The sequence below is a fragment of the Anolis sagrei genome, chromosome 1, assembly GCF_037176765.1.
Source record: "Anolis sagrei isolate rAnoSag1 chromosome 1, rAnoSag1.mat, whole genome shotgun sequence".
Classification (NCBI taxonomy): domain Eukaryota; kingdom Metazoa; phylum Chordata; class Lepidosauria; order Squamata; family Dactyloidae; genus Anolis; species Anolis sagrei.
Genome location: NC_090021.1, coordinates 304,125,628 through 304,269,806, shown reverse-complemented (window position 1 = coordinate 304,269,806; position 144,179 = coordinate 304,125,628). Strand labels below are relative to the sequence as shown.

At 41.3% G+C, this 144,179-nt stretch overlaps 1 protein-coding gene across 1 annotated transcript; it reads left to right on the top strand.

Moving 5' to 3' along the window:
* Positions 1–53,007: 53,007 nt before the first annotated feature.
* On the top strand, positions 53,008–136,482 carry SYNDIG1L (synapse differentiation inducing 1 like). The gene is made up of 4 exons (XM_067462890.1): positions 53,008–53,504; positions 113,999–114,460; positions 117,979–118,116; positions 133,834–136,482. Exons 2-4 carry the CDS (start codon positions 114,044–114,046, stop codon positions 133,990–133,992), a joined length of 714 nt encoding a protein of 237 aa, XP_067318991.1. The 5' UTR covers positions 53,008–53,504; positions 113,999–114,043; the 3' UTR covers positions 133,993–136,482.
* Positions 136,483–144,179: the final 7,697 nt, after the last annotated feature.

The window sequence follows — 144,179 nt, the reverse complement described above, 5'->3', positions numbered from 1 at the left end:
ACCCAGGGAGAATGTTTCATCCCTCACAGCTACTAAATGGTTGAAGTAGCACAAAATTTCCCTCTGAAATAAGCTTGCTTGGGCAGAGTAGGCACTGCATGAGAAAGAATTTGATACTGCCTTGTCCAATGAACTTAAAAGGACTTAAATTTATCTATGTCCCTTTAGTCTTTCTCTGATTTCTTGAGGATTCCAGCCCTGCAACCCTTCCATATGCTCCAACCAATCATTGTTTCTGAAGACAATCCACCAAGGAGAAAATAATGAAATGGGTACACAGTGTAGCTGTGTGTCTGGTAGTTCCTCATCGGGACACATAAACATTTCTTAAATAGGCTCTCCTCCACACAAAAAAAAAGGCTTCTTTGAAGAAGCTGACATTAGCCACCATCAGAGCATTTCAAAGTTTTTGGCCTTTAGCTGTAGGCATATCACATTTGAGCAACCAGATGGTCTGCTAGTGTGCAATGGTTTAGGATCAATGGGATATTTGCTACCAGAGCTTCGGAGAAGTGCTTCCACCACCACTGTCTGAATCACAGCCATAGAGAAAAGGATTAAATTCTCACATTATGCTTGGGTTATTTTTCAGCTTCCACTGTCACATCTGATACAGTTTGCAGTTGAAAACAACTGAAGTTAGATGCAAAGGCACATTTAATGCCTACTTTGTCCCTGAGTTTGTCTGTCTTTATAGGACCTAGTAGAATGGGATAGGTTCTTAGAATATGTTAATAGAGTGCTCAGGTTTATTTGAGATGTACACATGGGCATAATAAAATAGGAGGAAAGGTGCTTATCCTTCATTGTGGTTCTGGCCCAGCTTACCTGTCCAAACATATCTCTCCTTATGAACCATCTAGGAACTTAAGATTGTCTGGGGAAACCCTGCTCTCGATCCTGCCTTCCTCGCAGGTGCAATTGGGGGGGGGGGGGACAAGAGACAGGTCCTTCTCGGTGGTGGCCCATTGGCTGTGGAACTCTCTTCCTAGGGATATTAGATCGGCCCCCTCCCTCCTGACTTTTTAGAAAAGAGTAAAAACCTGGCTCTTCGAACAAGCTATTTCATTGTACTGTGTATACAGATAAACACAATACGATAAAATAATGAACACAGAATGGCTTAGACAATGCAAATGGATAAGGATTTGAGCTGGATTGCATTGGTGATTATGGTTTTAATGGCTTTATATGGATTTTTATTATGTTATATTAAATGTTTTTAATTGATATCTATATATGTATTTTATGGCATCAAATTGTTGCCAATCTGTATGCTGCCTTGAGTCGTCTTCGGGCAGAGAAAGGTGGGATAAAAATGTTGCAAATAAATAAATAAATAAATGCCATTGAGTAATTTATATGGAACACATCAGGAAGATTGTATCCAGATGGTTTTTGGATGTGGAGCTTTGATTGTTAATGTAAGACTTTACTGCATATGTCAGTCTTAATTCATTTGTCAGATTCACAGGCAGTTAGTCATTCTATGCATCCAGCATTGTAGCAGGCTGAAGGTGTCCACACCAACATCAGATTTCACGGGGTTCAAGCACTAGGATTTTTCCATTAGCAGGAATGATGGCATTGCCTGCTGTTCCTCTAAAATTCCCTGTTTCTACTTACTGCAGTGATTCTCAACCTGTGGGTCGCCAGATTGTTTTGGCCTATAACTTCCAGAAATCCCAGCCAGTTTACCAGCTCTTAGGATTTCTGGGAGTTGAAGACCAAAACATCTGGGGACCCACAGGTTGAGAACCACTGACTTAATGTATCTACATTCCTCAAAGTAGTAGAGTGGTAGTGCTCATGGATCGATGCATGAATTTGCTCAACAAAAGTGTATTCTTCCCAGTGCCGGGTTTACCATTCTGCTTAGGTGTGCTTAAGAATAGAGCCAGGGGAGCCTATCTTCCTGCCTATATATACACACACAATGGATTTTGCTTATGTGGTGCAATTCTAAATTTGACTGTGTTCTATTCCGGAGCTATTCCAGCCATAATGATAGTGCTGATAGTCGATGGGAGCGTGTCACAAAGCAGGCAGTGTAGACTTATTGAGTGAACCTGCTTCAGGACCCAAGGAAGGGGCCTTATCGCTTAACTAACACAGAGCCACGTTTCTCCTAAACGCAGCACTGATTCTTCCAAGCTATCCCTACTTTGTTTCAAAGTATTTTGAGGTAGCATGCTCTTCAGTTGCCAAATAAAACCTTTTTATAACATTTCCTGATGAGATGAAACACAGCTAGAACTGGTTTGCTGATATGGATCAAAAGACCTGCCTGCAGTTTGGGGGCTTTCCTTTGGGTCTGGCAGCATGAGCACTCATCTTCCAAAATGTACACCTAATCACTGCATACATGTACATATATTATCACTTATCAAAACAGAGCAATGTTCCCTTCTTAGCAATATTGACAATTTTAGGAAGCCTTATTGAAAATTCTTCATTCTGCTTCTGTGACTCTAATACAATTGTGCTCTAATTTTCAGATAATTAAAAACTGCATCTTTATTAAAACGTTAGATTCATATTACAAAATCTAGAGGTACCATGGGCTGAAAAATAAGCACAAAGCAACAAAAATAAAAGGCATAGTGACAATGGAGTAACAATTGTACTCTGATTGCATAGCTGCCTATTGTCTGAAATGCCAAATTATCCTTTGCCCCTCTATTTTTCTTCCTTTGCTGATTTTTTGCAGAATGTGAAATGGGAAGACCACACAGCCTTGAAACAGAGTCAGGAAAATTCCATTTTTGAATTCCAATTCCTTCAACCATCAACCAGCATAGCCAGTGGGGTTTTCTGGGGGCTGTTCTTCCAAAAAGTAACTTTTCTAAACTGTGGGAGAGTATCAGACCTCTGCTGCTAGTCTTGCTTCTATTGTCAATGTCACTTTATGTGGGAACAACACAGTTCATGTCATCACGCATTTATTTTGCATGATAAGACATGGCACACAGTTCTGGCAAAGGAGAAACAGCAAGGCCCAACTGGTGCCAATGCTGAGGTTTTTCCAACACCAAGTCAAAATATGTTTTTTTCAAAATTAAAGCCTTTCCAGCCTAGTTGATTTTATCTAATTTGCATGTGTGCTCTGATTTACATTATTTGAAATAGTTTTAACTGGTTTGAAATTGCCTTGTTTCAAATGTTGAATGTTTTGCAATGTACAAAGATATTATGACTGTTTTAAACATATCTAGATTGATTTTATTACATGTTGCCCTAACAATTTGTATATAGAACAGAACAAAAATATTTTTGAATGAAAGAATGAATGCGTCTTAGTCACAACCTGCTGGCACTACTGCAACACTCTCTACGTGGGGCTGCCTTTGAAGATAGTTTGGAAGCTTCAACTGGTACAGAGATTAGCAGCCAGATTACTAACTGGAGTGCTCTACAGGTAACAAACAATTCCTATGTTACGGCAACTCCACTGGCCGCCAGACTGCTTCAGGGTTAAATATAAAGTTCTGGCTATTACCTATAAAGCCCTAAATGGTTTTAGACCCAAACTATTTGTATAACTGCATCTCAGTGTACAAACCAGCTCGAGTGCTGCAGTCTGTGTAGGAGGTCTTCCTCTCGGTCCCACCCCATCTCGTGCGGCTAGTGGGAACAAGAGAAAGGGCTTTCTCCATTTCCCCTCCTCCTCCCTTTGATTCTGGAACTTTCTCCTTAAAGAATTAAAAATTGCCCCCTCTCACCTCTCCTTTAAAATGCTTTTTAAAACACATTTATGCACTTTCACATATGGAGAAGATGAGAACTAACTATATCTTATATATACTATCTTAACCCCAATTATTTTAGTTGGATTTTAATGAGTTTTTAATGGATTTAATGTGTGAAATGTATTGTGTCATGTTTATTTAAGCTGTTTTTTTTATTTGTTATATGTTTCACTATCGTTGAATGTTTGCCATTGTGTTTTATATTGTTGTAAGCTGCCCTGAGTCCTCTTGGGGAGATAGCATGGCCTATAAATAAAGATGATGATGATGATGATGATTATGATTATTATTATTATTAGCCAGTTGTGGTCTCCAGTTTTGGCTTGGCATTGCTCTCTGGCTTTTGGCATCTCTCCCTGTGCTGTGCAAGCTGGTGCTAATTCCTCTGTGTTGATGGAAGTGCTGATGATAAGGCAGGTACCAATTACAGTGGGTCTGAAAACCAACTTCAGCAAGCATAGAAGGGTATTTAACTAACCATCTCTCTGGAACATCAAACATTTGTTGGCAGCCCCAGGACCTTGTCAGCATAAGAGCTAGGTTGGGCCAACAAGTGTGTCAAGGTTATCACAGGTACTGTAAGAAAATATGCATTGGAGAGTCTACTTTTCTTTGTTTTGAAAGCACACACCTACAAATTCTTCATCTATTGTGCTGTAGGAGTGAATTTGGAAGACTGATCTGAGCAAGAGTGAGGAGCAGCTTGACAAATAGATTTTGAAAGGGCATTCCTACCAGGATCTGGCTGCTGCACTCCCGAGTCTCTTGAGCACAGCCTGGGCTTGCACAGTGAAGAGCTTTCAAGAATGACAGGGTCAGCTTAGCCAATTCAACGCTTTATAGGCAGCTGGGGTGAAGCTAATACGATCAGTGTAGCTAAAACCGGAGGGTGAACATGCTGCTTGTTTCTAAACGAGTCGAGAGTGATAGAAGAACCTGCTGAGTGAAATTACAATAATCAAGCCAAGTCGTATGGCCACGTGGGCCTATGGTGCTCTTACAAGGTCATTCGAGATGCTGTAAATAAGGGCAAAGCCTGTGCAAAAAGCACTACAGGGGAAAGCCAAATAATCACCTATTCTGTCCTATCCTTTCAGTGCCTGAGGCTGATAAAACAAATTGTGTTCAGAAGGATCACAGATTGTGGGAGGAACTGGAAGGGCCATCTAGTCCAGCTGCCTAGATAAACATACAGTACAATGCTCATGTTCATGGAAACAATTTCTGCAGTTTCATTTATCCACATCTGACAAAATATGTCCCCTCTAGGCATTTTCTAGGTCCACCAATATGACTCCATGATATTCTTGGGTCAGAAGTTCTTCATCTTAACAGGGTTCACTATTATCGGTACTTTTTCATCTTCACACAAAGTCTGGGAACATATTGTGGAATATTGTGGAATATTGTGTCCAATTCTGGGCACCACAATTGAAAAGAGATATTGACAAGCTGGAATGTGTCCAGAGGAGGGCAACTAAAATGATCAAGGGTCTGGAGAACAAGCCCTATGAGGAGCGGCTTAAGGAGCTGGGCATGTTTAGCCTGAAGAAGAGAAGGCTGAGAGGAGATATGATAGCCATGTATAAATATGTGAGAGGAAGCCACAGGGAGGAGGGAGCAAGCTTGTTTTCTGCTTCCCTGGAGACTAGGACGCGGAACAATGGCTTCAAACTACAAGAAAGGAGATTCCATCCGAACATGAGGAAGAACTTCCTGACTGTGAGAGCCGTTCAGCAGTGGCACTCTTTGCCCTGGAGTGTGGTGGAGGCTCCTTCTTTGGAAGCTTTTAAACAGAGGCTGGATGGCCATCTGTCAGGGGTGATTTAAATGCAATATTCCTGCTTCTTGGCAGGGGGTTGGACTGGATGGCCCATGAGGCCTCTTCCAACTCTTTGATTCTATGATTCTATTCTATGATTCTATATCTCTTCTAGATACATGGGTCATACCATACAAACTAAACATACAACTAAAGCACTGCTCAGAGATGGCCATCCAATGTCTTGTTTAAAATTATGTAAAGAAGAAGACACTACTCTGAGGCAGTGGTAAACTGAGTCAAAAATATTGGTTGCCAGGAGACAAAGGACCCACAAGTATAAGACTATATTTAATTTTGAAATATAACTGTATTTAATTTTTAACATAATAAATAAAACATTTAAAACTACATAAGTGGGGGAAAGGCACAATTATAAATCATTGAAATAGTAATACAATGTACATTTTAGTTGCATACAGTAATAATACTGGAACTCCTATTAGATTTTTAAGCTACCCAAAAGTCTTTAACATTTTTAACATATTGTCTAATGTTTAAGGGGGCCTACTTGTCATTGAGCATGATGGCACCCTGGCCAGTTTGCCACTTCTCTGAGGCAGTCTAATCTACCATCAAACAGCTTTGATTTGTTTGTTTGTTGTTTAGATTTGTACCCTGTCTTTCTCCCTCCAAGGGATTTAAACCAGTTTCAAAAATGTTCCTAATATTTAAATGAAATCACATTACTTGTAATTTCAATCCATTGGTTTGTGTTCCAGTCTCTGGAGCAGCGGAAAACAAGCTGGTCCCATCTCTACATGACATCTTTTCAGGTGTTTAAATATGGCTATTATATCACAGCTCGGTCTCATCCAAGCTAACATACATAGCTCCTTGAGGCCCCTTCCACACAGCTGGATAAAATCCCACATTATCTACTTTGAACTGGAATATATAGAATCATAGAGTTGCAAGAGACCTCATAGGCCATCTAGTCCAACCCCCTGCAAAATTGCATTCAAAGCACCCCATATGGCAGTGTGGACTCAGATAACCCAGTTCAAAACAGATATTGAGGGATTTTCTGCCTTGATACTCTGGGTTATATGGCTGTGTGGAAGGCCCCTAAGCCATTCCTCACAGTGCTTGGTTTCCATGCCTGTTATCATCATGGTCACCTTCTTCTGTATATGTGTCAGCTTGTTAATATTCTTCTTGTACCATGGTATCCAAAAGCAGGCACAGTATCCCATTTGATACCTGACCAAAAAAGACAAGTGAACATGCGAGAATCACAACACGGAATATATTCTCGTGAGCATGCAAGAATCACAATATACAGAATGATTGCATTGGGCAATACTGGGGTAGAGATAGAGCTTCAAACATGGCAAAAAATGAATGATTGATATAAATCACTAGCAAATACAACAAAGTTGTTTTAGAATGGAAATGTTTTAACATTGGTATAAAAAGAGAACTGGATTCAGATCCAAAAATACAGCAGTTTGGACTGAGCAATCAGATTCAGGAGCTCTTAACAAGTGAAGGGAGAAAGCATTACTGAAAGTGTTAGCTAGGTCTTGCATAGTTTCCTTCTAAGCTGAAATCACTGAAGTCTGAAAAGCACAAAGAGCTTAAATGAAAACTTGTTCAGTCTCTCCTTGTCACCTTGGCCTCGAAATCCCAAATTTAGCCGAAAATTCTGATCACTTATTCTCTCTCTTAGATTCCTGGTTTTAGCCCAGAGGACCTTGATACTTTGTGCTCCTTTGAGTTTCAGCCAAGATCTCAAACAGAATTACAATATTCCTCACCAGCTCCTTTGAGCAATTTAATATGGAGAACTAATATTTATCACCTGTAAATCTATCCAGTCCAACCCCCTGCCAAGAAGGAGGAAAATCATATTCAAAGCGCCCCTGACAGATGGCCATCCAGCCTCTGCTTAAAAGCTTCCACCACAAAGCCCCTTCAATATTAAAAGCATGTTTTCTAAGATAAAGGAATTCCCAGCAAGACTGAATTTTTAATTTGTAATACAGTCTCTCTCATTCAACCTTCACTTATCCAACGTTCTGTATTATCTGCTCAGATCCACAGCTGTTTCAATACATTGCAATTTTTGGTGCTAAATTTGTAAATACAGTAATTACTACATAATTTTACTGTGTATTGAACTGTTTTTTCTGTCAATTTGTTGTAAAATATGTTTTGCTGCTTAATTTGTAAAATCATAACTTAATTTGACATTTAATAGGCTTTTCCTTCATCCCTCCTTATTATCCAACACTTTCGCTTATCCATCGTTCTGTTGGCCCATTTATGTTGCATAAGCAAGGATCTACTATAATAACTTTAAGGGAAATCATAAATTTTATATTACTACATATATTGTTTACATTTTTATATTATATAAATAATATAATAGTAATAATGGGGAATAACATACTTGACAATTACCCATCTGAAGTAATCATGTCAATACTGCTGTTGCCAAGATTCAGGATGTCCAGCTGTGGGTAAAACTTTTCTGCTTAAAGATATTTGTATTTAATGACTCATTGATTGCCCCCTACATCCTGGAAGTAGTGAATATTGAACAGTTAATATTATTTGAAAGTGGTGTTTCAATTATTTTCACTGGGAACTTATTTGTGGACAAGAAAGAGATTTCCTATCAGTGAGCAATTTAGCCCTTTCCTCTGGTGGGAATTCTTTCTCTTTCAAACAGGTTATAATTCAATCAGCAATATCCATGTAGGTCATATACAGTAACACACCAAGCCCTGTGAGGAGCGACTAGGGGAACTGGGTATGTTTCACTTGCAGAAGAGAAGGTTGAAAAGGGACATGATAGCCATGTTTAACTATTTGAAAAAGGTGGCACATTCACGAGGGAGCATTTTCTGCTGTCCTGGAAACTAGAACATAGATTCAAATTGCAGGAAAGAGATTCCAACTAAACATTAGGGTGAACTTCCTGACAGTTAGAGCTGTTTGGCAGAGGAATATGGATGTATTCTCTTTCTCTGGAAGTTCATAAGTAGTGGGTGTCCCTACATGACAGGTGTCCTGTTTTGCCCCAGAATCAGCCTTACAACACAAGTAGAAGTAACTAAAAAAGCTTTACTTCAGCATTTCGGCAGACAAGAGCAAGACTGGTGAAAGGCTTACAGTATACAGGAAAAGGAGTCTTTGGCAAGAAATCTGGTGCAAAGTCAACATTGGAGCTGTAGCATGGAGACTGGAACATAAACACACCAAGTAGGTCAGTTGCTGCCAATGATGACTTCTGGTTTCAATGCTAATTTGTAGTCCTGAGCTCTCAGCACAGATGTTTCTAGGGCAAGGTCTGATTGTGCAACATTTTTGCTGTGAGTCTAGTTGACCCTTTTCTTCCTTCTTTTGCCATTCTTGAAATGTAGGGACTTGCTGTATGTCTTCCTCACCTTCTCCTTCCTCCTCAACATTTGGCCCCAAATTCCCAAGTGCTACCTCTTCAGCCTCCTGTTCTACCTCCTCCTCAGAAGTAGAAGAGTAGTCCACAAACAGGGGGTTAAACTGGATGGCCCTTGGGGTCCCTTCCAATTCCATGGGGGATACATCCAGACCATGGTTACCTGGCTCCAGAATACCATAGAATTGCACTGAAGAACTGTTTGGTAACTTCTAAGGCAAGCATATTATAGAATCATGCTGGAGAAACTAGCAATTTTTTAGAAAGATCATTTTCTCCTGGGCATGGATAAGTGAAGCTGGGGATATGGGTTCTAGAATTACATGGGTTTTACACTATAGAGACACTAGACATGACAGGGATGTTGTAAAAGTACAAATATCTTGGCATCATTATGGTACTGTAGCTAGTTGCATCTCTGTAGTATTTAAGCATTTGCTTTTGTGTGATTACAAATGTATCTCTTCAGTCCCTACTTCATCATCTACTGTGTTCAACAGGATACACATACATTATATAAGTAGAAGCTGCCTTAGGTCCCTTGCTGTGAAAAAGACAGAATATACATTAAATAAATAAACAATAATGTAGAAGCTCATTGACTGGGTGGGGAATATCCTAATCCAAAAAAAGTACATGGAGTTCTTCCACTCAGTCCATTTGATCCCCAAGTACTATACATTGTACCAATATGGGGTTGTCACCATATACACCTCCAGCAAGACTCATGGAGTTACAATTAATTCCCTCCCTAACCACATATTATTTATGATATACAAGCTGTAGACACGCATTCATCATGTGCAGAAACTATGGTTTTATTTATGCATATAAACAAGTTTATGAGTACATTTGAATCACACAGTATTTTATAAGTTAGAATCATAATTATTTACAGCTATTACAACTCAAAAGGAATTGCTGGCAGGGTAAAAGTTAAGAGGAACCAAGGAATTGTGCCTGGCTTTTTATCCTGCAATGAACTGATTACTGAGAACAAGGACTGGACTTAAAATAAAGTTATTCTGTCCACAAGCCCCATCTCTAGAAGTCCCCTGGAAACATAAAGAAGGTTGAGAGGCATGGGCTCTAAGATAATATGTCAAATGATGCAGGAGAACTCCTTGCCTGCTCAGGGCAGCCACTGACAGATGGAGTGAAGCAAGAAAGTGGTCTCAAAAGACAACAAAGGGTAGGATAAGCCTCCCCTCACTTTTGAAGTGAAAATGGTGAGGAACAGATACATTTGGGGTACTCATTACATTGTCAAGCCATATTTTCTTTCTGCTCATCCAACACAATTCCCATTGACTGTGTGGTGCCTTCGGCCCCCAGCTATCAGGAGCCAATATGAGGGCTCCAGGTGAATTATCCTTCCTTTGATATTTTCTTCAAGAGTAGAGTATTTCATGCATATTTCCTTATACATGGGATTACACTTTTTTGACCATTGCAAAATGACTACTCATAGTTATGCAAGTCTCATTACAGTTACAGTTACAGGCACATACAGTTACTGAATTATTTATTTATTTGTTTGTTTGTTTGTTTGTTTGTTTAATATTTGCAGTATTTTTTACCACCCTTCCCGACCCCAAAGGGGACTGAAGGTGGTTCACAATGCTGGCACTAATTCAAGGCCATCAACAAAAAAAAGCATATAACATCAAAATGGACCCTCCCCTGATAAAACATGAAACATGATTAAACACTTCACATAAAATAACGTCACACGTCACACAAAGACATAGCCATTGCCCATAAACAGTCCTGGGTCTTTGCACTTTAATTTTAAATATTCCTATGATGGGCCGAATGCTTCCACAGCCAGGTCTTTAGCTGTCTCCTAAAGGTCAGGAGAGAGGGGGCCGACCTGATCTCACACAGGAGGGAGTTCCACAGCTGTGGGGCCACCACTGAGAAGACCCTGTCCCTCATCCCCACCAGCCGCATCTGGAAGATCTTAATCTATGAATTACTTCTCAGTACTTCCAGTGTCCCTGATCTGAACTTTCTTCAGGAGATACCTCATCCAACAGAAACCTAGGTAGTTCTAATTCTGGCCTTTCAAAAGAGTATCCCAAGAAATTCCACCTGCTACATAGGCTGAGGGTGAGCAAATTTCTACCAATTGCACTAGTGTTGCAAAGGTGTGCCATTCCTTCAGCCACTGTTTTAGAAAGGCTCTTCATGTGTGGCCTTGGGAGCATCTAACTTCCTCTCCAGCAGGGGGCAATGGTGACATAAATATAATTGCTGGTACTTTATATCAAGTTGCCAAATTCCCAAGGTGATTTAGATTTATAGCAGTCACTACAGATCAGCAGAAACAATTTATTGTTCACCGTGGTAATCTTTCATCTTACACCCTCTGGCTATACATTTCCAGCAGATACTTTCTCTTACTGGAGGTCTTTTTGTTTGTTTCTTCCTTTCTTGCCTGTTTATGCATTAATCAGAGCAGCTAAACTTGTCCTCTTTAATTTACAGATTGTAATGAAATTGCATTGCTGTTTTGCGGCCAGGTGACCTAGCTAATAAAATAACTCCTTTCCCTCTGCAGCCTCTATGTTTCGGCGGACTAATTTTGGAGTTAAAGCAGACACAGCTTTGTTACGTGGTGTGATATTTCTGGTTACCTAAAGGCCCTTTAGTGTTTATCTGTTCTGATCTATATGTAAAGTGGAAGAGACATTAAGCTGAGTACTTGTTCTCTGGGTTCAACATTACATTGTATTTTGGTCCAGCTACATTTGAGATAAGAGGGTTGTTTGGTATTATTAATTAGCACTTTGTGTAGTGCTTTCTGTCAGAAAGGAGACAAAAAAAAAGATTAATAAAATGCTGATAGCCATCTGAATACTGCATTCGAGGTTAATCACGTTATCTCTAAAAAGGATTTGGTGGAAGAACAAAAGGAGCACCGGACCTGGAAATGAGAGTGAGCATTTTGTGTGTGTGTGTGTGTGTGTGGATAAATTGTGTGGGGGAGGCAGAATGAGATTGTTTATGGAGGGAGGGAGTAAATTGAACATGAGAGAGTATATACAAAATGATAAATAGCATAGCAAGGAGAAGGTAAATTAGGCTCACCAATAAATACCCGAACAAGGGAACATTCAGTACATTTGCAAGACAGTGTTTAAAAGTGATGGAACATCCATTCCCGCATTGTATGAACAAGGATATTTGCATCAAGCCCGAGCTGAATTCTGTTGCTGGAGCTTTTTGTTCCTCTGTCCCTGCAGGTCCAATAATATTGCTGCCCAACTATGTGGAACCAGGGATGCCTTCAATTCTGCCATTCCTGATTTGGAGGCACAGTCTGAGCTATTTTCTGCTCTGCTTTCTCAATATTAGCAATGTTCAGCATGGTGCAGCAACTTGGATTGGAAATCCAGTTGGGTGCACTACTGTGAAAGCTCAGTGCTTGCAAGGCTGATCAAAGCCTCTTTACACATGACACATTTCTCCTCCAGAGAGATCCCATTTGTGATGAGCTGGCATGTGTGCATGCTTTAAGAGGGTGCACATAATGAATTTGGCATGAATATGAGCATCCACCATATGTGTATGAAGGGGAAAACACACATTTGCATTCATTGCTTTTTTGTGAAATATACAGTTTTAGGTTTCCTAGGCTAGATCATTAGGAGCTGATCTGATCGTTAGGTAGTGAAAGGCAGCTGCACTGAAGACATCCTGAATGTTAAAGTGAGGGTGGGTCTCATGTAACCACCACTGTGGTCTGTAATACTCTCCATTTTTAAAAACAATTTATTTATCTGGAAAAGATATAAATTTTATTTGCACCAGATTTACTGGTTCACCAAGGACCTCATTTCATGAGGAACGAAGCTCCAACTTCCAGCAACAATTGGAAAAGCAACAGCAGACAGATTAACTTCTCACATCCCACCTCAAAATTGCCAGTTGTTTTTCTCCATTTTGGGAATATCTGGAACTCTCTTATATTTTTCTCTGCATCTAGCAAAGTAAAGGATTTTTTAAAATTGTGTCAGAAGTGACTTGAGAAACTGCAAGTTGCTTCTGGTGCGAGAGAATTGGTGGCCTGTAGAGATGTTGCCCAGGGGATGTCCAGATGTGTTACCATCCTGTTTGAGGATTCTCTCATGTCCTCACATGGATCATGAGCTGACAGATAAGAGCACACCCCATCCCACAGATTTGAACCACCGACTTTCAGGTCAGCAGTTCAGCTGGCACAAAGCTTTAACCCATTGTGCCACTGGGGGCTCCATGTACCTCAAAAACATGCATGCTTTCTTTCCTTTTGGAAGCAACAAGAAAATTTTTGTCTTGTAATGGTTTCTCTTCTTTTTTAAAAAATATATTTTTGAATGATAAGGGTGTACAGTGTTTAAAAACCTCAATGGTGCATCTAGTTGATTTTTGCTAATACATATATTTGGTCAAAGGAACTAAACAGACACAAGGCTGAAAGCCAGAGTGAAGCAGATAACTAGACAAAAGATTATATATTTCAATTCCCAAGCAGAAAGCCCAAAGGAATGAAACTGCAAGACAGGAAAGGGTCAAGTAGTCTCTCTTCTCTCATTTTTCCACTTCAGTGTACAACCACCTGAGGTTGCTTTTAGAGGACAGAAAATGTGTATATGCATTTGCCTTGTATGTAACTTCAACTCTTCTGTTGATTCGTGGTGACTCCATGTATTTCATAAAGTTTCCTTAGGTAATGAATAATCACAAAGAGTTGCCCTTGCTTTCCTTTGAAATAGAGCCTACAGTACTTGGCATTCCTTGGTGGTCTCCCATCCAAGTATTAACTGAGGTTGACCCTGGAGAGAAATGCAATAGCATGTCCCTTCTGATTCCACCCTGACTCCTCTGGTATATTAGTAATTAAAATGATATCTCTTCTTTAACAATTATTATCAAGCTGAGGTAGTTAACGATAGCGCTTAAATTATAGCTTCAAGAATAGATCGCAAATGCAGACAGTTTAATAGACTTCATGGTTGGCTTACTGCCTGTGGTTGCTGAATATCTGAAGGGAAACCAATCCCCTGGCAAGCTCTCCTTAGAATAACCTCTTCACAATAGCCTTGGCTTACCTCTCTGTTGCTGTGAAAGAAGCTGTTACCCACGCAGTCCCCAATGCTGTGTAATTGGCACCTCTCCAGTACTGAATCAGCTCTGAGTGTCACCAAGAAACCCAAATGGCCAATTTGTCATATATCAATGTGACTCTTATTCCATTCTGTGTCCCACAGCTCTTGTATTGTTACCAGGTTGCCCCCTGGGCTATCTTGCCTCCGGAGTCTTTCAAGTGAGCTTCTTCTCTTAATCCCGCTCCCTTAAGGTGTGCTCCTGAATTGAGCTTACAAGGAGACAGCTAGCATTAGATTTCTTACAGCATATTGGTCTTATCAGTGACAGCCCTGCTTCCTTTAGCCATGTTCATTATGCTGTAAGTTGCCACAGAGCTGCCAGCTCTGGTTCTCAGAGGCTGTGCAAATGTTAGAGGGATATTTGCTTAATTTGTCCTCCACTCCCAGGTTGAAGGGAAGGGGGTTATATATGGGTTTGTGCCATTTGATAAAGGTCTCTGCCTCTAGTTAGAGTGATTAAAATGAATGAAAGAGCTTTACCATTCCAGGGGTATGACAGTTTTCTCCCTCTAATGCAATATTGCCAATTACATTTTTCATGCTTAGCAAACTTATTATCAGCATTGCATTTTTTGCATGTTAGGAGACTGCCTTATAACAACACAAAGTCACTTGCAAGGGCCAATGAAGGCTATGCCCAGAATGTGAATTCTCTTTACAGGCTAATGATTTGTCTTAAGAATTAGATACCCCAGGACTGTGAGAACAGAGAAAAAAATTCAAGAGGTGAATACTACTGAGTTGTTTATCATGTAGTAGCTAAAAGAAAATGAGGGAGAAAAATTGTATGTCAAAGAGTGGGAGATCTGCCAGTTTCTTAGGTTTCAAAACATTCTAGAATAGGGACTGTTGTTGTTGAACTACAGGGTGTGTGTGTGTGTGTGTGTGTGTGTGTGTGTGTGTGTCCTGGGCAACGTCCTTGCAGACAGCCAATTCTCTCACATTTTTGAAATAACATATATAGGTTTATTATATTTTATAATGCATTTTATAACTGCATTATATGGGATCTTTGACTCCCAAACTAGGGCCAAAAGTGAGATATACATAAATATCACAACCTCCACCTGTTGAATTGATGTGGCTTTTATTAGCCCTGTATTTTGACTTCTGTGATGGCCACTGAGTTGCCTTGGAAAACTATTTGGTCTGACAACTGTAGTATGAGTAGGATCAGTTGGCAGATATGCAGCTTGTTGCCACTGAAAGCAGTATGTGGGTTCTAGTTTTTCTCCAATTACATTGCTAAATTCTGTTTCTTACCTTTAAAATCCTTGATACCATATCTGTATAGTAACTCATGTTGTCATCAGCAAACATTTCTGTAAAGAATTTTCTCACTATTTTTCTCTTGTGTGTTTTTTAAATCCAGTCTTTTTGAGATGTGTTTTTTATCATGTTCTATTTTATTTACATCACATTGTTTTTGTAAGCTCAACTGGAAGTGCTATTGAAGGGGGAAATATGAATCTCTTAAAACAAGCTATCCTTCTAGGCTTTAAAAGGTACAGAAACTAGGGCTGCATAACAGTTAGAGACAATTTATTGTAAGCCACCCTGAGACCCCCTGCAGAGGTGAGAAGGACGGGATATAAATGTCATAAATAAATAAATAGGGAGCTAGAGGTGACAGAGGGAGCTCAACCTGCTCTGTCTGGATTCAAACTGCTGACCTGGCATTGTACTACAACTCCCAGTAATTCATACCAATGGCTGCTATCTTGATCTGCTGGGATTTGCAATTCAATAACATCTGGATGGTGCATGATTCCCACCACTCATCTATAACCACTGGGTATTTTCTTCACTCTTTTTAATTTCATTTCATGGGCAGCAAGTGGTAACATCTCTCTTGCCTGCTGGAGCCTACTGAACCCTAGTATGCTTGACACTAACAGGATAATGGCCTGTCTGCTTTGCCGGCTTTGTGGATCCCTACAGGCAAATCTGACATACATGCTGTGGAATTGTAAAATAATAGCCCCATTCTGGGGAGAGGAGATAAGGCATATAAACCTTGTCTGGCAGGCATTCCAATGTTATCTTTATTCGTAGGGTACTTCTGGGGTGTCTCCTGGCAAAACAGATACAACTATGGTGCTTGAACTGAAGAGGCAGGAGAGTCCATTACCTTGTCCTATAAACCTAGGTGCCGGCAGATGTGTGAGAAGGACAACTCACAATTGGATATGTACCAATGTGTTGTTTATTCTAAAGAAGTGTGGAAGGCTCATGTTTTCACCAGTGTGTCAACTGGTATAGGAAATGTTAAAAAAAAAAACCCCAAAAGTCAACCAGCACAGGGAATAAAAAACAACTTGAATGGGAATTAAAATGCAAGAATTTATGTGATCAGCAAATGCAAGCTTTAGATTATATGCATTTGGCAAGACCCGCTGTTTTTGGTTGTATTACTGTAAAGCTTCATATACATTTGCTAGTGCTATATACCAGTAAATAAACAATGATGATGATAACTCACAGTAGCATTTTAAAGATGACAGTATAACAAAAAGATGGTGAATGTTCTTTCTTCTCCCATTCCCTAAATATTATAACATTCAGGCTATTTAGGTGTCTAACATAGGCTGGATCTACACTGCCATATAATCCAGTTTCTGAATCCAGGTTATTTGCTTTGAACAGAATTTTATGAGTCTACACTACCATATAATCTAGTTCAAAGCAGATAATCTGGATTCAGAAACTAGATTATATGGCATTGTAGATGGGGCTATAGTTGTTAGCTGGCTTGGATTATTCCATTTGAAAATCACTTCTCCCATACTTGTAAAGATAGTGGAATAGCAATATAGTCAGCCCTCCATATCCACGGATTCCACTGTCCTCAGCTTGAAAATATTTCCTCATCCAAAAATTCCTAAAAGTAAACCTTGATTTTGTCATTTTATATAAAGAACCCATTTTACTTCATCTTTGCATATAACGGGACTTAAATATCCATGAATTTTGGTATCCATGGGAGCTCCTGGAACCAAAACTCCAGCAGATACTAAGGGTCCATTGTACACTCTTTCTCACTATTGCAGCATTTATATTTCAGTGACACTAGTTCCCATATTTCCTTTTTCACACATGAAATATGACAATACCATTTACACACCCTGTTTGCACCACCTCCCTCTCCATAGTTGTTACTGTTGTTGCTTGGGTAAGGGAAGCTATAATTGTACAACTACATAATCTATCTAGACCAGAAAGATGTATACAGATCACTTTTAGACTTATTTGTACCTAAAGTACCAACAAAGTTCTGACCAACCAATAAAAAAATCTGACCAGTGACCACTGTCTCCATAGGCAGACTGGCTTTCCAGGTGGAAACTGTAGAAACTCCATGAAAAAGCAAAATATAAAAATATTGGTTTATATTATTGACCTCTTTTTGGTGGACAAAAAGGATGGTAGTAATCTAGAAAAGCTGCCAATTGCATTGATTGAGACATAATAGTTCATGTGTTGGCTTAAATATAGCAGTTCATTAACCTCCAGTGAGTCAGAAGCGACTGAACAAATAAACAACAACAACAAACACTGAGGTTAATTTACATTATGTGCTAAATAAAGGTGGAGTCAATTGACGCCACATCGGTAATGTTAACTAGTAGTTGGTTGGAGATTAATTCCTCGGTGAAATGCTGTCTTCATCGTCACTTTGGTGGTAAATTTTCCGACCTTGAAAACCTGATGATGATCATCCTTTGCAAATGAAATATAGCCACATCATCAAAAATCTGGAGCAGCAGAATACCTTTATTATGATCACTGTAACCAAAAATTGATGAACATTGTCTTCCCACTCCTCTGTTCCATTAATTTTAGAATATTTAGCCTAATGAAGAGTTTTTGAGGACCCGAAAGCCCACTATGTTGATGATTGACAACAAAATCCAAAGAAAAACATTACAATAATACATGTAATACAAAAAACAAAGAAAAACACAAATACATCACAATCGTTTTTGAAGATCACAGTCTTCCTCAACAGACATAGATGCTAAATCACATTTAGAGCAGGTCCCATCTACTCTGTCAGTTTGGAACTCCGTTACTGGTATATGGTCAGTGTAGGTTCATATAATTCAGTTCAGTGTCGTTAAACTGCATTATATGAGTCTATAGCAGGCATGGGCAAACTTTGGCCCTCTGGGAATCGTTAGGAATTGTGGGAGTTGAAGTCCAAAACACCCAGAGGGCCAAAATTTGCCCATGCCTGGTCTACAGTGACCATATAATGCAGTTTCAAACTGAATGATATGTCAGTATAGATGGGGCAAGAGTGTCACAGAGCTGGATGTCTCTTGGGATATCAAAAGTGCTGTTCAAAATCGTTTTGGTTGGATGGTTGATGCAGGGAGAGACCACACACTTTATTAGCCACAAGGCAGCTAAAGATACAAACAGGCAAATCAAAGATGTTTCCTCCTCTGTGTGGATCCTTCTTTCTTTTGGGTGGCCTAATATAGATATCACTGTAATGTATACTTTGTATTTTGTTATATTGTTCTGCATGGCCAATACAGCTACCTCCAGATATGTATTTCATGACATTTAAGTGATCCTAGCAAAGGTGTTACACAGAGCTACATTCAGATAAAGGTTATTTAGATCTTTTCCTCAGGCCTTTTTATTTAAGTTTGCTCCTGGTCCACAAAACCGCTATTAATTCTCCTCAAGAACTTATATCATTCATGCCTATATTGAGCATACATGCATTCCTCTAGTTTGGCTAGCAGCCGTGAAATGTGATAATTTGCATTTGGAAAAGGGCACATTGGAAAGGATTAAGCAATGCATATGGCAACCAACATCTGATCAGAAGCAGAGCCATCCCTACATCTGCTTTGGATTAAATAATAATAATATAAAAATGAATAGCTCTGTTTTGTCGTATTTGGTTTGGTCCCCTGTGAGTATCAATCTTGGGTTGTTTTTTTAAAAGTTTTAATTGATTTTTGATACAAGAGAGATACATTCATTGGCAGCCCAAACTCACTCACATATTCCCTTGCCTATCTGGACTTTTCCTAACAATCCTGTACACAAAACCTTAACTATGGTTAGTTCTCTAATGTGTAATTTAGTGGCATTTGTCTACACAAGGCATGGGCAAACTTCGGCCCTCCAGATGTTTTGAACTGAGAGGGGATATTATAGCCACAGTTTAATATTTGGGCCTCCTGGTGGTGCAGTGATTTAAACTGTTGAGCTGCTGAATTTGCTGACCGAAAAGTTGGTGCTTCGAATTTGAGCTCCCACTGTTAGGCCCAGCTTCTGCCAATCTAGCAGTTCGAAAACATGCAAATGTGAGTAGATCAATAGGTACTGCTTTGGCAGGAAGGTAAAAGCACTCCATGCTGTCATGCCAGTCAGATGACCTTGGAGGTGTCTATGGACAACGCTGGCTCTTTGGCTTAGAAATGGTGATGAGTATCACCCTCCAGAATCAAATAGACTTAGTATCAGAGGAAACCTTTATGTTTACCTTTTAAATATTTGAAAAGATGTCACATTGAGGAGGAGGCACGCTTGTTTTGCCACTGCTCCAGTGACAAAGATATCCAGCAGCAAATCCAAACTACAGGGGGGGGGGGGGACATTCAACCTAAACATTAGGGGGGGAAAAACTCCTGATGATAAAAGCTGTTCAACAGTGGAATAGGATGTCTCAAACTGTGGCAGAATCCCTCTTTTTGGTTATCTATCTGGAGTCCCTTGATGGTGTATTTCCTGCATGGCAGGGAGTTGGACTAAATGGCCCTTGTGATCCCTTCCAACTCTCTGATTGTATTATTCTGTGCTACATGCATAAAAAAACCAGACACTCGCATAGGGGAAGTATGGAAGAAGACAGCAAATGAAGAGCAATGGCTTCAGGTTATCCCTCAGACAAAATTTTAAAATTAACCATGTATTTAAATATTTTTCACTGGCTCCCTCTTGTGGAATGTTCTAGTAAATGTTCCATGTATGGTATAGTCATGAATTTCAATTCTTGCAAAATAATGCACTTGTCCAGGGAACACATCTTTTTGTTCTTTGAAAGCCTTTGATTTTTCCCATTTAAATAATTATGCCTTGAATCCAAGCTGGCCTTACTATTAGGCAGAATGAGGCAACATCATCTGAGTAGGCCCTGCTCTCGATCCCACCTGCTTCACAGACACGTCTGGCGGGTACGAGAGACAGGGCCTTCTCTGTGGTGGCCCCTCAGTTGTGGAACTGCCTGCCTAAGAATATTAGATCAGCCCCCTTCCTCCTGACCTTTCAAAAAAGTGTGAAAACCTGGCTTTTTGAGCAAGCATTTGGAACTTCAGCATGACCAGATAAACTCAAATTGGAATATGAACCAGGAATGGCTAAGACGATGGAACAGTTGAGGATTTGAACAAGAAGACATAGCTTTTATAATATTTATTGTTTATTGCTTTTATGGTTTTTAAATGTATTGTGATGTGATTCTTTTTTATTTATTTTATTTTTGCTTTTAATTGATGTATGTATTTTTATGTATGGTATCTAATTGTTGCCAATTAGGACGTGGAACAATGGCTTCAAACTACAAGAGAGGAGAACATGAGGAATAACTTCCTGACTGTGAGAGCCGTTCAGCAATGGAACTCTCTGCCCCGGAGTGTGGTGGAGGCTCCTTCTTTGGAAGCTTTTAAACAGAGGCTGGATGGCCATCTGTCAGGGGTGATTTGAATGCAATATTCCTGCTTGTTGGCAGGGGGTTGGACTGGATGGCCCATGAGGTCTCTTCCAACTCTTTGATTCTATGATTCTGTGATTTGTATGCTGCCCTGAGTTGCCTTTGGACTAATATGGGCAGGATAAAAGTGCCATAAATAAATAAATAAACAAATAAACATGCTTAGGGAGCAGATGCTGGGAGGCAAAGAGAAGGTCCTCCTTGCTTCCCAATGCAGCCATTGCTCTGTGTCTGATAGCAGAATGCCTCTCTTTGTGCTGCCCAGTCAGTCCCCTTGCCCCTTCCTCCAGTCCAGTGCCCTCTTTTGGAGAACAAGATCCAGTTGTTTGAAGTAACATTCAATTGCCAGTCCAGTCAGGCTATGTGGAATTGAGGAGTGAAGGGTGGTGGTGCCATTTTGTTCTTTTCCTATAGCTACAAAATGTCAAAACTTGGGCCTGCCCAGCCCTGGACAATTATGGTGAGTTGTCTTCTTGACATTTCTATTATCCTGATGACTTTCGTTGCTTTAATATTTGATCAGATCATTTTGTCCAGAGTACAGTGTGATGAATGAATCTACTATTTATAAAAGTTACATAGGCATTTATTGAAACTCAGAATGAGGATTATTTTATAGCAGGATGTAACAAGGTGGCCCTCTGCCACCAGAGATGGGTCCTTGCCAGCATCGTGGGCAAATGTTAATGGCTGCTGAATGATACAGAAAGGAGTAGATTGTATTTGTGGCATTGTTAGATATCTTTCCACATTAGCTTGACAGTTTGAGACTGAGGAAAAATGTAAAGGCTGGGTACATACTGGGAAGTGAATGATCTCTGTTACTTATTTATTTGCACAATTGTATAGAGATGGGCCACACTTCTACACTTTGGTTTTCTTCATTTACTTCTGCATTTCCATCAACATTGCCCAGGACCAGTCCATGGGGAATTAGATTGTTTGGAATGACCAAAGATAGAATTAGTTGTTGAGGGATCCAGTTCTATTATTGGCTATGAGGGAGGCTGTTAGGTAGTTACAATCTGGGGGTTTGTATTTGTAATTGTTATTCATTGTCCCTATATTATGATCTTTCTACACTGCCCCTTTATCCCAGGATCTGATCCCAGATTACATATTTATCCCAAGTTTTCTGGCAATGGGGACTTATATATTCCAGTTTAAAGTATATAATCTGGAATCAGATCCTGGGATAAAGGGCAGTATGGAGGGGCCCTTAGTCTCTCATTTAGGAGACAGGTGGTATCATGAAAGTCCCCTCGTCCCCATTCACTGGAAAGCAGCTGCTAGGACTCATGCAGGTCCATTTTCTTTTTCCTCAAGAAGCATATGACTGATGTTCCTACCATCCTTTGCACGTGCAATCTCCCATGAGTGGGTGGATTGCCTGTCAAAATGGAGATCACTCACAGGAGGCAATGACAGCATCAGTTAACTGCTTCCTATGTAATGAGGTAGCAGATCCCCATTGATGGCAGTAGTTGTGGCCCAATAAGTACTAAGAAGGGATTGTGGGGGGCAGTTGGACCAGGTATCTAATTGCATAGTCACTGCATAGTCACTATATTATTTATGCATTTGTAACCCCATTATTCTGGCCATCATCTTTTGCACCGTTTACCATCAATAGATTTCTCTTACAGCTTAATATGTGTCAATACCAAATAAAATCTTGAGAAGCTTTGAAAGAAAGCCAATTCAGTGGGATGGGAATCAGCTAGCCCATCAGATGCTGAATTGTGGGTGCCAGAATCATTAGCTATGCTGGTAAGGATGCTGGAATTTGCAAGCCCAAAACATCAATCAGGCTACATGATTCATACCTCCACCTTCGGGGCTATGTTGTTATTCATTGCTGTCATGACGACGTTGACATGGCAAGCCTAAGAATCCCTATTATTAATAGAGGGGAGATATGACTCAGTCTTCCTCTTTTCCCGCTATCTTTAATCCCCACTTATCAAACATTATATTTTTTTTAATTAGTCATGTTATCTTGCAATATATTAAAAATCTGAAAGCTGCAATTTGGTTGTTTTGACTTCAGATGTGATTTGCTCTTGGATTATGTGTTCTTGGCAGTCCAAAGGATTATGTCTTTTTGGCAGTCCATGGTATCTGTAGAACTTTCCACCAGTGCCACCTTTCAAATGAGTTGATTCCCTTCTAGTCAACTTTAAAAAAAATTTTTTTAATCAACTTAATATTGGAGGAGGGAGCAAGCATGTTTTTCTGCTGCCCTGGAGACTAGGGTGCGGAACAATGGCTTCAAATTACAAGAAAGGAGATTCCATCTGAACAGTAGGAAGAACTTCCTTACTGTCAGAGCTGTACAGCAGTGGAACTCTCTGACCCAGGACTATGGTGGAGGTTTCTTCTTTGGAGGCTTTTAAACAGAGGCTGGATGACCATTCTGTTGAGGTGCTTTAAATGCGATTTTCCTGCTTCTTGGCAGGGGGTTGTACTGGATGGCTCATGAGGTCTCTTCCAACTCTATGATTCTATGTACACAGGTGTTATGGGAAGACTATTTCACTGTGTCAGATAAAGCTGTGCTTATAAAGCTGGGCTTCTGAATAGCATCCTAGCTACATAGCTATCTTTATATTTATGTGATACTAGTTGTAAAGCTGAACAGCAAGCAATGTGTGTCATGGTGGGGATAAGAAAAAATGATACTATATGTTGTGGGAAAAAGAAAACAGACTGTGTTTTTGTTGTTGGCTAGCATGTAGCAGCCTCAATCCACTTCATGCTGTTTGCTTTTGAAAAATTGATGGTATCTTCCAGGCTGGTACTATCTGTCAAGGTTCTCTGTCTTTTCTCCTGTACATACAACCACACTGTCCAGTAAATAAGCAGTATGCCAATTTTTAAAAATAAAATTCCCAATATTTCCTCTACAGAAGAAAGAAGGCTGTAAATATTGCACATGATGCCTCCTACTGCCTGAGGACATGGGAAGTACAAAACAATGTATTGTGCAAAGTGAGTATATCATCACGATATTTGCTTATTTTGCATAATTCTGCTTCTGGTAATCATAAAAGGGAGCCAAGTGTTATGCAGAGCACTGTGGCTGCCTTCTTTTCTATCTCGGTGGTTTGTTAAGCAGCTCTTCTCCACTTAACTGTTTTCTGAGATTTATCTAGGAATTGGCTGAATACTTATGAGCCTATATTTGCATCCTTAAGAGGAAGGAATGTATATTTTAACAACGAAAGCTGAGTTTTGCAGAAGGCTGAATTCTGAGTTCAATTTTATCCATTTGGATTTCAATCCAGGCAATGGTTTCCATCCAGAAATTAAGTGATGGATTACGTTGGAATTTGGATAATGAAAACAGAAATAGAAAACTTGATTGATAATATTTTAAAACTAAAACTCTTGACTTAAGGTGAAATTAAGCTGTAACGTTTATCTTGAACTAAGTTAGTAAAAGCCACGAACCAATATACCAAAGGAGTCAATAAATTTTACATAAGTCAGTTAATTCCATAGCCAAAACCTCATTTTTCTGCTTTACTGTTGCTCTCTGGGTCAGGGAATTAAAAGACTGGATGTGGGGGAATAAACAAAAAAGTCCTCCAAATATAGAATTTATAGATAAAGGTAAAGGTTTTCCCCTGACATGAAGTCCAGTCATGTCCTGCTCTGGGGTGTGGTGCTCATCTCCATTTCTAACTAAAGAGCCGGCACTATCTGTAGACAGATCATGTGGCCAGCATGACTGCATTAAGCACTGTTGCCTTCCCAACGGAGCGGTGCCTATTGATCTACTCACATTTGCATGTTTTTCAACTGGTAGGTTGGCAGAAGCTGGGGCTGACAGCGAAAGCTCACGCCTCTCCCCGGATGTGAACTGGTGACCTTTCGGTCAGCAAATTCAGCAGCTCAGAGGTTTAACCCACTGCGCCACCAGGGGCTCCCATAGAATTTATAGAGCAAGTAAAATTTGACAAGAATCATATTGAATTGTGATGCTAGTTTCTCAACTCTATAGTGTAGATACATGAAGGAAAAAAATTGTGTGCACTACCAGAAACAAAGAGGCAAAACCTCTTTACATGTTTTTGTTGTTGTTGTTGTTGTTACAGACCATCAGTGGCTTCAACTGATGGCATCCCAATAAATAAAACACCTCCAATAGCTTCTGTTGATCTGCAGACTCAGGATTGTGGCTTCCTCAATTGAAACAATCATTTGCAATGTGATCTTTCTTTTTTCATACTGCCTTTTGCTTTACTGAAAATTATCACCTTTTCAAATGGATTGTGTCAACTCATGGTATTCCCAGGGTACGATAACCTTAGTTTAATCTTTTTGACTTCTCATGGAAGCTAGGGAAATTATATATATATAACCATAAAATGTAGAAGTGAACCTTCTTCAGGGGCACAAGATTATAGTTTTCCTCTCCCCATAAAATGGGGAGAGAGAAAAAACATTTGTCTGCCTCGCACGAGGCAGGGAGGAGTTCAGGCAGAACCCTCCAGAACATCCGGGGGCGTGGCCTACAGTTTAGGCCAGGCCCCCTCCCAGGCTCATTCTGTGCCTGGACGCTGGAGAAGACGGAAGCAAGCTAGAGGCTCAGGACCAGGGGCCCTGAGAAGTTGGAAAAAAGAAGAGGAGAGTGAATTACAGGAGCAGGGTCGAAGAAAGGAGAGCTGAAGAGAGAAGATAAAGGAAGGCGCAGACGGCGAGGAACATTTCGGAGGTCGGTGGCAGGGGCTCATGGTGGGGGTGGGCTTTGCTACCACCCCCCGGTTGGGCCCCTTGCGGGCGTTGTTTGTGGGTGAGGGTTTCTCCCTCCCCCCACCCCCTTCCCCCCCCCCCCTCCTTTTTCGGCTTGGCTGCCTCTTTAGCTTGGGATTGGGTGAAAAGAATACAGTTTGAGGCCTACAATAGTCGGCTGTTCTGTGTGGGCTGCGCGTTCGGCCCCTCACCCTCCCCACCTCCTTTTTCCGGACACGGCCGCGTTTTGGGTTTTTTCCTTTACCCGTTCGCCGGGGGGGCGGTTGGGGAAAGAGGGTGAGATGTTTTTCGGTTCTTCCGACCCCTTCCCCCCTCCCCCTTCCCTTTTGGGCGAGTGGAGGGTTACCAAATGATACAACCGGGTACCGGCGGCGCACCGCGAGCTCGCTGGAGGCGCCGGGGTGGCGGCGTTGCGGGGACCGCTCGCGGGAGCGTCCCATGCGGCCGTCGTCCCTGTGCGCCCGTGCTGCACGTTGCGTGCGCATTTTCAATTTATTTAGCGCGCCCTAGCTGGGCAGCGCGGGGAAACTGCGCATGTGGCCGGCGGCTCGGCGAGCCGCGCTGCGCGCTGCAGGCCCGGTTGAAAGCCTGGTGCGGCGCGGCGCGGTGGGACGCCGGCCGGGCGGCCCGCATGGCTGTGGCTGCGCGCGGTGTGCGTTAAAAGGGCTTGGGCCGCTTGATAAGCCTGCCCACGTGTCTGGCGGCCTTCGGTGCCGGCGGTTTACACGTGGGAGGTCCACGTGGGCACGGTGGCGGGAGCGCTAGCGGCTGAAATTACCGATTAATGGTGCAGGGCCGAGGTGGGGTGATAGTTTAAGCTTCTGCTGTTTCCCCCGGCTCCTGCCTTCCTAGCAGTTTATAGCGTAAAAGATGGCTACATCAATAGCTACTGCTTCTGCAGATTAATGGTGACCCTTAGCAGTCACAGAGCCATGCCCTCACTGCAGGGGGTTGGCCCCTCCCCCATAGTCACCACTTTCGTTTTTGGGCCGCATGGTTCTGAGTGGCGGCCATTTTGTTGGGAGAGGCGGCAGCCATTTTGGAATTCCTCATTTGGGGAACTTGCCTCCAGCAAGTATTGGCAAGAGTATGTTTAGGTCAATTATTTAAATAATAATAAATAAATAAATAAAACCCTGAAACATTCCAGCCCGCTCAGTAGGGCTTCAGTGTTGTCTTAGCTGCTATTATATCAGGGCGATATATGCAGATGTGAGTAGATCAATAAAACCGGCCGAACAGAGTTTGGAAAGCTACCAGGCTATCATGGATAAATATATATTAAAAAAAAAAAAAAAAAAAATTTATATATATATATATATATATATATATATATAATAAGGAGTGATATTTGCTGATCCTAGGGTTAACAAGTTTGTCATTTGATTTTCTTTTCAGGATGGCGCCAAAGAAGAATGTGGGCGGCCCTAAAGGAAAGGGACCCGCCAAGAAGACTCCGGCTAAGCGTCCCCTCCCTCCCAACGAAACATCTTCGGAGGAGGAGGACGTTTCAGCCGAAGAGCTTAATGCTTTAATGGCCAGGATGGAGAGATTTGAAAGGGAAAGAGGGTTGTCAGCAAGGGAGGGGGGGCCGCGCCCGGCACGGCGGGCCAGTAGAAAGCTGATCTTTAAAAACCTTCTTTCTCGCATGTCTGCTTTAGAGGCCAGCCGTGCAGCTGCGACAGGCGATGGAGTTGGGTCTGGCCAACAGGAACCTAATGAGAGGGAGCAGGAGCCACCAGTACCGACAGTGGATCAACCTCAAGTGGTCCAGGCTCAAGTGTCGTCTGGTGACGCAGCAGCGCCAACCACTGACAAAGCGGCCCCAGCCATCGCTCGGGCACAGCCAGTCACTGCAGCAAGGCAGCCTGCTAGGCCGGCAGCATCAGCGGCCGCGGATCCCATCATAACATCTCCAGTGGGGGCACCAGCGTTGCTGGAGCCGTCGGCAATGGCGCAAATCTCCACGCAAACTGACACCACGGACGGGCCATCGACATCCACAGGTAATAACAATACACTGGTCTGGCCTTGGGGCCTGAGCCAGGCGCAAACCCCTACACCTACACTCCAAAGTGCGGCTCTGGCGCTAGCAGGACCTTCAGTCAATAAGGCTGGTCCTCAAGCGCCTTTAATGACCCCTATAACATTAGAAATGGCTAGGTCAGGAGACGACAATCAATATTGGGGAACCGATAAATGGGTGCTGCCGGTAGTTACTACGGCAGCCTCCGCATCCTTGGGGGTCCATTTATCGCAGAAAACCGTAGACAAGATACTCAGGAATGAGTATATAGACATGTTTTCCCTGTATTTCAGAGAATTAGATAAAAAGGAAAAAGACGACATGGATGAAGAACGAAAAGAAAAATTAAAAAAGAGGCGGGTCGAGCAGAATTGGAAAAATTGGATAGCGTGCTATACCATATACGCATCACTGCTTGTAGAAGCTCACCCGTATAGGGCCAAGGCCCTATTTAAATATCAAAACATAATTTATGGGGCTTATGTTAACTACACCGGCCAGGCGTGGCTGGTTTACGATAGCCGCTTTCGTTTAGAAGCCGCCACAAAGCCCGATAAGAGGTGGGACCTCATCGACAGTCAACTGTGGATGGAGGTGATGAATACAACCAGGGCAGTCCCTGGTGAGAAAGCCGATAGTGGCCATACTATACAGAACGCCAAAGGGAGGCAGCCCTTTCGGCAGGGAAACCCAGCACAGCAGCCCCAAAAACAGACAGGGATGTGCTGGGGTTATGCAAATCGCGGAGTTTGTACACGCACAGATTGCAAGTACCAGCACGCCTGTGCAAGATGTCAAGGTAATCACTCCACCAAGAGTTGTTACAAATCAAAGCCAACAGGGGGCGGGCCAAGGGCCGCGCAGTCTAACAGAAACAACCCAGGACAAGGAAATGTTTCAAAAGGGTCCCAGCCCAATCAGGGTGGGTCCGCTTAGTGGTTGGCTACAAAGATACCCTGACAGAGCGGCAGCACAATATCTGCTGGGCGGCTTTAGAGAGGGCTTTCGAATCCCGGCCCTAGGGCCACGTTCTCCTTGTTTGGCACCCAATTTGAAATCGATTAAAGGCCTGGAAAACATAGTTCAACAAAAAATAAGCAAAGAGGTTAAGGAAGGCAGGGTGTTGGGTCCGTTTGTTGCACCCCCCACGCCTCAGTTTAGGGTTTCCCCTCTAGGAATAGTACCTAAAAAAGCTATCGGTGAATATCGCCTCATTCATCATCTCTCCTATCCGAGGGGGGGATCGGTGAATGACGCCATTCCCGACGAACAATGTTCTGTTAACTACACTTCATTTGACACAGCGGTCCGGCTAGTACGGCGGTATCGACTGGGAGCAGAGCTGGCGAAGTGCGATATCAAATCTGCCTTCAGGTTGCTCCCAGTACATCCGGCTGATTTTGAGTTGTTAGGGTTCCAGTTCCAGGGCCTTTTTTACTGCGATCGGGCGTTGCCCATGGGATGTTCAGTCTCTTGTGCCGCTTTCGAGACGTTCAGTACATTCCTTGAATGGGCTATAAAAGAAAGCTCAGGCCTCAGAGGAGTCGCGCATTATCTCGACGACTTTCTTTTTGTGGGAAAAGGCGGATCAGGGGACTGTGGTGCCCTGCTACGCGATTTTCAGCAGCTAGCCGGAGAAATAGGGGTACCGTTAGCTGAGGAAAAAACTGAAGGCCCCCTCACTGTTTTGACATTCTTAGGGATAGAGCTAGACACAGTCAACCAGTACTCGAGATTGCCGGAGGACAAGGTCGCGGCCTTGATTGACAGGATAGGTCAATTTCTACAGCGGCGTAAGGCGACTTTAAGGGAATTCCAGCAAATAATTGGTCACCTAAATTTCGCCTGTAAGGTCATAGCGCCCGGACGGGCCTTCCTGCGCAGGCTGTGTGACGCTGTCACCGGTGTAACTTTGCCGCACTATCACATTAGGCTGACGAGAGAAATTAGGGCTGATTTGTCCATTTGGCTACAATTCTTGCGCCAGTTTAATGGAATCTCGTTTTGGCGTCAGGAATTGATGATTAAAAATGCCCTTCAAGTGTCTTCTGACGCATCAGGGTCAATTGGATTTGGAGTATACTTTGAAGGACATTGGTGCGCAGAAAGGTGGCCAGACCACTGGCATGCGTCAGGGATAACAGTGGATTTGACCTTTTTGGAATTTTTTCCTATCCTAGTAGCAGTCACCCTTTGGGCTGACAGATTTGTCAACTCCACAGTTCATTTTTGGTGCGACAATATGGCCACAGTTCAGGTCATTAACGCGCTGACATCCAAATCACGTAGGGTCATGAGTGCCGTACGACAATTTGTACTGCAATGTTTAAAATTTAACATATTGTTTCGGGCATTCCACGTCGCGGGCCTTCATAACACATTGGCTGACGCTTTGTCTCGTTTCCAGATGGAGCGATTCAGACAGCTAGCGCCCGACGCGGACGTAGCCCCAGAGCGCATGCCGGACCATCTCTGGAAGGTTGGAGCGACGAGACCGCCTTAGGTATGAGCCTGGCTTTAGCACCCAGCTCTAGAAAGTCATACACTAGGGCGGTCCAGGAATTTATAGATTTTAGACATCAGTATAACTTGCCCGAAACTACGCCGGTCCCATACGAGCATATCGCTCAATTCTGTGTATTCCACAGGAGGAGAGGCTTAGCACCTCAGTCCATTCGGACTAAGTTGTCAGCGCTCTCGTATTGGTTCAAGGCCCAGGGCCTTAGGGATCCCATTGATGACTTTAGAATACACAAATTCTTAACGGGATGGTCCAGGCAGCGTGGGCATCCCAAGGATGACCGGCAGCCGATGACACCCGCAATTTTGAAGGGTTTAAAACAATTGTGGCCCAGATTGTGCACTTCATATTACGAACAGGTTCTGTATCATTCTGCAGCTTTGACTGCATTTTTTGGAGCGCTTCGGGTGAGTGAATTGGTGGCATTATCCAAGAGCGATACCTCACACCGCGCGCTGTTGATTTCCGACATTAAGGTTGGCCAGGATAGTATGGAAATCAGAGTTAGGGCTTCCAAAACTGACCAGGAAGCTAAGGGTCAGGTGATCCGGCTGCTAAAGTGCAGCGACGAGGACCTTTGCCCCGTGTTGGCCATGACGCAATTTGCAACACTCAGGGGCATGGCTAAAGGTTACCTCTTTTCCCATCAGGATGGAAAGCCGCTGACCAAGTACCAATTTTGGACCATCACAGCTAAGGCGCTGGACCTGTTGGGGATGGGGCACCTTAAATTCGGGACCCACTCCTTTAGGATTGGTGCCGCCACGGCTGCATCCGCGTTGGGATACGACAAGGATGAGATAAAAGCCATAGGCAGATGGAGGTCTGGCGCCTTCAGAGGTTACGTACGATCAGTTCCATCCTAGATGTTGTTATCGTTGCAGGTCTCTCCAGGTTGGCGCATAGAAGTCGGGTCCTGGTCTGCGGACACAGTTATGTCTTTTGGGCAGGTAGAGAAGCCCACAGGACTGCCTTTGGCCAGCATTTGGGTCTCGCTTCCACGGCAGCGGTGGAATGGAGAGGAAGGAGAGGCCTGCGTTGGGACGGTTTGTGCCCTTTGCTGTTTAATGCCGGGAGTGTTCTGCCTCCCGATGTATTGGTTATCCACCTCGGTGGTAACGATTTGGGCCTGTTAACAGGCAAGGCTCTCTTTTTACAAGCACGAGCAGACATACGTAAAATTTGGTGGGCATGGCCCGGGGTGCACGTCGTGTGGTCCGCTATCATACCTCGTCGCAGGTGGCTCGGAGGAGGCGACGTGGGAAGGCTCGAAAAAGCCAGGAAGCGAGTGAACCGGGCCATGCGGGTTTTCTTGATCCATCAGAGGGGTCATTATATTGCACATCCTAATATCACGAGTAACGACGAGAGGTTATATCGTGGGGATGGAGTGCATTTATCTGAATTGGGCAACCAGCGATTTTTGCTAAATTTACAGGAAGGTATTAGAAGGGTTTTGGAGGAATTGGTGGGGGATAGGGGCGAAATAGACATTTGCCCCTAATCCGTGGCATAAATAGATAGAAAATCCCTTTAGTCGGTGTGCACCTAGGGCACCCCTTTAAGGGGTGAAAGGCCGTTAAGTCAAGCACTCACCTCCTGTTTGAAAAGGTGAGGGTAGTTAAATGGCCTTTAATTGGAAGGAGTCTCGATACAAGAGCTCTGAAAGAGACTCCTTATTCCTTTCCCTTTGGGTGATACGGTTTGATTACCGAAACCCAGGTGCTTCGCCCGGAATATTGTGGTTATCGGGTAGGAATACTACCTGGGTTAGGTTGCACCAGTTCCTTGCACCCTTGAGTTAGGTTAGAAACTTAAATAGGTAACGTTAAATAAAAGTTGCCCAATTTGAATCCAAAAATTGTTGTTCTTGTTTTTATTTCTTGTGTGTCACTTCGTGGGTTGGCAGACAATAGTTTTCCTCTCCCCATAAAATGGGGAGAGAGAAAAAACATTTGTCTGCCTCGCACGAGGCAGGGAGGAGTTCAGGCAGAACCCTCCAGAACATCCGGGGGCGTGGCCTACAGTTTAGGCCAGGCCCCCTCCCAGGCTCATTCTGTGCCTGGACGCTGGCCCACCACTCCCGCCCAGTAACAGTATATTATAAGGTTGCCCTTGGAACCGGGTAGGAATTTTTTCCTCTTCTTGTTTTTTAAGGGAGGTTTTTTGCCTACCCTATACTGTTTAGGGGCTAGATAGAGAAAGTGGGCATTGTTAAATAGGCCAGGCATAAATAGATAGAAAATCCCTTTAGTCGGTGTGCACCTAGGGCACCCCTTTAAGGGGTGAAAGGCCGTTAAGTCAAGCACTCACCTCCTGTTTGAAAAGGTGAGGGTAGTTAAATGGCCTTTAATTGGAAGGAGTCTCGATACAAGAGCTCTGAAAGAGACTCCTTATTCCTTTCCCTTTGGGTGATACGGTTTGATTACCGAAACCCAGGTGCTTCGCCCGGAATATTGTGGTTATCGGGTAGGAATACTACCTGGGTTAGGTTGCACCAGTTCCTTGCACCCTTGAGTTAGGTTAGAAACTTAAATAGGTAACGTTAAATAAAAGTTGCCCAATTTGAATCCAAAAATTGTTGTTCTTGTTTTTATTTCTTGTGTGTCACTTCGTGGGTTGGCAGACAAAGGTTCTCTTGTAGTTGTGATACATAGAACCAACCCTGTATAAATACTACCTAGAACTTACTGTAGTGGGAATAATGCTTTAGGGTGCTTCCAGACAGCACTAAATCACGGGATTTAAATGGGTAAAATAGACCTGTTGGTCCCAGGATTTCTGCCTCTGTTGTCCAGACTTGATGCTTTGTTGAGAGATTTAGAGGCTCCCAAGATGGCCACCGTGGGACTTCCATCGGAAACTTCAGCAATTTTTTAAAAACCTCAAAATGTGGATATTTGGATATGTGGAGAATCACTGCAGTGAATCACTGCAAAAGTTTCATTCTTTGTCCTGGCCAGAGAAACTGTGCCCTCCACATCTTTCATCAAGTTTCTGGCATACAAACAAAGTTTTTGCCCTCTACTCAAGTGTCACCTTCTTTTTAGGAACCAAACAATCAGGAACAAACATCTAAAACCCAGGAACAAACTCAGATAAAAAATCCAGTGATTTCTGGTTGCAGGGACATACAGACATGGAAAGATCTGAATATTCAGCTCAAAATTGCAATATTCCCACACCTGGAACTCTTGGTATTTTACCTTTTGTAGCAATTGCGTCTATGTTTACAGGGCATGGCGTCTTGCTACCCTCCTTTTTGCTGCGGAAGGAGCAAGGTAAAGGTACTGTCTGGACGGGCCCCTAGTTCTCAGTCAAGCAACAAAAAAAAACCACTGAATTCATACCATTTTAACTTGCATGGTGGGTGGAAATAACAAATAGTCACACACAGAAAAGTGGCATGTAGCATTAACTAAGTAAATTAGAATGCTTGCCTTCTATGTGTACAGATCTTTCCTTTTTGGTAAAAAGAAGCCTTAATTTCATGTGAACCCATACCTGCAATCTGAAGTGGTATAGTCCAAACGTAAATTTGCTCCCTTGGGGAGAATTAAGCCAAAAAGCTATGTTTAATAAAAGAAGGTTTAAACTGAAATGAGAAGAGAAATCCAAGTAAAGGTTGATTAGAAAGCCCCCTCCCCATCGAAATGTGAAAAGTAATTAGATCCTGCTGTAACTTCCTTTACATACATTTTGTCACAAATGAAAAGACTATTGGGTTTAGGGTATTTCTAGCAGTACTATGTCACCTTCGAGGCAGATGTTAAGAGAAATGTGGTGATGGCATTATCCTCTTGTGTGGAAAATAACAGCATATGATAATATATCTATGCTTACCTTACTAACTCTAGGGTGACCCTTGCAGCTATTCTCACAGAAGTTCCTTGAATCAACCCTTGGTCTACAAGATGTTCATTTTTGTTGTTGTTCATTCATTCAGTCGTCTCCGACTCTTCGTGACCTCATGGACCAGCCCACGCCAGATCTCCCTGTCGGCCGTCACCACCCCCAGCTCCTTCAAGGTCATTCCAGTCACTTCAAGGATGCCATCCATCCACATGGGCTATATAGTCCAACCCCCTGCCATGCAGGAAAAGCACAATCAAAGCACCTCTGACAGATGGCCATCCAGCCTCTGTTTAAAAACCTCAATAGAAAGCGCCTCCACCACACTCTGAGGCAGAGAGTCCCACTGCTGAACGAACAGCTCTTACAGTCAATAAGTTCTTCCTAATGTTCAGGTGGAATCTCCTTTCCTATAATTTGAACCCATTGCTCTGAGTCCTAGTTTCAAGGGCACCAAAAAACAAGAGTGCTCCCACTTCCTTATGACATCCGTTCATATATTTATCATGTCTCCTCTCAACCTTCTCTTCTGCAGGCTCAACATACACAGCTCTTTAAGATGCTCCTCATAGGGCTTGGTCTCCAGACCTTTGATCATTTTAGTCGCCCTCCTCATTGCAGCTTGTGAACATCTCTTTTAAAGCAGTCTGACCAACACAGAATAGAGAAGCACCATGACTTCCCTTGATCTAGACCAGTGGTTCTCTACTTGTGGGTCCCCAGGTGTTTTGGCCTACAACTCCCAGAAATCCCACCCAGTTTACTTTTTAATCTGCTGCATCACATTGTTGGCTCATGTTCCACAAAGACTCCAAGTACTTTTTCACATGTACTGTTGTAAAGCCAGACATCCCTCATCCCTCATCATTGCATTTTCATTTTTTTCTGACTAAGTATAGTATTTTACATTTGTCCTAGTTAAAATTCATTTTGTTAGTTTTGGCCCAGCTCTCTAATCTGTTATGGTCATTTTGAATTCTGAACCTGTCCTCTGGAGTATTAGCTATCTCTCCTAATTTGGTGTCATCGGCAAACTTGATAAGCATGCCCTCTAAACCTTCATCCAAGTCATTAATAAAGATGTTGAACAGTACTGAGCCTAGGACCGAACCCTGTGGCACCCCACTAGCCATTTCTTTCCAGAATGAAGTGGAACTATTGGAGTTCATGTTGCTGGATTTCAGCTGCTAGATACTCCAGCCTTCATGACCATTGATCAGAAATTCTGGAAGATAAGTCCAAAACATCTGTAAATTACTGTCTTAAAGATTATCATGCAACAGATGTAGGAACAATGTCTTAAGTGCTTTGGCCCTGATCCTTTAGGGGAGGAATAGGGGATGTGTGGTCTTACATGGTTAGTTGGCATGCAGCTCCTCGCAGCCCCAACCATAATAGTCAGTGGTGAGGGAATATTGGGAGTTTTAGCCCAACAGCATAAGGACGGCCGCATGTTCCCTCATCCCATTAAATATACGTATATTGAACCAAGCTCTGAATGCTGTCAAAATGGAATCTCTGGAGGGCACATGTCCTGTGTTTACACTGGATGGCTTCAAGACATCTCTTCAAATAAGTGAGTGAGCTGAAGTGGGTAGGATCCCTGTGGTGACAAGCACAGTTGCCACCTCATGTCGTATTCCCAATCCTGTTCCTTTCATTTCAGATCAAGCTCTGGTGAGGTTGTAAAGCTTCATTTTCAGAGAGTTGGTCTCCTGCCAGGAGCTGGTCTTAGGCTCCCCAGGCTCCCTCTCTCAGATGCTAAAGAGGCCCCATGCAGCTATTAAGCCACAGGGGTCTGGTCTCAAGCAGGGAGGGTCCGCCACAGGTTGCCCTGTTCTTAAAAATTCCACACAAAAATAATTTCTCAAAACTGGCTAGCTGCGAGTGATCACAGCAAGGCAAAATAATTTTTCCTTGTAGATGACATATGTATTTTTCACACATTTTAACCTGATTTCCCCCCCAAGGAACTCAAACAGTACAAGATGCTATTTCATTTTGCAGCCACACTCAGCCTGGGAGAAAAGTGAAACCAAGAAATAGTGACTTGATTAAAGCTGTGCCGCAAACATTATGTCCAGTGCTTTGAAATGTATTTTCCACAAATTCACCACTGGTTCTGTATGCTAAGCAGTATCAAGAATCTTTCAATGTCATTGAGACACCAGACAACTTGAAAAAGATGGATGGGTGAGGTGTGGGAATTTTCTTATGGTGACAATATGGTGAGGTGTTGGATTCTGTGTTAATGAAGCATTAATTGGCCCAGTGTTTTCACTCCTGCCAATGTTCAAAATCCAAGTGTAGTATTTGCATTACCTCCTACTCCTGTCCCCTGTTTCCATCCTCCTTCTTCCATTACTTTTGAGCCACAATATAATTAAACCAAACACATACCTGCGCAAGGCATTTTAATATTTTTATTAATAGATGTAATGTTCTCCTCCTGTGTTAAAACTAGAAACACTAGTTTCCTTTGTCCACTTGTTTAAGGTTCTTTATTATTCTGTTCATTACTTTCTGACATAGTAGGCATGTATCTTGTATTGTTTGCTGGAATATAAAGCCTTGTAAAACCTGGGCTCTAAACTCAGGGGATACATCTGGTATAACAAAGTATGTCGGACTTCCTGTCAAAAAGTGAGAAGTGGTTTGACAGCTGCTTTGCAAAGGAACTGAGCTTTTGCAAAGAGGGTTTGCTTTGGTCTAACAGGGTAAGTTTGAGTTTCCTTGAAGTAGCTTGTAATAGATTGACAAGGTGATACCTTGCAAAATGATTGGGATGATATTCTTTCATTCCTATATGAAAGAATAACAGAAGTGAAAATGAAGAATAAACATCCTGCTTCAAAGTGAAAGAGTCAATTGGTTTGTCTGAATTTTTCCCAGTGGTTCTCAAACTGTGGTTCCCCAGATGTTTTGGCCTTCAACTCCTAGAAATCCTAACAGCTAGCAAACTGGCTGGGATTTCTGGGAGTTGTAGGCCAAAACACATGGGAACCCACAGGTTGAGAACCACCCGTCCACATTTTTCCTCAGACTCAACTCATTCAGCTTCATGGATCAAACCCTACTTCCACAAGTATGTAAAGCGATTACTTCAGTCTGTCAAAAGGTAGAACTAGACTTACTGGTCATTCTGTCAATTTGTGCAGAGAAATACAAAATGCCATAGAAGTTTTGAAACCTGTCCCACTCGGTAGAATGTCTGGAGCTTCATTACCCAAGATAAAAATAAATTCTAAAATATGCTTAAATTTAAATGCAGAAATGGAGAGAGGCTATCCAACCAAAATTCAGATAACTAACCTTGTACATAATCTAGATCAGTGGTCCATGGACCACCAGTAGTCTACAAGAACTAAAATATGGTCTACAGCCTCACCATTACTACACCATTGCAACAAGAGCAACTGGTGTCACGAAACCCTCTTATAGTGCTGAGGCTTATTAAATATGGTTTTCTGTGGGCGAACAGATTGAGATGGGATATGTTCTGTATCAGAAACTACAGCAGATGTGGTCTATCCAATGCAATTTTCTGAATCAGCACCCAAATAACCAAACCAGATCTAAAGTTGACCAAAAACTGATTTGTAACTCTTTTGGTACTACTGTTGGAGCGTTGTCCCTGGTCAAAGTGGTTCCTGATTTAAAAAAAGGTTGGGAATCACTGATCTAGACTGTGGTTATGAACAGCCCAAATAATTTCAATAGGCCTTTACATCTAGAAGCTCAGTAAGTGTTTAATTGGTGATTATGCATTATTTTCTTTTCAAAAAAACTGCTTAGCCTGGTTTGAAGAGCACAATGGGAAAGAGTTATTGCCTTAAAAATCCTTTCGATCATTTGTGACTTCTACAGCATTTTTTCCTCACTGGCAGTAAATCTCTGAGCTAAGCTGTCAATCCCACTTGTTACTTCCTGGCAGGAGTTCAGGTGTTTGCTTCAAAGTGATCTATTTTTTTGGCTGCCAATAATGCAGTGTTAACAAATTTGTCATAGTGTATTTATCTGTTGCTGTGTTTATTGTTCAGAGAAGAATTCCAGGCTTAGCACATTTTGGCAATGGTACTCTTTCTCTCCATATAATACTTGCCACCTCCCACCACTGCAGGAAAACTGCAGAACAAACACAGGGCTTTTTTTATTAAAGAAAAAACCTCACATCTTTCATATCAACAAAAACCTCCTTTTCCCCAAATGGAACCAAAATGGGAATAGCGGTGTCATCTGTAAAGCCTATCAAATAATAACGCAGTACATTATGTCGTGTTTAAGATAATGAGATTGGGTTTTTCAGCAGCTTCCTGTGCGCCTCTCAGAGATCTCCCTGCATCAAAGTACAATCAAGGGAGCACTTACATCTTCCCTTTTTATGAGTCACATCCAGTCATTCTCACAGATTCAAAATGAGGTCCAGTAGAGCAAAAGATTCGGTGTTGCTTTGTATGCAGGCTACTCTCCATCCATATTCTTTTTATTAGGAACGCTTCCACCCCTTATATTGTTCATTTGTTCCTTCCCAGTGCACCTGAGGTTGAATTTTTGTCTTAGGTCATTTGAGGTCACTTCATTTTTCTATGTGTATCAAAGTGGGAAGACTCTTGTACTTCTCCTTTGAAAACTGTAAACTTCAAAGTCAGTCCATCAACACATAGGGGAGAAATCATCTCCAGCTGCTTTTATAAATCTGTCTGCTTATATGTCTTATTTCTAAGTTGTTTTTTATACATTCCTAACATAGGCTAAATCAAAGTATATTATCAGATGGGGATATTTTATGGAATGGACACAAAACAAATTTTCAGTCATAATTATCTGGAAAGAATTTTAAATCACACACACACATATCCTTAGGTGAAGGTGCATTGAAGAAATATATTTTAAATGTCCATTTGAACATAACCGAAGTGCCAAGCATGTCTTCATGTGGAAAAGAACCTCATAATTCAGGACCCACTACAAAGAAAACCATATAGCCCAGGCAATCTCTTCTTGTATACAATTTTACAGGATGTCTAAAGGCATCAGAACAATGCCTTTGACAAATACTTTAACCTATGAGGAACAAGTATGTGCATGCAAATTGCCTTTCAGTCAGCTTACTCCAAACTGTTTAGGTGCCAGTGTTTAGACTTAACACTAAATACTAGTGTTATCATAGGACTTCGAACTAGATCAGGTATAGCTAACTTTCTAACTTGGGGGCCACATGGTGGGCCGGAGCAGGGTGGGGGCTGAGAGGAAGGGGGTTTTCCCCAGGGCCCCTCCCTGCCCTTTCCTCCCTTTCCTCTTCTCTTTCGGAGGCAGAAGTGAAGGAAAGTCAGGAAACATTTGCATCCCGAAAGGGTTGGTCTTGGTCAGGAAGAGATGGTGGATGGGAGAGAAAAAGTGTATCCATTAGACCCCATATTGCCCACTCCTGATATAGAATCCTAGAGTTGGAAGAGACCTCCAAAGACCATCCAGACCAACCCCCTGCCATGCAGGAAGGTACAATCAAAGCACTCCCAATTGACAGCCTCTGCGGAAAAGCTTCCAGAGAAGGAGACTCCATCACACTCCCAGGCAGCCTATGCCACTCTCTAGGAAGTTCTTCCTAATCCTTCCAGTTTCCTGCCATTCAAACCCATTGCTCCCTTCTTGTGCCCTCGTCTCTAGAGCAGCAGAAAATCATTTTTCCTCTTCCTTCTCAATGGGACACCCTTTAACATTTTGAAACATGGTTCTCGTGTTCCTTCTGTACCTTCTCTTCTCCCAGCTAAACATCCCCCAGGAGGAAAGGAGGAAGGAAGGAAGGAAGGAAGGAAGGAAGGAAGGAAGGGAGGGAAAGATGGATGGATGGATGGATGGATGGATGGAAAGGTGGAAGGAAATGGAGGGAGGGAGAGATGAAAGAGAGAAGAAGGAAAGACTAAGGGGAAGGAAGGAAAGGTGGAAAAAGGAAGGAGAAAGAGGGAGAGAGGGAAGAAGGGAGGGAAGAGGGAAAGAGGGAAGGATGAAAGGATGGAAGAGAAGGAAGGAGGAAGGGAGAAATAGGGAGTTAAGGAAGGGAGGGAAGGAAGGAGGAAGAAAATGCCACCCTTATGTAATGTGAACTTCAAATGGAGAGTATTTCCAGAAAGTACGAGAATCACCATTCATATATGGGATTGTGCAACTTTATATCACCAAATCCACCTGGTTTCCCTGGAACTGTTGGCTGGTTCTTCAAGTTGTCTGCTAAGGCATCAGCAAGGAGTGCAAGGCAATTTTTGTGTAGGTGTGCCCATTTAATTTTTCACTGTGAGAGGCATTTATTGTTACTAAATCGAGGGACAAAGTCTGACAATTCTGATGCTTGTTTAGGAAGGCTAAGCTTTCTGTGTGTTTCAACTCTGAATTATTGCAGCTCTTGGATTTGAATCTCGTCAATCTGTGTGGCCCACAGGAAGGAAACTGTAGCCACATAGAGGAAAGCCGATCTCTCAGTTTTGGACAGGAATGCTGTGTGGCCGAAAGGACTCCATTTTGGCAATGGATTACCTTGGACAGTTCCTCTGTGCCCATACACTCCAAGTCCTTTGAAATGCATTTGCAGCAGCTTATCACTAATGTACTGAAAAGATGCTTTTAAGCAAATTAGAAAGCTGTGTGTCAGGGCAGCACTTGTAGGTGGGAAATAATCTATTTTGTGGCATCTTGTGCCTTTGGGGAGAAAGATTCTAATGAATACAGAACTCACTCAATTTTAATTTATGGCAACTCGCTTTCAAAGCAGAGTGGCTTTTCAGCTTCTCTAGTTGGGTTTTGTTTTGGTTTTGCAAAGTACTGTGCAAGGTCTTATAATTGGAGAATGACCTCTTAGCTTTTATAACAAGGCCGTGTCCATTGATGGTCCTGCATGTTTCATTTAATTAGCTGAAGCAGCCCAAATCTTCCTAGGAACAGTTTAATAACTAGAGAAAACCAGAAGGAGGAGAGGAGGGGCACAATATTGTGGCAGTTGAATCTGAGCCCAAAAAGGATCTCTTTCCAGTAGGTTATGGTAGATCCCAATCTTAGATATTTACCTAGCCTTTGAAGTTGTGAAACCATTACCCGAGTCCCACCAGTGGGAGAAAAGTGGGATAAAAATAAATAAATAAATAAATAACTTCTATGTTACATCTAGGTCCATCTTTGTTTGTATACCACAAGTCCAGTTTTATCATTTCAGGTGAAAAATGTCCCATTAAATGTCCTCAAATGCTGCCTGGCAATGCTTTAGGAAATAACACCCCTTTCCCCACCCCCACCAACACCCAGAGTTTACTTGATGCAGAAGAAACTGGCTGCTCAATTTATGCAAGTTAGAGATGGGTATTTGATCACTTCTGAGATATCTTTGACTAGAATCTTGGGATATGTAGTTAAATGAGAATTCTCTGTCACAGAATTGTAGGGCACTCATTTGAAATATAGAGTGAGAGCCCTCTAGCAGAGAATTCTAAAGTACGTTAGACAATAGAACCCAACATTTTGCAGGAGGAAACCATAATTATTAAAGTAACATCAAACATATAGTGCAGACACAGATATCCAAAGCAGTCATACACATATTACCCTCTTTCCCATGATTTTTTAAAAATCCGTGGCTAGTTTGGAGCAGAAATCATCAAGACTGGCCCTGTAGGTGGCCACATGCATCCAGCTGAACCTACTGTGGTACCATGCTGGCATCCAGACTCAGTGGCAGACTGGGTCTACAATTATTGGTTATCACAAAACAAAGGGGGCCCACCGACAACTATAAAGCCACCATTTCATTTTTATAAGAAACTAGTTGTTCCCGCCACGTGTTGCTGTAGCCAAACTTCCCTCCCTCTTTCTTTCTCTCCTTCCTTCCTTTTTTTCTTTCCTTCTTTCCTTCCTTCCTTTTCTTCTTCTTCCCTTCCTCCCCCCCCTTTTCTTTCCTTTCCTCTTTATCCCCATTCTTCCTTCTCTGACTGCAACTCCCAGCAGTCCTCCTGATTGATCTACCTACCTATCTCTATCTAATCTATCTATCTAGAGGATTGCTGGGAGCTGCAGTCCAGGAATAGATTTGTACAAGCTTCTGGCCATCATTGGCACCCTGTTCCGACATCAGCAGAGGTGTTTGTGCACCCAAGAAGATGGAGGAGGGAATGTGATGTCTGAATGGGGTGCCCATGATGGCCAGGAGTTCACACAGAACTCTGTGCCCAAGTGGGAGCTATGACAGTGGGGACATAGGCACCCCCTGTACTGATGAGTGCAAGGAAAGGATGGTGTCCTGTCTGGACAACAGATTGGTCCAAATCAGTCTTTCTCAAATATAAAGTATCACTGAAAAATGACTTTTTATTAAATAGTAATACAACATAGCTTTAGTTGCATACAATTTTGGAACTTCAATAGGAACTCCCGTCCCAGGGATATTAGATAAGCCCCCTCCCTCCTGACCTTTCGGAAAAAAGTGAAAACATGGCTTTTCGAGCAAGCTTTCGGTAACACGGCGTAATTAGATAAATACAATATGATGAAATAATGAACACGAACGGCTTAGGCAATTCCAATGGATAAGGAGTTGAACTAGTACACAGACATTAATTATTATAGTTTTAATTGGTTTTATATGGATTTTTATTATGTGATATTAAATGTTTTTATTTGATATGTATGTATGTATGTTTAGGGCATCTAATTGTTGCCAGTCTGTACACTGACCTGAATTGCCTTTGGGCTGAAAACAGCAGGATAAAAATGCTGTAAATAAATAATTAATATATAATAAATATCTGCTATTATATTTTCAAGCTGCTCAAAGCTCATTAACATTTTAGACATATTGTTTAATTTCTAAGAGGTCCCACTTGCCATTGGGCAAGCTGACACCTTGGCCAGTTCACCACTGTCTACATAGTCCAGCTACACTTAGACCACATCAGCCTCACTAGACCGTCACCTCACCCTCTTTATCACTGTCAGCATTCACAGCTGATTGCAGAGATCCGTACGAGCTTCTGGCCATCATGGGTGTCCTGTTCTGACATCAGGAGAAGTATTTATGCGCCAAGAAGATGGAGGAGGCAATATGATATCAGAATGGGGGGGGGGGGATGTGGGTGGAAAAAACGCAGGAGGAACATGGAGCTCTATGATTGGCAGGAATTGTGAGGCTACTGAATTAGCCAGATCAAATATAAATAGTTTGAGAGTGGATGTTTCCATCCGCTGGAACTGTGCCTTCTTTGCTTGCTGAACAAAATCAATCCTCCTGTATGCCTGTGACAAGAAGACATTTTGCAACACCTTTCCTGAAATTCTCTTTGTCTTCTTCACAGTACGGCTATCTTGTTCTTGTGAAATTATCTCATTTCTAGCCTTAGAAAGACAGCTGTCTTTGAGGGCTTGGGTTGAAAAGATTCTGCTCTTTTGTCTGTTTCTGTTTCTCCATTGTACCTAACACAATACAGCTGATATCCCAATGGTATAAAAAACAGCCCCTCAATCATCCAAAATCTTAATGCAAAAATGATTATGAATAAGACAGACTGTCACCTGTGGGCAAATGCATTTTCTCTCTCTTGTTTTGTGCTCAGCCTCAGTCTGAACTAAATCATTTCAAACAATAGACAACAGGTTAAGGAGAGATCCACTGAAGGCACCTGTAACCCTTTACTGGGCTGTAGATCTACTTGTACTTAAACTGAAGCATAGCCTTTTACCTGTTTTTGTTAATGATAGATGTTTCTCCTGCAGAGAATTTATACTGTTAGTCTATTACAGATACTGAATTTCAACATATCTGTGTTGGTTCTTGAATGTCAATAATGTGTGGCATTAAGGATACTATAGTTTGTATGCTAGGTTGTTGATGAAGAGGTGCTTTGGCTGATGGAGGAACTGAAGTGGGAAGCTCACAACAGCACATGTGACTCACAAAAGGCCCATTTCTAATCAGTACTTCACAGCCTTTGAATACAACCAAACCAAAACTTAGAACAATATTTTTTTGAGGTGAAAAAGAGTAGAACATGTACCAATGGATTCAAATCACAAGAAAAGAGATTCCCACCTAAACAATGAAAAAACTTCTTGTTAGCAAGAGACTGTTAGTAAGTGCTGGAAGTCTTTAAACCGAGATTGGATTGTCATCCCTCAGAAGTTCTTTGTTTATTCTTCCAGGGCAGAGTGTTGGATTAGATAGCTGTTGTAATCCAATTCTATGATTCTATGTGTTGTGTTACTGTTCTCTACCCATCAAAAACATAACCATGTTTATCTGGATCAGTTTGCAAAGGGATCTTGTATCACATTTGAGATTAACAGAGAAAAGGTTAGTGGCACAAGCTTTCATAGACCTTCATAGACTTAAAACTAGCATAACAAAATTACTTTTCTCAGTTAATCTCAAAGGTACTACCCCTTCCATAGAATATGGTGGCTAATACTTGTAATATGCTGCTTTGGAAGTGTTAGTGATATGTTACTAACATATTATTTTAAACATTAAAATTAGTTGTAACATTAAGAAAAACAGAAATAATAATAATAATAATAATAATAATAATAACAATAATTTATTTCTACCCCACCTCCATCTCCCCAAAGGGCCTCGGGATGGCTAACAAAGTACAGTGAAGTGCCACATATAAACAAAACATAGATCTAAAAACAATAAAATCATGAAATTACAATCACACACACACAATTACATTATAAAACCTCAATGGTCAAAAATTACCTACATTTTTTCCCTTTAATATCTACTATAGATTTCCCTCTTGTCTATATTTCTATCATTCACCTACATTTTTACTTGCAATATTTTAATGAAACCTATAGTGTTTTCATTAGTTACACTATTTTGCTACATTGCAACTGTTGGCTCTTTGTTGCTCCCCATAAATAACATTTCACAGGTGACATTGTTACTTGTTTACAAGTTAATTCCATGCTTTGTGCAGGTGTTTTGTGTTCATCCTCTAGCAATTCCTGTTAATAGTCATCTCAGGTATCAGGACTGGGACCTTTGTCCTCACTGAACAGCTGTCAGTGGGAGTAAATGGGGGGCAGTGGTTTGAACTGGTGTATTCCAGGTTATATATTTGCAACAGATTGGAGAACAATGGTTTGCTAGAAGTGGAAGTGGTAATCTGAAGAAAGTGAATTTGCTGAATTGTTGCAAGTTCTAGGAAATGTGGAGAACAACTCATGGTGTGAGAATCGATTCGTGGTCAACATTGCCAGGGTTTCCGAAACTATAGATGAATCATCCCTGTTTAGAGAAGGTGACATTTAGTCTTCATTCTCTGAGCTGGGCTTATGAATTACCATTACAGACATATTATTTCCTGATAGAAATAGCATTAGGATGATTTGAGGTATGTTAGCATATTACATAATTCTACAGCTTGATTTACAAAGCCTGCCATCTTCTTGCTATGCCATGGAAATAGTGTGAAAGTGTATATCCTATCGTTGTTGGAATGGTAAAAAAGACTCTTTAGGATATTAGTCCACTAAAAGTCATTTCACACATCATTCAGCAGCAAACTTGATTACACACTTGACAGTTTGGACTCTGAAGATGTATTTGTACAATACTCATGACCATTGGTTGCAGTATTGATACATCACCCATCCACAACAAGATTTTACTGTTAAAACTGGAACACATGTGGCCAAGCAAGCTAACCTAGCAAAAGTTATTACTAAGGAAGAACAAACAAGCCAGGAGAGACTGCTGCAGTTTGCTTTTGACCAAGCCTTCTGGGATGGAAGTCCTAGTTAACTGAGTGCAAACTACTTTTGCATTCTGAAGTATCTGTGAACACTGGGGGAAAGCAATTAGAAGAATATATTAAATACAAATGTAGACTCACTGTCTTTGAACCACCTCTCAGCTGGTTCACTGGAAGAGATGGAAAGGGCTGCTATATGTCCATTCAAAATTGCCCCCATCACAGAAGGAACTCTTCTTTGGTGTGTGTGGGGGGGGGGGGGGGGGATCCTTCAGAAATATAATTTATTTCTCTCACATGACATAATTCTAGCACTCTGAAACCATGTCAATAATCATGGCTCCTTCTTACAGAATCCTGAGATCTGTAGCTTGGTGAAGCATTTAAGCTCTCTACCTGAGATTTCTAAATGCTCCCTCCCTGCCAATTTCTTAGACACACATTTTTAAATGGTAGTGTGTAAAGCAAATCCCAAAGTGTGGGTGGTAAAGTGCCCAAGAGAAATACTAGAGGAAAAAAGTTGGGCAAGGGTGATGAGTTGGATACCCAGGGAATTTTAAGGAAGTGAAATTGGAAAACTCTGAGACAACAGTGAAGTCTATGCATGTTGATTAGGTACTATTAGATAGTAATGAGAAGCATTCACTTAATAAGGGAGAGAGGGGGATACAAGTGGATGAAACTGATCCGAGCTGTGTTGCTTTCTTATCCAGTTATGTAGGGTTACCTCACAATTAACTGCATTGATTTCTAAGGAATTCATCATAAATAACCTGGACCAGAATCTTTCTCTCTTGTTTTGGCGGAAGCATTGTCGGTCTGTCGTACTAAATCATAAAATCATAGAATCAAAGAGTTGGAAAAGATCTCATGGGCCATCCAGTCCAACCCCCTGCCAAGAAGCAGGAATATTGCATTCAAATCACCCCTGACAGATGGCCATCCAGCCTCTGTTTAAAAGCTTCCAAAGAAGGAGCCTCCACCACACTCCAGGGCAGAGAGTTCCACTGCTGAACGGCTCTCACAATCAAGAAGTTCTTCCTCATGTTCAGATGGAATCTCCTTTCTTGTAGTTTGAAGCCATTGTTCCGCGTCCTAGTCTCCAGGAAAGCAGAAAACAAGCTTGCTCTCTCCTCCCTGTGGCTTCCTCTCACATATTTATACATGGCTATCATATCTCCTATCAGCCTTCTCTTCTTCAGGCTAAACATGCCCAGCTTCTTAAGCCGCTCCTCATAGGGCTTGTTCTCCAGACCCTTGATCATTTTAGTCGCCCTCCTCTGGACACATTCCAGCTTGTCAATATCTCTCTTGAATTGTGGTGCCCAGAATTGCACACAATATAAAAAGAGCCATAAATCCTGTCTTGCCTTAAAGGAGATAGCCACTGTCATGCATCTGAGGAAGTAGGCTGAGATAGTTCAAGTCACAATAGATTTGTTAGAATTTATGATGATGATAGAAGTTTTGAATTCTGCTTTGCAGTTACGGGGATGGGATGGTGGGGCAGAATGAAGACATTCTCCTCCAAATAGAAAGTCTGCCACGCCAAATGAAAATTTGCTTTTGGCTGATGAGATAGGGTTGTTGTTATGTGCTTTCAAGTCATTTTAGACTTGGGTTGACCCTGAGCGAGGGCCATGTAAATTACCTTGGAGGGTTGTATCTGGCCCTTGGGCCTTAGTTTGAGGACCCCTGACTTAGAGACTCAGAGATGAGGAAAGGCTTCTTCATAAGACATATAATGAATCTACATTCCCCAAAGTTGAAATAACTTTAAGAATATACAAAGACATTCAATGACCCTTTCACAGGGGTCACCTATGGCCATTGGAAAACACATACTTTCAATGGCCTTAGTAACCGACACTGCTAACTTTTCCCAGCCCCTTCACTTCCCAGAGGCCTCTTTTTCTTTTCTGTGCAAAGGTGGGGATGTCACTCAGCCCCACTCCCTCTACCATTTTAGGAGGAAGAGAAAGGAGTGACAGAGGTGAGGTTTGCTTTGGAGCCAAGAGGGAAGAGGAAGGAGGAGATGAGAAGGGAGAAGGTGAGGTAGGGGGAGCCTAGAGAGGGGGGCCTGGAGGGAGAGGGGAGAGCAGGGCTTAGAGGGGTAGAGTGGCTCCTCCATGGCTGAATCCCAGCGAGAAAGAGAAGTAACAATCAAAATACATCCTTCATATCAGATATTTACATTATGATTCATAGCAGTAGCAAAATTACAGTAATATAGTAAAATAATGTCCTGGTTGGGGGATCACCACAACACAAGGAACTGGATTAAGGGGTTGTGGTATTACAAAGGTTGAGAACTACTATTTTAGAGTGTTCTGTCTCAGCCTAAACTATCACAGGATAGATAGGATAAAACATTAAAGACAGACCAGTTCCTTGAGCCCCTTTGAGAAAATACAGAATAGAAACAAGTGACATGAAAACATGTGTAATCAAATAATTATATGTAATCAATTCATGAGTCAATTCTGGCAGTGATTCTCCAAAGTCTCAGAGGAGGTGTTTCCTCTTTTAACTGCTATCTTTGCTGCAGTGATGCCAGGAAGAGAGTGAAACTGATTATTAGGGGGCAATCTTCTAAATCAATGTTTCTCAACCTGGGGTCGGGACCCCTGGGGGGTCACGAGGGAAGTGTCAGAGAGGTCGTCAAAGACCCAAAACATAGTATTGTCTGTTGGTCATGGGGGTTCTGTGTGGCCCAGTTCTATCATTGGTGGGGTTGAAGGGGTTCTTTGATTGTAGATGAACTATAAATCCCAGCAACTACAACTCCCAAATGCTAAGATCTATTTACCTCAAATTCCACAGTGTTCACATTTGGGCACATTGCGTATTTGTGCCAAGTTTGGTCCAGATCCATCATTGTCCTCAGTGCTCTCTGGATGTAAGTGAATGACAACTCCAAAACTCAAGGTCAATGGCCACCAAACCCTTCCAGTATTTTCTCTTGGTCATGGAAGTTCTGTGTGCCAAGATTGGTTCAATTCTATCGTTGGTGGAGTTCAGAATGCTCTTTGATTGTAGGTGAACTATAAATCCCAGCAACTGCAACTCCCAAATGACAAAACCAAACCCCACCAGTATTCAAATTTGGACATATTGGGTACGTGTGCCAAATGTGGTCCAGTGAATGAAAATACATCCTGCATATCAGATATTTACATTACCATTCATAAGAGTAGCAAAATTAGAGTTATGAAGTAGCAACCAAAATAATGTTATGGTTGGGGGTTACCACAACATGAGGAACTGTATTAAAGGGGCGTAGCATTAGGAAGGTTGAGAAACACTGTTCTAAATAGAAGTACATGCTTCTTAGCACTGAGCTCTGGTCTTTTTTCCAAGTGCAACAGAACCAATGTAGAGGTCACTTGTCACATCATATCCTGCTGCTGCCCATAGCATTTCACAACCAAAAAGATCTACTGCCTCTAAAGGCAGAAGTCCAAATCTAGTTTCCCCTCCCTGGATCTACCCTCCTTGAATATAACACAGCCTCTTTTGAAATAAGTGCCAGCTAGTTGCTACGGGTGTCATCACAGTTTGGGGGTAGCCTCCCAGAGATATATAGCTATTGGGAGACAGAACATAAGATGAATCTGGGTTTGATCCAACAAGACAGTCCTCGTGTTCTTCTGTTTCAGATGCACTAGATCAGCCTTTCCTCTGTGTGCGTAAGATCCCTTGGGCACCTTTTTCTTTTATGGAGCCTCTTCTCAAATATGAATATATATATATGCAATTGTTCAGTACCATGGGGAGAATAAGACGTTTCTTCTTAGACTTCAGAAAGAAAATGCTAAGAGGGAAAAGAAGCAAGTATAGGCATCTCTTTATTTTTACTGGATGACAAATCAGTGTGTGGGCTGGGGGATGAGTGATCCAGTTACACACACACATACATACACACACACACACACAACTGCCAGCCCCACTCACTATGAGGTGTTTCTAAGGGATGTTTGTCAAACACATAGCTGGCCCAGAGGGACCCAGTTAGCTGCCTCTAAGAAATCCAAAAGACTTCACATCAATATCCGCCCACCTCCTTTCTCCTTTCTGATGGAACCTTTCCTGGGATGTGGAAAGGAAGAAAGACTTAAAAACAGCCTGTAGTTTGGGCATTGGCTTCAGAGGGCAAATAATAATGACTGGAAATTACATTCTCTGTTGAAAAATAGACCAATATCTTTGTGCATCATGTAGGCAGAATTCTAATTAATGATTTTTCGGTGTCCATCAGCAGTCTTGTATGTGTTGCTGTGAGTTTTCCGGGCTCTACGGCCATGTTCCAGAGGCATTCTCTTCTGACGTTTCACCCACATCTATGTCAGGCATCCTCAGATGTTGTGAGATCTGTTGGAAACTAGGCAAATGATGTTTATATATCTGTGGAATGTCCAGGGTGGGAGAAAGAACTCTTGTCTGCTTGAAGCAAGGGTGAATGTTACAGTTGGCCACATTGATTAGCACTTAATGGTCTAGCAGTTTTCAAGGTTTGGCTTCTTACTTCCTGGGGATCCTTTGTTGGAAGGTGTTAGCTATACCTGATTGATTCATGTCTGGAATCCCCCCCCCCCCCCCATTTTTTAGTATTGCTCTTTATTTACTGTCCTGATTTTGGAGTTTTTTTTTAATACTGGTAGCCAGATTTTGTTCATTTTCATGGTTTCCTCCTTTCTGTTGAAATTGTCTACAATACATGCTTGTGGATTTCAATGGCTACTCTGTTTAGTCTGACATGGTAGTTGTTAGAGTGGTCCAGCATTTCTGTGTTCTCCAATAATATGCTGTACGCAGGTTGGTTCACCAGGTGCTCTGCTGTGGCTGACTTTTCTGGTTAAAGTAGTCTGCTGTGCCTTTCATGTTACTTGATTCATGTTTGGGAAATGCTGCGTTTGGTGGTCCCTATGTAGATTTGTCCACAGTTGCATGGTATATGGTAGACTCCTGCAGAGGTGAGCGGATTCCTCTTGACATTTGCTGAATGGAGCATTTGTTGGATTTTCCTAGTGGATCTGTAGATAGTTTGTAGGTTGTATTTCTTCATCAGCTTCTCTATGCAGTCAGTTGTTCCCTTGATTGTATGGTAAGAACACTTTTTTTCTGGGACCTGGGTGGATCTTTCTCTTTCTTCTCATGGCTTGTTCTTGGCCTTGCAGCTCTTCTGATGTCTGTGGTGGAGTATCCATTGGCCTGTAACACCTCCCAACAAAGGATTCCCCCAGGCAGTAAGCAGCCAGTCCTTGAAACTACAAGGTCTCACTTGTCTAGTAATGGCGCTCCATGCAGTCATGCCGGCCACATGTCCTTGGAGGTGTCTACAGACAATGCCGGCTCTTTAGCTTAGAAATAGAGATGAGCACCAACCCCCAGAGTCAGACACGACTGGACTTAATGTCAGGGGACAACCTTTACCTTTACCTTTACCTTCACCTTTACCGCCTAGTTACCAACAGACTTCAGAATTTCTAGGAATGCCTGCCATAGATGTGGGTGAAATGTCAGGAAAGAATGCTTCTGGATCATGGCCATACAATCCAGAAAACTCACAGAAACCCATAGACTGATACCTTTCTGCATCATAAAGGCAGAGTTCCAATTAATGATTTTTCGGTGTGCATCAGCAGTTTTGTTTGTGTTCACTCAGAACTAAGTCCCATTGCACTCACATGTATGTGTTCCCAAGATTGCAAGTGTACACACCTCTTCTCAGAAACCAACCCCAGGGAGCTCAGTCAGGTTTACTCCCAGGTTAATCTCTTTAGATTGGCAGTCATCAAAATGACATAGGGTGTGGGCTATCATATTTTGAAATCTTCTAAACCTGTGTCTCTCAACCTGCGGGTTGGAACCCTTGAGGGAGTTGCGAGGGAGTATCAGAGGGGTTGCCAAAGACCATCAGAAAACACAATATTTTGTTTTGGTCATGGGGGTTCTGTGTGGGAAGCTTGACTCAATTCTATCATTGTTGGGATTCAGAGTGCTCTTTGATTATAGCCAAACTATAAATCCCTGCAACTACAACTCCCAAATGTCAAGGCCTATTTTCCCCCAAACTCCACCAGTGTTCACATTTGGGCATATTGAGTGTCTGTGCCAAGTTTAGTCCAGGTCCATCATGGTTTGAGTCCACAATGCTCTCTGGATGTAGGTGAACTACAACTCCAAAATTCAAGGCCAATGCCCACCAAAGCTTCCAGTATTTTCTGTTGATCATGGGAGTTCTGTGTGCCAAGTTTGGTTTAATTTCATCATTGGTGGAGTTCAGAATACTCTTTGATTGTTGGTTAAGTATAAATCCCAGCAACTACAACCCCCAAATGACAGAATTAATCCCCCCCAAACCCCACCAGTATTCAAATTAGGGTGTATCGGGTATTTGTACCAAATTTGGTGAATGAAAAGACATCTTGCATATCAGATATTTACATTATGATTCATAACAGTAGCAAAATTACAGTTGTGAAGTAACAACAAAAAAAATGTTATGGTTGGGGGTCACCACATCATGAGGAACTGTATTAAGGGGTTGTGGCATCAGGAAGGTTGAGAAACATTGTTCTAAATAGAAGTCTAAATAGAAGTAACAAAAATCATTTTATGGTTGGGGGGTCACCACAACATGAGGAACTGTATTAAGGGGTCGCAGCATTAGGAAGGTTGAGAAGCACTGCTCTAAACGTAGACATTATATATATATATGCCTAGGCTGGGAAGCTTTGAAGACATTATTATCACGAGGCTGGGATTTGGGCAATAAACAGCGCGCATCCCTCCGTTTTGGCAAGGCAAATGTGAACAGTCTCCTAGGAGTCCTTCCAAATCCGTCTGATGTCTATCGGCTGGAGAGAGGCGGCTGGCCCTTTTTAAAAACTTAATTTGCCTTCAATAAACAAACACGCGCGATAAATGATTCAGAGGAATGTGCAAATCGAAACGTTTCGGCGGCAAGGCTCGCCCGGCTTTCCTGGGAGTGGAAAACCCACTCGAGACTTACTTCTGAGAGAAAGGCAGAGAGAGAAATCTGAAATCTCGGCCAGGCATTGAAAATCAAATTGAGGAAAAAAATTGAAGAAAGAAGTGAGGAAGGCAATCTGGAATGGCATCTCAGAACCCGAGATCAAATCGGATTCCCTCCCTGGGATTGTTGCTCAGATGTGGGGAGAATCAAACTCCGCTTGTTGGGGGCCCTAAAGACACGGGGATGTGAGGAAGAGGGTTGAGGAAGATGCGGGTTGGGCGGGAGGAGGGAAGGGGCGAAGGAAGGGAGAAGAAGGAGCTGCTGCTTGGCGGAGCGGCTCCTCGCAGTTGAGAGCAAAGAGCCAGAGAGCGAGCAGACGGGCTCTCTCTCTCTTTCTCTCTTTCTCTCTCTCTCTCTCGCTCAAAGGAGGAGAGACTTTGCTGCAGCCGAGAGAGGCTGGGCTGGAAAGGCATCTCCTTCGCCCGTGCTTTCTCCCTCCCTCCCTCCTTCCCTCCTTCCCTCCCTCCGTCTCCCGCCCTCCTTCCCTCTCTTTGCGTCTCTGCCTGGCTCCGGCGCATCTCCCTTCTCCAGTCCAGACCTCTCCGGCTGGGCTTCCTCGGAGAGACTGCCCACCTGACGCGCTCCTTGCGGGTGGGCCAAGAGAGGCGCCTCCCGGGATCATGCCTGCGCCCCGCCGCCTCCTCCAACCCGCCTGGATGCAACTCGGCGGGTGAAGCAGTTGCCTCTCCTCCTCCTCCTCTTCCTCCTCCCAGGTAAGGTGTGCAATGTCCTGGGTCCGACTGGATGGCCCCTTGTGGTCTCTTCCAATGCTGCCACGTCCTGCTTCCCATCCTATGTCTCGCTGGCTCTCCGGGACTCCCCCGCGGGGCGAGAGCGAGCCTTCAAAGTTTAAACCTCCGCAAAGTATTGGATATAGCCATGTTCACTAGGGGAGGGAGTTCCGAAAAGGAAAACTCATCCTGGCGGATGGGATGGGCAGCCTGAGAGGGTAGCCTGGCTCCTCTTGATAGGAAGTTTGGGGCTGTGGCTTCGACCCACGCCTCCCCTATGGTCCGCGGAGCTGGGAAGGGACAGTTGGGCAGGGCGGCTGGGGGGAAACGCCTGGAGCTGGGTCAGCTCGGACCCGCGAAGGCATTTCGGTGATAGCATGATAGCTGGAGCCCCCGGTGGCGCAGTGGGTTAAAGGGCTGAGCTGCTGAGCTTGTTAACCGAAAGGTTGCAGGTTCGAATCCGGAGAGCAGCGTGAGCTCCCACTGTTAGCTCCAGCTTCTGCCAGCCTAGCAGTTTGAAAACATGCAAATGTGAGTAGATCAATAGGTACCGCTCCAGCGGGAAGGTAACGGCGTTCCATGCAGTCATGCCGGCCACGTGACCTTGGAGGTGTCTATGGGCAACGCCAGCTCTTCGGCTTAAAAATGGAGATGAGCACCACACCCCAGAGTCGGACACAACTGGACTTCATGTCAGGGGAAAACCTTTAACCTATGATAGCTGGGTCTGGAAGCTCCGAGTGTTAAGGAGATGCGCAAAGGCGGCTGTGAATAAGCGAATAGAGGGGGCGGAGTGAGAATGGGGGGAGCAAAGGAAGGATAGAAAGGAGGGGACGCTTAGGGTAAGGATTAGGGCAAGGTTTAGGGTTTGGTTTGGGGTTAGGGTTACAGTTACAAGAGTTAGGGGTTACAGTTAGGGTGCAGTTTAGGGTGAGGGTAAGGTTTAGGGTTTGGGTTAGTGTAAGGGTTTGGGTAAGGAGTTAGGCTTAGTCTTAGGCTTACGGTTCAGGGTTAGAGAAAGGGTTAGGGTAAAGGTTGGGGTTTCACCATTAAAGAACTCTTATATTCCTTCTATATTATCTGTCTCCAGCCTGGCTTACATTAGCTAAGTCTCTCTTGTACAAACAGCAAACCCGCAGGACCCCTTCGATCCCCTGGGGAGGCCCTCCTCTCACTTCCCCCTCTGTCGCAAGTGCGACTTGGGACGAGGGAGAGAGCCTTCTCCGTGGTGGCCCCTCAGCTTTGGAATTTGCTACTCTGAGAGATTAGGCAAGTGCCCACCCTGATAGCCTTCAGGAAGAGCCTAAAAACTTGGCTGTTTTGGTGTGCCTTTGAGGAATAAATACAATCCCCACACCATGACCAGCTCAGCACAATATGCCCAATGATGCACTTTATCTCATCCTTCAATGATATTCATTCCATTGCTGTTCTCAACTGAAATCCCCCCACCAGGCACAATACCCTATTCACCCATCTCTCCCAGGGTTTTTATATTTTAATTCTACCCTTTTAACTTGGACCAGCCAGCTGTGCATATTTTTATTATTTCATTTCATTTCCTGTATTTGATTTTGTATTAATTTGATTGTTTATGTTTCATTTGATGTTATTATTTGCTGCATATATTTTATTTTGATTTGTTGTAATTGTTGGGCTTGGCCTCATGTTAGCCACCCCGAGTCCCCCTGGGAGTGATGGTGGCAGGGTATAAATAAAGTTATTATTATTATTATTATTAACATGCCCATCTGCTGAGGGAGAGGTGTCCCATGGAGAAAGGGAACAGCTCAGCTAGAAGCCTGTTTGTTTGCCCTTTGGATTCAATGAGGATTTCTCCCCAGTCAATGGACAGCACTGGCAGAGAAACAGTCCTGGGGCATAAGAAGAAAGCCCCTTCTGCTTCCGATTCCAGGAAGAGTGTTCAGAGTTGGAACATTAGTTGAAACAAAACAACAACAAAAAACCCCAAACTGATACCAGTTAGCCAAGGCTCAGGGGACTAACTGCTCATTTGGAGCCCTTGGATTTCTTCAGAGAAAGCTTCCTTAAATCCATCACACACACACCTTCTCCTCACAAGAGAAAACTCAAAGTCTTGTGTTCAGAACAAAATAAAAAATGTCTCTGTTGCACTAGCTAACCCAGGCATGGGCCAACTTGGGACCTCCAGGTGTTTTGGACTTCAACTTCCATAATTCCTAACAGCCCCAGGCCCTTTCCTTCCCCCCCCCCCTCAGCCACTTAAGCCCAAAACACCTGGAGGGCCCAAGTTTGCCCATGCCTGGGCTAATTCCTACCTCAGTGGTTGCCAACCTGTGGTCCATGGACCACCAGTGGCCCACAAGAATAAAAATACATTTAGTGGCCTCACCGTTACTACACCGTTGCCTCGAAACCACACAACAGGAGTGACTGGTCTTGAAAACCCCTCTTATAGTGCAGAGGCAACAGAGATGTTGTGAGAGGAGAGAACTGCCCATGAAAGATTATTACTACCTCATCAGATCTAGATTATTAAATATGGTTTTCTGTGGGAGAGCAGATAGCAACTACTGGATAGCATATGTTCTGTATCAGAAACTAGAACGGATGTGGTTTATTCAATGCAATTTTCTGAATCAGCACCCCAAATAACCAAACCGAATTTAAAGTTGACCAAAAACTGATTTGTAATCCTTTTGGTACTAATGTTGGAAGAGTAGTCCCTGGTCAAAGTAGTTCCTGTTCAAGTGGTCCCTGGTCAAAGTGGTTCCTGGTCAAGTGGTCCCTGGTCAAAGTGGTCCCTGGTCAAAGTGGTCCCTGGTCAAGTGGTCCCTGGTCAAAGTGGTCTCTGGTCAAAGTGGTTCGTGGTAAAACAAAAAAAGGTTGGGAACTTCTTCTCTACCCAGAAGTGAAGCACTGGAAGGAGTTTACATTCCAGTTTCAACCTTTAACACCCCAGGGAGGGATGTTGAGCCAAGACTCACTAAAGATAATCTAGTATATTTTGTGGTAGATTGAAAATTTAACCAGATGTCATTTGAACTACATGAACTCTCTTGTGGCACTTGTTTTTAGTTATGAATGATACTTGAATTTGTTAAACTACAGTTGTCACTTAAATACATCTGCCTCTAATAAATGCAGTAGCTGCACACACCCCTTACTGCAGCCAAGAGTTAAAGCACAATAAGGAAATAAGCTGTCTGAGTCTTTTTCTATCACAAGCCAGAAGCAAGGACATGGAGAACACAGTTTGTTGTAATCATCAGCTCTGTTGGGTCTATTATGTTCACAAAGTCCCACAATGGATGCCCTGATAATCCCATGCTCCCTTTTACCCTTAGGTACCATCAGATACTGTGAGAGTTTTTTCTGATATGGACAGTGTGTGTGTTTCATAGCCTTCATCTGTTCCTGTTTAAGGCACTTGCACATGCAAAGTTTGAATTGTTTCCCCCTTTTAAAAGGTCTGTAATGTCAATGTAAAATTAACATTTAAATGGGTTTGTTTCATTTCCTCACTGTCGTGAACAACATTCACTTATGTACGCAAACAATGAGAAAAGCTGTGTTGGGAATGAAAACGCAGGGCCTCAATATCCTAAATGTACCATGTTCTGTCTATCCTGAAAGCTAAACAGGGTCAGCCCTATGTTAGTACTTGGATGGGAGATTGCCAACAAATAGATTTCGGAGGAAGGAACTGATAAAACCACCTCTCGCTCAAGAAATCTCTATGGAGTCTCCAAAAGTAGACAGGCGACTTGAAGGTACACAGCAAAACAGGAAAATGCCCTTCTTCACTGAAATCTCTGTCCTGCCCTTATATTTCTTCTCCCAGTTTCATGACCATCCAGATCTGTATCCCTTGCCACCTATTTTGATTCTGTTCTGAGCAAGAGTGTCAAAGTGGCATGAAAACATTGTGTTTTTTTCTCTAAAAGAAGGTAAGTTGTATTCCAAAGTAGCAGCTCCCTTAACTGCAGTTACTCTGAAAATGGATTCCGACCCACTTCTCTTTATTTGATTGATTGCTTGGTTTCTCCAAAAATAAGTCTCAAGGTGGCAAATTCTCTGTTATCACTGTGTAGGAGAATGTACACAGAGACACAGACTTAAACAAGTGCTCTTTTAGAGGAGAAAAGTGCAAAATTCAAGAAGACCAAAACATGAAACAGAGCAGGATCCAGTACTGAAGTTCTCTCTCCTTAGTACTGACAAAAGCATCTTGAGTGAAGCAAAGATACATCATGTGCTATGCTGCCTCCCCATCCACCCCCAGACCACTTTGTACATCTGGGATAAGAGCTCTCTTTGCTGCAAAAGTCTTTCCCAACTGTGCTTTTACTCCTCTGCCTTGTCCTGAGCTCTCATGCTGGTAACCCTATTGTTGCATGCTGATTCATTAATTAATTGCCAGCTTAGGATATGGAGCTCAAATTGGGTTTTGTTAGAACTGCCTCCCAAAGGAAAGAGGTTGTTTAAAGTCATCTGCATGAGTCTCTTAACATATGGCTTGACTGGATTTTTAAACAATACATGGTTTCGTTCATAGGAATATTTTTTTGAAAAAATATTCTGCTGGCAGAGGTGTTCTCCAAAATAGCACCTCACCTTAGTAATATTTAACTGGTTGGTTAGAAGCAAGACATTTATTTGACCAGGAAGGGAAAATCAATTCAATTGGCAGTTCTAACTTCGTCATAAAATTGGCTCAGTCCAGAACCTTTTAATGTGAAGGTAATAATGACACTGTTGCAGTTTTATATGCTTTTATGGTAAGCTACCCAAGAATAATCATCTCAGTATTTCCCAAACTGGAAGGAAGGCCATTTGGAACCCAAGACAGATTGTAATCATACTATTATTTATTTATTTATTGTGTCAGAAGCAAATTGAGAATACAGTTATAATGTATTAAAACACCACAAATAAAGTTTAAACCTTAGCATTATGCTAAATTTCCTTTGATCAGAAGCTGGCCACTTCAAGTGCCTCTGGTGTCACTCTAAGAAAGTCCTCCGTTGTGCATGTGGCAGGGGTCAGACTACATTGTAGTGATATAACTATAATAACAACAACAACAACTTTATTTTTATACCCTACCTCCATCTTCCCAAAGGGACTCAGGGCAGCATACACATGGGACAAAATGTCCACAAAACATCAAAACAAGACAATCCATTAAAAACAAAAAACACGATTAAAATAAAACAGCAAAGCATAACAATCAAATAAAACACAATTAAATAAAACATAAGGATATAAAACAGCAGCATTAAATCTCACTCAAACAACGCACAACAAAAACCAATAGTCAGTGGTCTGTGGTTTGCTCTTCTCCACACTCTCATGTCATGGATTCCACTTTGTAGCCCCATTTATTAAGATTGGCTCTTCATCTCATGGTGCCAGAACACAGTCTGTTCAGCACCTTCCAAGTCACCCAGTCTTCTGTGTGCCCAGGGGGGAGTTTTTACCTGTCACTTTCGAATTCTGCTGAGTTGTTCCTGCAAGTATCTCTGTAGATCTTAGGAAGCTGTTTCTTGATTTAAGTTGTAGGCTTGCTGGCTGATATCTGAACAGAGGATGGGCCAGAGATGTCAATGCCTTGGTCCTTTCATTGCTGGCTGCTACTTCCCTGCAGATATCAGGTGGTGGAATACCAGCTAAACAATATAATTTCTCCAATGGTGTTGGATGTAGAAATCCTGTGATAATGCGGCATGTCTCATTAAAGGCCACATTCACTGTTCTGGCATGATGAGATGTGTTCCACAATGGGCATGCATACTCAGCAGCAGAGTAGCAAAGCACAAGGCAGATGTCATCACAGTTTTTGGTTGTGATCCCCAGGTTGTGCCAGTCAGCTTTCCTATTATATTGTTTCCAGCACCCACGTTTTGCTTGATAGTTAAGCAGTGCTTCTCGTAAGTCAGAGCACGGTCCAGAGTGACTCCCAGGTGTTTTGGTGAGCTGCAGTGCTCCATTGGGATTCATATTGAAAACATTGTATTCACATTCCCCACTTCCTTTTTGAAGGCCTTAGCTATTTCAGGATAAAATGGAGGAGTTTAAATAAGGGTGGCAGATTGAGCCCAAAACATTTTGCTGCTGGATGCAAAGCAGAAAATAACATCCGTTCCCAGTCAAAGAGCACAACCAACTGGTTTTGACACGTGTGACATCAAATCCCCAAAGCATCTCTCCCCATCACAAGCAGTAAAATGTAATAAAAGTATGATAGCTAACAAAATGTGTATTTATTTATGGCACCAAAAAAAAAAAAACCCTGTATCTTGATGCTAGTGCCTTACCCTGCCTAACCCTGACGAGGAAAGATGTAACATCAGCAGTCTACTAGTCTGGGCATGTGGTGATGTGGCATTGATGGAGTGTAGGTGACAGGTGACAGAGCAAGAAAAGATGCAATAAATAAATAAACATATGTTGAGAAGGTGTATAGCCCAATAGATAGGCCTGGAAGACAGCCCATATAGTAGTGGTTTGAACACTGGACCAAAATTTTGGAGAACAGGGTTAAGATCTGCATTTGCCCATAGAAAACCCACTGGGTGACCTTGGGCAAATCACAGTCTTAGCCTCAGAGGAATAATAATAACAACAACAACAACAACAACAACAACACAGTCCTAGACACTTGGGATGTGTCCGACGTGTGATCCAATTCAACAGCCAGCAGAGTGTCTGCTGTGGGCTCATCTTGTTGTGTTTCTGATGATGATGATGATGATGATGATGATGATGATGATGATGCTTTATGTATAACCCGCCCTGTCTCCCTGAGGGGACTCAGGGCAGCTTACAACAAAATAAAACACAGTGGAAAACATTCAATGCCAAGAATAACATATAACAAATCAAAAAAGCAGCTTAAATAAACAAAACACAATACATTCCACACATATAACATAATAAATATTTAAACAACTTAAAATTTGACTAAAATTATTGGAGTTAAGATGATATACAGCAGATTAATGAAGGTAGATGTTCAACAATAAGGCAGGGGTGTATATAAAGAGTAATTAGTTCTCCTTCTCTCCAAGCAAAGGCAGTCCCCCTTTGAACAAATCCTGCCAAGAAGGTTAGAAATGACTTGGAAGACATACAACAGCAACAACAACAACAACAACAGCATTAGTTTGCTGGCTACCTACTTTTCATATTAGACAAGCCCCACAGAAAAGAGTGAACATGCCATTCCCCCTGTATTCACCCAAAACTGATTAACTGGTGGTCGTGATGAACTGGGATTCTGGAGTGACAGAGCTCTCTCCCTGTTCACCAAATCGCCCACAAGGCCTTCCGGCCCGGCTAAGTTCCTAATGCAAGTTTACAAAGACAATGTTGGACACTACAGTAGGAAAGTAGATAAAAGATATTTCAGGGGAAAATTGGAAGAAAAGGAAATGCTTAAGCATCCCTCCTCTCAAACCTGCTTTTTATTGCAGGATAGAAAGGATGGGTAGAGACCAAAGATTTTCCATATATTTGCATGTTGTTTATCTTCAGAAATCGTCACAAAGTCTTTTTACCTTCCTTCTTCCTTCCCTCCTTTCCTCCCTACTCCCTCTTCTTTTTTGCACTAACCCTTTCATGAATCTCAATGCTTTCAAAACACATCTAATGCTGTCCTCTAGTCTCCTCTACTTTTGTATGCAATGTATCTTTTGAGCATTTGGGAAATTATGTCCCCAGAGAAATGTATTATAAGCACTCTTATAAGGCTAATTTCAGATTGTCAGTTTTTTGCCTTCTTCCATAAGACTTAAAAAAATATTGAAGTAATTGTGTCTCTGGAGGTTTTCATATGGGAGAGACATTAAAGTTTTGCTGGGTCATTGCTAAGGGCAGGGTGCTTTTTGTAGATTGGATATGACCAATCAGTCCAAATTTCCATATGCCAACAGAACACATGTTTGATGCTTTGTGTGTGTGTGTGTGGGGGGGGGGGGGTGTCTCAATGTTTAGATGTGTTTGTTTGGCATTTCTTCCTCTCAAGAGCCATCATTTCAACCACTGAATACAATTGACAGGGAGAACCATTGGGGGGATTCTTCTGGAGAACAAAAAGAAAAGCTGTAATGAAGGAGCAGGGAGATACCTCGTATAATGAGTACGATTTTGAAGGAAAAAACACTCTTTGGTCTACAGTTCTCTGATGACTATGTCAGATAAAAAATATCTAGGAGTTGTTTCCAAAAAATATAACTAAACCATCTCCAGCATGACTCTATCATCAACATCTGCTGGATCCTGATTATAGCTTTGCTGTGGAAGACCTAGAGATTCCTTAAAGGGTAGTCTGTCTAGGAATCTCTGGATATCCTGCAACCATAGGATTGCACTGGAGGACATAGAGGTCCTAAAACCGTGGTTCTCAACCTGTGGATCTCCATGTGTTTTGGGCTTCAACTCCTAGAAATCCTAACAGCTGGTAAACTGGCTAGGATTTCTGGGAGTTGTAGGCCAAAACACCTGGGAACTCACAGGTTGAGAGCCACTGTTTTAGAGGAACTATTTTAGTCAAATCTCTGAATAACCAAATCCATAAAAGTCTATCTAACCTGCAGTTGTATGTCCCCTCGGGGAGATAGGTTTGGGGTATAAATAAAGTAGGCTCTCATTCATAGTGTTACCATAAGGTAAACTCAGCTTGATAGTAGTTAACAACAGCAAACTTTGCACACTATGTCTTGCGTCCTGTTGGTGAATTACAACGGCTTAAGCTAGAAAGAGAGCAATGACATCATTTGCAAAGATCTCTGGAGGACCTGTTACATCGATGATCACACTATACTGTTAAAGTGCTATTTTTCCACTTTATCTACTATGACTGCCTCCAGTGGAATCATGGAATATGCAGTTTAGGAAGGGGAGCCTTTAAAATTCTCAGCCAGAATGGTCTTGGGCCTTTTTCAATTACAAAACCCAGAATTCCACAGGAGGCAACCACAGCAGTTAAAAGTGTAATAATAGCACTTTAAAAGTGTAGTGTGATGATCTCCTATGCTTTCCGTTATAGGAAAATGGCTAGGTGAATGTCACCTCTTCATTGATCAGAAATAGCCAGGTTCAGGAAGTTTCAGCTGAGCAAAGATGACATTGATTGCTATGGTTGCCTCCTGTAGAATTCTGGATTTTGTAATTGAAAGAGAAACTTAATACTTCTACACTAGAGAATGAGTCCACTTTAAATCTGGTTGCTGCCTCCTGCAGAATTCTGGGGTTTGTAGTTTGATGACCTACAGTTGTCCTCAGTCTCAACCAGTACAGTCAATAGTAACGAAGCAGAGAAGTTGTAGGTCAAAACACCTGGATTACCCAAGATTCTCCTCCCAAGTTTTTCATAAAAGGGAACTTGTTGCTGCTCCATCCCATACAACAAAATGTTTTGGGCCAGATCTCAAACTAGGCTAGATACAGAAATATTCTGACATCGCATCAAACAGCTTCTTATAATGTGGGTCCCCAGGTGTTTTGGCCTACAACTCCCAGAAATCCCAGCCAGTTTACCAGCTGTTAGGATTTCTGGGAGTTGAAGGCCAAAACATCTGGGGACCCACAGGTTGAGTACCACTGTTCTAATGTGTTCTGTTCCATACAAGCCATCCATTTGAGTACTCATAATTTGATAAAAGTAATATTTAGTGATGACTCACATAGGTGAAAATGAAGTAACCATGATCACAGATGAAATGCACAAATACAGTACTGTGAATGGAGTCAATTCACACTGTAAGCCATGCAGTGACAAAAAAATTAAGTATATACAAGTATGAACTAGCCCAAATTGATGCAACCAATCCCCAAAAATGCTAGACTATAAGAATTAATGCAGAAGATCAAATCAGAGATATCTACTGTTTGTGGTGGGCTAAGGAACATACCCACATTTCACAGATGAAAAGTAGGACACATGTAACCAAGATGAGGAAGAACACACAAGCTAGGAGAGGCTGCAGCAGCTTGTTTTCATCTGAGTCTAATTAGAAGGGCAAAATCCCATCCTTCCTCTCCTCTCTACACTGCTGAATTAATTGACTATAAACTACTTTGCACTTTGAGCTCAGTTTGCCACAAATTGAAATAACCGGAAGACAAAGGGATAATGTGGAAGGAAGAGAGTGAAAGTGGGACATTTAAAAGTACAGGCGTAGTTAAGAATGGTGTGAGACAACAGAAAGTGAGAGAAATCTATCCCTCAGAAGGGAAATTCACTGCTGTAAGAGTTATCACGGGGAAAATGAGACTCAACCGAAGCTTTAGCACCAATCCTTGTTTCCACAACAAGCCCTTTTTTTCTAAATCCAATTCTCACAGAGACAAAAAGTGAGGTAAAATCTTCTGAACAGGTGCATAGAGCAAAACAAAAAACACAGGGGTGTTAACCGGTACATACCTACACACATACCCCATATATATGGGGTTATCCTTAAAAATGTACCTGTTCCAACCCACCTACAAATTCAACTTAAGAACAAACCTACAGAGCCCATCTTGTTCGTAATTTGGGGACTGCCTGTATTGAAAAAGTTGAGATGACAGAGGATTAATCAGGAGTGTCCCTGGCAAGTTGGAGGGCATGAGGAAATCCCTTCACATTACAAATATTATGGATTCTGTTGAATGATATCTTTTATTAGCATGCTGTGCAAAGGATGGCCACAATCCTACTGGGAAGTTCCAAGTGCATAACTCATTCTTAACTGTGTTCTTAAATGATCCCTCTGTAGCCCTTGGTTTAGGGAATGTGTAAGGACTGTGGAGGTCTCCTGATTCCCACTTACCAGGAGGCAGCTGCTACAACTGACAAGGCTTTATTCCTCTGTCATTTGGGAAGCAGCTGACTGATGTTTCCTCAAGTGAGTGATCTTCAGCAAGAGAGGGAATTGTGTTGGGGACCCTGCTTCTGCCTGTTGCAATGGAGATCAATCTCAGGAGTGGATGGGAATGTCAAACAACCTCTACCCCCACCACTACCACCCCCCTATTGTTTATAGTGGTTGCTTCCTTTTAATGGGAAGGCTGATGAACCGGAATTCACTGCATAGCACCACAAGTGTAGCAATTACACCTTCATAACTGCCCAATAGGATTGCAGCTAATAACTCTACTCAAAAAGCACTCATCGTTTTTTAATGGATTTATAGAATCACAGATTTGGACAGGATCCCAAATATTATCTAATCCAAATGCCCTACCAAGACCATTATAATATCCCTTTGTGGAAGTCACTGGGTGTCTAATTAAAAGCCTGTGACCAAACCTTCTGAGAAAACGTTCTTCCAAATATTTACTTCAAGTGTTTTTATGTAGTCAGAACACATGGGTAGATGTAATTCTGCACCCCATCAGATAATAAACCATTTTCCAATTTATTACACACATTCACTCAGGTAAATACCTGACCATTTTTCAAAAGAAAACATTTCCAAAATGATTTCTCTTCTTCCATTGCAAAACCAGGGGCTGTATTTCTTTTTGATTTGCCTTTAATCAGGGGGATTAAGAGAAAGTCTGTCTCTGGTTATGAATAATGTATGGAGTCTAATTAAAGTGTTATTGTTTTAATAGTACTAAACTGTTGATTTAGTGTTCCAAAAAAAAAGACTCCTGTCAATTATGAGTATAAGCCATAAATAAAGTTTCTATTCTTCCATATTGTCTGAGCACTCCTTTTTAAAAATTAATCCTACACACTGAACTATCCATTGTAAACTAGTTGTAAATATTATTATTACTAATTAAAGTAATTTATTTTATCAGCAGTCTGGGTTGGTTGATTTTTTTGCTATAACCAAAATATGATTACAAAATAGCCCAAATAACGTCAGCTGATTCCACTTGGCCTGCCTAGCTAGAGTTTGCAAATATTACTTTTTTTAGATTACAACTCCCAGAATTCATGTTGGCTTGGGGGTTATGGGAACAATTGCCCTTAATGGTAACTTTTCCAATGTTTATATTTAGTGTCTGGGAAAACAAATACATTTTCTGGTGGTGATATTATCTGCATTCTATAGCGATTCTCTTCTCTGGTTCATCTTTTGGGTACCTGAGCATCCTTGTTGTTTCCTTCATTAATTGACATTCCTATTGGAATGCAACTCTATATCATTTTAAATGTCATTTCCTTTGCCCTTAGTAGATTTCAGAAAAGACGGATGCATGTAAATTCCTCTGTCTTCACTAAGGGTTTTGCAGCTACTTCTGATTTAGTGTCATCTCTGAATCTCATTAGAGCCCCTGTTCCAATCTCCAGACTTCTAATGAAGATGCTACATCAGACCAACCTAGAAACCTCCCACACCTCCATACCTTGCTGTTTATCTGAATATCCCTTCTTTATTTACAGTTTCTGTCAGCTTTTCAGTTCTTGCCTCTGTGCCAGGACCATAACTGTGCCTAAATAAATGTGTTTTCTGAGTAAGATTGCACAAGGCAGCACAGTTTCAAATCTCTGATATATTTTTATCACTTAATGTTTTTCTAACACCTAAAGCCTTGCTGGGCATTTCATAGAAATAAACAAAAACTCTCAGCCTGAGACTTTCTATCTTCCGTCATAGAAGCGGCAAAGCAGTAAAGGAAATAAACAGAGAAAAGCGGGGAGGGGGGGAGTGAGAGGAAGGACAAAAATGCTGGTAATAAGATAACACGGTTATTCAGTGTGGCCTGGTCACCGCATGATTGTTCCATTTGAAAAAGCCGTATCTGCTATCTCCCGCCATCTCCCTTCCCCTTGCAATTTCATCAAGCCTGCCTCCGTGTAGCAAGGCTGTGTTCACCTCCTGTTTGCATGTTCTTCACAGAATACCTCATACACTTGTTACCAGCATGCCTTGGCACACCTAAGAATTGGAAAGGGTATACAGCATACCTTCCTTTTGGGTGATAGCCATTTGCCAGTAGCTGTCTGGAAGTGGAGAGGAGTGTTGTGTAAGGGAGGATTAGCCTGACATCTCTTGTCTATCTCCAGCTTCCACCGTTCCTAATTTGAAGCATATTTTGAAGATGTTGAGTACTGATGAATTCTGCTTCAAATTTGGTGGAGCTCAAATGGTTTTATTTGCCATAGAACTGAACTGCTCTAGAAAATAAAACCTTACTGAAACTCAGTTTGTTCTCAAAGGCTTTCATGGCCAAAACCTCAGTTCCTTCTACTATGCCTTTAGAAGGTTTTCCCATGGTGCATTGACCAGAAAGTCATTTTGGCCATCATGGGCTATTAAAGTCTGTCCAATAGGACTAAATACCATAAAGCAGCATTTCTCAACCTGGGAGCTGGGACCTCTGGGTGGGTTCGTCAGGGGATTTTAGAGGGATCACCAAAGACCATCAGAAGACACATATTTCTGATGGTCTTAAGAATCCCATCGGCAGAGAAGGCTAAAGATCTCTCTACCTGTCCTTCTCTTCCTTTTTGGAAACAGACAGAAAATCCTCCCACCAAAAGCCCTCCTCCTGCTGTGATTATGGTTGAACTATAAATCTCAACAACAACAACTCCCAAATGTCAAGGTTAATTTTCCCCAAACTCCACCAGTGTTTATATTTGGGCATACTATTTATGCCAAGTTTGGTCCAGATCCATCATTGTTTGAGTCCACAGTGCTCTCTGAATGTAGGTGAACTACAACTTCCAAACTCAAGGTCAATGCCCACCAAACCCTTCCAGTATTTTCTGTTGGCCGTGGGAGTTTTGTGTGCCAAGATTGGTTCAATTCCACCATTGGTGGAGTTCAGAATGCTCTTTGATTGTAAGTGAACTATAAATCCCAGCAACTACAACTCCCAAATGACAAAATCAAACCCCACCAGTATTCAAATTTGGATGTATCAGGTATTTGTGTCGAATTTGGTCCAGTGAATGAAAATATATCCTGCATATCAGATATTTATATTACAATTCACAACAGTAGCAAAATTACAGTTATGAAGTAGCAACCAAAATAATGTTATAGTTGGGAGTCACCACAACATGAGGAACTGTATTAAGAGGTCACGGGATTAGGAAGGTTGAGAACCACTGCCTTAAAGACACTAGATCCTGTTTTATGATGTTGAAAACTAAATGCTACCTCTGGTAGAATTTGGATGGGAAATCATCAACAAATATGAAAGGAAGGATCTGACAAAATCATTTCTGAGGATTTCTTGCCTAAGAGAACTTGATGAAATTTATGGCACTGTTGCTGTCCAGATCACCACAGCTACCTGAATAAGAAAGCATGGCCTGCCCTGAAACAGGCCAGGCTTTCTACCCAGCATGGGGATGGCTGGACCAAATGGATATTAGCCCCATTCTCAGCAAATATGTGCTGGATCCAGGACCAGTGTTTGAATGGTGCTACTGAAACAGAAACTCATTCCTGTGTTTGACAGAAGCCATAGAACTGTGTGCTTTCTCCTTCTCATCACAGGACCTTGGCTACTGGGCTCTCTGTTCTATCAGAGCCAGCTGAAAATTGTGTTCCTGGGTTCTTATCTGCCCATTCAAAAAAGGCTCATGTGCTTTCAAGCAATATTGCTTCAAAGACAACCTTGTTTCCTGACCTCACTGATGTTATAAAAAAGTGTGATGTTATAAAAGAGAATTATATGTGCTCTCTTTTGAAAATACACGAGAATCTTCCATAGGAGCCTGTAAAACTATCAGATCAGTTACCATCATAGGTCCACCTGTCTCGATATTGTCAACTCTGACTGTCAGAAACTCTCTAGGACAGTTGTTATCCACCTATGGTTCCCAGATGTTTTGGCCTTCAGCTCCCAGAAATCCTAACAGCTGGTAAACTAGCTAGGATTTCTGGGAGTTGTAGGCCAAAACACCTGGGGACCCACAAGTAGAGAACCACTGTTCCAGGATTTCAAACAGGAATCATTCCTGGGACTGACTGATTAGAGAAACCTGGTATTCCTTGGTAGTCTCCTGTCTATTATGCAGGCCCAGCACAGCATAGCTTCCAAAACCAGACAAGATTGGCTGTGTTCAAAATACCTGTTTCCAGATCATATAATGTTTCATCTTTATGGATAAAAATAGTGATGGACCTGTGTAATGCCCTGTTAGTATGTCAGGGATTTTTCTTCTCATCGTCCCAGTTTTAAATTGCTTGCTAACTGATGTTCAACAGCATTCTCTACCACACTGTTTAAAGATAAGTTCTTTGTGTGGCAATATGCTAGAAAATGTCAATTTTTTCAGGAAGAGATGTAGCTAGATGGCGCTAGCAGAGATGTGCATGAAAAACACAATTGTCAAAACTGACAAATTTATGGAAGATAAGGCTATCAACAGCTACCAGTCATGATGGCAACATGCCTGACTATCAGTTGCTGGGGAACAGCACTCCAACACAGGCCTCAATGTAATATAAATTGACAGGCTGAAGACTACCTGGCATCACTCTTTGTGTATGTGAGCATTTACAGGCATGTGTCTTAGAGATGAAATGTATCTCCACCAACCCATCCAGAAATTTAATTTATAGAAACTCCAGTGAGAAAGGTAAGGACCTAAGTGAAAAAAGAGGGGGACACTGAATTTCCAGGTGGTCAGGAATTGGAAAATAAGTGTGGTGCCAGGTAAAGTTGGGGTAATTTTAGATGACAAACCACAGAATCCCAGAAGAGAGGTGTGCTGCATTGACCATCTCTATGCATTCTGAAGGGATTATCCAGAGATGTAACATTTCATAAAATCACAGAAATATAAGAGTTGAAAGAAGCCCCAAGTGCCCTCTATCTAGTCCAGCCCCCTTCTGCCATGCAGAATACACAATCCAAGCCCTTCTGACAGATGACCATCCAGCCGCAGTTTTATAAAACCACCGCCAGAGAAGGAGACTCTACCACACAATAAGGAAGCATATTCCACTTTCAAACAGTTCTTACTATCAGGATGTTCTTTCTAATAGTCAGGTGAAATCTCTTTTCCTGTACAGGCAGTCCCTGAGTTACAAATGGTTCATACTTAAGAACAGGGGTGAGATAACATGAAATGAGAGAAATGTACCTCCAGGAAGGGAAATTTACCCCTGAGCCATCATGGAGCAAAGATGTCTCAGCTGAAGCTTTATCTCCAATCCTTCTTTCCAAAATGAGCCATATTTTTCAAAATCCAATTAGCAGATTGACAGAAAATGAGGTGAAATCTTCTGAACAGACAGCAAAAGAAACACCAGAAGGGTGTTAACCTTTCTATATACTATCCATATTCAACTTAAAAACAAACCTACGGAACCTTTCTTGTTGTAACTTGGGGACTGCCTGTAATTTAAAACTCTGTGCCCTAGTCCCTTGAAGCAATAGAAAACAACTGGACTCAATCTTCCATATGACATCATTTCAAATATTTAAACGTAGCTATGTCACCTCTTAAACTTCTCCCAGCTAAACAAACCCAGATTCCAAAGCTACTTCTTATAGGACATGGGACCAGACCTCTTGCAATTTTGATCATCTTCTCTGGACATGTTTCACTTTCTCAATATCCTTCTTGAATTGTGGTGTCAGAACTGGACATTCTTCCAAGTGAAGTATGAATAGAATGGTACCACTATGTTCCTTAATATAGTTTTCCCTCGATATAGAATAGAATCACATTTATTTATTTATTTATTTATTTATTTGCTAGTACATCCCACTGTTGACTCATTTTGCAGCTTGTGGTCTACTGAGACACTTGGATTCCTTTCAATGTATTATTGTCAAGCTAGGTGTCACCCATCCTAACATATTTCATCTCATTTTTTCTGCCTAAGTTCAATACCTTAAGTTTCCCTCTATTGAAATTTATCTCATTAGTTTGGGTCCAGGCCATTGTGTATTCTATTTCTGTGCTCTGGGGATAAACTATCCCTCCTAAATTGATGTCCGCTACAAATTCATAAACATTATTCTTTATTTAAGGTATTTATATCCCACCCTTCTCACCCCGAAGGGGACTCAAACACTCAATGCTGATTATACAATGACAAGATAGACAACAGATTGAGATATACAGGGTGAGGCAGCATAACTTCCTTTTTTCAAAACTTAATAAAACACATTGTATGAATCAGAATTTTTTTTATAATGTAGGTGCATACCTAAAGCCACTTCAAATCCGCTCAAAAAGTAGGCCTCAACAGCAAAAGCACGCTCTTCACTGTTCCAATGCATGATAGCGACTAAACTGTGTCAGGACAAAACTTTATACTCCCGCCTCTTGAATGAGACCACTAGCGCTCCGCTACGTCTTCAACCGACTGAATGGCGCGCATTTTTAAAAAATGCATAACTTCCTTAAAAAGGAAGTTATGCTGCTTCATCCTGTATATAGGCTTTCCCATCTTTCAGCATCTTTGGAGGCTGTGCTCGGTTCCAGCCACGGGGGTGTGCTGTCATTCCATCTCCCTGTCAAAGAGCTTTCTTTGTTCGTAAACTTCCTCCTTTTTTCTGATCAAAACGCTGTGCCTAAATACCTCCCTGCCTTAATGCAGTTCCTATTTATCTAATCACATTTGTTTTCGAACTGCTAGGTAGGCAGAAGCTGAGCTAAAAGTCAGGAGGTCATCTTGACTTGGGTTTCAACTTTCCGGTTGCCCAGATTTATTGCAGCTTGGTGATTGACCTGCTGTGCCAAAGCCCGGCCCTCCTTTGTTCCATCATCAAAGTTATTTATAATAATGTTGAATAGCAGTGGTCCCAGTATAGAACTGTGTGGCACCCTATTTCTAAATTTCTCTTCAGAATGAAGATGAGACATTAGGAAACACCCTTTGTTTTCAGCTGGTCAGCCAAATGTATCCAACCATCACATAGCCTAGCCACAATACCATTATCTAGTCCAAGGAGTGTACTGCCATGAACCGCTAATTGCAAAGATGTCTACAACAATAGTTTGCGGCTAGAAAGATAACCGGGAGCAGAGCAACAGCTGCAGGTGGCATTTTCAGTATCTGAGCTGCCCAATTAAAATTATATAGTGAGCCCTTGGTATTCGCTGGAGTTTGGTTCCAGGATACCAAAATCTATGAATGCTCAAATCTCATTATATACAGTGGCATAGTAAAATACTATCCCAAATAGAAAAATCAAGGTTTGCCTTTAGGATTTCTGCAAAATATATTTTCAAGCAGTGGATGGTTGAATCCATGGATACAAGGGAAAATTGTAAGGACATAAAAGAAAAAGCTTTAGTTGTTTTGATATTTACTGCCCAAAATCTTAGAAAGCAAGGACAAGGAACTGCTGAGCTTCCAGTGATTTCTGTGTTCAGCATGATGTAAAAAGAAGATGGTTCTGTTTTGATCATTAGGATAGGTGCAGAAATAACACTGCCAATATCATACTACCTTATGAAAAAATCTATGGTGTAACCGCACTGGAATATTGTGAGCTTTTTTGATCATTGCAGCTGGAACACAGTATCTGTGAAGGTCTTTCCAAAGGCACAAAATTGTCAGAAAGGGAAACAAACATCTCCTAAAACTGGTAGAAAACATTACATATCTTTCTTTCTAAAATCACATTTTCTCAAATGCAAACCATTAATCAGATTGCCAATGTGTACAGGTTGAGCATCCATTATCTAGAATTCCAAAATTGTTTGCATGGGTGACTGAAATAGTCACATTTGTTTTCTAGATGTTCAGTGTCCCACCAGAACTTTGTTTTGTGCCCAAAATTATTTACAATATTATGTATACAATTACCTTCAGGTCACATGAATATGAAATTGTATATGAAACACGAATGAATTCAATGTTAATACTTGGGTCCTGTCTTCAAGATATCTCATTATATACTGTATATGCAAGTATTTTAAAATCTGAAAATAATCTGCAACCCAGAACACTTATGGTTCTTCCTCTCTCTCTGCTGAGTTAATTGAATGCAAACTACTTTTTGATTTTGAACACAGCTTGCAGCCATGCAAGTAAGCTGAGGATGAAGAGGGAAAATGAGAGGAGAAGACAGAAAATGAGACATTTCAAAAACAGCTCAGAAAGTGGGACAGCAGATTAATTGCAAAATCAGGACAGTTAGGAAAGGAATACATTTCGTATCTCATATCTTAGCTCTAGCCACTGCCCTCCCTTTCCATATCCCCAATTACATTGATTCACAAAGTAGCTGCCAACTTTTACAGCTTTTACTGGCATCTCTAGGCTTATTTACCTGCATAAACCCCACTGTCTCCAGCAAAACCTCTTGTCAGAGCTCTCCCATCCAAGCCAGTCATGCCACATGTCCAGAAAGCAAGGTGAGGATGAGAAAAAAGCAGAAGCATCCTACAAAGGGCTTGTGGGGGGAGATGAAGACATCAAAGGAACATACAAAAAATGAAGAGTGTTGGCAGTCAAGAAGAAGATGGTGAAAAAGGGAACTAGATTGTCATCTGTCAGGGATACTTTCATTGTGCTTTTCCTGCATAGTAGCGGGTTGGACTAGATGGCCCAAGTGTTATCTTCCAACTCTGTGATTCTATATTCTATGAATATAAGCAGTGAGTTGGAAAGCAGAGAAGGCACTGGGAAATAGCTGAGAGGCTGGAAAGAGGGCAGAAAAGACCTGGAATAGGATGTTAAAGAACAGGATGTAAAGCAAAGGAAAATAAAAAGCCAAGAAGAGAGGCTACACTCAATTCATGAAAGGAAGAGCCAGCATGCTGTAATAGTTTGGGCATTGGACTATAATTCTGGCGACCAGGGTTTGCATCACTTCTTGACCATGGAAATCCATGGGTGACCTTTGGCAAATCACACATTCCCAGCTTCTGAGGAACGCAAAGACAAACATTCTCTGAAAAAATCTTGCCAAGGAAATCTAGTGATAGTTTCACATTAGTGTCAACATAAATCAGAAATTACTTGAAAGCACACAACAACAATAATCCATTATAGAATAGGAACCTAGATGTTGCCCATAAGTGGTGAGTATCTGGATAAAAGATTCAGTGGGCACAGAGTCCATGTGGTCACATTCTTCACCGTCATGATATAATGACTAAAATATTGATGTCACATGGACATTTTTGTTCAAAATGTTTGGACATTTTTGCCCGATAAAGAACATCTGCATTCAATTCAGGTTTGAAAAGATGCACTTGTGCATATTGTGTATTACATGCACGAGTGTGCATTCTGTATGCAGATGCAATATCACAATTGTGTTTCATTACTGCAGAATTATGCTCTAAGTTCTTGCTTTCCCTGTGCTAATATAAATCAGAATATGGAAATCTGTGTCTTCTTTGAGTCTTTGGCAATACTTCAAAAACTACCTTAATCCAAATATGTTCCATTGAGCCTACTCCCATGTAAATGTGAAAGGATTGAAGCCTAAATTAAGTAGTCTCCAGAACTTGCAGAAAATTGGAGGATATTTTCACCTTGAAATTGAATAGAATTCTGCTTTTATCCTCCAGCCTTTGTATCTTGGAAGTATATTTCAGAGGTTCAAAAAAGAAATGAAAATGTGCAGATTCCAAAGTACAAGGTATGTTTTTAAAAGTGACAGCAGACTAATACTAAAAATAAATTGCAGCTACTATGTTCTTTAAATATACTGTATGATTATTGTTACCAAGTTGCAAAGCATTCTGGGTATTGCAAGACAATTATAGCAATAGTTGCTGTCATACTGAAGAAATAAAGACAGAACAATGGGTATAGCAAAAGTAGTGAAAGGAATTAAGAGGCAGCAGAAGAACGGTAACTTGATCATATACGTAAAGACAAATTTTCTTATATACTTAAGGAAAATGTTTCTGCATTAATGGAATGCCTGCATTTCTAAAATGACATACATACCAGCAATTTATTGTAATTATTCTGTGTATTTATACCAAGCCATGTAGACATTAAGGTGGAATAAGAAGAGAATGGGAATAAGTTAATGCACATTTTACTTACTTTAAAAAATATTTTCATCCCTCCATCCGCTTTAGAAATTTTTAAGCTAGCTAATAAACAGGTACAATTAAATGATAACAATAATTAATAATAATAAAGCTCCAAAGAGTGAAGCTGCAATATTGCCAACACCAGAAAATGGTTTAAGGAGAGTACTCTATAAGCTAGGGATACATTCAGTATTTCTGAGATGGTAAAACAACTGTTGGAAGTAGAGCCCATTTTCAAAGAAATTGATATATTATCTTGTTGCAGTTTCTCAAGTCACTTCTGACACACACAAAAAATCTCATACCAGTGCAAAAAGCAAGTGTCTGATAGATCCGTAGAGATTTTGTTTCTATGGCTGAGCAGGGATGTGAACCCAGGATTCCGAAAACCAAACACTCAAACCACTACACTGTACTTCAGCATTTCTCAACCTGAGGGTTGGGACCCTGGAGGGCAGGTTGCTAAGGGGTTTCAGAGGGGTAACCAAAGATGATTAAAAAACATATATTTCTGATGGTCTTAGGAACCTCTTTGGGAGAGAAGAATGAAGAACTCTCTGTCTGTCCTTCTCATCCTTTTTTAAACAGATAGCGAATCCTCCCACCAAAGGCCCTCCTCTGCTGGGATTGGCTGGCGTCTCAGCTAAGGGGAAGGCTGTTTCTGAGACTCCAAGCAGGGAGGGGAGAGCAGGCATGCTCGGCTCATGGCAATGTGGTGTGCAGGCGAGGGAGAGTGTGTGAGGCTGGAGGAGGCTGCTTGATTGTAGATGAGGCTGTTTGATTGTAGATTGTAGACTATAAATCCCAGAAACTAGAACTCCCATATGTCTAGGTCTATTTTCCTCAAACTCCACCAGTGTTCACATTTGGGCATATTTAGTATTCATGCCAAGTTTGGTCCAGATCTATCATTGTTTGAGTCCACAGTGCTCTCTGGATGTAGGTAAACTACAACTCCAAAACTCAAGGTCAATGCCCACCAAACCCTCCCAGTATTTTCTGTTGGTCATGGGAGTTTTGTGTGCCAAGTTTGGTTCAATTCCATTGTTGGTGGAGTTCAGAATGCTCTTTGATTGTAAGTTAACTATAAATCCCAGCAACTACAACTCCCAAATGACAAAATCAATTTGGGCGTATTGAGTTTTTGTGCCAAATTTGATCCAGTGAATGAAAATACATCCTGTATATCAGATTCTTACATGACGATTCATAACAGTAGCAAAACTACAGTTATGAAGTAGCAACGAAAATGTTATGGTTGGAAATCGCTACAACATGAGGAATTGTATTAAGAGGTTGCGGCATTAGGAAGATTGAGAAACACTGCTCTGCTGGCTGTCATACCTCTTGTACATTTATTTATTTATTTATTTGCTTTATTTCTATACCGCATTTTTCAGCCCTTAACAGGCGACTCAATGCGGTTTACATGGTACAATTATCAAACAGTGTCAGTGCAATTAAAACATAACAACGCAACAAACAGGATCAACAGCATCAATCCACAACAGTTAACAATCAACAAGACAGATCAACAAAACAGACATAACGCCTCAGTTGAAATCAGATCCGTTCTCATAATCCTTGTGCCATTCCTATGTTCCATTTACCGTCTTCCTATGATTGTTTGCACTGCTTTACCAAACGCTTGTTCATAAAGCCAGGTCTTAACCATTCTCCGAAACGTCAGCAGCGAAGGTGCCTGTCTGATGTCTGCCGGTAGGGCATTCCATAGCCGAGGGGCCACCACTGAGAAGGCCCTGTCTCTCGTCCCCGCCAAGCGCGCCTGTGATGCAGGCGGGATCGAGAGCAGTGCCTCCCCAGACGATCTTAATGTTCTGGTCGGTTCATAGGTGGAGATGCGTTCGGAGAGGTAAGCAGGGCCAGAACCATTTAGGGCTTTATAGGCTAAAGCCAGCACCTTGAATTGTGCCCGGTAGCGGATTGGCAGCCAGTGGAGCTGGTTCAGCAGAGGAGTGGTATGCTCCCTGAGTACCGCTCCTGTTAGCAACCTGGCCGCCGAGGGCTGGACCATCTGAAGCTTCCGGGCAGTCTTCAAGGGCAACCCCACGTAGAGCGCGTTGCAGTAATCAATCCGGGATGTAACCAGAGCGTGGACTACCGTGGCCAAGTCAGACTTCCCAAGTTACGGGCGCAACTGGCGCACAAGTTTGAGTTGTGCAAATGTTCCCCTGAACACCGCCGAAACTTGGGGTTCTGTCTCTCAACTGAAGAATGACACAAAACCGTGTCATTCGTCTCTGTCTCTCAACTGAAGAATGACACAAAACCGATAAGGCACATGGCTATGAAGAGCACCTCATACTACCAGCCCCTCCAGCTGTATGTTCTTCAGAAGGTAATGACCAGACTAAGAAAGTTAACCAGTGCCCTTGAGCAGTATGGAATTTAAGCATGCTTAACATTCTCCGCATGCTTCCCAAAACCTGGTGGATCCCATTTCAGTAGGTCAGTGAATCCATTACAGGTTTTCATTTGAACTTTAAAGAAGCTATCCAAAGATCTAAGTCTCACCTCTAAAATTGACCCACTTCCTTAGGCAGCTCTTTCAAAGTTCAGATTAAAATCCAGAGTAGATCCACAGTTCCCCTCAAAATCAAGTTATGATGGCTGAGGCCCTGGAATGATCCCAGAAGTCAAGCCACATGTAAACTGTTCCAGAAATGCAGGCAGTGAAATTAAATAAAGACTAAAGAAATAATAAATAAAATACAAAAAATAACACAATAGTGGCACCAAAATTTTCATGAATGAACGAGGGAGGCAATTTTTCTTTAATTTCCTTCTCACAGGGGAGAGTGGATAATTCATTCCATTTTCTCCCTGCTGTGAGATCTTTGAAAACTCTGTGGTTTTAAGAGATTTACCATTAGCGCAAACCCTTCAATATTTCAAAATAAAAATCAGGACACATGTGGCTTAGCAACATTAAAAATGTGTCAAGATGGCAAAGTATATTAAGGGGAAAGTATCCATGAGCTGTATCAGATTGCTTTGGCTTGAACCTACTGAAAAGGGCAAAATTCCACCAGCTCCTCTTCTGCTCCCCTTATTGATTTGAGTGCAGCCCTTATCTTGCACTTTCAACTCAGTTTGCAGCAATTATAATAGGCTGAGGACAAAGGGTAAACATTGGAGAAAAGAAAGTGGGCTGACTGATGATTAGTAGGAGCTATCCCTGCCAAATTAGGGCAGTTGGATTGTATGTCATCGTCATGAGAGTGGCCCTTCAGTGCGGAAACACCCTCAATCCATATTTATGAAGTTTAATTCACGTAAGACTAACTTGCTGCACAAGAAACAGGATGAAATCAAGCTCTGGGTTTTTTCAAATGCATCAGTAATTAACAATCATCATGCCCAAATCCCTGCTAATTCAGGCAGCTAATTCAACACCTGTTCAAGGAGTTAGATCCATTGATCGCAGAACAGAGAAGACACATGAAAGAGTGTGCTGTAAGAATATTGAACAGAAATGACAATGTGTGCATACAATTGTACATTACCAAATTTCATTGTGTGAAAAGAAGAGTCTGTCTATCTACCAGCCTATCTATCTTTTTATATTATTGATTGATTTTAAGATAAACAATGTCATTCACAACTAAAGTAGAGAATAACAAAAAAGCAAAAGAAAAGGGAAGAGATATACATGAATGTATAGGGTATATCACTGAAACACAAGGGCCTTCCACACAGCCATTTAACCCAGAATATCAAGGCAGGAAATCACACAATATCTGCTTTGACCTGGGTTATCTGAGTCCACACTGCCATATATTCCAGTTTAAAGCAGAAAATGTGAGATTGTACTCAGCTGTGTGGAAGGGGCCTAAGCTAAATCTAAAACACAACAAATACTAAAACTGTAAACTAAACTAAAACAGAACAAAAAACCCTAACTGAAGCACTAGCTCTAAAGAGCTCTACCCACTCAATCCAAATGGAAATGAAAAAAAAAAAAACCCTAGAGACTACTTCAACCAGAGAAGTCAGCCATAGCAGAGCACTTGATGAACCAACCTGGACATCATATTATTTGAGAACACAGAAATGCTGGACCACTCTAACAACTGCCATGTCAGGCTACACAGGGAAGCCATTGAAATCCACAAGCATGTGGACAATTTCAACAGAAAGGAAGAAACCATTAAAATGAACAAAATCTGGCTATCAGTATTTTACAAACTCTAAAATCATAACAGTAAATAAAAAGCAACATTCAAAAACAGGGGAATTCCAGACAAGAAACAATCAGGGCCAGCTAATCACCTCCCAACAGAGGATTCCCCCAGGAAGTAAGAAGCCAAACCTTGAAAACTGCTAGGTCATTCAATGCTAATCAAGGTGGCCAATTGCAACATTCACGCTTGCCTCAAGCAGACAAGAGTTCTTTCTTCCACCCTGGGCATTACAAAGATATATAAACCCCATTTTCCTAGTTTCCAACAGATCTCACAACCTCTGAGAATGCCTGCCATAGATGCAGGCAAAACGTCAGGAGAGAATGCTTCAGGAACATGGTCATACAGCATGGAAAACACACAACAACCCAAAAAACTATAGATTTTTTTATTTTACCATTACAACTTCAACAAAGTAAACATTGTAGATTTGATTCTACAGTTATTACATAATTACATTTCTTATTGCTGAAAAAGTCCATAAACAGTTTCCAATCTGTCAAAAAAAAAAGTCTTCAGTTGGCTTATATCTTTGCCTAATCAGGACAATGGACAAGGAAGCAGATCTTTGGCAGAGGAAGTAAGCTTGCGCTCTCCAAGATACCCAATGTATATCATAGACTGCAGAGATGAACGGCTGCAGAAATGCCAGTGGAGGTTTGCAAACAATAACCATTAATGCCTGCAATCAGCATACAGTTCACAAGCACAAGCTGTTCTACATTCACTGGGAACAGCTGGTCTATCTTGTCCCATCTTTAGCAACCAACACTTCATGGGGATTGAGATCTTGGCAAACTAACACAACTCCCTTTCAATTCAGATCACAAGTGCTTCACTAGCATAAGTGCTGGTAAGCATTCCTGATGACTGGTAGACTCTGCCAGTGAGGCAGTGAAGCCATGCCATGTTTTAGTCTGAGCTTTAAAGAAGCTTTACAAGATGCTAAACTCAATTTCTCAAATAGGAATGATGTTTTGGTCTCTATTCATTGCAACTGTCTTCTCCTTCTCTTCTTTTGCCTTCCCCCCTGCTTTGTGCTCCCTTCCAATGGTAGTTGGCCATGCACACTCATGATATGCATCCATGGATTCAAATATTCACAACTTGGAAAAGATTCCAAAAAAAGATTCCCAAGAATTTTTGCCATTTTGTACAGGGACACCATTTAACTACACCATTGTATATAATTTTATTTATTTTATTTATTTACAACATTTATATTCCACCCTTCTCATCCTGAAGGGGACTCAGAGTGGCTTACAAGTTATATGTAAATACAATATATTATATTATTAGCATAGCATAATATTATTGCCATATATTCCCATATTGTACTATACCACTATACTGTAATATTATTAGTAATATTACATGTAATATGAAATATATAATTATTATATTGTATTATTATTAGTATTAGATTGTATTGCATTATAATAGTATTATCAATATTATATATGTATATAATATATTATTTTTTATTATTTTTATAGATTTTTCCTTTTACAGTGAAAGAGGGGGAACAATAATATATTATATTATTAGCACAGTACAATATTAGCATTATATATTACTATATTGTACTATACTATTATACTGTAATATTATTAGCAATATTACACTTAATATAAAATATATAATTCTTATATTGTATTATTATTAGTATTATATTATATTGTATTACATTATAATATTATTAGCAGTATTATATGTGTATACAATATATATTATTAGCACAGCATATCAGTAATATATTAGCACTATAATATATTATATTAATATATAAGCCTTAAAGTGCCAGTTTGAATAGCAGTAAAAGTGCAACAGTTCTTGGTCTGCAACCTTTCGCTCCAAAATCTTATGAATAAAGATCTCTAGAATCCATAGATTGGAAGTATATAAAAATAAGTGCAAAGTGGAGGCACCTGCCACATCCCAAAGTAGCCCAGGCCCATAAACCAGTCTTCCTAAATTGTCATCAAAGATGGCGGGTGTTGAGGGAGCCACAATGGAGGACAGTTCTCAATGCAGCCGGTGGCGAAGGTACGGCCAAGAGGTAGGATATAATCATATGTGGATTTTGATATCCCCATCAGATACCAAGGGCCCACTGTAAGAAAGAATCAGTATGGGTTAGGTGGGAATGCCCTATTGGAGTACAACACTCAGAATAATCTAGTCAATATGATCAATGTCCATGCTGTCAGGGCGTCTGTGAGTTGTCATCCCAAAATTTTCCATGCTGTATTTTCAGGATTTAGAACCTCTACAATATTCATTGAGAAGTATCTCTAGAGCACCATGCTTCCTCACTTGTCTAATGAAAGCACACTGTAGCCAAAATCCAGTTACTAGTTCCAGTTGGAGTACACCTATTGAATCAGTAAAATTTCCATATGTTCCTCTTGATTGAATAGATGCACTTCAGTTGGAGCTAACAACTGGATTTAGGCCCCCAATCATGTTTATTGTGTATTTTTCATTTATATGCAGATCATGTAATGCTTGTGAAGATGAAGATATAGAGAAAGAGATGCAGATAGTATTTAATAGGCTTGGGCGGTTTCATTCGTTAATTTCATAATTCGTTATTAATTCGTATTTAAATTAGCTTACGATCCAATATTGAGCCATGCAGGACTACTGTGAGGAGTAATTAAAAATTGAAACAATTTTTCCAATTTATTTCGTATTGTTTCGTAATTGTTTCGTAATTGGTTCAAAATTGTTTCGAAATTGTTTCGTAATTGTTTCGTAATTATTTCCGTATGTCTGGTGCAAGTTTTATAGTTGTTGTTTGTTTTATCAGTGATAAAAAAATAAATTATCACACCAACAGTCAACAACAGAGGGAGAGGGAAGCTTCAGAAGTTTCCCCTGTCCCATTTGGAGGGTTTTTTAGCATATTGCGCAATCGCGTTCGCCATTAACGAATCGATTTATAATTTTACGAAATTTCGTATATTTCAAATTTTTTTAAAGGAAAATTTCGGAATTCTTTAAAAAAACGAAACGCAAGGGCCCCCCTAAAAACGAAACGAGTTTAGAACCAAATTTTTCCGTGGTTACCCAAGCCTAGTATTTAAGTAAGAAAAGATGACTAGATCACTGAAGTTGAATTTTCACATTTCCCAGCTATTTTTCTGGTGGCTTCTTAATGAACCCTATGATACACTGTCATTTTTGCTGTAAGCTTTATTTTATTTGTTTTGCTAATGAGCCTCACAATGCACAGATAATAATGCTACATATAACAAATTGTCTTCTAATTTACTTCTCTTGTAAGATCCTCTTGGCCTCTTCAATTGTGTTTTTTTATGCTGGCGATGATGTTGCAAACTTACTGTTTCTTTATGTTGACTAGCAGGGAAAATTGATCTCTTCTTCTTGAAATCTAAGCTGCAGGCATTCCTGCACAGACTGTTTTGTGATCTACTGTGCGTTTCACAAACTCTCTATTTATCACCCTGTTAGTCCCTTATAAACCCCTATATACAGTTGATTGGACACCTTCAACTCAGTTTATTGAATGTCAAATTGTGCAGGCTGGCTTATAAACCAGCTGAGGTGACCGATGAAGGCTTGAGATCTCAAACTGAATAGGCCTGCACTGAAGAAGATGTCTCTGTTTTGTTTCCTAGTTTAATTGCAAGACATCTGGAATGCATTCACACTTTCTACAATAAGGACCTTTTATGTTACCAGTTTTTTTTAATTCCGTCAAGATGAAACTGTTATCTCTTTGTTGTGTACATCCCAGAAATCTTCTGTTGAAGTTATGTTCCTATTGTGCTTTTACTTGGGAACGGGATTGTTTTTAAAGAGTAACATGTGATATCTGGGAAGCTCAAATTCTTTCTCCTCAAATGTGTAGAGCTTAGAAAGGGAGTGCTTGTTTTGCTTTGTTTTGTTTTGTTTTGTTTTGTTTTTCTATTACAGTCAGCCCTCCACATTCACTGGGGTAGTGGTATCCAACCCCTGTGAAAATGGAAAAGCCACAAATTAAAAAAAAATTACCCGAGAGAACACTTTCTAAGAATCTCTAGGCCCTCCAGTGTGACTCTATGGCAGTCTTTCCCTACCTTTTTTTTTTTTTTTTTGATCAGGGACCACTCTCCAACAGTATTACCAAAAGAGTTACAAAAGTTTTTGGTCAACTTTAGATTCGGTTTGATTATTTGGGGGTGCTGATTCAGAAGATTGCATTGGATAGACCACATCAGCTCTAGTTTCTGATACAGAACATATGCCATCCTGTAGTCGCCATCTGCTCACACACAAAAAAAACATATTTAATAAGCCTTAGCACTATAAGAGGGTTTCACGAGACCAGTCGCTCTTGTTGCAATGGTGTAGTAATGGTGAGGCTGTTGACCATGTTTTAGCTCTTGCGGACCACTGATGGTCCACAGACCACAGGTTGGGAACCACTGCTCTATGGTCAATTTCTGCCTTAAGTTGACCATAAAATCATGCCAGAGGACCTAGAGATGTGCAGAAATATTATATTAATACATTTCAAATCTGCAAAAATGAAAACCATATATGTGGAGTGGTGACTCTATATTTTCCAGAATCCTTTAGCTTCTACGGCCAATGAATGTTTGGGTTGAACAAGAGTCATTGACACTTTGTGGCTCTCATATACAACACCCCAAGAAATAACAGGTACAATTCCTTTCCTACAGCTACAGTTTTGTATATTGCCATTATTATATTCAACATCAAATATTACCTTTGACATTTTCCCTAAAAAAAATTTGAAATGTCTGTCACATTTTATCCCACTCCATGTGTTGAAACCCTCTGTGTGGTCCAGCCTCATTAAAGTAACAGCAACCAGTTTAAAAAAGGTCTTGTGAATGGCAGCATCATACAAGAAAGCTGTCCCACAGCAACAACTTTACTGGTCTCATCTATTATGAGGGGAGACCAGGTATCATATCACTGGCACCATAAATTAGTATAAATTATATATTATGTTTTCAGGGACCAGTGACAAGGAATTTTTGTTTTGCAGTACTCTCCTCCGATATCTCTAAAGTAAGGATTCTTGAGCATTGTCACAAATAAAGGAAAAACTTAGTAATATGCATTCAATGTGATATGGAGAAAGTAAAGATGGAGAAGCTTTGTTTCCTCTCTTATAGAATAGACAAGCTTGTTATACAAACTTGTTGAACATGGTTTCATTTATACGTAAAGAGTTTTGAGTACCACACAACCATTCTGGTGGACCTAGAAAAGTGTTCTCTCTAGACTTCCAGTACAATTCTATAATTGTTTTCTATAACACATTCTGCAAGAAGTTGATCATAGAATTACGCTGAGGCTTAGAGAGAACACTTCTCTAGGCATTGCTAGTCCTCTAGAGCAGAGTTTCTCAAACTCCTCAAGATGTTTTGGATTTCAGTTCCCACAATTCCTAATAGCTGATAAACCTGCTGAGATTTCTGGGAGCTGAAGTCCAGAACACCTGGAAGAGCAGAGTTTGAGAACCCCTGCTCTAGAGCAATTCTATATTATGCTTCAGCTAGAGGCCCAAGTCATTGTACATTGTATGTAAGAAACATAGGGTTCTAGATTATATGCAAAAAGTGAAGCATCTAGGTACAAAACTCCTGCACAATATGTGGCCATCCTAGAAGCTACTAGAAGCTGGGGTTATACTGCGGGCCCTTGGTATCTACTGGATATGGTTCTAGGACCACTTGTGGATGCCAAAATCCATAGAGGTTCAAGTCCCATTGTGAACAACGGCATAATAGAATGTCATACCAAATATAAAATGATAGAATTAAGATATGCTTGTTGGATTATTTTTTTAAAAAAATATCTGTAGATGCTTGAATCTGTGGATATGGAGTGCTGACTGTACACAGAAACAGAGTAAGAAGAAAGTCAGGACAGATAAAAGACAGTTTCCTTTCACTCAACTAATCAATGGCTGGTATCCTCAGCTCCATCTAATGACACCTCTCCTCAGAAACCTACATCTTAAGCCGGGCTGTGGCATAGTGGAAGGGTTTCTAGATGTCTATCTAGCATAGAAGGTATATGCAGGAATTTCCCCACAACATTGTGGCATCTGGATTGGGAACTCCATAACGAATTCTGCTACATCTTAATTAAAAAGAGGTCTTGTCTACCACAGTGTGTGGTTGGTGCAGCTCTCCTTTGTGTGTCTTACCTTGTAGAACATTCTCTGTAGACTACGTCTCATGTGTCAGATGTATTTTCACCCAGACTTTTTTTAGTCATGGTCCCCCCAAATTCTCCTGTCTGGGGAGCCATTTTACCATTTGTCATATCCGTAAAAATATATTTTAATCACTTATATAGAACATGTGATTTAAAATGTTTTTAATTTTTGTATTGTACATTTGTATGGGTAAACCATGGGTCCACTGTGGAGAAAGACAGGCTAAAAATATCATAAGTAAATAAATAAATAAATTCCTGAAAACACCCAGTGTTTTAAATTTTTAATCTGTTAGATTTGGACCTGCCCTTAGCGTTGGATCCTTGTGTTTTAAATGTCTTGTTTACTGATGTGTTATTTATAATGGCTTTATATTGCATTTTTATTTTTTTTATTTTCCTTGTTTACTACTGTGTTGATTTACTGATGTATGTATTGTCGGGCTTGGCCTCATGTAAGCTGCCCTGAGTCCCCTTGGGGAGATGGTGGCGGGGTATAACTAAAGTTATTATTATTATTATTATTATTATTATTAAATGCTACAGATCAAGACACTTGAAAAAGATGACTGTAGTGCTCTTCCAGTTGCTGTATTGGGACATAGAGGTGAAGAGATCCCTTAGCATCCTTCTGCAACTGCTTGTCTCAACATGCCCAGGAGAATGTTGGAATCATCACTTCCAGTACTATGACCTCTAGCACCTCGGAAGCCCTTTGGCTGGGGTTCTGCTTGGCTTAAGAGGTAGATTCCTGGGGTCAATAAACATGAATTCCAAAGTTTATGAGATTGTGTATTCCTCCATGGACTTGGTGGTCCTTGTAGTCTCTTTGACCTCTTTGATTCTATTGTTCTACAAACTCATAAATCATGAACAGGATGCTAGCCACAGATAAAATTCTCTTTTGCAAGAAACAGTGGTGGTCACCAACTCTGGTAACTTTAACAAAGAATTAAACAAATTCAAGGAGAATAAAGTTGTCAGTGGTTACTAGTCATGCTAACTATTGATTATCTCAAGTAGACCTCTCTGAACATCAGTTGCTAGGGAACGTGTGCAGGAGGATGCTATTATATGCAGCCCTTCTTTGTGGGTGTTCTGCTTGGTCACTGAAGGAATGAAAAGCTAGACTATACAGAACTTTAGAGAACTTGTGTGATATAGTGGTTTGGGTTTTGGCCTGCAACTCTGGAGGCCAGGGTTTGAATTTCTGCTCAGCCATGGAAACTCATTCAGTGACCTTGGGCAAGCCACACCTTTTCAGGCTCAGAGGAAGGAAAGGGTAAAACCCCTCTGAACCAATCAATTCTTCCAAAAACTCTCCATGATAAGTTCACCTTAAGGTCACCATAAGTTGGAAATAACTTGAAGGCACACAACAGAAGGCTGGCCTTTGATCTGATCCAGAATAATTCTCCTTGTGTTCTTCTGTTTCATACTTGATAATAAAGAGAGGACAGCATTATTGAAAGGAGAGCAAAAACAAATAAATAAATCACATACAAGAAACAAGCAAATCCATTCCTGATTTTCCAAATCATGATTTGGAGGACCATCAGATCTCCATAAACCAGCACAAGCTCTTCGATCCTCTAGGGAGGCCCTCCTCTCGTTCCCACATTCATCAGAAGGACGACTTGTGGGGATGAGGGAGAGGGTCTTCTCTGCTGTGGCCCCTCGGCTTTGGAACTTGATGCCTAGTGAGATTAGGCAAGGCCCTACTCTGGCAACCTTTAAGAAAGACCTAACAACCGGGCTCTTCCAATGGGCCTTGGCAAGTGAATATATATTCCATTTTAGTCAGTCCCAATTACAGCTCTGTCCTCATGATGCACTTTCCCTCCACCCTTAATGAAGGTTTAATCCCACTATTCAGCCCTTTGAGTTCCCCCCTCAGAAACACATTCTCCCTCAGAAACACTTTCTACTTATCTCATCCAGGGTTTTATCAATTCTATCAATTTTACTTCTAGTACATTTGGCCCGCCCACTGTGTGCCGTTTCTCAATCATGTCATTTTGGAACTGTTTATTTTATTTTGTTATGTTACGTATTTATTTTGATGGTATTTTTGCTTTTTGTATTTTATTTTGCTGTACTTGTATTGTATTTTGTTGCAATGTTGGGCTTGGTGTCATGTTAACTGCCCCGAGTCCCCTTCAGTGGGGTATAAATAAAGATTATTATTATTGTTATTGTTATTATTATTGTTATTATTATTATCTGTGTTTGTTCTGAGTCTGCCTGTTTCCCTTTCCAATGTTATGAAATGTTATGCTTTAGGACTGCTCATAATAAAAACCATACTTAATTGAACATTTCTTAAGCCATAAGTTGGAAATGACACAAAGGCACACAACAACAGCAGGACAATATTGCTATTCATTGGGAAACTACATTGTTAATAAGCAAGGCAGTTACCAAGAGAGCATTTAGGGGCTCAATTTTCAAGCTCACTATTAATATTTAGTTGAGTTTGGGAGCTTCAGCTCCAAATCTCTCACATAAAACTCTCCCTATTCAGAACTACGGTACTTTTAGACTCAGGTTGGGGGATAAATATAGGACAACAGAGACATCTAGTGACCAAAACTAAAGAAAAAAAGAATTGATTATATCCCTTCCTTAATGAGTTCTGTTATTCAGTTTCTTAGATATTGTCTGAGTGAATGATTTATATGTCTTTATGACAGGGCACAATAACTAATTCCCTCTTTGGTTTACACCTCTCCTATTGAAAGAAAACGCTTACCTCTGAGTCTCCAAAGATTCTGGAGATGTTGTCCCAGGAAGCCCTTAAAATGGATTTTACTGTTGCAAACCTGTATTCCTTGAGTCTGAAGTACACCTGCCTGGGCCCTCTTCTTATCACCCCAAAATTTATTAAAAACACTTTGGAAAAGCTCAAAGACTGTTTACCTTAGCACAACTGTAGGGACATAATTTCTTGCAAACCATGCATTCCCTGAGAGTTCACAATCTTATGGAGACTGGTCTTTTGCTCTCTTTTGCGGTCTTTTCTGTGTCTTCTTCTCATTTTGGCATGTTGCCGAAACAAAGTCCCATCAGGCTGAAGCCCCTCAAGCCCCCCCCCTCCCCCGAAATTCTCATGGTGGTCCACGAGAAGGCCTTACTGATACATTATTTAAACTGTTATGTTTATTCATATCATGATCTGATCACCATGCCCAATATATCCCATATGCATGGGGGTATTGGGGTAACAATACAAAAGATCTGCTAGGGTAGACCCTCTTCCACTCAGACTCAGCCCCCCCCCCCCCCCCCGAATCAAAATCCTGGCTATGGGCCTGCATGGAACCCATCACATGATGTAGGGCAACAGTGGGACTCTGTGGGGCTCCCTTTCAGCAACATGCAGAAATGGAGCAAAGAATAACTTTGGAGGAATCAGTGAAGTAAGTGAAGAGGAAGAGAGAAAGGAGGGGGAAAGGATGGGAAACCATGGTAGGCCATCCCAGAAGACAGGAAAAGAGAGTAGGGAACCAAGGAGGACAGTTCCCTCTGTTTTCCTCCTATTTCCCCCGCTTTCTCCCTGCCCACATGATGAAGTCCTTAGAGGTTCACAGCTGCATATCTTTGTACTTCTGGGTTTTCATAGTACTGAAGCACCACTCTAGCCAATTAAAAGGCTTTTCCTAGTTTTCCTGCAAGGGAAAGGTGTAGTTTTGAAACCTTTATTAGTGATGCAAAATCATCAATGAGTGGGAAGCTCTGCAAAATGATCTTGCCTTGCAAGGAAATGAAATGTTTAATTAAGAGAGGAAATTTATATCAGTGGTTTAGTGCAGCTTTGGAGCTGTGTAGCTAAAAACGATTAAAAGGAAGCTATTGAGAAGAAAGGAGAAACCTTTGGCTTTGCAGTCAGAGTTTTTCTCTGTTCACCTACTGGAAGTGGCAACAGCACCAGACTGGGAACAGGCAACAGCAGCGGACAGAAAGAACACCCAAAACATGTCTTTTTGAGCTCTGAGATATTAAGGGGGCCTTTCCAAATGTAGTAACTTTACCAGGCTATTTTGGTGGGGACAAAAGAGATTGTCTTCTTGATGTGTGCTCCCAAAACATGTGACTCCTTCTGCAGGGTGGTTTGAATTGCTCTCTTCTTGGGGTGCATCTACATTGCAAAATTAATGCAGCTTGACACCACTTTATTGGCCATGGCTTAATGCTATGGAATCCTAGAAGTTGTAGTTTTACAAGGTCTTCAGCCTTCCTGCCAAGAAGTGCTGGTGCCTCATCAAAGTCCTATGATTCCATAGTATTAAGCCATAAAAGTTAAAGTTTAGAGCCAGTTTTGGTCTCCTGTGACAAGTGAAAGCTCTCCTATTTCAGCAGGTTTTGAGGAACTGTCTGCAGTTGGTTTTTAATGGTGTGCTGTGTTGTCAGTTTTTAATATTCTGTCTTTTGATGAAAATGGAAGGAAAATGGGGGAAATAGAAGGAAAAAGGAAGAGGGGCCAACCAAGGGCAAAATGGATGGGTGGTGTCCTTGTAGGAGCCGGATGTGACAATGGCCAACAGGGAGCTCTGGCATGGGCTAGTCCACGAGGTCACGAAGAGTCAGAAGCGACTGAACAAATAAACAACTTTTGGTGAAATTTGAATGTAATTACATATTTGTTTAATGGTTTTTAAAGTAATACACTCACACACATTTGACTATTTTTGTATTTTTGAAATATGTTATGATGGCCTTGTATCCCTTCAAGTTGTTTCTGACTTATGGTGACCTATCAGAGAGGGTTTTTCCCTTCTTCTTCACCTGAAAGTGTGGCTTGTTTAAACAGGTTCCCACAGTTAAAGTGAGGATTCAAACCCTGATATTCCAGAGACCTAGTCCAGCATTCAAACCCTTATTCCACACGAAATCTCCCTTTAATCGGTAATTGATTTCTAATACATAGTTATCCACTTTGAGTGTCGATGTTGGGGCTAGAGCAGAATGCAAAGTGTTTATTCTTTGCTGGTTAATAGTTTTGGCAACATCAAATGTACATTATGTGGCGATTGTCATGAGCCAGGGGCCATTTTTTCTGTCCCCAGAACTCTTTGGGAATTGCAAAGGTTCTACTTGTTTTTAAAAATGCCCCCAATTAGACCATGCAGGGAGGCTCTGCAAACCATTTTTAAGCAACTCTGGGAAGGGACAGAAAAGGACCAGGGCTTCACTTTGCCTATCCCAGTGTTCACAAACTGAGGCATTTTTGAGGCAGCCATTGGTTCAAATCCCAAACAGATTACACATCTGAGGTTGGAAGTCAGGTGATGATAGAAAAAAAAAACATTTTTTCTCATCCTTGGCACAAAGAGGAATCTTTCCCAGTTGCTGTGAGACCTTTCGTTCTACATGAAAATGAAAATATAAACACTAGGCTTTTTATTCTGTCAGCAATAACAATAGCAAAAAAAAGGTTTGGGGTTTGTACAAAAACATAGTGTCTTCTGGGAGGCATAAGGCATCATTTTCTATGTAATTTTTAAAAAGTGGGCTTTGAACAACAACAAAACCCTTCCTGAATTAGTCCAAACTATGAAAAATAATTTCACAATGGACAAAAACGTTTGTAACTTTACCCATCAGGCAGAAAACCTATGAGAATTTTTATACTATCATGCAAGGATGAAAGATGTGAAAATTAATATTCCTAATGTCAGATTATAGAAAGAAACTCTGTGCCACATTTATATATATTTTGAAAACTCTGACATTGTTCTTCCCACTGTTTGCTATTACAATAATCTAGCATTTAACTTCACTGAAAACTGTCAGGCATCAGGCTAAAAATAAAGCAAAAATGTGATGAAATGGTCACCCATATCTCCTAAGGCAACAGGAGTTGAGAGGAGTTGAGAGGCTATATACACCAGCCTTGGGCCCAAACCTGGCTATGAGTTGCAGCTTCTTCTTTGAAAAGTCTAAAACAGGTATGGACAAACCCAGGCTTGGGGACCAGATGTGGCCCCTTGGATTCTTTTCTCGGGCCCTCCTTGTTCTCACCATCCTATCCTTCCCTCCCTCTTTCCTTCCTCCTTCCATCCTTCCCTTCCTTCCTTATCTCCCTCTTTCTCCTTCACTCCTTCCTTCCCTTCCACCCTTTCATCCTTCCTTCCTTTTCTCTTTCATCCCTCCTTTCCCCCCTCTCTCTTTCTTTCTCCTTCCTTCCTTTCTTCCTTCCTTCCTTCCTTCATTCTCTTTTGTCTTTCCTTCCTGCGCGCTTTCCTCCTCCCGCCCTCCACTTCCTTCCACCATTCCTTGCTTCCATCCATCCTTCAAATAGCCAACAGCTGTAGGGAAAAGGTCCGCAAAGCTAAAGCAAAAAACGAGCTCAGACTTGCCAGGGACATTAAAAACAATAAAAAGAGCTTCTATTCTTATGTCAGTAGAAAAAGGAAAAACAAGGAGGCGATAGGACCTCTTCGAGGAGAAGATGGGGCAATGCTGACAGGGGATAGGGAAAAGGCAGAACTACTTAATGCCTTCTTTGCCTCGGTCTTCTCACAAAAAGAGAGTCTTCAACCTCAGCAAGATGGAGTGGATGAGGGATTGGAGGACATCCAACCCCAAATTGGGAAAGAAGTCGTCCAGGAACACCTGGCCGCTCTTAATGAGTTCAAGTCCCCAGGGCCAGATCAACTACACCCCAGAGTATTGAAGGAACTAGCGGAAGTCATTTCGGAACCATTGGCAACCATCTTTGAGAGTTCTTGGAGAACGGGAGAAGTTCCAGCAGATTGGAGGAGGGCCAATGTGGTCCCAATCTTCAAGAAGGGAAAAAAGGATGACCCAAACAACTACCGTCCGGTCAGCCTCACGTTGATACCGGGCAAGATTCTGGAAAAGATTGTTAAGGAAGCGGTCTGCAAACACTTAGAAACAAATGCAGTCATCGCTAATAGTCAACATGGATTTATCAAAAACAAGTCATGCCAGACTAATCTGATCTCTTTCTTCGATAGAGCTACAAGCTGGGTAGATGCGGGGAATGCAGTGGATGTAGCGTACCTGGATTTCAGTAAGGCCTTCGACAAGGTCCCCCATGACCTTCTGGCAAGGAAACTAGTCCAATGTGGGCTAGGCAAAACTACGGTGAGGTGGATCTGTAATTGGTTAAGTGGACGAACACAGAGAGTGCTCACTAATGCTTCCTCTTCATCTTGGAAAGAAGTGACAAGTGGAGTGCCGCAGGGTTCCGTCCTGGGCCCGGTCCTGTTCAACATCTTTATTAATGACTTAGATGAAGGGCTAGAAGGCATGATCATCAAGTTTGCAGACGACACCAAATTGGGAGGGATAGCCAATAGTCCAGAGGACAGGAGCAGAATTCAAAACGATCTTGACAGATTAGAGAGATGGGCCAAAACTAACAAAATGAAGTTCAACAGTGACAAATGCAAGATACTCCACTTTGGCAGAAAAAATGAAATGCAAAGATACAGAATGGGGGATGCCTGGCTCGAGAGCAGTATGTGTGAAAAAGATCTTGGAGTCCTCGTGGACAACAAGTTAAACATGAGCCAACAATGTGATGTGGCGGCAAAAAAAGCCAATGGGATTTTGGCCTGCATCAATAGGAGCATAGTGTTTAGATCTAAGGAAGTAATGCTACCTCTCTATTCTGCTTTGGTTAGACCACATCTGGAATATTGTGTCCAATTCTGGGCACCACAATTCAAGAGAGATATTGACAAGCTGGAATGTGTCCAGAGGAGGGCGACTAAAATGATCAAGGGTCTGGAGAACAAGCCCCATGAGGAGCGGCTTAGGGAACTGGGCATGTTTAGCCTGAAGAAGAGAAGGCTGAGAGGAGATATGATAGCCATGTATAAATATGTGAGATGAAGCCACAGGGAGGAGGGAGCAAGCTTGTTTTCTGCTTCCTTGGAGACTAGGACGCGGAACAATGGCTTCAAACTACAAGAGAGGAGATTCCATCTGAACATTAGGAAGAACTTCCTGACTGTGAGAGCCGTTCAGCAGTGGAACTCTCTGCCCCGGAGTGTGGTGGAGGCTCCTTCTTTGGAAGCTTTTAAGCAGAGGCTGGATGGCCATTTGTCAGGGGTGATTTGAATGCAATATTCCTGCTTCTTGGCAGGGGGTTGGACTGGATGGCCCATGAGGTCTCTTCCAACTCTTTGATTCTATGATTCTATGATTCTCTTCCATGCTCCCTCCCTTCTCTTTTTCCTTCCTCTTTTCCTCCTGGGGAATGTTTGGGAGAACATGAGAACCATGTTTCAAGATTTAAAGGGGTGTCCCATTGCGGAGGAGGGGGAAAACTGACTTTCTGCCCTGCTCTAGAGACCAGGGCAGAAGGGAGCAAATGTTTTAAATAGAAGGGAGAGATTTGACTGAAAAGATTAAGGAGAACTTCCTGGAGAGTAGCATAGGTGGCCTCGGAGTGTGGTGGAACCTCTTTCTCTGGAGGCTTTTCCACAGAAGCTGTCAATAGGGAGTGCTTTGATTGTGCCTTCTTGCATGGCAGGGGTTTGGACTGGATGGTCCTTGGCGGTCTCTTCCAACTCTAGGTTTCTATATCAGGAGTAAGCAATACAGGGTCTAATGGATACACTTTTTAAATCCCACCCACCATCAACCTCTTCTCTCCCAGCTTCGCTCACCCTGCGCCAGCCTGACATGACCCCCCCCCCCCAAGTCAGAAAGTTTGCTCATTCCACGTCTAAAACATTCAGAGTGCACATGACAACTTTTTCTACAACCTGCCTTCTTGTTCAAGTCCCTTCATTTTTGCTTCTTCTCTGCTTAGTATGGCACATTTGTTCCTTACTAACTATATTGAACTAACAGCTTCAGGAAGATAAATTATCTCCCCTCCATCATATAGTGTCAGAACTCTTCCCCTGAGCCCTGCAGAAGAAACAATGGCTAATCCCTCCCATAAAACTCTATGTTGTGTTGGACAAGGACTCTAGACCAGAGTTGGCTCAGTCATGAAAGCCCACTGTGTGGTCTTTGGCAACACATTCCCTCAGCCTCAGAGGAGACCAAGGGCTAATCCCTCTGAACAAATCTAGTTGAGAAACCCTCATAACAGCAACACCTTAGGGTCTTCGTAAGTTGGAAAAGACTTGAATAAATACAACTCGAAACCACTACACTGGCTCTTTACAAATAAGTGCATAAAAGAATCAAGCTCCAACTGTTTTCTAACAACCTCCAAAAAAAGTGTGAGAGAGTTTTAGCAGGTTGCCGCATAAATGCTTTACAGTGTTTGCTGGAAGATCTATGACAGTGTAAGGAAGACTTTTGGCTGCTTTCCGCTGATATGCCATCACTTTCTGGAAGCTTTATGATCAGGCTTTGCCAAGGGCTCTGCACCTAATTCTGGTTTTTCACCCTTAGCAGAGACGTCTTGGCAGTAAGTACTTTGCCTCTGCCAAGAAACATTTTTATCAGGGAGAATAAAGATTTGATTTCCATCTGGAAATCGGCCAATTTGACTAGCAAACCTCTAAACATCAGCACATGGCATCCCAATTCTCTAAGCAATTTAGCCTCTGTCAGATACCAAAGCCCATCACTGGAGCAGCTGACTCTATTGCTATTAGGAGAACAGAACAAATGGCACATTTGTTCTTTCCTACCTGTATTGAACTAGTAGCTGAAGACAGGTGAATTATCTCCCTTCTATTATAGACTTTTTGAACTCTCTGCTTCAGTAGCACAGAAGCCTCCGTGTTGACCTGAAACCACATTGACACCACTTTCTGGCATGACAGCCCAACTCAAAGTGCAAATGTCTTCCCTGCCCTCACATTTTAATGTGGTGCCTCTGTAATCTCTGGTTTGAGCCAGAGATACATTTATCCCCCTGGAGGCTACAACTAAAGAGGGAATATTGGGTAAAACAGATTTCTATTCAGAGGAAGATAGTGGCCGTCAATTATGAAAATTCCTTGTCTAAGAAAACTCGATGGTATTCATGGGACCACTATAAATCAAAAGGATATACATAGATATACTAAGATTTATGTTGAAGATCTAAGACCAAGCTTCTTAAGCTATTTAATGTAGTGTACCAGTTTTTTTTCTTTTCCCAGTACTATATTTTGCCACATTAATAGCCTATAAGGAGTTTCCTGGAAACTCACCAAAGATCAGCAGCCAGTGATGGACCACCACTTAGAGTAGCACTGTTCTAAGGAACATAACTTAATTTGTGATGAATGGGATATATTTTCACACTATGCGTCAATTCACAAGAATGAATAGGAGACCCCGGTGGTGCAATGGGTTAAACCCTTGTGCTGACAGGATTGAAGACCAACAGGTTGCAGGTTCAAATCTGGGGAAAGCACGGATAAGCTCCCTCTGTCAGCTGAAGCTCCCCATGTGGGGACATGAAAGAAGCCTCCCACAAGGATGTAAAACATCAAAACAACGGGCGTCCCTGGGCAACATCCTTGCAGATGGCCAATTCTCTCACACTAGAAGTAACTTGCAGTTTCTCAAGTCGCACCTGACATGAAAAAGCCCAAGAATGAATAATGCCTTGTTGTTTAGTCATATTTCTTTGCATTAACGAGTTTGCTATGATATTTGGATATGATATATGCAGGATCTTTGGAAGGAAGAAGGGATTCCAAGAGGTGCATGTTCCCCAGTGCTGCACAATTTTGCCAAAGTTGGTGGACAACGGGAGGCTCCCATCTTTCCATTGGGAGGGAAGCCAAGACAGCGCAGGGCATGGGGTGACAGATCCCCATGCTCCCTGGGCAAGCGCTACTGGGATTGCTGCTATTCATGGCAATACCGGCCGATTCTGACAGTGCATGTGACAAGGTCCTTAGTCCTCCTTTGCATTTGGTCATCCAGAGATACATCCAACATGACTCTCATGGTAATCACTCTTCTGTGACATCCCAACAAAGCAGGACTTTAAAAACCTTTTCTGCTCACAACTTCTTTCCGACTCAGACATTTTTAGGTGACCCCAGGCATATATGTATATAATATAGGTATAAAATCAAACATTTACTGTTAATAAATGAGCATTTGTTAGACTTGCTAAATAGGCTGATTTCCCCTTCTTATGAAGTACAGCTGAAGCATTTTCTGCAGAGTCCACTGTAAACACTGCATGTCGTTACTAACAGATTCATGTAATGTCTAGGTTGCATTCAGAAGGACTAGCTACTGCCCTCAGTCTAAACTTCAGTGTGTTTTGCTTTTTCTGGATACAAGAATATAACCCCTAGGAATTCTATGTAGTGACAAGTGGTATTGTTTAAATGGCAGACTACAGAACTTCCTTTTCAGACTGAGTGCTAAATTGGTTCATTAACATTTTACATGCTGCCCAGAAGGTCATGTGAATAAGGAGTCTACTCCCATAAATTGTTCGGGTGGACAGAGTGTGCATCGAATGCGGAGTACAAGAACTGAATGTTTACCTGACAGGCCAATTATCCTGTGATTGATTCTGAGGAAAGCTACTTAGTTCACCATTAGCTTGGACTATTGTATCCAGCTGTGAGTGAGCCAAATGTCAAATTGGAATCCAAGACTCTCCGCTGAGACAAGCATTTACAGATTCAACCACCTGTAACTTCATTGCTGTAATGTGAGGTCGGACATGCCGTCTTCAATTTCAGTTGTGAGAGGGCCAGTCATAAAGAGCATTGTTTGGCAGACGCACATAAAAGTACATAGATGCAGGCTGACACAGAGATGATGGAAGCTGGCATTCAGTCCAGTTCCTTTATCCCACCTGATTGCCACCATTGTTTCGTTCTGTCAATCTTTAATCTGACAGTGTATGTGGTTAGCTTTTAGCAAGCCACATATGCTTTGTATGAACCAGTAGTAGCTACCCAAGTTGCACTATTTCACAGTGTAGGTAAGAATACCAATGCCTTCTATCAGTTTATGGAGATGGATTCTAAATGAAAATTGATCATGGTTGCTTTTAGCAAATTTTATCTGCTTCAAAGCTGCTTCGCTCTGAATTGAGTTTGATTTCTTATATTTCAAAAAGCTAGTGCTAGGTAATAAGACCCAACTGAAGCAAAATGCACTTTAGCATAAGAATGTCCAATCTGCTTTGCAGATCTATATGTGTGATATGCTGGGTGTCGTCTTTGCTGGAGCAGAAATCAGAATGCTCCTTTTTAATATAAATCATACCTCGGTCACACCAAACATGTCAAAATGTTTGACCCCTTGCAAGAGAAATTTAAAAAAGAGAACAGTCGTGAGCCTTCACAGTGCCCCAATATGCCCCTGTGTCTTTCATATGTGCTGGATGGAAAAGTGATGGATGCCGGCAAGGCTGGAATATGCAGGAAGCTCGCTCAAGGCTTAAATTAGGCTACAGCTGAATGCAGCACCTGATGGGACCTTGACATTACAATGAGCTCTTTTTCCCAGATACTGACATACCTGCAAAAACAAAATAATGAGGCTGCTGTAGCTGTACTGTACAGACTCTCTACATATTTATATAGCCTGATTGGAAATTATTTCATGGCTAATTTTTTCTCCCTCACAATATGAGGCCCTTGTAGTCCAGATTTAACTAAATGATGATGAACTGGTTTCATCCCCAATATTTGGCCCAGTGCTTGAGCATCATATAAACAATGTGGGGCAAATTTCCTGCAAAAAATATGGGAAGACTTTGTTTGACTCCAGTGGCACAGATGTGGTGAAATTATAATATGCACCTGAATCCTAAAATCAGCTAGCTATAACCGCCCACAGCTCAGAGATGCCAGGCACACTGATCAGATTCTTTTAACATAATAATAATCTGGCATGCCTGACTTTTTCCTCTTTCAATCCCATTTTCAGAAGGAAGACACGCAGAATAGAAAAAGCACATGGTTATTGCCATAATAATAAAACTTTATTTGTATTCCACCCTATCTCCCCGAGGGGACTCAGGGCGGATTCCAACATAACAATGGCAAACATTCAATGCCTACATAAAACACACGATACTAACATAAAATCCCAGAAAGGTAGAGGTTTTCCCCTGACATTAAGTCCAGTCATGTCCGACTCTAGGGGCTGGTGCTCATTTCCATTTCTAAACCGAAGAGCCAGCATTGTCCATAGACATCTCCAAGGTCATGTGGCTGGCATGACTGCATGGAGCGCCATTACCTTCCCGCTATTCATCTACTCACATTTGCATGTTCTCGAACTGCTAAGTTGACAGAAGCTGGGGCTGACAGTGGAAACTCACTTAGCTCCCCAGATTCAAACCTGTGACCTGTCAACAAGTTTAGCAGCTCAGCAGTTTAACCCACTGTGCCAAAACCCCACATATAAAAGTAACATTAAAGCCTAACATCAAATTAAGACCTAATATCAGCAAATTAAACCTGGCATAAACAAATTAAACTACACATAATCAGACAAAATTCTATAATAACATAAATCTAAACAAAACATCCACATTAGTTTACATCTTTGTCCCAAAGAATAATCCATTTACCAATGTAAGATTGTTGTATTAGTTTATCAGTAATTTGTTCAGCTCAACGTCGTCAGTGCTAGAATTGACAAGAGGGCCTTGAGGTATGATGTACAGTTTAATATCACAGAGCCTTGCAATCTTCTTGTAAACAGTCTGGAAATGTAAGTGGTTAGGCTGTTCACATTAAAGCTAATTCAAAAAAGTATTAACATTTATCATTTAAGTCAATATTACAAAATTAATTCAACATGTAAAATACAGACATACTACAGTTAACAACACTTCTGACAAGGAAGTTCCTTTGTACAAAGTATTTTTATTCCTGGCCAAATTGCTCTTTTCCTTCTCCTCTATTAAGCTGGAAAAAATTCAGCAAATTCAGCTATATGAAGATGGTGCAGCAGGGCTGGAGAAATTAAGACTTTTGATGTGAGATTGCCATAACAAGTCTGTAGCAAACAATGCAAAAAGCTTGATCTGTGGGGATATGATGTTCTGCTCTAGCCAATCATGTAGCTGCATGTTCCTGCCTACAAAATACAAGGTAAACCGCATCTGCCTCCAGATTCCGTTACTGTACAAACTGAATAGCTACACAGAAAAGTAGAAGGTCAACAAGCCTGCCTCACTGGCTCCCCACTTCATAGCATGTTAACAAAGCAAATGTATGGACACCAAAATGGAATTAATAAGAAAACTGGAAACTAGTGAAAGAAAAATAATAATTCCTGGTTGGATTTTGAAAAAATAAACCTTTATATGTTCTCTAGCAGGTTCAATATGCTTTTATTTCCTTGTATAAGACACCCCTGTTCTGGATTTTCCCATTGGATCCATACATATTGTTCATTTTGGATAAAAGGCTTGCTGAAACATGATGAAGTCCTCCCTTTTTTGTTGAGTAGGAATCTATTCCCATTCATTCCTCATACTTTTGCCTCTGGTTCCAAAACTTCTGTTAAAAAAGCAATGGCCAGGAACATATCTAGATTCTGGAAAAGATTGTTAAGGAAGTGGTCTGCAAACACTTAAAAATGAATTAGTCATTGTTCATAGTCAACATGGATTTATCAAAAACAAATCATGCCAGACTAAACTGATCTCTTTTTTGGTTAGAGTTACAAACTGGGTAGATGCAGGAACACCCTTCATGTAGCTTATCTGGATTTCAGTAAGTACTACGACAAGGTCCCCCATGACCTTCTGGCAAGGAAACTAGTCAAATGTGGGCTAGGCAAAATATGATTTGGTAGATCGGTATTTGTTACGTGAATGGACCCAAAGGGTGCTCGCCAATGCTTCCTCTTCATCCTGTCAACTAATAAGTGACGAGGCTCCGTCCTGGGCCCGGTCCTGTTCAACATCTTTATTAATGACTTAGATGAAGAGTTAGAAGGCAATGATCATCAAGTTTGCAAGGACACCAAATTGCGAGGGATAGTTTATACTCCAGGAGACAGGAGCAGAATTTTAAACTATATTAACAGATTACAGAGATGAATGGCTAAAACTAACAAAATGAAGTTCAACAGAGACAAATGCAAGACACTCCGTTTAGGCAGAAAAATGCAAAGACATAGAATGGGAGATGCCTGGCTCGACAGCGGTACATGTGGAAAAGATATTGGTACATGTTTAACTTGGTGGAAAACAAGTTAAACATGAGCCAACAATATCATGCAGCGGCTAAAAAAGCCAATGGGATTTTGGTCTGCAGAAATAGGAGTATAGTGTCTAGATCCAGGGAAGTCATGCTATTTCTATTCTGCCTTGGTCAGACCACACCTGGAATACTGTGTCCAATTCTGGATACCACAATTTAAGGGAGATGTTGACAAGCTGGTATATGTCCAGGGGAGGGAGTCTAAAATGATCAAGGGTCTAGAGAACAAGCCCTATGAAGACTGGCTTAAAGAGCTGGGCATGTTTAGTCTGCAGAATAGAAGGCTAAGAGGAGGCAACATGGCCATGAGAGGGGAATTCAGAGGGAGGAGGGAGCAATCTTGTTTTCTGCAGCCCTGGAGACTATGGCTTCAAGCTACAGGAAAGGAGATTCCACCTGAATATTAGAAAGAACTTTCTAACTGTGAGAGCTGTTCAGCAGTGGAACTCTCTGTCCCAGACTGTGATGGAGGCTCCTTCTTTGAAGGCTTTCAAACAGAGGCTGGATGGCCATCTGTCGAAGGTGCTTTGAATGTGATTTTCCTGCTTCTTGGCAAGGGGTTGGACTGGATGGCCCATGAAGTCTCTTCCAACTCTGTGATTCTATAACTGAGATATACCTGTATTAAATACTCTTCATTGATACAATACTATTCAATTTCCAGGACTCAGTTAAAACAATTTCAAAATTGCCAAGAATGGGATAAAAGATGAAATTATCCTCCAAGTAATAAATTAAAGAAACACAATGGCTGGAACTCCGTTGGTGTCTCACAGATGCATAAATTGTCTTATGGAAGTAGATATTTCTCTCCAGAGTAAAATGTTCACATTCTGTACAAGAATGCAGAACATGTGGTGCTATTGGATTTGCATGGCGCAGAAATGTGCATGAGCATTTGGTTCTGCATTCATTTATACATTTGTTTTCTTGGTTCAGTTGTGTGACATTGCCATCTAATATGAGGGGTTTGCTGCACAATTAACTCTGCAATGCAGTCTAGAGGTAGGATCTCCACCATCATGTTAGCAATTATTCAGACCATTAACAGTGCAGATGATACAATAATTAAAATGATGACTTACAAACTTGTTAAAAATTATAATGAATTGTAAATTGCTTTTTAATGACTCTAGGTGTATCTACACTGGAGAATTAATGCAATTTGACACCACTTTAACTGCCAAGATTCAATGCTGTGAAATCCTGGAAGTTGTAGTTCTACAAGGTCTTTCGTTTTCTCTGCCAAAGAGTGCTGGTCTTTGCCCAAACTCTGGTGTCAAGCTGCATTAATTTTACAGTGTAGACACACCTTTTTCCAAGCTCTGCCTGTTGGCCTTTGCTGTTCTTGCTATTCATTTAAGTCAGATATATGGGTCAATCCAATGATCCATCCATCTAATCATAAGTCCAAGGACATGTAGCCATGGATTCAAATAAGAGAAAAATATATTTCACTTGAACATTAGGAAGAATTTCCTGACCGTAAGGGCTATTCAAAAGTGGAACTCATTGCCTCCGAGTGTGGTAGAAGCTCCTTCCTTGGGAGCTTATGCAGCCTCATCACAACAGAGCACGAATCTGCTTTAAATCCAGTTTCTGCCTCCTGCAGAATTCAGGGCTTGTAGTTTAAGGGAGGAGCCTTTAAATGATCAGCTAGGGAGGCCCTGGGCCTCATCAAACTACAAATCCCAGAACTCTGCAAGAGGCAGAAACCCGATTTAAAATGAATCCATGATCTAGTGTGATGAGGCCATTAAACAGAGGCTGAATGGCCATCTGGTGGGGTACGTTGATTGTGCTTTTGCTGCATGGCATGGGGTTGGACTAAGTGATCTATGTAGCCTCTTCCAACTCTATGATTCTATGGATCTTTTCACACATACCTTTTTTTTGGTGGCTTGACTCTATTTTCAGCCTTCAGCCAAGGAGCCTGATGACTCCCATCACACACCAGATGACTACTTTTGGGGCGTCTCAATGATTGAAGTACTGCCTGCCGCCAAAGAAATGATGACAGCAGACAATGGCTGGCACCCCATCTTTCCATAAGGAAAGATGGGAAGTCACGATGGAATGGAGCATGGGGCAACAGGTCCCCATGCTCCCTGTGTGACAGCCAGCAGGATGCAAGATCCAGAACATATTCGGCGGCGCATGTGATAAGGTCATAAGACTCTGGCAGCACTCATTGCATTCCATTTGACACGGAAGACCTTAAACCAGAGACATGCCTCCTATATGAAAGCATGTTCTCCCACAGTGAGGACATCAGTTTCCAGGTGGAAGGCAGTCTGGTTGGAGTTGGCTTGATGCTCCTTCCTTTTGGCAAATTTCTCTCTTTCACCCTCCATTTGTGCATCTTCAAATTCTTCAGCACTGCTGGTCGCAGCTGACCTCCAGCTAGAGCGCTCAAGGGCCAGGGCTTCCCAGTTCTCAGTGTCTATGCGGCAGTTTTTAAGGTTGGCTTTGAGCCCATCTTTAAATCTCTTTTCCTGTCCTCCAACATTCTGTTTTTCATTCTTAAGTTCGGAGTAGAGCAACTGCTTTGGGAGATGGTGATCGAGCATTTGGACAATGTGGCTGGTCCAGCGGAGTTGGTGGCAGAGGGCCATCGCTTCAGTGCTGGTGGTCTTTGCTGCTTCCAACACGTTGACATTTGTCCGCTTGTCTTTCCAAGAGATTTGCAGGATTTTTCAGAAGCAGCCCTGATGGAATAATTTCAGGAGTTTCATGTGACGTCTATAGACAGTCCGTGTTTCACAAGTGTATAGCAGGGTTGGGAGGACAATGGCTTTATAAGCAAGCACCTTGATATCCCTACGGATGTCCTGGTCCTCAAACACTCTCTACTTCTTTCAGAGGAATGCTGCACTTGCAGAGCTCAGGCAGTGTTGTATTTCAATGTCAGTGTTGACTTTTGTGGAGAGGTGGCTGCCAAGGCAGCAGAAATGATCGACATTTTCTAATATTACACCATTAAGCTGTATTTCTAGCATTGCAGATGGATTGGTTGGTGACTGCTGGAAGAGCACTTTGGTTTTCTCTGTTCAATGACAGGCTGAGCTTCTCGTATGCTTCTGCGAAGATGTTTAGAGTGGCTGGTAGGTTTTCTTCTGAATGCGCACAGACAACATTGTCATCAGCATATTGGAGTTCTATAACATAAGTTGTTTTAACGTTGGTTTTGGCTTTCAGTCTGCTGAAGTGAAATAGCTTGCCATCTGTCAAATAGATGATTTCCACTCCGGTAGGAAGCTTCCCATCAACAAGATGAAGTTTCATAGCATTGAAGATGGAAAATAAGATTGGGATATGAAAAGCCACCCGTAAGAGAGATCCACTTGAAAGATATACTTAACACACATTTAATATAACCTTGTCATTAACAATTCGTCTGGAATTCCATGAAGATGAGTGACTTGGCTGGTAGTGGATGGACAGATTTCTATCTCTTAGGTTTCTACATTGGCCATAAAGAGTCATTAAATCACTCTTTGAGCTCAGCCCCTTCTCTAGTAGCTCAGATCATAGAATCATAGAATCATAGAATCAAAGAGTTGGAAGAGACCTCATGGGCCATCCAGTCCAACCCCCTGCTAAGAAGCAGGAATATTGCATTCAAATCACCCCTGACAAATGGCCATCCAGCCTCTGCTTAAAAGCTTCCAAAGAAGGAGCCTCCACCACACTCCGGGGCAGAGAGTTCCACTGCTGAATGGCTCTCACAGTCAGGAAGTTCTTCCTAATGTTCAGCTGGAATCTCCTCTCTTGTAGTTTGAAGCCATTATTCCGCGTCCTAGTCTCCAAGGAAGCAGAAAACAAGCTTGCTCCCTCCTCCCTGTGGCTTCCTCTCACATATTTATACATGGCTATCATATCTCCTCTCAGCCTTCTCTTCTTCAGGCTAAACATGCCCAGTTCCCTAAGCCACTCCTCATAGGGCTTGTTCTCCAGACCCTTGATCATTTTAGTCGCCCTCCTCTGGACACATTCCAGCTTGTCAATATCTCTCTTGAATTGTGGGGCCCAGAATTGGACACAATATTCCAGATGTGGTCTAACCAAAGCAGAATAGAGGGGTAGCATTACTTCCTTAGATCTAGACACTATGCTCCTATTGATGCAGGCCAAAATCTCATTGGCTTTTTTTGCCGCCACATCACATTGTTGGCTCATGTTTAACTTGTTGTCCACGAGGACTCCAAGATCTTTTTCACAGATGGCAGGATGCAGTTATTTATTGCTGTGATAGTGCACTGGGAGATGCAGTTATGAGACAGCTATGATTATATTTTGTCCATCCCCTTTCCAAAATCTATCTACTCCCAAATCTGGCCTTTTCCAGGATGCCAAAGCATGGGGACAACAGAAGAGAAGCTCAAGGCTCTTTTCCTTTTGCATGTGCAGAACCCCTGGGAGTTCTCTGGAGGGCCCACAATGTGCCCTCTCTGGATCAGAAATTGTCAGGTGAGCTGAGAAAATCTGGTAGAGGGGGAGGGAGTTTTTTCCCACTGCACTGTTGTTATAAAATCCCAGCCCCTGCAATAATCAAAAGATGAGTTGTGATGGTATAAGTCCAAATAATGTCATCACTATTCACCAAGAGGATGCCAACCATTCATTACATTTATATTCCAGCTTACCCCCAATTATCTCAGGGCAGGTTACTCTATTCCTATAGCAACCATATGAAATATATCAGGAGGAGAGAAACTGACTAAAGCAAAGCCATCTGGATAATTTCATGACTCAGTGGGGATCAGAACCTGGACCACTTCTTCCATTCAAGCACGCTGACCATTGCTCAACACAGACGCTCAAAGGTTTGACATGCGTCTTCTTTTTCTTTTTAAAACTATCTCATTAACAATACAACTCTAGACATTTTTACTCAGCAATAAGCTGCACCGAGTTTCAGTGAAACTTTTAAGGGCAGCAGGTAAAGGAATACACCCTAAGTGGTAAATATCCTTCAGTTCTATATATAGTTATTTTTGTAGGTTTACGTACAAGGCTGACCCTATGGATAAGAAAAGGTTGAAGGCTGACATGATAGCCATGTAAAATAACTGCTTTGGGAGACAGTGATCAGGCATTTGGACAAAATGACTGGTACATCGAAGTTGATGGTGGAGGATCATCGCTTTAGTGCTGGTGGTCTTTGCTACTTCTAGAATGCTGACATTTTTCAGTCTGTCTTTCCAAGAGATTTGCAGGATTTTTCAAAGGCAACACTGATGGAGTCTTTACTAATATAATAGTAATATTTTTACTTTTATACCCCACCTCCATCTCCCTGAAAGAATTCAGGGCTGCTTACATGGGGCTAAGCCCAGAAGTCTTTCCAGAAGTCATGTAGATGTTCCATGTTTCACAGGTGTAAAAATAGTTGGAAGAACAATAGGTTTATAAACAAGCATCTTGGTATCCCCACGAATGGATGGTCCTGATCTTCAAACACTTTCTGCTTCATTTGTTAAAATGCTGCACTCGCGGAGCTCAGATGGTGTTGTATTTTGGTGATGTTGGCTTTTGTAGAAAGGTGGCTGCCTAGGTAGTGGAAATGGTCATTATTTTCTAGCTTTACACCATTAAGCTTTATTTCTAAGCAATGCAGAAATTGATAGAACACTTTGGTTTTCTCGATGTTCAGTGAAAGGCCAAGCTTTCTGTAAGCTTCTGCAAAGATGTTTAAAGTGGCTTGTGGGTTTTCCTCTAAATAAGCACAGACTACATTATTGTCAGCATATTGGAATTTTATAACAGAAATTGTTGTTGTGGCGGAATGAAAATCATAGTTCATGTCTTTACCAATCCACACACTGTCTTGCTAGAGAAAAGATATGCCATGCAGATGGTCAGTAAAGGATAAGGTGTTTACTCTTTGTTATGCAGAGCAACATATATAGAGTCATGTGAACAGTTGCATTGACTCACACAATGTTCTTTGAGAGAGATTCAAATGTTCCTTGGGTGTCCATGTGAAGGATCTTCTTCTTGCAGCTCAGAAACAGAAAATATATACTAACTTGCCTTGGCAAGCTTCTGCACAGAACACCTAAACATGTAACTGTTGCCAAACTCCCTGGCTCAGCTAGCCTCTCCAATCAGCTTTGTACTTTGCATTTTTCAGTTAACACATTCACCAACTGATTTTTACATGCTCCAACAGTTGTGACCTTACTTTCCACCTGCTGAGGTTAAAGAGCTTGCTATCTATCCAATAGGTGATTTCCACACCGATGGGAAGCTTCCCATAACAAGGTGTAGAATTATAGCTATGAAGATGGAGAATAATCCCTGTTTGACACCTGATCCCACCTTTAATGGGTCAGTTTGGGAGCTGTTGCTGTCCAAGACTGTTGTCATCATGTCTTCATGGAGCAACCACAGGATGTTCACAAATTTATCATAGCATCTGAATTTCAGGATGATGGTCCAGAGACCATTTCAATGTATGGTGACAAAAAGCCTTTCCAGGGTTGATGAATGCCATGTACAGGGACTGATTTTGTTCTCTGCGTTTATCTTGGAGAAATAGTTGACGTAAGCTGAGGACAAAAGAGGAAAGTAAAATGAGGACAGAGAAACTGGGTCATTTTAAAAGCAGCTCAAAAAGTTGAACAATAGATGATCAATTGGGACTATTCCTGGCAAATGGGTGAGTATGTGCCTATATAACACCAGGCATAATACTGTACATCCCGCACATCCTCCAAACGGGAGGATACTATTGTTGCACTCATTTTCTGCTTCCCTTGGGAATCTGGTTGCCCATTATAGGCACTGAATAGTGGTCCAGATAAGCCTTTGGTTTGATCCAGCAGGGCTTTTATGATCTTATGTATTGAAATGAGGCAAGGCTCTCTGCAGATACACACGCCAGTTTTAGCTCAGAACATTCTCCTGCACACATATTTTTGACAACCCTGTTCCTAATGGAAATCTTCTGGTAATGTTTTAATTTTCTTTAGCCATTGGGATTTCTCTCCGATTCTGTGCAATATACTTTCATTTGAATGATGTTCATTAATTTGCACTTTTATTCTTTCCCGAGACCCATTAACAAAGTTCTCCAGTAAAAAGCAGACAGAATGTTGAAACATGCTGTGCCTAGCAGAACCTCTCCGACAGGGCTGCATGCTGCTCTTTATCAGTTCTTCAGACAGGCTTCCATTCATGCAACAATTTCCCATCCATCTCAATTTAAGATAACGGTGGCAGAAAATTGTCATAAAACCAGCTCTCGAAGACTTGGCTAAAATATAAAACTTGTTTGAACAAGAGGCATTCCTCACAAATCCTTTGCATTCATTGCTGGATTCATATCCCCTAGGTAAGTGATTTCACTTAGCATCTGATCTATTGTTTTACCAAAAAAGAACTAACATTTACATAAAATTAATTGCCCAAATCTCTATTCTACCATTATTTTTTGAAACGTGGTACTATGGTGTGACAGCACATATTTCTGCACATCTGGTACTATAATATTGTTATGCACACACAGAAACACACAATAACTGGGTGCAATTCCACTTCTCCTGCAGGTAACACACTTCTTCTGTTCATTTAATGGAATAGAACCTGTAGTCTTTGCATATACATGAGGACTGCTGTCTTCTCGTGGGGTTTTGTTCAATTTCTGGACCAAAACTGCAGTATCTAGCAGATGGAATTGTTTGTGAGATGAGTTGTTAACTATCCTGTAAAACTGTTGATTGAATTAAGAAATATTCTGTGGAATTTCCCCCACAGGCACAAAGCAATTCCTATTAGAACTACAGTGGACTTTTTGTATCTGCTGGGGTTTGGTCCCAGGACCCTCCATGGATACCAAAATCCATGGATGCTCAAGTCCCATTGAATACAATTGTGTAGTTCAGTGGTTTTTATCCTGTGTGCAGCAGACCACCAACCGGCCATGAGGACCAAAATCCGGTCCACAAGACTCCTTCCTCTTATTTTATTTTATTTTATTTCCACTTCTTTTGCTCCGCCTGTCACCCCTTCCCTGTCGCTGACCAGCCCTGCCCCCTTGGATAGACTATATCAGCTCTAGATTATTAAATATGTTTTTTTTGTGGGAGAGCAGGTGGTAACTACTGGGTATGTTCTGTATCAGAAACTAGAGTTGATGTGGTCTATCCAATGCAGTTTTCTGAATCAGCACTCCAAATAACCAAACCAAATCTAAAGTTGACCAAAAACTGATTCATAACCCCTTTGGTAATAATGTTGGAGAGTGGTCCCTGGTCAAAGTGGTCCCTGGCTAAGTGGTCCCTGTCAAGTGGTCCCTGATCTATCTATCTATCTATCTATCTATCTATCTGTCTATCTGTCTGTCTGTCTGTCTGTCTGTCTGTCTGTCTAAGCTGTGGGTGGTTAATTCCATGGATTCTACTTCACCTTTAAGAAAAGAGTAAAACAGAGGTAACTAGAAATATGGTGTTCTTGAGAAATGGTGTTGTATTTCTTGATTTTTTTCAAAAAAAAATGAGGAAATACAACAAAATGTTGCCACTTCCCCACTCATTTGTCTTGCCTGGAAAAGCTCTAAGGAATTTATCACGTAATGCTGGTAAACTGTAATTACAGCAGGATAATAACATCAGTACTGACTTATCACATGTTGTCATATCTATCCCGTTGCTGCCTTGCATGTAAAGTGTTAGTGGAGTACACCTTTTCATTGATATGCATAGAAAAATGCATCAATTGTCTCATTATCGCTGCTAGAGCGGGCGTGATTCCCCTCCTCTCCCTTTCTCTTCCCCTCTCCCTCTTGCTACTCCTAAACAAACAGAAATTGTCTTATGTTTGGAAGAGAGGTCGCCTGGGAAGGGAGAGAGAGGCTTGGCAAGATTAGCTCTGATTTTGCTCTTTCCCCTCTAGAAAACATCCCCTTTCTTAATCCAACACTCCTCCCTTTAGGTTTATTACTCCTCACCACTCCCCTCCCCTGATTTATTTTATTTATCCCCCCCCCCCGCCACCCCCGCCTTTCTCACCCCTTTCTCAGAGCAGTTTACAACATACTAATAGCAAAAATTCAATGCCAACATACATGTAGACAAAAAAATCATAATAACTAAACATTAACATATAACTTGGTTCAAGATTGGGAAAGGTGTACGGCAAGGCTGCATACTCTCACCCAACCTTTTTAACTTGTATGCAGAACACATCATGCGATCTGCGGGGCTTGATGAATGCAAAGCTGGGGTGAAAATTGCTGGAAGAAACATTAACAACCTCAGATATGCAGATGACACCACTCTGATGGCCAAAAGCGAGGAGGAACTGAGGAGCCTTCTAATCAAGGTGAAAGAAGAAAGCGCAAAAGCCGGGTTGCAGCTAAACATAAAAAAAACCAAGATTATGGCAACAAGAATGATTGACAACTGGGAAATAGAGGGGAAAAATGTGGAGGCCGTGACAGACTTTGTATTTCTAGGTGCAAAGATTACTGCAGATGCAGACTGTGGCCAGGAAATCAGAAGACGCTTACTTCTTGGGAGGAGAGCAATGTCCAGTCTCGATAAAATAGTAAAGAGTAGAGACATCAGACTGGCAACAAAGATCCGCCTAGTCAAAGCCATGGTATTCCCTGTAGTAACCTACGGATGTGAGAGCTGGACCTTAGGGAAGGCTGAGCGAAGGAAGATCAATGCTTCTGAGCTGTGGTGATGGAGGAAAGTTCTGAGAGTGCCTTGGACTGCGAGAAGATCCAACCAGTCCATCCTCCAGGAAATAAAGCCCGACTGCTCACTTGAGGGAAGGATACTAGAGACAAAGTTGAAGTACTTTGGCCACATCATGAGGAGACAGGAAAGCCTAGAGAAGACAATTATGCTGGGGAAAGTGGAAGGCAAAAGGAAGAGGGGCCGACCAAGGGCAAGATGGATGGATGGCATCCTTGAAGTGACTGGACTGACCTTGAAGGAGCTGGGGGTGGTGACGGCCGACAGGGAGCTCTGGCGTGGACTGGTCCATGAGGTCACGAAGAGTCGGAGATGACTGAACGAATGAACAACAACAAACATATAACTATCAATTAAAATTACAAAAACCATTAAACATAAGACATAAACATTTAAACATTAAGACAAGCATTAAAAACATCCTGGTATAAATATTAAAATCATGTGATCCGAAAATCATATACCCTATTGGCCATTCCGAATTGTCATTGCTTATATTTCCTAATTATTTTTTGCACTGAGTTAATTTACTGGCCAAAGGCTTGGTCCCACAACCACATCTTTGTTTTCTTTCTCTAAAGGGCGGGAGGGAAGTCGCTGATCTAATCTCACTGAGGAGAGAGTTCCAGAGCTGAGGAGACACCACTGAGAAGGCCCTGTCTCTCATCCCCACCAACCGTACTTGCAACGGAGGCAGGACCGAGAGCAGGGCCTCCCAAGAAGATCTTAACTTACGTGATTGTTCATAGAGGAGATACATTCAGAAAAGTAAACTGGGCTGGAACTGTTTAGGGCTTTGTAGGCTAAAGCCAGTACTTTGACTTTTGCTCGGTAGCTAACTGGCAACCAGTGGAGCTGAGAGAGAAAAGAAGGAGCAAAGGACAAGGGCACAATAGCGCAATTGGAGACAGGTGTGATAGTGATTGTATATTCTTGATACATCCTCATTTGCTTCCACAATGCAATTGTTATAAGAACACAGGCTGGTGTGATAAAGTCCTAAAACACCAAGGGTCTCTCCTGCATCTGAACCGTTAGCAGAAAAAAGCCATCATCTTTGCATTCTGTTTTTGGCATTACCATATCCATTTTCAGGAGGAAGCTTGTTGACTTCATTTCCTGAAATACCAATAGCATGAATGGTGAATAGACAGTGTTGCTGCTATCAGTTCAAGTGGAATCAACAGATACAAGTGGTTAAGTCAAGGTTCCAATGAAAAGTCACTCCTGGATGTCCAGACAATGTCCAGAGACTTTCAGTTGGTAATATGGAGTAAAATTGATGAACCTGCAACAACAGGGGCAACAGTCCAGGTAAGGGTGACTGTCCAACAGAGCTAATCCACGTTTGGCCAAATGGGAAAGTCTGGACTCCCACCATTGCTGTAGTTCAGGGACAGGGTGTGTAAATAGCTCTGCTGGATCAAGGACCAGTTTTAAGCAGGAATGCTTCGGACGGGCCCTGAATTACAATAACCATGTAGTTGAGCCCTTTGTTGTGCTCTGCATCAAAACCACAACTCTTGATACATAATATTACATAGTTATGTGTGCTATGATGGTGAAGTTGACTACAGAGAACCAAATGTACTTTAAGGTGGAAGCAAAGAATGTTAGTTCCTGTAATATAGACAGATGTATTGTCGATATGTGGTAGGTATTGGTTATAAAAATAAAAGTCCATTTTTTTATCTTCCTGTGATTTCTACCTTCCTCCTGTACACTTCAGTTCAAAGCCTATGTGACTTCGTAGCAGTCCTTTAGCATGCAAAATATATTACATTTACTGGAACCAGTCACAAATGAAAAGGCTGTAATTCATTGTATTCCCTGCTTCTTTAAAATGCAAGGAGGGTTCCTGCAGGGGATGCCAACTCCAGGTCTGTGCCAGGGCCATCTGTTATTCACTGTAGCTCTGCAGGAAGTTATGACCCGGCATAACGAATACACTGTGCATTTACATCAAAATTCTGTTCCCTTTTCCTCCAGCTGCCAAGGAGAAAGGGCAGTGCTCAACACATTCTAACCATCATGATGGCTTTGACCTTCTCATCTTATCACATGGTTTGTAGTCCGATTTCGCTACCTGCCACAATGCGGCTGACAAGAAGGCTCAAATAAAGTCAGCATTCAACCCATATTTTGGCAGGCTGAGAAAGGAGTACATGGTCTTGTGCCCAATAGTGGAGCCAAATACTGTCATTTCCCATCAAAAGTAGAACATTTGCTCCTGTTTCTAATGGCTGATTATATTTTCCTGAATTATCAAAGTACTGTATGGCATGCCATCCAGATCTTTTGTACGTTAATCATGGGTTTTCAGCACGAAACACTGCAGATCTGCTTTATCTCTGCAGCATTTTCTGACTGACCTGTCAGGTTTTTGTACAGGCCTAGATCAAGTAATTTCAAGGAATTGAGATAATAGTATCTAGGACTTGTGAGAAAGCAAAAATGCCTTGGATGTTCTAAAAAAGGTTAGAAGAGGATTCAGAAGTGAGTTGCCCAATTTTAAAGTAACATAAAAGAAAGGGACTTATGTTGCAGGAATAAAGTATGTAAGAATAGAATGCTGTGACTTTATGACTATCACTTGCTACAAATTCCTTCTCAAATAATACATCAAAAACTCAATGAAAGGGAAGGCTGGCTTGTCCTAGGGTGGTGTTGGTGTTTTGAAAGACCATCCCGAACTAATCTTAAAAGGTATGTCATAAAATTAACCAAAGCATTAATCCCTAAAGTCCATATCTACAGTCCAGACACAGATCCACCAGAGCTAGATAATAGATTTTTATTTGAGAATCAAACAAGTTAACACACTGAAAACAATTCCTCCCCTGCTCCAGATAATCTCCTATAGCTAGAAGAAGTTACTCATTTTGCCAGGATAGCAGTAGACTTGATTTTGTAGAGCTTAACAAGTTATTAGACACCTCATCACACATACCTTAAACAGTGTAGTAGAACACTTCCACCTTGACTTGGGAATGGAGTCCCATGCCAGCCATCACATGACATTGTGTGACTTCCAGCTGAGGCCCTGCTCCCAACTGGAGTCAAAGCATCGCCAGAGGCCTCACTCTCAACATAGGTTTCCCCATGTTGTGCTGGCTCCATTGGATCCTCGACCCTTGGGCGACACTTCCTCCACATGATAGGGAAAACGTCACTGAGAGGGAACTGCATGCGAGGCAACAGATTCACCCCTCTGCCCCCTTTTCTCCCAAAAGTCAGATGAAGTGGGACATTTTGCTTGGCCTTTGTGATTTATTTTTTCATGTCAGGAACTACTTGAGAAACTGCAAGTTGCTTCTGGTATGAGAGAATAGGCAGTCTGCAAAGACATTGCCCAGGGGGCACCCAGATGTTTGCTATTTTACCATCTTGTGGGAGGCTTCTATCATGTCCCTGCATGGGAAGCTAGAGCTGAGACAGGAGCTCACCCTGCTCCCCGGATTCAAACCACCAAAAGTCCTGCCAGCACAAGTGTTTAACCCATTGCACCACCGGGGGCTCCTGCCTTTGTGAGGAGGCCCTAACAGCCTTCAGGAGTCTATTGGGATCTTCTTTCAAATTACATTCATAAACTTCATAAACTGTTCCCAAAGCCCCCATAAGCTCAGTTTTCATGGGTAAAGATAACTGTAGGATCATGTCTGATATGAATCCAACTTCCAGATTTTTAACCAAGCGGACCTGTTCCTCATATAATAAGTTTGTTTATTTGTTTTGTATGATGCCTGTATTTCCTCCTAAATAAAAACCAATTAAAATGATTCAAAGATAAAACATTTTTAAAGTTCTTAAAAAACAGTGCAAACCATCCCTAGAATCCAGTTTTGAAACAGTTAAAAACAGCAATGTTCAACTGCATTGTTTGAGTTATTGTATGACGTCTGCTTAACTTCCTTGGGTAGGTAGTTCCACAATCAATTGTTTTATTGCTTTTACATGGTTTATATTATATGTAATGTTTTTGACTGTATTTTATTTGTGGGGCATTGATTGCCAACTGTAAACCATCTCAAGTTCCCTCCAGGCTGAGAGGGGTGATATACAAATATGGTGAATAAATAAATAATAAATAAATCAAGATGCTGCTCTGGAAAAAGCTGTGTTATATGTGCCCACCAATCTAATTTTACAAAAGGTTGGACCACAAAACAGGGCATCCTCTGAAGATCTTGAATTTATGGTAGACTCTTAATGGAAGAGGCAGACTTTCAGATATCCCTATCCCAAGTCATTGAGGACATCCTTGGTCTTGGACCATTTAATTGGTTTGTAGAATTATGCACTTCTTGCTCTATTCTATCTTCTTCAGGACATTCATCAATTGCAACACCATCTCGACTGAATTTTCAGAAGAATGGAAAGCGTGAGTGAACTTCAGAATCCCTTGTTGGCCAAGAACAATGGACATCTCCACAACAGTTACACCTTTCGTCAGGATTATCCTGGCCATCGTTGCCAGGGCAAACTGTATTCCTACATTTTCCAAAATTCTGGCAATGCAAGGACTCACCAGCTGCTGGATGCCAGCTCTCTTCAGTTGGCAGTGGAAGCGCTGTATGGCCCAAATTTCATCCTGGTGAAGGATGAAGCAAGTGTTAAAGTCAAGGACAACAAAGGTGAGAGTTGTGAGACAACCTTCACAGAAAATAAGGAATCGCTTGCTGAGGCTGCTGATGGACAGGAAACACAAGGACACTCCCTAATGGAAAATGATATCAAAATCCAGACAGTATCCTATGAAGTGGAAGAAGAGGAATTACAGGAATATGAGGTACATTTATTAATCCATCTTTAACAAACAATGTGATTCTCTTCTGAGTGTGCATACTTAGAATAGGAGATACATATGGACAATATTTTTTTAAATATAAAATAATTAATAGTCGATGGAATTGAGGCATATGCTACAGCGTCATTTCTCTCACCTGATATATAGTTTCCCTTTTTTTCTGAAGACTGAAAGCATCATATATTAAAAATAGTGTAGCTGGAAATAGTCAAGAGAGGCATGCAATTAGAATGAGAGGCAGTTTTTCCTAGCTTTGGACTTAATGCAAGGCAGGTATGTTGCTGAAAATGAAAAATTGCTCCATTTCACCAACATTCAAAGAAAACAATTTCCCCAAGAAACCCCAAATCCCCAGCCAGTGACCTGAGAAATTTGCTTGGGAGAAAAATGAGAACCTATTTTCACTTAGTTGTTGAAATTTTACTCCCTACCCAAATAGACAGAGTGCTGATGTTTACAAAAACTTTACAATTTATAGAAACTTTTCAAGTCCATTTTCTCCCATATTTAAAATGGTGAAAAGAAGCAGAAAAAGCAAATATGTGAAAGCAGGACTAGAAAGAAGGTCAAATGACAGTGAGAAGAAAGGCTGTAAAATACTTAATGAACGGAAGAGTAGGAGAGTGAAAATGCACCTTAAATGCCATGGTGATGATAGATGTCCTAGAAATATTATATTCAGACAATGCAGTGAAAGCAGCTTTCAGTGGGAGAAAAGAAAAATCAGTAGGGTGCCAATTGTTTCACATCAAGGGCTGAAACTGACAACAGTGAGTACGATTTTTTACACTGTTACTATTATTACTATTATCCTCGTCACCATCATCATTGTTATTATGTAGCTTTCTGAATTACTATGTCACACTGAGTTATTTAACAATGGAAGGTTATCTCCTGAATACACGTAACTTCAAGTTCCATTGAAATAAACTGAACTTTCCTCCAAAGGAATATAATTGTGATCTCACCAATCTTTGAAACAATGACTAGTCTCCAGTGTAACAGAAAACAAATGATTGCTTTTCTTGTGAAACCAAGTGCTGATTTTACAGTAAATTCTAAGAATTATTCTTCAGGAAAATCAAGGCATCATACAATTGGAAGAGACCTCATGGGCCATCCAGTCCAACCCCCTGCCCAGAAGCAGGGAAGTCACATTCAAAGCACCCCCCAACAGATGGCCATCCAGCCTCTGTTTAAAAGCCTCTGAAGAAGGAGCCTCCACCACACTCCGGGGCAGAGAATTCCACTGCTGAACAGCTCTCACCATTAGGAAGTTCTTCCTCCTGTTCAGGTGGAATCTCCTTTTCTGTAGTTCAAAGCCATTGCTCCACATCCTAGTCTCCAGGACAGCAGAAAAAGAGCTTGCTCCTTCCTTCCTATGACTTCCCATCTCATAGCCATGTTGTCTCCTTTCAGCCTTCTCTTCTGCAGGCTAAACAGAAGCCGCTCTTCATAGGGCTTGTTCTCCAGACCCTTGATCATTTTAGTTGGCCTTCTCTGGACACATTCCAGCTTGTCAACATCTCCCTTCAGATGCGATGCCCAGAATTGGACACAGCATTCCAAGTGTGTCTGACCAAGTCAGAATAGAGGGGTAGCATGACTTCCCTGGATCTAGACACTATACGCGTATTTATGCAGGCCAAAATCCCATTGGTTTTTTTTGCCACCGCATAACATTATTGGCTCATGTTTAATTTGTTGTCCACGAGGACTCCAAGATCTTTTTCACACATACTGCTGTCGAGCCAGGCATTGTCCCCCATTCTGTATCTTTGCATTTCATTTTTATTACCTAAGTGGAATGGAATATCTTGCATTTGTCCTTGTTGAATTTCATTTTGTTAGTTTTCTGACAGGATCCTTCTGATTTAAGTCGTTTGAGAATGTTAGCAAAATTTCATAAGGCCGGGGCATAGATTTACTAATCTATGAGCCAGTTTTTCTGCTGGTTCAATTTGATAGTCTAACGTCTTAGAATTATGACTGCATTTGCCAGGTTTTTAGGGAGAGTAGGGGGGATAGGCATGTTTGCACATTAGGTGTAACTACTTAGATATGCTAACAGCAGATATGGTGCTAACTAGTTTCAGCATTTATAAGAGTAAAAACTGGAGATAACTTTTATAGCTTTCATGATTGCACAGAAGAATTTCAGCAGCTGTTGTTTGTCATGATGAAATCCCCTCTTCTATACAACCACTGAAGTACACAAACTCTCTTTGGTTTTTACTCTGACAACTTATTGGTGAAAGCTACATATTTCTTCTTGGCAATAACCTCACTAAAGTCCTTTTGAGGTCTATAAAATACCTGCCCAACCCCCACTCTAGATAAAATGCTTGTGGACAGGATCCAAGGAGATCTTTCTTAACCAGAATGTTAAGTGGCACCTCTGCAGCCTAATAGATTTCACGGCTTAAATCCAATTACTTGTCCCAACTAGAGTAGACTTGCTGAATCAATTAGATTTATGTTGAGTCCTGATTTATCATTAATCAGTTGACTCAGTGGGTCTACTCTCAGAGCAGCAATTGGATTTTGGCCCAGATATTTTGAACTACGATGTGAGGAATAATAATGCCAACGAGATTGTTGCAAGCCACTAATTCATATTAGTTACTGTTTTTTTGCAAATGAAACAGTCTATGGTCCCTTCCACACATCTGAATAAAATCCCACATTATCTGTTTTGAACTGGAATATATTGCATTGTGGACTCAGATATTCCAGTTCAAATCAGATATTGTCACTTATTCTTCCTTGATATTCTGGGTAATATGGCTGTGTGGAAGGACCCTTAGTCTGCAGCCCAAGGGCCCTTCCACACAGCCCTATTTCCTAGAATAACAAGACAGAAAATTCCACATTATCTGAGTGTGGACTCAGATAACCCAGTTCAAAGTAGATATTGTGGGGTTTTCTGCCTTGATATTCTAGGATATAGGGCTGTGTAGAAGGACCCTAAGTCACAGAGATTGACTCTATCTCCAATATGTGTGGTGGAACATTACCACTGAGACTACATCATATATTTGAGGGCCCTTCCACACAGTCCTTTATCCTAGAATACCAAGGTAGGAAATCCCACATTATCTAAGGCCCCTTCCATACACAGCCGACTAAAATCCCACATTTTCTGCTTTGAACCGGAATATATAACAGTGTGGACTCAACCTAGTTCAAAGCAGATATTGTGGGATTTTCTTGATATTCTGGGATATAGGGCTGTGTCGAAGGGCCCTAAGTGTGGACTCAGATAACCCAGCTCAAAGCAGATATTGTGAGGTTTTCTGCCTTGATATTCTGGGATATAGAGCTGTGTGGAAGGGCCCTTAGTGAGGAAGTTTCCTAACCCATAGTCTGCCTGCTATGTCTCAAGGGGAATGTGTTGTCCAAATATGCATTGGGTTAGCCTGCTGTTCTCCCTGGATGCTCTGCAAACCAGGCTTACTTTGCACCATTGGTCACCATCCTTGAATTAATTTGCTTTCCAGAGTGACTCTTCAAGTGACAGCGAAAGTGAAGATAATTTCCTGATGCTTCCTCCACGAGACCACCTGGGCTTAGCTATTTTCTCAATGCTCTGCTGTTTCTGGCCTCTGGGAATTGCTGCCTTCTACTTTTCTCAAGGGGTAAGAATTAGCATCTTCTGATGTTTCCTTCTGCATCCAATGTTCTTTTTGGATTACTAAACTGCTCTTTAAAGGGAGCCCAACAGGGTTGAATGAATCAATATAAGAAATACAGTACAGTATTTAATAGGATCCCTGGTAGCATAAATTATTTGATGGCTTCTTAATTCAGACAGGCTCATATAGTAGAAGATTACTTTTACAAATACACACATTTAACTTGAACCAGTCCAAGAGATCATGGGTCTCAAGGAACAAAATAACGTCTTCCAAAGAAGACCTCTCTGAGATCGTTTAAGGCCCCATCTACACTGCCATGTAATCCAGATTATCAAAGCAGATAATCCAGATTATCAAATAGATAAACCACATTATCTGCTTTGAACTGGATTATCTGAGTCTACACTGCCATATAATCCAGTTCAAATAAGATAATATGGATTTTATACAGCTGTGTCGAAGGGGCCTTAAAGAAATTGCACATGCTGCCAGCATTTTTCCACTCTGAATTCAAGGTACTAGTAATGAAATTTAAAGCCCTAGAATTTTGGTATTTGAAGAATTACAGTATTACCCTGGCCATGGATTGAGATCTTCTGGAATGGCCCTGTCCTGCCCCATTAGAGGGAGCAATACACAAAAAGCCCTTCCACACAGCCATATGACCCAGAATATCAAGATAGATAATCCACAATATCCGCTTTTAACTGGATTATCTGAGTCCACGCTGTCATATAATCCAATTGCATGCTGCAAGTCACATGAACACCTCAGCAAGCAAGAGTCCAGAAGTGGCAGACTAAAACCCAGAACCTCAATCCATGGCTGATATCAAATGACAGAGTCCCCCCGGGCACACAGAAGACTAGACGACTTGGAAGACATTGAAGAAACTGCACTCCAGGGGATTGGACTGGAAGGCCCTCTTCCAACTCTATGATTCTATGATTCTGACAACAACAACCATCTATCGATCTAAATAAATAAAATTTGATTCTCAGGTAGTGATAAAAGAATACAATAAGAAACGATATAAGTAAATCCATCTCCCTTAATGCTGAAGTTAGAAATTCAATTAGAAATTCTGTAGCATAAAAGAGCAACTTAATTAAATTCATTTTAAGGTAGTTCATTGACTTAAATTAGAATTTCAGCTTAAACTTAATTACAGAATTAAGTAAAGTTATTAATTTGTTAAATGAGAGACTACGCTAAAGAATGAACAACTTTCAGCTAGTTCTTTACCCAAAGCCTAGGGTTTTTTTTCAATATTTAAAAAAAGGCTTCTTGCTTTTTGTTAATCTCTCAGGGTTAGAAATTTACAATTTTTACTCATAAGATTCAACTCATTGCAATTGAAAATGGTGATTGGAATCTTTGAATATTTTTGTTCATGCTTGAGAGTATTCCAAAGTTAAACATTTAAATCAACAAGTAGTGGGGCAGCTTGGAAGGCATTCACAGGGCCCTTCGACACAGCCCTATCTCCCAGAATATCAAGGCAGAAAATCCCACATTATCTGAGTGTAGACGCAGATAACCCAGTTCAAAGCAGATATTGTGGGATTTTCTGCCTTGATATTCTGGGATATAGGGCTATGTCGAAGGGCCCCCAGTTAGTCCTCCACATTTGCTGGGATTAGGAACACAAGACCCCGTGTAATTGAAAAACTGCAAACAAAAAATTGCAAATTTCCTGTCTATTATATAAATTTCCCTATATATGTATCTATATCTATATTGATATTGATATCGATATGGACATAGATATGATTTTGTGGTCAACTCCTGCTGGAAACTCAACACATGCTACCTCATCACATGGATGACCCATCCCTCCACCCCCCGGTGCTGTTTTGCCAGACCCTGTGACAAAACAGCAGGGTCGCGGGACACCTCCGTAGCCATGCATGGCACTCAAAAGCAGCGATGCTTCTCCCATCATACAGGAAAAGTGGCGCTGAAGCAATGCTGAAGTGTGGTGGCTCCCTTGGAGACTTCCCATGTTAGGAGGGAAGTGTCCTATGATACTTCTACTTTGGGTAGGGGTGGGGCTTCAACAAAAAATCCAGCAATGTCTTGTGATGTACAGCGTGCCTATCCATTGTTGGACTTTCCCTTTAGCATCCTAGTATTTGGAACTTCAGCATGACCAGATAAACTCAAATTGGAATATCAACACGGAACAGCTAAGACGATGCAAACGGATGAGGAATTGAACTAAAAGACATTGTTTTATAGATTTTTATTGTTTTTATTGTTTCTATGGTTTTTAGATGTATTATGATGTGTTTTAATTGATTTAATTGCTTTTAACCGATATGTATGTATTTATATATAGCATTTAATTGTTGCCGTTCTGTATGCTGCCCTGAGTCACCTTCGGGCTGAAATGGGTGGGATAAAAATGACGCAAATAAATAAATAAATAAGTTACATGTGATGAGTTCCAGAATCACACTGGAGGACCTAGAGATTCATAGAGACCATTTTAATCAAATGTGTGAATAATAAAATCTGCAGAAGTCAAACCCGCAAATCTGGAGGAACAACTGTAGTTATTTTTGCATTCTGAGGCTCTCCTGATATTTACATTGGGCAGTATTTACAGGTGTCACATTGGTACTAAAAAAAATCAATTTTGAAGTTTTGAAGTTGTTAACACTAGGGACCTCATCATATGGATGAGGTCCAATAGGGCGATTAACCACTCTCCGTAGCAAATCGGCAGGGCAACCAGTCAATCCCACACCCGCAGCTGATGCTTCCCCATCCCATGTGGGGAAGCTTCATCGTGCGGCTTGCCCCCACTCTGGCCCCGTGATTGTCTATGGAACATGGCTAGCCTGATGCATTCCTAAGGAAGCATCCTGTCACGCTGTCAGGATGCTTCCTCCATGGAGCCCCATCAGAAGTCACCATATGTCCTATGATGGGTAGCATGGGGCTCCAAGGAGGAAATTTCCTGGCAGTGTGGGTTAGGACGCTAAATTCGCCTCATGTGATCATGTGGTAGGACTTTTTGATATGGGCTCCACTTGGAAATCAGTAAGCTAAGGAAATTGGTGAGGGTAAGAAGATGAGCAGAAAAGCAAAAAGGAAAGAAGGGGATTTGAGGAGATGGTTAATAAATAAAATAATTTCTAAAAACCATGCAACTCTTCCCTTCTCTCTTAAATGCAACACAGGCCTCTTCCACATAGCTGAATAAAACCGCACATTATATGCTTTGAACTGAAATATATGGTAGTGTGGACTCAGATATTGGACCTTTCAACAAAGCTGAATAAAATCCCACATTTTCTGCTTTGAACTGTGTATATGGGCCCATTGTGGATTATTCTGCCTTGATATTCTGGACTATATGGAACAAACAAAGAAGACCCCACAGTGAAAAGAGAGGGAGATTATAACAAGGGAAGATATTTTGCTGTAATGGTTTTACTGTAGGCTTTTAACCCAAAATTAACTTACAACTTATCATAAATATAATAGCTATTTTACTTTCTGAAAAAAGTACCGTTCTTGAATTCATTTAAGCTTAATAATTACTAACTAAACACATTAACCCTTTCATATCTGGACTACACATATCCAGATTGCATGGATGCGAACATATGACACTGGTAGCTTGATAAATTACATTCTGATCATGTGGTGTAGTATTCATTCTTCTGTCCTTTTGAGACTCAAAACTGACAACAGAGGGTGCACCTACACTCTTGAATTAATGCAGTTTGACACCACTTTAAATGTAGTTTGACCCTTTAACTGTCTGGTCTTAATGTTATGGAAACCTGTTGTTTTGTGGTCTGGCGAGGCACCAGCACTCTATGGCAGATTTAAATCTGCAAGAGTGAATTAATGAACAAACAAGCAAAGAAAAAACTGTTCCCAAATGCATGAATTTACTCTTTATATTAATAAATGTAAAAGAGACACTTTAGAGATCATGGTTTGAATCCCCCTCAACCATGGAAAGCCACTGGGCAACTTTAGGCAAATCATATCTATCTCTGAGGAAGATGAAGGCAAACCTTCTTGGAACAAATCCTGTCAGGAAACCCCCTGATAAGGTCATGACATATCCGATCAAGAAATCCCCTGTAGAAACACGTAACAGCAAGAAAAGTCAATTCTATTACTCCGTTTCATCTTGTATAATTATCTAGTTACTCTCTGCTCTCAGAAGACTTCTGGACTTGGTGCCATTTGCAAATTGCATCAGTAACCTACGATTTCCCTCCCTAGGGTCTGTAATGAACAAAACAGGTCCTAAGATTGATGTCTGAGGAAGTCCACTTGTTACATCTCTCTAACTTGAACATTTACTCTGAACAAAATACATTGTTTGCTTCCCTTTACCATTACCTTACTCATCATTTCCAGTTTTCAAAGTAATTTCCTGTGTGGCTCTTCACAAATGGCCTGATTGAGGACCCAATAGGTTATATAATCTGTATTTCCCTAGTATATCAAATATTTACTGTTGAGAAAAATGAAAGCACCTTAAGAGACTTGCAATTGAAGACTGTCTTTTAAGTGATTAGACTGGTGAGTTTCTATTGATTTCTGCTGAATTACATTGCAGTGAAATTGAGCTAGCAAAAATCAGCTCCTAGGTTTTAATTAAGAATGAACAAATAAAGAAGAAAATATGTTTGTGTGGTGTCCCCTACCCCCAAGATTTCAAAAAGATTATAGACTTAATCTCTCAATTTTATGTTATTTATTTATAAGATTTCTCTCCTGCCATCTCATATTCAGATGGCATTACAAAGGTAAAACAAAGTACAAAGAAACAGTGAGTTGGATTTATCTTCTCTTTCACTGTCCAGGGAAAAAGAAATTCTTCCCTGTGCAGAATTCTTCTTCATATGTTGACAACCCTAGAAAGGTGTTATTTTTCGCAATTCCTTCCCATATCCACAACTACCAGCACCTGTATGGACTGTATGCACTCCTCTCAGTCCCACCTCCATCTCAAATGAGATTGGTGGGGATAAGAGAGAGAGTCTTCTCGGTGGTGGCCCCCCATCTTTTGAATCCCCTCCCAAGGGAGATCAGACTAGCCCCCACTCTCCAAACCTTCCATACACAATTAAAGACATGGGTTTTTCAATAAGCCTTTGACCATATTTACTTTTCTTAAATGAATATACATGAGGTCCCATAGATTTCACCAAGCACTTTACATGACTGAGATTGATTTCTACTGTTTATATCTGCAGCGATTGCTGTATTTTATTGATTTTACCAGGGGGCTTTGTGAAATGAGATATTTATGTTGGCTGTTATTGTTATGCTATTGTTCCTGCCATTTTTGTATTTTGCATGTTTGCACCTTTGAGGGCTTTGTGAGCCGCCCTGAGTCCCTCCGGGAGATGGTGGCAGGGTATAAATAAAGATGATGATGATGATGATGATTATTATTATTATTATTATTATGGAAAGCAATATTGGAGGGGCAGAGTAGATGAGTAGTATAAGAGGCTTGGAGCAGGACACGAATTATAAAAATGATAATTTCCTCCCTTCCATCAGCACACTTTATTTATTTATTTATTATTCAAACTTAGTGCCACTTCCCTAGGGCACTTCTTTTAGAGGATTAGAAATCTCTGACAGATACAAAGGGCCCTTCTGTCCATGGGAGTGAATTTCTAGATCAACTCAATGATAACAATAAAAGCAGCAGGAAAAATATACACATATTAGAGAAGCAACAAAGGATCTTATGAGACCTTAAACACAAGCATGTTTTACTCTAGCTCTCTTCATCTGATGGAATCCCTAAAAGCTTATGCCAAGTAAAACTTCTTAACTTTTTAAGGTCCCACAAGACATTGCTTTTGCTGCAACAGGCACATAAGGCAACCTCTTTGGAAATTTCTGTAGCAATTAAAAAGCAGCTGGTAAAACCAATTAAACAGAGCCACCCAATAACAGCAGGTGATGAGAGAGTTGGGACCAGCTCTGGTGTTAGACAGAGTCAGGCAGCTGCCTCACAATACAGGTTTTGAGTGTCCCAAAAGGGTGAAATCGTATTAGTAGTTTCATGTCTTATTACATTTTGATTTCATTTTTTTTACTGCCGGAAAGAGAATGAATATAGCCTCAGGTATTAGAATGCATGCAGTGGTTACAGATCTTGATTTAAGGAGCAAACACACCAATGGTGAAAGAAATTAAGCTTCATTGTAGGAACTTCATTCCAAGATAGATGGTGCTGATCTAACCTAGCAACATCTTAGAAGGTCAAGAGAAGATTCCTGGGAGTCCAATGACCTCACCACACAGGGTTTTCCCCCCGTCCTAGGACACAGCTGTGATACAGCCAAGACAGAGTCACTGGAACCCATCACATGATGGAGGAGGGGTTAATTCCAGCAGGGCTCTGTCCCAACTCTGTCTTGGAAGCTTGTTCAGAGGCTACCCTGAGAACATGGATGCCCTGAGAAGCCAGGGACAGTGTGTGGTAGATGGAAAATGCCATGTAATGGTAAGGGGGTAATGAAGAGCACTGCCTGACAGTTTCCCCCGCTGCTCCATGGATTCCTCCACAGTCCCCTGGCTTATGGATCTCCATCTGATGAGGTCCTTAGACCAATGTTTCTCAAAGTGCACACCACAGTGCCATTGTGGGGCTCTTTGGTTTCCTGCTCTTCCCTCGTCCTCCTCCAAGCTTTCCCTCCTCTTTCCTGCTCCTCCCCCTCACTGCGCCTCCCTTGCTGCCAAAAGCCTTTTTTCCTCACTGCCTAGATTCTTTCCCCCTCGACTTCCTTTCTTCCAAAACCCTATTTCCTTTCCACTGCTCAGGGGGTACTTTAATTGTGTTTTTCCAGGATGGCAGAAGGCAGTTGAACTGTATGGCCTCTGGGGTTTCTGCTATTATTATTATTATTATTATTATTATTATTATTATTATGACAAAGGCTGGATGGCCATCTGTTGGGGGTGCTTTGATTGCACTTTTCCTGCATGATAGAAGGGGGTTGGACAGGATGGCCCCTGGCGTTGCATGTCAAGGAGCTTGGACCGGATAGCCCCTGGGATCTTTCATTGAAATACTATTAAGCTTATGTCGGTTAAAGTTGTTCCTCGTTTTAAATAGTATATTGTTTTTTCTTTCCTTTTTTTGCATTATAAATGAGATATGTGCAATGTGTATAGGAATTTATTGTTGTTGTTTTTTAATTAGTTCACACAAACACTCTCCATCCATCTGCCACTGGCTTGGCCTGTCTGTCAAATTTTTCAACAGAATGTGTCAAAAAGTTTGCTCATACCTGAGATAGATAGATAGATAGATAGATAGATTCACGCACGCACACACATACACACAAACTGTCTAAACTAGAACCCAGATTAGCCAGAAAGAGCTCTTGGTGGGCTAATAAATTGATACAAGTGAAGATGAGAATGGGAAAGAATACCAGTTCTTTGGGCTCCACAAGAAACTTTTGCTGCAAAAAGGGCTCAGAGGCTGAAAAGGTTTGAGAACCCCTTCCTTAATCAGTTTACATCACAGAGGAGTCAGGATAGTAAGGCATAGAGGGGAGACACTTTAGGTCACTCAAACTGTCTAACCCAATTATTATTGCCCACTGTGAGACATTCTTCATTCTTTGGAGCTACCATCTCAGGCAGCAAACAACATTTTCTTGATTGTTTGTTGCTTTGCTTTGCTTCGCAGATATCCTGGGTCATCTCCAGGGAGAAACCAACTTACTGGACATTATTAGGATGGAAAATACAAGGAGCTTAGGGTCTTTCCTCTTTTGGGGGTCATTTTCCTGTCTGAACATCACTTTCAATAGCAAGGAAATAAAATAGTGCTGAGTTTCTCCTCCCTGCTACCATTACAGGAACAAGTTGGAGTAGTAGGAAAGCCTTAGCTCTCATGGGCTGAAAGCCTCCTGTGATCAAAATACCAGCATGTCGGTTTTTCCAGCTGTGGAGCTCCAGTGACAAAGCAGGGTGCCTAAGCTTTCCTGTCACCACACAAAAGACGTCCCCAGGGGCAGACCTTTTTTCTATGCCTATGGATTTCTAATGTGCTCAGCATGGGGCTCCCTTTGAAAAGTGCTCAGAAACTTTAATTGGCCCAAAGGGCTGCAACCAGATTGTTAACTGGAGCTAGCTATACGAACCACATAACTCCCTTGTTGCAACATCTCCACTGAACTATCGGTCTGTTTCCAGGTACAATTCAGAAAGCTTTAAAGACCATATGTCCTTTTATGAGTCTACAAGGGAGGAGCTTTTAACAGCCTCACTAAACTACAAACCCCAGAATACTGCAGGAGGCAAAAACTGAATTTTAAGTGGATTTTTTCTCTAGCGTGATGAAGTGGTAAAAAGCTTTAAGATTATCTGAAGAGGTCCTTCTCTATGTTCCACCATCTTCTCAGACTTGGAATAAGGCTAGGAATAAGGGAGAAGGTCTTTTGTGTGACTACACCCATACTTTGGGATTCCCTCCTTATGGAGGCCAAGATGGTTCCATCCTTACTCTACTTTTGCTAGCAAGTCAAAATATCTTATGCCATTGGGGGATCTGTGGTAGAGCCTCCAGATATTGTTGGGCTGCATCTTTCATCACCCTCATCTCAGGGAAGCTAGGGATGATGTGAGTTGGAGATGAAAACCATCTGGAGAACCAAACATTCATCCTTATATGAAGTGCCTTGAGTACTAGTACTGGAAGAAAAGTGATATATATATATAAACCCTAGAGCCCTGGAGCATCATCTGTCAAGTGCACAGAAATCTCTTTCAAGAGGTAACATATCAGAAGAAAAACTTTCACTTGATGCCAATGGAAGTTTTTTCCCTTAGTTATTGTAATGCCTTCTCAAAGGCCATATCATGCAGGGTTTGCCCTCTCAAAGGCCAAAGGTGCAAGAGGCCTCTCCTGAGGTACCCAACATGTGTATTAGATCAGAGTGCAGAAAGTGCAGTCTTTGGGCAGCATGCACCCCCCCCCCCCAATCTTTTGTACAGCCCCAGAGTTCCTGAAAAACACCTAGGGAGGGGGCAAAAATCTCTATGAAGTGGGACCAAAACTGCTAATCCGTTCTCCATATCCTTTAACCTTTCACAGATGGAAACAAGAACATGTGTGGCCAAGGAACATCACACCGGTCAAAGAGTGCTGCCAGACAATAAGAGGGCAAAAGTTATTAATGAGAAACTACACAGAAAACTACTATTTTAAGAAAGAAACCTTGGAATAAATGTTTTGAGTTTAGCAAAGCCTGAAAAATATAAGAGAGTCAAATCAATAAATACAATATTCTGTTTGTTTGTGTGTGCGCACACATGCAGCATAATTCATAAGAAATGTATAGCATTATTTTAAAATTTAAATGTGCTCTAAACCGCACTGCATTTATACCTATCCCTTATGTGTGAGCAACATTATAGATTAGGTCAAATCCCAGCTTCCATATAACATAACATTCATATGTTCACCTTGAACCAATCACACCTTCTTGAGATAACCTAATTCACGGTGTTGGTATCAGGATAGAAAAATGGGTGCATGGGTAGATGGGAGTGGTGAAAAACAGTGTACAACATTTTAGCCCCAGGTGATAAATTGAATGCAATTGCTTTAAAAAGAGACTGTTGGGAAAGGGACAATTTTCATAAAGTTATCTATGTATTCCAGGGTCCTGTTAGAATGTCTTATTCAGAGTAAAATTCTGTAAACATTTACTTAGAAGTAAGTCATATGTAAATAGTTGGGGGGGGGGGCTTACATCTCAATGCCTCAGTATCCTAAAGCCACCTAATCCCATCTGATCTTGGAAGCTAAGCAGGGTCAACCTTGTTAATACTTGAATAGGAGACCAACAACAAATACCAGGTCTTCCAGGATATATTTCAGACAAAGGAACTGGTAAAAAAAAGGTTCTATGACATCCATGGGGTTGCCACGAGTTGACATGTGACTTGAAGATATATCCACATACATAAATCTGAATAGATAGATCTATAAATACATTGTTAATGTAATTTGAATATTGATCTGCTTAAGGAAACACTAAGTTGGTAGACAGCATATCTCTCTGGATACTTTTGTTGCTCTGTGTCTTGATGTCATTTCTGACCTACCACATGGTTTTCTGGGCAGGATTTGTTTAGAGGGGGTTTGCCTTCACCTACATCTGAGGCTCAGAGAATGTGATTTGTGAATGTGATTTGCCCAAGATCCAGGCCCGTAGCCAGGATTTCGTTTCGGGGGGGGGGGGCTGAAATTTTTTTCAGGGGAGGGTTCGGGTGGGGGCTGAGTTTCGGGAGGGCTGAGTCTGAGTGAAAGAGGGTCTAGCCTAGCAAACCTTTTGTATCATTACCCCAATACCCCCGTGCATATGGGATATATTGAGTACGGTGATCAGATCATGATATGAATAAACATAACAGTTTAAATAATGCACCAGTAAGGCCTTTTCGCGAACCACCATGAAAATTTCGGGGGGGGGGGGCTGAAGCCCTCCGAGCCCCCCCCCCCCCAGCTACATGCCTGCCAAGATCACTCAGTGGGTTTCCATGACTAAGTGGGGATTAGAACCCTGCCAAGCTAATTGAGTGCTGTGTGTTCAATTGCAGCCGCTCTTCAACTGCAGGGTGTAGTTAGCAGCAACTGGAGGCAGCATAAATGTGAGTGATAGGCAAGAGAAGGGGAGAGTCCTTAAGGCTGGCTGAGGATCCATGAATGCAGAGGACTAGCCATGGACAACTCAGTGGATTTGTGGTTACTGTAAACTCTCCTAGCAGATCAGAGTTCCTACCACATGCAATATCAAAATGTGGTCAAAATGGCAAAGGTTATTAATGAGAAGGAATACACAAGCTCGGATGGCCAGCAGCAGTTTGCTTTTGCCTGCAGGGAAGGGCAAGATTCCAGCTCCTCCTCTTCTAGTCTCTCCATTGAAAGAGTAGGGCAACAGAAGGTTTATCAAGACTGTCCCTGTCAATTGTGAAGTTGTAAATGCATGTAGATTTCCAGTTATGCCCAGGAATTATATTCTTAAACATTCAAGGATGGGATGGGGCCAGATTTAATTTCAGATAAATGGTCAAGAGTTACATTTTAATAGTTGGTAGAGACCAAGGCATGGAATTAAAAATACCATTATATATTATCATAAACCTCTAACTCCTGCTAAGTAAGCCTTGGGGAAGTCATTTCAACCTTTTGTAATAAAATGGGCAAATACAAATAATGAATACCACTACATGATGGAAGAGAACACCGTCTTTTGAAGATCCCAGGAGGGCTTTGATCTTTTCCCTGGACCTGAGGGTCCCACCTCTGATGGTCTTCAGTGGCACGGTTGCTCTTATCTTCTGCTATTATGGAGGCTTTGGGGACATTTTATTAATCCTCATCACATAGAGAGAATCTAAGAAACTGAATAGAACAAAGAAAATGAGAAAACCATCATTTCATACCCACTGCCTTTACTGCCCCTTCCCTTTTCATTGTTTAGTCTCTCTCTGCATTCAGTACTAGATAGAGACTGTTTTATCACTCCCTTTTTGATGCAAGGGTCTAAATCCCCTAATGGGTGCCAACTTTTGGGAGCTAAGCAGGGTCAGCTTGGGTTAGTACTTGGATGCAGAATATCAGGTGCTGTGGATTATTTCAGAGGAAGCAATTGTCAAAACCATCTCTGACTATTATTTCCCAAAGAAAGCCTATGAAATTCATGGGGTCACTATGAATTGACAGGAGACTTCAACACACACACACACACCAAACCTGTCTGTTTCTTCTCTTCCACCTTTGTTCAAACCTTATCTTCATCCTCATCTCCTTTTCTAAATGTATTCCATATTTATTCAGTATTCAAAGGGGTTGCCTTTGAGGACTGTTCAGAAGCTTCAAGTGATCCAGCGGGGGGCAAATTCCTCACTGGGTCAGCGTAAAGGGAGCACACAATTCCCCTGTTATGCTAGCTCCACTGGCTGCCAGTTTGCTACTGAGCAAAATTCAAAGTGCTGGCTTTAGCCTATTAAGCCCTAAATGGTTCCAGCCCACTTTACCTGTCTGAACGTATCATCTTGGAGACTAAGATCGTCTGGGGAGGCCCTGCTCTCGGTCCCACCTCCTTCGCAGATGTGGCCTTCTCAGTGGCCTTTGGATAGTAATTGTAGTGCAAGAAATGGATATGGAATATGTGCAATGACAACTGGAATGCCTCCGGATTACGATCTTAGACTGTGTAGTTTTAATACTTGGTGCAATATTTAGATGTTTTAATTCTTTGGTTTTAGTGTAAGTGTTTATTTTAATTGTATGTTGTTTCAATGGCATTGAATTGTTGCCTATGTGTAAAGGCCACTCTTAGTCCCCTTCAGGGTGAGAAGAGCAGGATATAAATATAGTAAGTAAATAAATCACTAAATCCTACACTGTTTTATATGAGTTGGTTTTCTTGTTGATTTTGGTTTAGAAGTACTGATGATATATGAATTGAAGAATTAATTGAAAGGGAATTTATTACATTTAGACAGGATCTAGATGGGGGCTGGGAAATTACCTGAGAGCAAACCCTCTCCAGCCATCCTTCATTGCTTTTGCAACAGCACTCTGTACGATATTTGAAACTGAATTGTGGTGCTAAAATTGTTTTTAGGGGTGTGTGTGTGTGTGTGTGACAGAGAGAGAGGGAAAGGGAATGAGAGATAAAGAGCCCGTGAAAAACCTACCACCTACTATCTTTTTGCATATTTCACACAACTACATATTAATATTCATTTGTTTATTACCATTTCATCCTGCCCTGCAGCTAATAGGGCTCCCACAGTGTATTGCATACATTAAATAAAAAAGTTAGTCCTAGCCTTCAGGTTTACTGTCTAAAAATACACAATACAAAGAGAAAGATGAATGATGAAGAGAAACTTTAAAAACGAAGGAGTCTGCGCTAACAGCCTTGGCACTTGAGTCACTGTCTCCAATTACAGTCTGCAGAAATTACTCTCAGTAGTAACTTGTCTTGATGAAAGATTTTGTAGCAGTGGTCTTTTGACCATCCCAACTATAACCTCTGCTGGAATGGAAGATTAACTGAAAAAATTATTCCGGTTGTACTTATTGGTATTGGTAGGTCTTTTCTATGAAATTTAAATAAACCTGAATAATTTCTTCTTGATTTGCCTACATAAATATGAATTATCCTATGCTTATTTTGCAGCAGCTTGTGACCTGTGCACTTAAGAGTAAAGTTTTTTAAGTGCCTAGCAACACTCAACAAACAGGCACCTAAGAAAGTACGATACTCATGTGTTCAGTGTGGGATTGCCAGTGTTTCATAGGATTTCATCAGATGGAGTTGGGGGAAGCAGGGGAAATTGTCTTCTTAGAATCATAGAATCATAGAGTTGGAAGAGACCTCATGGGCCATCCAGTCCAACCCCCTGCCAAGAAGCAGGAATATTGCATTCAAAGCACCCCCGACAGATGGCCATCCAGCCTCTGTTTAAAAGCATCCAAAGGAGCCCCCACCACACTCTGAGGCAGAAAGTTCCATTGCTGAACGGCTCTCGCAGTTAGGAAATTCTTCCTAATGTTCAGGAGGAATCTCCTTTCCTGTAGTTTGAAGCCATTGTTCCATGTCCTGGTCTCCAACAGAAAATAAGCCTGCTCCCTCTTCCCTATGACTTCCCCTCACATATTTATACATGGCTATCATGTTTCCTCTCAGCCTTCTCTTCTTCTTCAGGCTAAACATGCCCAGTTCTTTAAATTGCTCCTCATAGAGCTTGTTCTCCAGACCCCTGATCATTTTAGTCATCCTCCTCTGGACACATTCCAGCGCATCAACATATCCCTTCAATTCTTGTGTGGGAACTATCTTTAAAGAAGACAAAGAATGTACTTATCCCCATCACACAAGACCGCCTCTTCCTGCCTCAACCAGGAGAACTGAAGCATCGTTTTTAATACAGACACCACTTCTGGGATATTTGACTTTCCCTTTTGATCCCGTTACTCTCGAGGAGGCAATTAGTTCAGCAGAAGGAAGAAAAGAAGAGGGGTGAAATCTTTCCCTTCCTAGATGGTTCAAGCAAAAGCAAAATGCTGCAGCCTCTCCTAGCTATTGTTTTTAACTCATTAATAATGTATGCCTTACTGACCACACACTGATGTTATTTGGCACATATCCTGGTTTCCATCTGTAAAATGTTGAAGAGTATGTTGCCTTGGCATCTGATTCTGCTTCTGAACCTGGATGTCCCATTTGATTGTCAGTTTATAATGGCTGGTCAGCATATCCAAAACAATATAAATGTAATAAAGGCCCTGTCCTAACCTGCAGGCTCATAATTTGTGGTGGTCCATGGTGTAAGCAGTGCTCAGGGAATGCCTCACACTGGCATGGTGGGGTACCTCCCCCAATTGTGCCACTATCCACTGGTGATCATTTCTATCACACTGCTCCTTTAAAGTTTTCAGAAGACTGTATATACAGAATCCCTCCATTTTTTAATTATCACAGCAACCTTTCAAGGTAGTAGGCTCAAGTATGTCGACTCTCCGGGACACTTGCATTTCAAATTATAATTTCAGTCTGGATTTCCTCAAACTGATTTGAACACTCTATCAACTATAACTTATTTGCTTTCAGTCGAATCTTCTAATATATAGGTTGAGTATCCCTTATCCAAAATACTTGGGCACAAAAGTGTTCTGTGTTTTGGATTGTTTAAAATAATTATTTTGGAATATTTGAACATACACAATGGATATATTGGAGATGGGATCCAAATCTATGCACAAAATTCCTTTATGCTTCCTATAGCTGAAGGTAGTCTGAAGGTACTTTTATATATGACATTTGTAACCATTTTCTTCATGAATCAAAATTTATGTGCATTGAACCATCAGAAGGCAAAGGTGTCACTCTTTCAATAACCCATGTGGAGTTCTTGTATTTTAGAGAATTTTGAACTTCATAATTCAACTAAGATATATCACACTGGCTTTTTTGAAGTAGAAAATCACTGTGTTTGAACTGATACAGTGTACAAGGTAAGTATTACTTTAGGACGTCAGTTATGAGAGACTTTGAAAAGAGTGTTCAAATAATACACAGGATTATGGCAGGGATTTGGGCTCTTTCACAGGATATAGGCCACAGAATCTGCATGCCTTAACTTTGGTCTCATTTGAAAGACTGCTAATATGCTTACCATATATACTCATGTATAAGTCTATCTCATGTATAAGTCAAGGGCAGGTTTTGGGGCCAAAATTATGGATTTTGATACATCTGGCTGCCACCATTATTTCCCCACCCAGACATTCAAAAAGGCCAGAAATGACACCATGGTGGAGAGAGTAAATAGAGTTGGTGCTTCTTTTAGGTTATCACAGGGTGGACTACATACTTGTCTTTTGTATTGTCGAAGGCTTTCATGGCTGGAGTCACTGGGTTGTTGTAGTTTTTTCGGGCTATATGCCATGTTCTAGAAGAACATGTACTCATCTTTTGCCACTCCACTTAAAGAAGGGGGTGGTTCCATTTTTAATTGGAGTTAAGGTAAAGTACTTACATTGGCCAGCAAATAAGTTGACCCAGATTTTTTGGGTTGATTTTTTGACTAAAATGTATAGGCTTAAACGTGAGTATCTAGGGTAAGTATGAACACTGTGCTGTGTTTACAGCTAACCTACATATTGTTTTCCTTTTTCTCTAGACAAGTAAGGCCATCTCGAAGGGGGATTTCCATCTCGCAAGCTCAGCTTCCCGGAGAGCTCTGTTTCTTGCTGCACTCGCCATTACGATCGGCACAGGGGTGTATGTCGGAGTGATCGTAGCACTGATTGCTTACCTATCTAAAGGTGGCCATGTATAATACAGACTTTTGCATGATGCGCATGATGGATAATTCTCCTGAAACACATACTTTCCTGTGAAACAGAGGACACAGAGCAGACAACGATTGTGACAGAGCCTTTTCTATAGAGATCTGTGCTGAAATAAACTATCTATGTGGACTCATTATTTTTGCAGATGAACAATAGAGTGTGACCTACTTGGACTGACAAGATAAAAAAAATATACAGACATAAAAACTCTTCATACAGAAGATAGCACAGTCTGAAAAGCCTGGATTTTGAGACTGCCAGGAAGAAAAGGGAGGGATGGAAGGGATTTCAAAATGTTGTCTGCAGGGTGTTTTGAAACTGATGTTCTTGTGTGCTAGACTTGCTGTTTGTGAAGTTCAGTCACTCGTTGGATCCAAGCTTCTGTATTACTCAGGGCACATGGTGAAAAGTTGTGAAATATTCAGTTCTTGTAAGTCTTTCCTTTGGAAGATAGGACTGAGGGCTATGCAGGGATGGCAGAACAGTTTTGGTCAGGATATTCACATTTGATACTGACGATACTACCTGCAATATCAAATACTATTAATTCACCCTTGGGTAACTACCTATCATGAAGCCAGCTTTTATCAAAGTTCTCTTGCAGAGGCTTTGGGGCCTTTGCTCACATAATCTGCCTCTCAAGCTACTGGTCATGTTTCAGGCTTTCCCCGCAGTTTCATTGCATAATGATCAGACCTTAGAGAGTGACATTCAGCCATAATTTCAGTCTCAAGATACACAACTGTTTAGCCAGTGAAGGCTAGTTTGAGTGCTTATTATTATTATTATTATTATTATTATTATTATTAGCGAGCACGCTGATGGGGTCATTGAAAATCCTCAAGCCCTGCTAGTTTTTAAATTAAGTATTAAGCTGGTAGGTGTACAAAATCATCATGATGTGGAAAATTCAGAATAAAAGGTGCTATGGTATGACCGCTTTTTACAGCATCCAGAAACGGATTCCAAAAAGTTAATGCCCACAACTTGGAAGAAAAAGCATCAATAAGGCATGTTATGATTATTAGATTTTCAGTTTTTTAAACAAATGTAGAAATTATTTTTTAAAAAATCCCATGAAATGATACATTGCAATTAAATTAAAGTTGCAACTCTATATCCCTTCACGTACAAATAAGCCACATGGAAATCTTAGAACTGGTTTTGCAAAATCCCCATTTATTATTTTAATGGGCTTTTAATATGGACACATAAATCTGATCACATACATGAGATTGCCTTGTAGTTCATATCTGGTCAAACCTTTATTATGTCTTCACTGTGAAATCCTTCAGAATTTTGTTCCATTTACCATCTCGCTTAAGCTATGCATGCATTTGTTTGGTGAAATATTAATTTATTATGTGGAGGTATGGTGTAATCGGTATGCCCATTACACTTCCCTAAATACCCTTTCCTCTATGCCTGACTTAAAGCTTAGTTTGGTCTTACCTATGAACCAAATAGGAGGATCCCATGAAATGTTTACTGACAAAAGTGTTCCAGTATATGATAATATATGTGTTAGCACATAATTCATGGTGCTGGCATTAATCTACAAAGCCTCTTCCTATATACACCTATGAGAGCACTATAACCATGTGATAATCTTTGGTTGAATGTGCCATTGCTACATTATGCATAGAGCAGATTAATTGGTTTTTTCCAGTTTAGTACTCGGGTGTGAAATTTCTTCTCATTGGATGACTGATGGGCTGTTCTGGTTTGAGTGTTGCACTCAGGCTTTAGGAGAACTGGATTTGAATCTCTATCCATGAAAACCAATAGATGTCCTTGGGCAAGTCACATTCCCTTACTCTCAGAAGAAAGCCATGGCAAACCTTAATCATTCTTGCAGAGAAAACCCTGTGAGAAGTTTGCTATAAGCCAGAGTCAAGGTGAAGGCATATGACAACAACCTATCCCTGAGGGTTCTTCCACACTGGCCAATATGCGGAATTAAAATAGCTGGTTCATGTCACATTTTGAGGCCACACACGGGAGCAAACTCCACCTCAGGTGGGTGGCATACATCTCCCCCCCCCCTGCCAAGGTGGAGAGCATGGGATGGCTGTGGGGACAACTCCTGGGATAACACTGCCCCCATACCTGCAAAGATCCGGAAGATCAAGGAAGATCAGGATCTTTGCAAGGATTTGGTTTACTCCAAATTAGCCTGGGTGCATCATTTGGCCATGCACCCAGGCTAATGTTCCATCTACACTGGATTATCTGCCAATGTAGATGGGCCCTGACTCTCCAGACCTCTTGAAAGTATTGTCTTTTTTATTCACAAAGGCATTTGATGGTAACGGATGTGTACAGGCACATGTTTCACTTTTTGTTATTGTGTATCTACCTTTTTGTTATTGACGTTTCAAATATTAAATGTTTCAATGTGGTCGGAAACTGCCCTGGACCTCTTGGGGAATGGGTAGTGTAGAAATCGCAATACATAAATAAACATGTTCAAATCCTGCAGTGCAAAACTTAGTCAGAAACAGATTAGATTCCAAACAGAAAAAAAATGTGAATAGAAAAGAGGATGGAGAGGTGAGGTGATTGGCTCCTTTTTGGTGAAATAACTGGTGATATGCTAAACTGTACACCCCCCATGCCCTATTCCCCAACCCGTATTTTCATAGACAAAACAGAGCTGGTATGAAGCGATCTTACAAAATATTTTCACTGTAGTGCCATGACTTTGCATAGCATTAAACCAAGAAATCCTCCTTTCCGGAGGCAAGGAATTAATATTGGCTGTGTTTATAGCCTGCGGGAAAGAATACTTGCTTCTTAATAACCAAACCCCAGAAAATATGTATTGAAGGATTTTTAGTTAAGGCTGACAAATAATCAAACAAACAAAACCCAACTACATCATATGTACTTCTTCCCGCTTCAATTCTGGACAGAGCCTATAGTGTGCTGCATCCCTGAAAGAACGTGGTATTTATGGCTTTGTATTTATTTACACTATAATAGGATAGCCATCAGGAACACAAAGGATTATCTCCTGAAAGAAATGCAAAAAGAGAGAGACCGGTGTGTGCTTCAAGTGTGTCTCCGAGGCAGTACAAAAAAAGCACAGACCTAAACTAGCAGTGTTGCCATAGAGATTTACCTTTGAATGGCCACCCAACCTCTCTTTCCACTTTATGAAGCTTGGAAGCGTGGGTGTCAGCAAAAGAAAAAGCAGAGGATACTTCAAGGATAAAGCGACTTTGGAAACTGAGGCTTTGGGATGGAAGAAAAGGGCACTCGGAGGCAGGAGGGAGAAACAGAAAGGAGGATAAAGGTATGCTTCAGTTAACAAAATAGATCTGTTTCTTTTATCTCTAATAGAAAGTTTGGAACCAAAGGCATAAATAACGTGGAAAGAATGGTGATACACACAAGTAATTCAACATGTTTCATCAAACTTTTTATTCAGAGCTAACCATATATATGTGAGAAATGAAACTAGATCAGGTGAGCCTTCTATAAGTAAGCAAAAATATTTGAGTTTTCTGGAGACCACTGAACGGTTCTTCTGAAATAAAGGGATGAACTTTTTTTCATCAGCTTCTATTTTTTCTTATGATTTCCATTTTGGTTGCCAAACTTAAAGATCTATGTTTTGTTTCCTACAATGGAGGTACCTGGTGAGACAGGCTTATCTCCTTTTTATTTTCTAACAGTTGACACATGCTCAATAAAAGATTCTGCAGTTGGCTGCTGTTTACCTTGCCTATTGTAAGGAAGCACACACAGCTGCTGTAGAATTGGCTAGTAAAATGCCATTTTTTCCAGATGATGCTTTATTGTATTTCTTTACTGTAGAAACCCTGTTGTACATTAATATTTAAAGACCGTGACCCCATATAATGCAGTTCAATGCAGTTTAACTGCACTAAACTGTATCACATGAGCCTACATTGGCCATATGCTGCAGTTTCATGCTGCATTATATGACACTAGTTGGGGCCTATGTTTCCCCATTTCTCCATTGCTGTTCTCCTAATGCTGGTGCTGGGGGAAAATTGCAGTTTGACAAAGTACAAGAATAAAAAGTAGGGGGCTATGGGGTTTAAAAAGACTTTGTAAAAAACCCTTCTTTGTTAAGTGGGCCTGATTTTGGAAGATTGGTCAGAGCAGGTTTAAGACAAGGTAAGGGAAAGAATGTAGAGGATAACTGGAAAGGAAGAAATTAATGTAACTTGGTTTCTTGGCTATTTCCAATCTACAACAGGCTTGCAACAAGAGAAAGAATCAAGGAGGCAAGTACTTCCCACCCCATTTCTGGATTTCTGTCTTAATTGAAGAAAGACGCTTTTTACATATACAAATGTATTCATATATTAATATCTGAGTAAGTAAAACTAGGTAAAGAACAGCACATGGGCTGCATGCATTTATCAAATCTCTTTGCACAGATCTCCCCCCCCCCCCCCATTTTAAGTGTAATAGTTTGCCACTGATGTAGAAAGCAGTTTTGGAAATATACTTTCCCCCTTTCATCCCATCAGCAAAGACTCAGTGAGGTGTAGTGGTTCAAATGTTGGAGTACGACGCCAGAGACCTGGATTTGAATCCTTTCTAGGCCCTAGAATTCCACTAGATGAGCCTGGTCAAGTCACACTCCTCACACAAGCTAAAGGCAAACTAACTCTGAACAAATCTTACCGAGGAATCCCTCTGATAAGTTTGTCTTAGGGCAGCATTTCTCAACCTGGTTGTCGGAGCCCCTGGGGGAGTCGCGACGGGGTTTCAGAGGAGTCCCAAAGACCATCAGAAAACACATACCGTATATTCTGGCATATAAGACAACTGGGCATATAAGACGACCCCCAACTTTTCCAGTTAAAATATAGAGTTAAGACGACTCCCATGCATAAGACTACACCCGCGTATAAGACAACCCCTGACTTTTGAGAAGATTTTATTGAGTTAAAAAGTAGTCTTATACGCCAGAATATACTGTATTTCTGATGGTCTTAGGAACCCTTTCGGCATCCATCTTTTCCTTTTTGGAAGCAAACGGTAAATACTCCCACCAAAAGCCCTCTTCCTGTGTGATTGGCCGGCTTCTCAGCTGGTCTCTCAGTCAAGGGAAGGGCTGTTTTTAAGACTCCAGGAAGAGAGGGGAGAGCAGGTGTGCTCAGCGCAAGGCAGTGTGGTGTGCATGTGCAGGGTGAGGGAGAACATGTGAGGCTGGGGGGAGGCTTGCGACCTTTAAAGGCAGAAGGAAAAGTACCCTTTGATTGAAGGTTAACTATAAATCCCAGTAACTACAACTCCCAAATGACAAAATCAATTCTCCCCAACCCCACCAGTATTCAGATTTGGGCGTAATCAGGTATTTGTGCCAAATTTGGTCCAATGAATGAAAATACATCCTGCATATTAGATATTTACATTATGATTCATAACAGTAGCAAAATTACAGTTATGAAGTAGCAATAAAAATAATTTTATGATTGGGGGTCACCACAACATAAGGAATTGTATTAAGGGGTCACGGCATTAGCAAGGTTGAGAACCACTGGTCTTAGGGTCAGTCACCATGAGTGAGAAATGAAGGCATACAATAACAATCCTACTTCCCCCATTTTGTTCTGTTGCCAGCACTGTTTTGGAATCATTTTACCTCCAGTTGGTGTTGGGCTGCAATTCCCAGCATCCTTAGCCAAATAATTCATGAGAAAGGCTGGAAATTGCAGTGCAATGACATATTTGGGGTTACATGATTTCCACCCTTTGTCTATAAAGATTCCATATTTATGCACCAAAGTGAAATTAAAAATACTCCAAATTAATGTGATGTATTCACATATTTTTACCCTATGTGCATTCTAACAGAAAGTTACATTACAATACTTTTGGCATTAAGAATAATACTTCCTTTAAAAAGCCAGAGAAGACTCACTGTATCACCTTTTCCCTCTTTAGGTTTCACTTTTCATTTGCATTCACTGGCTTCTCACATCTGTGCCTGAAGGTACAGGCTGGAGCCCTCTCATCCCTTGTCTTGGATCTTTCTGTGAACACTGTAGCTGTCCTGTGAGGCTCAGCATGTTCTGCACAGTTCAGATGTACATTTCATTCTAAAATGGCATGTTAATGTTCTTAATTCTAAAATACTTGGGCCATAATAGAAAAAGCACATGAAATCTGTTCAGAAGATTCTTCTGAAGGATCCTATTATGTTTTATATAAGAAAAAATAATAAAAGTCCCCAAAAGAAGAGCACATTTATCTTTTCGACGTGATGTGAGAAAGAACATGGGAAAAGGATTTGTTATGGAAGACGGCACTAAATTGTTGGGATTAAGAAAGCCAGAAGGCCATGTTAAACTAGACAATAAGAGGAGTGTTGAAACGGCAAGATTTATTTCTGACCTTCAGAGATTCTGCTGAAGATCTGAACACCATTTACTTGTGGGCAGTTTGTACAAGCAATTTCTTCTCATCTGTCCATTCAGTTGCTTCTGGTGCAAGAGAATTAGCCGTCTGCAAGGATGTTGTCCAGGGGATGCCCAGATTTTTTTAATTTATTTTTTTACCATCCTTGTGGAAGGCTTCTATCATGTCCCTGCATGAGGAGCTGGAGCTGACAGAGGGAGCTCATCCGTACTTTCCCTGGATTCAAAACTCCGACCTGTCAGTCGTCAGTTCAGCCAGCACAAGGATTTAACCAACTGCACCACCGGGGGCTCCAGTCCACACAGGGTGAATAAACCAAAGCGACTATAAAGTCCAGAGCATAACTATTCTGCATTGGCTGAGGTTAAGCTGCCATTGTAGAGAAGTCCCAAAATAAAACTCCTTGCAGAGTACATTGTTCAACAAAGAATAGCTGATCCACCCCTCCAGAAGACTGTTGGTGAATTTCTCACCTCAAAAGCTGTTCTTTTTTGATAATCACCTGACGAAGGCTCTTGTGAGTCGAAACCGGTTGCTGGTTGGAGTCAATTCATGTGACTACTGGAGTCTACTCATATGTAATAAAGAACAGCACATTTACTCACACGAAGACTTTGTTTTATACTTCAAGAGAAGAACCAGTTGTTTCTACTTAATGTGAATGTGGCAGTCCTGTTTTTTTGATATGTGTATTTGTAATATATACATTGAGTCAATTTAGTTATTTTCACATTACCACAATCAGTGGATTTTGGTCTCCACAATTGTAGAGAAGCCCTCAAACTTAATTTTTGCAGGGATTTTGATCATGCATATGAAGTCTACCTGTGTAGAAGCTGCAGGCTGAACATATGGAGGCCTGAGGTGGTCCCTTTTCATTGCGTTTTTCTTCTCCAGGTCCCCTTGTATTAAATCTATAGCACTTCACTTCCACTTCATCAGATACAGTTGCATCCTGGGATTCTTAGTTTTATGTAGCATTTACAATTCTCTGCCAGAGTACTCTAGTGCCTCCCAAAACTATAAAAACCAGGATTACATCAGATGCAACCATGGCATTTATAGTACTGCAATTATTTAGCATCAACTGAAAGCGGGTAACTAAACAACAAGAAAAGTGATTTCTGTTCTTTAAAAATGGTATCTTCATGCACAATATCTTTTTAGGGGACAGTTACTGATGCACTAAAGGGCGGTAAGCATTTTCCTGTACTTCTTTTCATGTCAAGCTATATTTTTTTCTGTTGGCTCAATATAACAGATTTTTTCTCAGTCATCAAACCAGAAGTCATGCACATTTTAACAATATGTTATGGCATACAGGCATGAAAGAATCATATGGTTTAACAGTAACTATTGGGGAAAGAATGGACAGTAACTATTGGGGAAAGAATGAACCACCTAAACTGGGCTCTACAGGCCAATTGATCCTCCACCTCAGACATCAGAAGACCAAGAACAAGCCACGAGAATAAAGACAAAGACCCACCCAGAGGAAAAGTGTTCTTGCCATACATCAAGGGAACCACTGACCGCAGAGGGAAGCTGATGAGGAAACGCAACATACAAACTATCTACAGACCCACCAAGAAAATCCAACAACTGCTACGTTCAGCAAAGGACAAGAGGGATCCCCTCACTTCTGCAGGAGTCTACCGTATACCATGCAGCTGTGGACAAGTCTACATAGGGACCACCAAACACAGCACCCAAACACGAATCAAGGAACATGAAAGGCACTGCAGACTACTTCAATCAGAGAAATCAGCCATAGCAGAGCACCTGATGAACCAACCTGGACACAGCATTTTATTTGAGAACACAGAAATGCTGGACCACAACAACAACCACCATGTCAGACTACACAGAGAAGCCATTGAAATCCACAAGGATGTGGACAATTTCAACAGAAAGGAGGAAAATGAACAAAATCTGGCTACCAGTATTTAAAAAAACTCTAAAATTAAAACAGCAAAATAGCAGAGGGAAAACAATCAGGGACATCTAATCATCTCTCAACAAAAGATTGCTCCAGGCACTTCCAGGCTATCAAATGCTAATCAAGATGGTCAGTTGAAACATTCACACCTAACTCCAGCAGACAAGAGTCCTTTGTCCCACCCTGGTCTTTTCACAGATATATAAACCTATTTTCCTAGTTCCAACAGACCTCACTGAGGATGCTTGCCATAGATGCAGGCGAAACGTCAGGAGAGAATGCCTCTAGAACATGGCCATATAGCCCGAAAAAAAACCTACAACAACCCAGTGATTCTGGCCATGAAAGCCTTCGACAATTCAATAAACAAAGGAGTTGGGAACTAATTCTGCAGGATGCATTGCAGTTAGACTTTTCGTATTCCAGTTTCTAGTTATTCCTGCTCTTCTTCCAAAATCATTTCAATTGTGCCTCTGCTGAGTTTCACTTGCATTTTGTTGGGCAATCTGAGCTGTTAGACTCAAAAATAACCCTCAGTCAGGGTAATTCCACCAAAATATAACCAACTACCAGGAGTAAACTCCATAACCAGCAGAAACTTACGTGTGGTGAGAAGGGATAGCCTTCTAATCTTTAGAATAGCTCAGGATTGCAGAGTCAGAACTTTGGGTTCAAAAATATTTATTAAAGTAAAAAAATACATTATTGATAGAAAAGTCTTGGAGCTAACTAGCTTACTAAACCTCATCTTCTAAGGAAGGTAAAAGGTTTTTAAAAAAGGGAAATTAAAGGGAAATTTAAACAAAGAGCTCGGGTGTTATATAGGCAACAAAGGAACAAATTATGTAATCAGGACAAAATAAAAAAAATTATGTTAAAACAGTGCACTGAGGAACTATGTAAGAGATGAAATGATGGCACATTCTTTCAAGAAAGAATTTCAGAAAGTGACATTGGTAAGTTTCTCAAAGCTTTCTCAAGAAATCACCAGGCGTAGACAGCATATCATTAGAGCTGTTTTAAGATGTAGAGGTGGAATCCATTCAACAAAGACCTGAAAACTAATAAGGAAAATATAATGGTCAAACGTGAGTAGATTAATAGGTGTCGCTCTGGTGGGAAGGTAATGGCGCTCCATGCAGTCATGCTGGCCACATGATCTTGGAGGTATCTATGGACAACGCTGTCTCTGGCTTAGAAATAGAGATGAGTACCAACCTCCAGAGTCGGACACGACTGGACTTAATGTCAGGGGGAAACATTTACCTTTACCTAATGGTCAAAAGACCAGAAATATTTCATATGCAGACCAAAAAAGGGTCACATGGGATTACTAAAACCAATTAGATACTGCATTTACACTGTTCAAAATACTCTAGAAAAAAATGCTCCAGAGCTGTCCGAAATGCAGCATGGAGAGTCCACGCCTACTGTTGTGCAATCACCCCAAAGTCCTTTAAGAATCCAGACAGCAAGCTAGGACATGGCACATCAGTGCCAATGCTCTGTGGTCCTTGGGGCCACTGCCACTGTTTCACCTACCTGAAGCAGCTCCTTAACAGAGCCTCACTGGCAAAGTCTCTTCTGGTGAAGTCACAACAGGGCACCCAGCCATGCAATTTCCATAAGTTGCCAACAAGGCTCTTCCAGAGAGTTGTTTAGACTTGCTTCTGTCTGGCAACACAGGGGTGGGTCTTTTCAAAATGTGGTTACAGATGGCACCAGACTTTGTCTGATCCAGCTATTCACAACTCAATAAACATTAGGATCATTCTGGAGCGGTCCTGTAAATTCCAATTCGCCTTGTTCCGGATTAATGGCAGGAAAAGG

Coding starts and splice junctions, on each gene's coding strand:
- SYNDIG1L (XM_067462890.1), top strand. CDS start 114,044: ATGGAAAGCGTGAGTGAACTTCAGAATCCCTTGTTGGCCAAGAACAAT. Junction 114,461..117,978: donor AGGAATTACAGGAATATGAG/GTACATTTATTA, acceptor TTTGCTTTCCAG/AGTGACTCTTCAAGTGACAG. Junction 118,117..133,833: donor CCTTCTACTTTTCTCAAGGG/GTAAGAATTAGC, acceptor CTTTTTCTCTAG/ACAAGTAAGGCCATCTCGAA.